General features: G+C 36.5%; 1 protein-coding gene, 1 long non-coding RNA gene and 1 pseudogene across 2 annotated transcripts; all 3 read right to left on the reverse strand.

The window, feature by feature from the left end:
• Positions 1-33,766: 33,766 nt before the first annotated feature.
• ATP6V1G3 (ATPase H+ transporting V1 subunit G3) lies at positions 33,767-52,460 on the reverse strand. Its single transcript, XM_077155774.1, has 4 exons — positions 52,211-52,460; positions 40,029-40,129; positions 34,408-34,607; positions 33,767-33,868 (listed from the first exon to the last, which is right to left on the reverse strand). Exons 1-3 carry the CDS (start codon positions 52,290-52,292, stop codon positions 34,434-34,436), a joined length of 357 nt encoding a protein of 118 aa, XP_077011889.1. The 5' UTR covers positions 52,293-52,460; the 3' UTR covers positions 33,767-33,868; positions 34,408-34,433.
• Positions 52,461-60,640: 8,180 nt separating this feature from the next.
• On the reverse strand, positions 60,641-96,023 carry LOC143678970 (uncharacterized). Its single transcript, XR_013173505.1, has 3 exons — positions 96,006-96,023; positions 94,395-94,528; positions 60,641-60,715 (listed from the first exon to the last, which is right to left on the reverse strand). It is a non-coding gene; the product is annotated as an uncharacterized LOC143678970 (long non-coding RNA).
• An 11,154-nt stretch (positions 96,024-107,177) lies between these two features.
• On the reverse strand, positions 107,178-112,043 carry LOC143680242 (proteasome maturation protein pseudogene; annotated as a pseudogene).
• Between the last annotated feature and the right edge of the window lie 28,237 nt (positions 112,044-140,280).

A 140,280-nucleotide genomic window follows, 5' to 3' on the forward strand; every position in this document is an offset into this window, starting at 1 on the left:
GGCCCTGGTGACCCTGCCTTTGCCAGCAGACTGCCCTAACCCACGGAGCTCCCCAGACGGACACACAGGCGCAGGGAAGCAACCTGACAAACAGACTCTCACTTCTTAACTGTATAAAGTAGCGCCTGTATTGACACACAAACCGGCTCCACTGTTATGACTGTCAAGTAGTCAAGAAAATATTTGTCAGTCAAAAAGTAGCCAAGTTAGCCAACAAGTATGTCTGACTGTTTTCTACTGACTAGACTTTTAGCGCTGATTTGACTGGTTGGTGTTTATAGAAACAGTCACATTTTCCTTGCCAAAAAAAAAAAAAAGGATGCTGTTTTCACTGCAACTTAATGAAATAATTGTTACATCATATAAATTCATTTCCTTATGGATATGTGTCAGACTATCAAATCAGTTAAGGAAAAATTCTCATCTATTTTTCTCTTTGAAATTATGGATGGGCGCCTTGGGTTCCGGATTAAGTGAATTCATGGTGCCATCTAGTGCTTAAAAATAGAATTGTCGGAGCAACAGTGGAGAAATGGGGAACTGGTTGTAAAAATAATATCTTTGATTCTCTGTTTAAAGGAGTCACTTGGCGACTTATACAGCTGATTCCGACTGTTTTCTTTTTTATGTCACTCACAAAGATTGGATATTGACGTCTTGCTATGATTACTGGTGCAAGAAATCACTGATTAAAGTATACCTCGCAAAGAATCCCTAAAACAACCAGAAACTTATGTTCCTTTTCTTTTAAGAGGTGTAAGGAAGAGATGAACCCACAGATAAAACCAAACAGTACCATACATGATAAATGATGAAAATCGCAACTTAAAGTAGATCTCCTCCTCCACAAATAGGTGAAGAGAGAACTGAGGACAGATGTCAGTTGATTCCATGTATTTTTAAAATATAAATTCTCCGAGTCAATTCAGAACTGAGAAACAAAAAGGAAACTGTCTACTGGAGAGAAAAAGCATGATGAGGAAATCACTTAGTTTCTGCTTACCAAACAGGGTCTGCCTTGGCTGCCTTTCATTCCCATATAAAGTTGCACCCATGTTTTCAGAATTGTATTCAAAATTTGTAGGAGATGCAAGCGTAGTTAAGGCACTATTGGTTTGGAGACATTTCTGATCAAGGCACAAAGAGTGACATTTTTTTTTCTCTTTAGCATTGAAATATAATAATATTTTATATTTCTCTACACATTAAAATTTTAAATCCATTCATAGGAGCTATTTCATTCCCCAGCAAAATCGGGAAGTAGTATTATTCCCATTTCACAACAAGTAGCAGAGTTGGCATTCCAATCTGCCACATACGCTCTATGGCACTGCTACAACTATATGTGCCTTAGCAGCTCTAGTGGGGATTTGAGGGATTGACTGTGAGGCAGTAAGAAAAGGAGTAGGGACAGGAAGTGAGTGAAAAGAGAGGAAGAATTTAACTTCCTGGGTAGGGAGAGGGGGTGGCTCGGGTTGTGAAATCTTTATGCAAAATTTTATTCAAAGTTTGTTAACCCATAAGGCTTGAATTCTTTCAACAGTGGCAAAATGATTGTGAATTGTGAGCAACCCTTCTTTAATCAAATAACCCTGAATGCGCTATTAATAATTATAAAAGATGAAACAAAAATTGCTAATATAAAGAGTGATAAGTTAGTATGGAGATTCTTTAACATAGTAAATACCATATAAAATGTGACGTGATATACAAACAATTTGTTTATGTTTTTACTTTTTTCTTATCCCTTCTGATTCATTTCAGGTAATTCACTTTTGGTTTTAATATTGCCAGGAGAGGCAAAGTTGTCTTTTATAAATATTTAGCAATTAGGAAGCTTGGTATAGATTTTTTAATTGTGACAATAAAGCTTAGTTGTCAGTAGTGCTTTTGTTTCAGTAATTGTAGATCAGCCATTCAATCTACTCAATTAATATAAGAATTTAATTATTATGAGTGTTCTAAGATTTGTTCCCACCTAGCCCTAATTGTCTGTCCTAGGGGGAAAAATCCCTTGCCACTGCAGTATTCAGTCTCCGAGGATAAAAAAGTATGGTTAAATGTTAAAATTTTTATGATTTAGTCTACCTGCGTTATCAATTCATCTTGACTTATTGGTAAGCAATCTCAGTGCCTCTTGGCTAAAAAAGCCATGCCAGAGGTGGTAAGGCTCACAGCTGACAGCCTAAGCTACTGCTAGCTACTTCAGGGCTCATTGCCCTTGGCAAAGAATTTAGCGAGAGAACAATAAAACACGTTGTTGTAAAGCAGTAAAATGTACCCAGTTTGCCAGTTTGCATATTTCTCTGCAGCCACCAAGGATAGGGGTAGCTGTGGGCAGACCTTGCAGCTTTGCCAGCCTTACTGCCTTTGAACTTAAGTGTTTTCTTTCAGGCCATTCTGATGTATTGGTTCCTGTGGATATTTTGAGGAAGACTTGGGAAAGAGGTATTTTTGTTTGACTTTGCTTTGCTTTTAAATAACAACAAATCATGAATGTTAATTTACCCACACAAAACCTAAACAAAGGAGAAAAGCCTTTGGAAATCATCTTTGAAAGGAGCTGGCAGTCAGGAGCAAGAAACCATTTGCTATAGCAGTTAGAACATATTTGTTTGATGGGATTTCCTTTTTATCATCCACTGAAAGCCTTCATTTGACTTAACTGCTGGTTTTGGCGGTACAAAGCACAGGCTGTACACACGATGGTGCTTTTTCTCAGAGTCTCAGTCCAAGGGCACGGCGTAAACCCACATCATTTCCAGTAAATGTCCAGAATACTTCGACTGTGTGGGCATCTCCCGAGTTGTGGGCTGGCAGAAAAAAGCCAGCTGATGCCAAGTGAACCCCAACCACGTAAGTTAGGCAGAAAGAACTTGCAATTCAGAGCGCCCTAATAAAGTAATCATTTTTATGGCTCTGTAACAAAGGCATACGTTTTTTAAAGTTTAGTTTTCCGCTTTCCAGAAAGAAAACGTCAACTTTCTGCCTCGTCTGAACTTTCACAATGTGTTACCAAGAACTCTCCTACAACATCTAACATTTTAAAACTTTATTATATTTATGACATTCTGGCCTCCTGGAAATCCTTCATCTCTGCATCACCTGGAGCTATATAGCCTTGCATGCAGTAACTGCTGGGTAGTTATTTGTAGATGGAATGATTAACAATATGTGCTAACAGGCTGATAAAAATACTTTTTAAAATTAAATTAGGGTGTAGACAGTAGAGAGTAATGCCACATACTGATCAGTGCCAAGCATGTTGTAGAAGTGGCAGGGTGTAGATAAATATGCAATTCGTGTAAGCATCAGTGGGAGCAACCAGTTAAATTTCATGCCCTTACATGTCAGGCAACCTGTTCTTCCTTAATCATAGTTCAGTTTTCTGTAAGTCATCAAAAGCCGCCAACTTTTAGGAAATAGAGAATATTTCCTAAAAAAAAAAAAAAAAAAAAAAAATATTTCATTGTTTCTTTTATATAGAATGAAATCCTAGTCTAAAATATAGATTGTAAGATACATTTTTAAAAAGAAATAGAAAACGTCAAGTCTATGTATATTTATGTGTGTTTGTATGACTTACAAATACATGGATATGCTGTAATTAACCAGAAAATTCAGATGAAATAATATGTAGACTGCTTTAACCACGGCTGCTGTAGGCATAGGAAACATGGGATGGGCAAACCCCGATAATGAGGGGTTTTCCTTCTCTCTCTCTCTCCCTCTATCCTTCTTCCCTCTTCCTTTCTCTTTCCTCTCCCCCACCCTTTTCTCATATTAAGGGATTTATGGAGTGAGCCTTGATCCAGAAGTTCTTTTCTTCTTATCAAAATTCATGACATTACATAAAATTCTGCTTCAAATAGAATGTGAAAGTTCCTTCCCAATGTGTGTTTGGGAGCATGTGCTCCTACTCTACTCAGTTTCCCATATGTGCAGAGACCTCTGCAGTACAATGTAGAAAATAAAAATGACATGGAAATGCCATAGTTGGAGAACTTAGAGTAATTGCAGACCAAAATATTGAGGGGTCTCTGTAGCTGACTGATTCAGAAAGACACAGGCAGGGGTCCTGTTGTTGCATGAAACAGAACAAAACCGGGGCTGAGGCTCCGAAGTTTCACGAAGTAGGTTTTTATTCATCCATGGCCATAGGGCTCAGCTGAGTAGCCTCTGAAAGTCTGAGCCCTGAACAATAGGTTAACATGGTTTTTATAGACAGGATGACACGTTAAAGACAAGGCAATGGATTTCCTGGTTTAAATTGGGAAGGACATAGAGCTGGTTTTGCAGAAGTGGATGAGTGCTTAAGGGGGAAGGGACTTCACAGGGACTTTTCTCGTCCTGCCTATTGACTATCCATGGGGCTTGAGAGAGTTTTCATCAGGGGTTGGCCCGAGGAAACAGGGGCCTGCCTGCTGCAACAGGAAGTGGCTTTAACAAACAGGGGCTGCCTGCAACACTGTATGAGATGTAGTGGCTCAGAAACTTGTGTAGCAAAAATATGGAGGAGCACTCTTGCCTGTCATACCGGAGACCTGGATTTGATTCTGGGTGATTGCAAAAGAAAGCAAAAACATAAAATATGGAGGCACAACATACACACACACACAGACCCCCTACTCACACAGATAACAAAAGAGGAACTAGACAGGATTAAGAGCAAAACATTTCTCTTAAATACATCTGGCTGCATTTTTCACCTCCTTGAGGAAGAATTGGCATCTAAGTCCACTACTGCAAAGGAGTAATTTGATCTCTACCAATGGTATCTCTTGATTTTTTTCTCCTGCTCTCTGTTCCCCACACTTCCACTGTCCTATCCTCTGCCCTCGCTGCTTTCATTTTTTGCAATACAATGCACATTACCGTCATTTCAAAGATGGCTGGTGCTCTCTGACATAAATTTCATGCTTACTTTCCCTTACAGCTTTCTACATTTTTGCTTACTGTGTAACAATCTCTTCTCATCAGCATGCAAGTACCATTCTTAGTCATTTTCTCATTGTTTTTTGTACAGGCAGTAGTAGGCCTTTCTGTACAGTGAAAGGAACATAAGCTTTGGTATTAGAGACATGAATTTGAATGCTAACTTCTTTCCTTACTAGCTATGAAACTGTGAGACCATCCCTCAACCTTCTTAACTGTAAAATGGAGAGAATAATGCCTACCCGATAATCTGGTTTTGAGAATTAAATTAGAAAGTGGATTACGTAAAGATTCTGAACTGGTGCTAGATGGTGAGAAATTTCCAAGTAAGTGTAAGTTCCTTTCTTGCCAAAGTACCTCCGTCCCCCAAGATATATATATTTTTTACTTTCTGTGCCAAAATTAGTTACATGACTCACATTCATTTTTTCATTGCTAGAATCCAGTAATTGGTGAGAGGAAGAGATAAAAACAAACAACCAACAAATACAGGGGTATGATTTGTCAAGGTTGGTGACCCTCTTCTCTTACAAAAGCTAAAGATAACCTTGTGTTGTAGACCAACTCTGTCGGGAGGATTCAGGGATTATAATGCTTGAAAATGAAGAGTTTATCTTGGCTATAAGAAGAGCTGGCATGAAGTAAATGGATTCAAGAAATCAATGGTGAACTATTAACTCTCCATAGAAATGACACATTATATTCCTTAAAAATCTTCAGGGGCTGGATCTAGAGCAGAGAGTGGATGTTTTGAATTTAAGACATCATGAGGTCGTATTTTTATAAATTGTTTTAGAGGTTGATGTTACACTCCCTTTTTCTTTTATAGCTCATCTAGAAAAACAAACAAAAATTTCTCCAAAGGGCAAGTATTAAAAAACAGCAATATGTCCTTTCAGATGGACAGTTAATTAACAGCCCCCTTTGTGGAGACAGCCAGCCATGCAGCTCTATACGATAGTAAAAAAATTAAGAATATTAGATATTTTTTTCTCCAGCATTTTCCTTTACTTCATGGTAAATAAAGATATATAAGAAGCACAGCTGAGTGTTTGGGGTGGATACAGCAAAGAAACAATCATAGGGTATACAATAGAAAGTGAAAGAAATTTGCCTATTATGATGGAACAGAAAAGCAATAGTCAGGCATTTGTTTGTTTTCCTGTGCTGCAGTCTTCATATTATTAGCTGGAATTACTCTATTTGTCCTGTCTCTTCTTCTAGAACGCCAGCATCAGGAGGTGAGGGATGCAGTGCTGGCTACTGCCTGTCTCAGTTCCTTGCATGGTTCCCACAAAGAAAGGGTTAGAAAGTATTTATTAAGAGCATGAATGAAGCTGAAGGCTATTCTTGTTACTCTGGTAGTTAAATGGGGAAAATGAAAATCAATAGACGTCCAGTGTGTCATCCTATAAAAAAACAAAAACGGAAACAAAAACCCGTTACTGAAGGCAGAGGTAGACAAAAAGAGCCATATTCAGTTATTTGCATGGTGGTGGGTAAAGCACTAGCCATACATGAACTGGCAGGAAAAAAGATCCTCACTGCATTTGGATGGGACAACCAACATCTACTGGCATGACTTTGGGCAAAACTGTGTTCTTAAGAAGACAGAAGAAGTAAAAATGGTGCCTAGGTCATAGGTGGCATCTGCCTCTCACTTCATCATCTACCTCCTAACCAGGCTGGAATAAATGCTCCTTATCTGTTCCACCAAAATGAGCATATTTCTACAGTTTTACTTTCTGTATTGTATACCCAATGATCTGCTTCTTTGCTGTGTCCGCTGCGAACACTCAGCTCTACGTCGTATATACCTTTACTTCCTTAGGGTCAAATAAGGAGCCTGCATAAAGCAGGTATCTGACCATTGTTTCTTGACCATTATTTTGTGCAATAGAAAGAGAAATGTCTGTGTGTGAAGAATTGTGACAATTGCATACAATAAAGCATGGAGTGAATGAAATGCATGTACAAACACAGACTGAGCTGGTTTAGACGTTACATCAATAACAACAGTACAGATAAAGGTACTGTTCATCTCCAGTTGTCCGATAGCAATAACTGTTTGGCACAGACCTGGAAGAAGGTGAGAAGGACCTTTATTTGATTAACAGAGATTGATGGCATGATGGATGATACACATATTTCTAATTGCTTTTAATAAAACATAAGCATCAAACATTCTAGGAAAGAATTCAAAGTCATAATGTGACCCCATTTAGATCTAATTACCTTACACTGAGTAGAACAATTGCTAACTTTATTTTCTGTTTTTAATTAGAGAAGTTATGGATTTAAGGAACAATTATGCATAAAATAAAAGATTCCACCCACCACCCACCACCAACACTGTGCATTGGTATGGAAAATTTGTTACAATTGATGATAGCACATTTTAATAATTGTACTATTAAAGCCCATGGTTTAACTTAGGGCTCACTGTTTGTAAAGTATAGTTCCATGGCTTTTTAAAAATAATAATCTAATGTATACCCTTTTAATAATATCTTAATAGTATTCAGATATATATTTCAATGCTATGCCACCATGACCACCATCCATTACCAAAACATTTCCATCATTCCAAATAGGAACCCTGCACATTTTAAGCTTTAATTCCCCTTCCCTACCCCTGGTAACCTATACTTTAGATTCTGACTATGAATTTGCTTCTTTGAATTGTTTCAAAACAGTGAGGTTGAACAATATTTGTCCTTATACATCTGGCACATTTCAGTCAACCTGATTGTTCGGCTCATTTATGTTGTCACATATATCAGAACTTCATTCCTTTTTTATAGCTGAATAATATTCCACTATATATATACCACATTTTTTTATGCATTTTTCTGTTCGATGGGATGCTTGGGTTGCTTCCATCTTTTGGCAATTGTGAATAATGCTTCTATGAGCATCAGTGTGCAAATATCTGCTCGAGTCCCTGCTTTTGATTCTTCTGGGTGCATACCTACTAGTGTGATTGCCAGGTTGTATAGTGGTTCTATACTTAGCTTTCTGAATACAAGACTTTCTCTTGCCTTTTTGTTATTTAGCTTTTGTAAGTCTTATACATCTTTTTCCCTCACGTCTGTTAAAGCCCACCTTTATATTTATTTGCTTTTTTGTGTATTGTCCCAGATTGAGTGCCTTCTCACTTCTATCATAATATATCTTTCATCTATTTTCCATGTGGTTACCATGTGGTTAAAATTTAATATCCTAAATATTTAACAATCATATTTGGTTTGATATCAGCTTAACTTCAATAGCATGCACAAATACTTTTCCGATGCTCCTCTGTCCCCCCATAGTTTTTTTGTACTTCTTACTACTTATCTTTGGCACTGTAGTCCTAAACCTAGATTTTTTTTTTTTTTTTTAACATGGGCAGGAACCGGGAATCAAACTCAGGTCCTCTGGCATGGCAGGTGAGCATTCTTGCCTGCTGAGCCACCGTGGCCCGCCCATCCTAAACCTAGATTTTTCAAGACTTTTATGCACTTGCATTTTAGCGCCTGTAGGGAGTAAAAAGTGGTGGTACATACCCAACAAAACAATACAATTATACTAGCATTGTTAATTACCCAAACGGTTGCCTTTACTGAAGATCTTTATTTCTTTATGCTGCTTTGAACTATGTCTAGTGTTCTTTCCTTTCAGTCTGAAGAACTCCCTTTAGCATCACTTGTAGTGCTTGTCTAGTAGTAATGAACTTCCTCAGCTTTTGTTATCTGAGAATGTTTTAATCTATCCCTCATTTTTTGATAGTCTTGGTGGACAGTTGTGTTCCTTCAGCACTTTAAGTATTTCAACCTCCTGTCTTCTTGCCCACATAGATTCTGATGAGAAATTAGAGCTCAATATAATTGGGGCCTTTCTCGTATATAATGTACTGCTTTTCTCTTGCAGCTTTCTAAACTCTCTCCTTGTGCTTTGTATTTCACTGTGCAATCAATATAGGATGGGATATCTTTTTCTTCATATTTATGTGGTGTGCTGGTTTGAAAGTATTATATACTCCAGAAAAGCCATATTTTAATCCTGATTCAATATCTTTTAATCATGATTTAATATTGTAGGGTGGAAACTTTTGATTAGTTTATCTCCATGAAGATGTGACATGCCCAACTGTAGGAGTGACCTTTTAATTAGATGAGATGTGACTCCACCCATTCAAGGTGAGTCTTGATTAGTTTACTGGAATCCTTTAAAAGAGGAAGCATTTTGGAGAAAGTTCAGAAATGCAGAAACATCTGGAGATGCAAATGCTTGGTGAGCAGAAGTGACAGAGCCACACAGACAGAGAACTTTGAAGATGAAGAAAGAAAATGCCTTCTGGGAGGCTGTTTGAAACCAGAAGCCAAAGACCCCAGCAGATATCAGCCTCATGTCTTCCCAGCTGACAGAGGTGTTCCAGATCCATTGGCTTTTCTTGATTTAAGGTACCTTTCCCTGGGTAACTTAGTTTGGACGTTTTTATAGGCTTTGAACTGTACACTTGTAACTTATTAAATTCCCTTTTTAAAAAGCCATTTCTCGTATATTACACTGTGGCAGCATTTAGTAAACTAATGCATCCTGTTTTATATTCTCTGAACTACTTGGATGTGCATGTTCATGTCTTTTGCTAAATTTGGGGAGTTCTCTCTCTCTCTCTCTTTTTTTTTTTTGACTATTCTGTCTTCTCCTTTCTCTATTTCTGCTCCTTATGGGACTCCCATAAAGTGTATATTGGTGTACTTGATGGTGTCTCATAGCTGTCTTAGACTCTTTTCACTTCTAATATTTCTTTTTTCTTTCTAATTCTTGGCCTGACTGATTTCAAGTGTCTTGTTTTCAAGCTCACTGATTCTTCTGCAAGCTCAAATCTACTCTTGAAACCCTCCCAGTATATTTCAGCTATTGTAGTCTTCAATTCCAACAATTCTGTTTTATTCTTTTTTAAATTTTCTTTCTCTTTACTTAGACTTTCATATTGTTCAGTCCTTGTTTTCCAGATATCCTGTAGTTCTATCTCTGTACTGTCCATCATTTCCTTGAGCATTGTTAAGATCATTTTTTTGAGGCTTTGTTTGGTATGCTCGCATTCTGGTCTTCCTCATTCATATTTTCTGTAATTTTATCTTCTTCCTTTGGATAAGCCACCACTTCTTGTTTCTTTGTCTTGTACTCTTGTTGCCCACTGTATATTTTAATATTTAAAAATGGTGATTCTCGGACTTAATCCTTGGGAAGTCTGTTTTTTGGGCTCTGTAACCAGCTTGTGATGACAGAGATGTTTTTGAACTCTAGGCCTCTTATTAGGAAGGGCTGCCCAAGGCAAATGCAGTATACAGGGTTTTTCTTACCATTCCAGGTCTTGCCTTTTCCTGGGCTTTTGTTATTAGTTGTTTTGGAGTTCCAAAACAAAAAGTTGGGACCCAGTGACCCAAATTTGCTAATCAAAAGTTTTGATCAATGATCAGCGATGCCTACCCCAGTTGTTGCAGAAGAGGATTTTAACGCCCCTTTTTGTCACCGGCAACTAACCAGGGATTGGACCCTGTGGCAGTCTGCTGCCAAAGTGGGGGACAGGTGCTAGTAACTGCTGAGCAGTAAGAACAATTTATGGTTCTTTACCATAATTATTCTGCCTCTCCTTTCTCACTCTCCACTAGATGCTGTACAGTGTTCTTCTGGCCTCTGGAGTTTCAAGATATTTATTTCAAACAGTTCCTACCTGTTTAATTGTTGTTTTGGCAGGAGGACACAGTCCTGGAGCTCCCTCCATCATCTTCCTCAGAAATGTTTTGCTAATTTGTCATAGAAAAGTATTCCCTTTAAGTCTTAAAATTTACATTCCTTATCCTCTGATGTATTAAATGGGTCCAAAGATTTCTAGTGAAGGATTTGACCTATAGAGAAATCCTCCCAGAAACAAAAAACAAACCTTCAGTGTGATTTGAGTGTCAAATAAAGTTCCCTCTCCTTCTTATATATCATTTTCATATTTGCCAAGGACAGACGATTTCTGCTATTGGCTCAAGTTTAACACAGAGCTTTAATGATGCATAGGAATTTGGATTCAATTATCTATTCAGTCATTGACTAGATATTTATTGAGAACTGTTATGTTCTGGCACAGTTCTACACTCTGGGGATAGCAGTGATTTGGGGGAGGAAGGCAGGCAATGCAAGTAACAGGTAAATGATCAAGATGGTTTTTAATAGTGAAGTGATGTGGGGAGAATAAAACAAAGTAATTTGGCATCGTGGCTGCTTTGGATAGGGGTGGTCAGGAAATATCTCTTGGATAAGATTCAGGAAGGGAATAGCCCCTGGATGAATAATGGGGAATATAGGAGATAAATAAATATATAAGTGGAATCACATTTTATCACATATATAAATGGACTCACATGTGGTGATCTGTTTCTCTTGACAAAAAGTCGGTATATATCTGTATAACTGAGTCTCAGTACATCTTAAACAAGAAAGAATGGTATTCCCCCCAATAAGCTAACAAAGTTGGCATGGAATTCCACATGCTATCATATCATGTAAGTGCTGCACTGATTTTAATAATATCCCAATGCATGTTTGCTAGAATTTTTCATGAATAATTTTGAGTTATGCATTCACAGCAAATATTTCCATTACTTAAGCAGATTTTCTATAGTTTAAATTGTCTTTTACTATTGTAAAATGAAAGCAGAAAGCACAAGTAACTGTGAGCTAGCCAAATAATATCACTATAGTATGCTGTATATGAAGCAGTTGCTTGCCTTTGTATAAATAAGAATTAGTGAACTGGTACTGAATATATGGAAAGCCAAGGTCTACCACAAATTATTATGAGCAATAGATAGTCATAATTCATAATTTGCTTTTAGAAGCTGTTTTAGGAATTGTAAGGTGAATTTCACATCCAAAGTGAAGATAAACTAAAACACTAATCTTAAAAGATTGCTCAGTCCACTATAAATATGACTATTTTAATTTTAAAAATGAATTGATTTCATATCACATTTTCTTTCTAAGAATGGTATCAAGGTTAATTGCAAGGTACACTACAAAAATGCTTAAAAAATTAAACATACAGGTAATAACCATTTGTCTGTGGCAAGTTCAGATTCTGGAACATTTTGCTTGGAAGATAATGAATTTTGTCAAGGACAAAGGAAATGCCAAATTCTTTATAATTTCTAGGTGGTCATGGACCTTGTCTTTTTTTTTTTTTTAATCCATATGCCCATGATAGGCATATGTCAAAGTTATTTGGTAATCAGTCGAGAAATCAATCTCTCAAAAAATGTTTATTGGCCCCATTAGTCAAGATACCATACTTTCCCCCTAAATATATAGTCTCTTTAAAAGATGAGCTAATTGAAAGAATACTATTTTATCAGTTGTAATTATAAGAAAATAACAAAATAATATCGGGGGCCACTTTTATATCTTTACAATTAATATCAAGAAATACTTTGGGATGAGACATAAAATCCAGGAATTTTTAATCTAAAATGAACTTCTCAGAAAAGAAATAGTCTCTCAGGAACAATAAAAATTCCTTTTAACTGGAGAAGAATCAACTTCTATTACAGTCTTCAATTTCCCCCCCTGGAGATGGAAAACTGCATCAGGAAACTGACAGTCTAGTTGAAGAATCACACAAACATGCATTAATAACAGTGAGACCATGACCAACTTGCTAAACCTCTCTAAGCTTTAGTTTACTTCCTGCATAATGTGATTACTGTAGTACCTATGCCAGATATTTGTTTTGAGGATGTAAATCAATTGGCAAAATGCTGGCACGGTATAAATCCTTAATAAAATTAAGCTGTTTTGTTACTGGGATGACTGCCTGCTGTGGTGACTTCTGTGTGTTTTTGGCTGCCTGGCATTCATTCCTCCAGCTCCTATAATGTTACTTTGACTTGCCTTTGGGGAACTACTGATTTTGAATCTTGAATGGCTAAAGAGTTATTGAGCCCAATTCATCTAGGAGTCCTAAAGTGAGTGTCTATTTTCAGAGCCTTTATTTAAAAAGAGTCTTAGAATGACACTGACTATATACAACCTCTTGCTAAACTGATTGACTATTTTCAGAGGAAAAAAACCCTACTAATTACCTGCACATTAAATTATCCTTATTTGTAAGCTTTTATTAATTACAATGACATTTATTGAACAAAAATAGTGTGTGCAGGACTGTTCCAAAATAACAATATGCCAGAATCCTATTTTACTGTTTTAATAAAGACTTGTCATTATAAAAAGTTACCACAAACTCATATGCAAAATAATTGTCAAAAATATGAGTATAATTTTGAAAGTAGTTTGCATTTGAAAGCACATTAAAATTTAAACTTCAAGCTCCTATGCCGTTGTTTACATAAACTTTAATAGCTTCTGCCAAATGCAAAGAAACTACATCTAAATGATGGATATTAGAACATTTTTCACATTCATTTTTTTTCCCCTAAGTATATAGTCTCTTTAAAAGATGAGCTAATTGAAAGAATGCTATTTTATCAGTTATAATTATAATAAGAAAATAACAAAATAATATTGGGAGCCACTTTTATATCTTTACAATTAATATCAAGAAACACTTGGGATGAGACATAAATCCAGGAATTTTTAATCTAAAATGAACTTCTCAGAAAAGAAATAGTCTCTCATGAGCAATAAAAATTCCTTTTAAATGGAAAAAAATCAACTTCAATTATAGTCTTCAATTTCCATCCTGTTATCCATCCCATCCCCCCCTTTTTTAAAATCAAAACTGTACTAGAGACTCCATATTTGATGAGTCATAATTCTAGCTTCCAAATCTTCCTTATTTTCTGTTCTAGCCAAATCCTAAAGGATATGGAGTAGTTGATAAAAATAGGAGAAGAGCTTGTAGATGTTGCAACATCACTGCTTGGCATGGAATATAATGAGACAGGAGGCCCCAGGAGGAAAGCAGTAGTCTCTACAGCATTGCAAAGCAATTGCTCAGTCCAATCTTATTCTGAATTCTAGGGACAAATTGGCTAACTCATTTAACTCTTTTAGATTTTAAAAGCCCCCAATATTGATTAATCCAATTACTATGTAGTTATAATCCAATGTAATTTAGGAATACGCAGGGAAATTTTTCAGTAGAAGTGCAAGTCTGAGAATGTAAAGAAATGTCCTTGACCTGAGGTACTTGCTTTGTTGGTGACCTGGGAGGAAAAAACAAAATGGGGAGAGGTCTCAAGGAAAAGGGGAAACTAGCAATAGCCAAGGGGAGGAACTTGGTGCATGCGACAAATATCTAGTTGCAAGTAGCTTTTCATTAAGGAAAAGAGAAGGGCTATTTCTTTTACAGCGTAGAGCTAAAAATCTCTTACAGCTATTTGTGAGGTTATTATCATTTGGGTTGCTGTGCTGTCAAGAAGTGATTTGGATGTGGATAGCAAATCAAAGTGATACTGTTTGTAACCTTTACGGTGAAAAAGAACACATTTCCCCATAGCTTGTTATAATAAAAGGGATTCAGAAGCAGCTGTGCCCTCTTCAGGCCCTGGAATGAAAAGGCCCCGATAAAAAACACTGGAGCAAGTCATAAAACCCACCTGAATGCAGGGAAGCTCCTGGGGCTGTGAGGAAAGAAGGAGAACGCAGGAAGAAGAGGCTTTTTGAAGCAAGGGAGAAAAATAAAGAATATAGAATTCTGGTTGTGGTGGGAAACAAAGGAAAACAGATACAATAGGTGGGGGTAAATAAGAGTTTGTACCAAGAGAGCAGCAGGGAGAAGATGACTCCTGAAGTAGAGAGCACTTCATGAGAGAGAGCTTTGTCTGAGTTCCACGATGAAAAGCAAAGAGGAGGAAAAGTATCATAGAATTGAATGGAGGGAAAAGCAAAGGGGAAAGAAAATAATAGGACTTCTGTAGGTGGGACCCAGGCCCGAGACTGAGAGAGGGAGGGCTCTTGAGCCTGAGCCAAGGCTACAAGCCTATGAAATGGAAAGGGAATGAGCCTTTGAAGAATTGAATCTACAATTTTACAAATATGTCTCTAGCACAGCTTAAAGTAGAATATATTCTAATAACTAAAAATATAGAAATTAGAGATGCAGTCTCTGAAAATCTGAGAGCAGAAAAAAGGAATCTTAATTTAATATGAATGAAAAGGCTGGATACAAGTAGTTAAATTTATTTTAGGCCAAGCTCCTGGATTTAGGGTTTCTGGATGAGCAAAATGAAAAGACCCTTTCAAGATGGGGATTACCATCACAATTTGGATTTTCACAATGTGAATGTATAAGGCATTTAAGAGATTGCTGAATGGATATCATAACTCCCTGCTTATATCAAAAGCTGATTCTTCCCAACTGTGGGAAGTAATCGGGGAAGCTCTTTTGGTGTCAGTTTTCCAAATGAAAGTGAAACTGCAAGGTTAGTCGCTAGTGAAGCAAATAGCATGATATTCTTTAGAATTATGCTTACTTGGGTTTTAGTCTGTCTAACAATTACTGTCTGTTTGACTTTGAGCGTTTACCTAATTTCTTTGGACCTTTAGTTTTTGTGACCCCAAAATGGGGAGATTGGCCCTTCTCTATATGATTATTATGAAGATTAGAAAAAAATAATGTACATAAAGAACTTGTACCTGTGCCTGGAAGATGATGAGTGTTTTAAAATGTAAGATGGCGCTATTCTTCCTGCTTTATGAATGTTATTGAAAATGTGGAGTCAGACCACGACTGGAATTTCGGACTCCTATGCCAACATTCTTCCCACTAAACTGTACAGCTATTGAAAATTTGCTTATGGATGTGATTTAAAGAGGGAAAAATGTCAGAACCCTGGGAAGAAATGTCAGAGGTAGGTTTTTGAAAGATATTCCAACTGGGGCCCAGGAAAAGATGACAGGAATGGGCCTCAAAGTAACCAAAGTGTGATCTGCGAAGTTAAATAGTTCCAAACGTATGAATTAGTGTTGATGGCTCCTTATTTCCATGCATTGGTTAAGAATGTGGTGTTATAATTGGTAGTATGATTGAAAGTCTATTTCCTAGGAAGCAGTGGGGGCATTTGAACTTCTGTAAATGGGAGAATTTTCCTAAGGCCACAAGCAAGTGCAAGCCAAGGACAAGAGGCAGCTCAGAAATATAGAGAAGACTCTGTACTTCTGCCTTGGGCTGGTCTTCTTCATAAGAGGGCTAAACTTTGAAGGAGTACACTAGCCAACACAGAGTTATTTTGAAAAGGCCGTGAAATGTTTTTGCTTCTTTTTTTTTTTTTTGCATTTATTAATTTGATTTTGTCAGCTCCTGGCACTCTAGGAAATCTCTCTTATATCACTAGCTGGATAAAAACTTAAGGAACAGACAACTCAGGGGCTAATTGACAGAGTTAAAATGTAAAAATATTTAAAAGGGACATCAGAAGACCAACACATTAATAGAAAGAAGAGAGAAAAAACATGGTCATCTCAACTCATGCAGAAAAGTCATTTGACAAATTGAACACTCCTTCTTTATAAAACACCTAGAAAACCAGAAATAGGAGGGAGCTTCTTCAACATGATAAAGGCATATATGAAAAACCCATAGATAATGTTTTACTCAGTGATGAAAGAATGAAAGCCTTCTCCTTAAGATCAAGAACAAGACAAAGCTGCCCACTTCCACCACTGTTATTCAACGTTGTACTAGATGTTTTAGCCAGAGAACGTGTTTCATCAGTTGTAAGATAGTACTACATTAATGCAAAGTGTTAGTAATAAGGAAAACTGTGTATGACATGTATGAGAGAGAGTATATGGAAATTCTGTATTTCTGCATGATTTTTGTGTAAATCTACAACTTCTCTTATTTAAAAAAATAATTAAAAAGTTAAAAAATAATTTGTTGTTATATGTTGCAGATTATTCAACCTATTCCACATTTGTTCCTATTAAAACAAGCCAAAATATGAGATGTGTCCATGTGTTGGGAAGAAGAGATGAGCAAAGTGCATCATAATGCAGTTTTGCCCAAATTGTCAAATTTTTAAGAACGATGCAAAGAAGACGGAACAATTGTAATTTAAAAAGTGAGTGGTTAATGGGATACATAGATTTTCAACTTCTAAACACTTCCATTTATTAGAAAGCTAACAATATCCGTTTCATTTTAGCCTTGGAGCACTTTGGACTCTTCATTTTTTTTGTTTTCTTGACTTACTTCTTCACAATCTTTATATTTTCCAGATGTGCTTTTTAATCCTTATCCAAGCATTCTTCACTTACTATTGTGTTATGACTCTATTAAGATATATAAATGACAATGTAACTGTTGACATCCGTGGTATCCATATAACCACAGTTGAAAATTCAAAGTCAAATTTAAGGTTCATTAGACGTGCGCAGTGCCATCCATGTTACTGGATTTGTTGCAATTTACTGGGAATGTTTAGATTGACATATTGCACAAAAATGAAACTCAGTAATTCAGACCATTCTGATTAAGACATTGCATTTTAAACTGAAATGTGCTGAGCAAGGGCAGACATGTTATGATATGGGTCCTGAAAAATGCTAATAATGAGTTATCCAGTGCACGGTTAAGACCTACTCATCTTCCAAAAGGTAAAGGAGGGCTTCCTTAAAAGTTAGAAGTAGCGGGCCAAAGGAAGAGAGATAGTAAAAATAGAGGAAGATTATTCCTTCCTTAAAATTGTCTCAAAAACTTGGAAACTTGACAGAAATCTATGGAAGGTGAGCAAGTTTCTGTTAAAAGGGGAATTAATTAAAAATTAACAATAATCCAGGGATCATAAACCTTGCTCATTTTTTCAGGATACCAGAGAATAGTGGCAGAGAATGCTTATTATGAAGTTATGAAGCTTTATAGAGAGGAGAAAAATTAATAACTTTAAAGAATAAAGTAAACATGATAGTCGAAGTAATTAATGGAAAGCACTGGTTAAAAAACTCTGTGCATAAATTGTATGAGAAACAGCAAAATAAGATAAACACTTGAAAGGCAAGTTAAGATTATATATGGAGATAATAGGGATTCAAGTGAAGCTAAAGGGACTGCCTCCAGGTGTCTTAGAGTGTTCAGGATGATGGATTTATGTGATCAAAATCAATAGATTAAGGAAGAGAAGTTGTGTTAATGCAGAAGTTCTTTAGAGCCTTGTTTGAGAGCAAGGAAAAGGTACTTGGAGCAGAAAGAATGTTGGTTAATGTCACATGGAAGCATGGAGAGATAATGTATCAACAATGTCTTAATTGCAGACAAGGTCAGAAAGTAAAGACTGTGGGGGACTGATGGAAAGGTCCTAAGTCCTCACTTTTGACTCTTCTGTACTCTCCAACACCAATGAGGAACACTTTTAGTACCATTTTTCAGGGGTGGATAAATGGGAAAGATGAAATGATTGGAACAGTTGAAAATGACAATAATATTTCTAAAAGTAAATATAGAGAATGTAAAAATTGGATAACAATGACATGACAAAACAGAAGAGCTAACATGATGACACATCCCATCACAATCTGGTTCCTATCTTTTTCTTTCCCTTATCTTTTAGCAATTTTTCCTGTTAAACAGTCTCTGAAAAGTCAAGGCCCGTTTGTGTTTCTTTACCTATGTTGAACCTCTGGCATACCTTCCTTACCCTAGAGTGGCAAATGCCTACTTAATCTTTCTCTCCACCTCTCCACTGCTGTAATGTCACACCCGCAGCTCTCCCCAGTTCCATAAGATTGTGTATCATTTTCCTTTTCCCATGCTGGTTTCACATTTGATGAAGAACTTTCCCAGACAGGATTTTTGTTTTGTTTTGTTTCTCTTGTTTATGTTTTTTTATCCTGCTCCTAACCAGTGTGAAGCTGAATAATTCCTATTTGAATGACTGATCTTAAGAAATTACAAGCTTTCCACATAAGGAAGTTGAGAAGGTTGTTTAGTTCGCTTTGAGGTTAGACAACCAAAGCCATGTCATACCAGGTAGGCTTTGACCCTGAAGCTGCTGATGTAAGTGCAGACATTTCCCATGATCCAGAACAAGAGAGACCGAATCTGGAACTTTAGTAACTATGACATCTTAGTATCTGGTGGATATAGAATGAATCCTGGGACAGGACTGCATACCTCTGAATATAGCTTTCCTTTAACTCTCAAAATAAAGTGACTGTTCACTCCTAAATTTTTTTTTTCTGGTTCCTGGTTTAGGTTTAGGTTTTTGTTTGTGCCCAGAATACTCTCCTAAACTCTGGACCACTTGCCTTGTCCTTGCCAGTGATCTTGCTTCACTGTGTCCACATGTTCTTTATATATCCCTAATGGGATGATCGCTCTGAAACAAGCCAGTATTGTTCAGAGTTTCTGGTTTCCAGACCTCCACTGAGCAATTAGATTTTTTTGAATCCAATCACATCCACTGCTACCACTACTGAACTTATCTAAGCCATTGCCCACAAGGCTTCAATAGCCTCCTAAGAGTTCTTCTTATTGCTATCCTCTTCCGGCTTTAGTTTATTTGCAATGTAGCAGGCAAAATGATTCTTTGAATACTGAAGTTCAGATCATTTCACTCTAAACCTGGCAGTGACTCACCATTTCATTCAGAGTAGAAGCCAACTTCCCTACCATAGACTCTAAGATTGTACGTGAACTGGCCCTCTTTCTGGAAGCTTCTCCTATCAATCTCCCTCTTGCTCACTCTCCTCCTGCCTCACTGGCCTCTCATGCAGGTCCTCACACACAATAGTCATGCTCCTGTCTTGGGTCTTTGCTTAAGTTGTTTCCTCTTCCTGAAAGTTCTTTCCTATATATCAGCTGTCTTACGAGAACCACATACTTCAGTGGCCTATAAAGGCAAAGATTTATGTTTTACCAATGTTACATGCCCCACTGTCTGTGCCAAGTTGTGTTATTCTTGGACCCTGGCTGAGACAGCAGCCCGTGTCTGGACATTCCTGGTCTCACCATAGACGAAAATAATATGTGGGAAAAACACTCAAGAACATGGGCCTTAAAGCTTCCTCTGAGAAATGGATAGATACTCAAATTTGTTTAGCTGAAAAAGGTAATGGCCACGTCTGATGTCAACGGATTAAGGATTTATAATCTCAAAAAGGGGCAGGAAATATTTTTGTCAAGAACGCATTTGTCACAGTCCAATATCACCTTGTCCAAGTCCCTCAATTTCCTCAAGTTTTCTTTAAATCTGACCTCAATTAGGCCTACCATGTTTAATAATACAATCAGCTCTGCAACTTCTAGCTGTTCCCATAGCACTCATCACCCCCTAACTTAAAATATAATGTACTTATATATTTTTTGAGTTTTTGCTGTTATTTAATTGTTTCTCCTTCCTTGCTGGATTAGAAACACAATGAAGTGAGGGATTATGGGCTGTTCCTCACGGATGTATCTCAAGTTGCTGTGATAGTACCTGATGTAACCTACTGAACAAGTGAGCAAGTGAACTCAGAGGTGAATGTGACTAACAAGCTTCAGTTTGAATTCGAGTTTGTGAAGCTTCCTGGTATTAATAACAATTATGCTTCTGATCAAAATTTCTTTGAGGTTACTTGAGAGCTTATGATGCCTTAAGAATCCTCCTTTGGAATGTCATTCCCTGTGTCCTGTGTCCCAGGCTTTTTTCAGTTGGAGTTATGTGTCCAAGGTCATCTAGGATAGTTGGCACTGGGTCATGAAATCTGATAGGCATGAGTTTAAATCCCAGCTCCACGAATTTAATAGCTATGTAACCTGGGGCAAGTTATTTAACCTTTTAGAGCCTCAATTTCCTCGTCTATAAAATAGAAAGAATAATAACTTCCTAATAAAGTTGCAAGGACTAAATTTGACCAAAGTGAATTCCCAGTAGTTAACAGATGCCCGGTGAGTGGTAGCTATTATTAATTTCTCCATTCCTTGAACTAGAAAACAGAATGTTTCTCTTTCCATGTCACAGATCAAAATTAAATACAAATGATACCATTTTAAAGGAAATTCAGTTCTTTACTTTTCTTTTCTATTTTACAATAGAAAAAGGAATCTCATTTATATGCCAGCAATGTATTTGATTGCTCTTCTTTCAAGAGATGTAATGTGACTACTGCATTTTCCAACACTTCCTAGGATTTTTTGAGGCATTTTTTGCAGTTACCACTGTTCAGTATTTGGGCCCACAGGCCCACTTTTAATCTGTAGGTGAAGAAAGTCAATGCATGTACAGATGAGAAAAAGGGATTTCTACATAATATACTCTCACTAAGCTTGTGGCCTGTAGACTGTCTCACAAGTAAATCAATCAGATTTTATGAGAATTAAAAAGGGATAATGATATGGAGTCTGGGTCTAGCTATGGCTCACAAGGATATTATTATTTTTGCAAAAATAGGTGATGAAGAGTGAATGTAAAGCTGTTAAGGGGCAATAAAGAAAATTTAGTAAAAGTACAAAGTTTAGTGGTGAAAAAGGAAAATATTATTAAAGTCATAGTTTGTTATTAAAGTTATGTATTATATTTAAAGGCATAGATCGGCGGAAATAAAAATATGCTTTTAAAGATATCAAATTCAAGGCTTTTATTGAGAACTTTTAATATTTTATGTAGAGAGGAAGAAGATGCAAAAGAAAATTAGGAAATTGAAATAAAAGAAGCACATCATGCTTCTGTAATCAGAAAAAACACCAGCGATTCAAAAACATGTAAGATGAAAATAGTAAAAATAAAGAAAAAAAAGAAAACAAAACAAAAAAACTAGAGAATTTAATTTGTCATTAGAAAAGAAAATAAGATCGCTCAATTTTTTCTGTTTGTTGTTGTTTAGTAACTTCCCTGCACTTTTCTTTAAGGCTAGGAGCTCTGCATGGCGTCCCGATGGGGCATTTTTGTGTCCTACCTTGATACAGGAATGTCTTGTTGAGAAGGCAGAGCACAGAACTGGCAAGAGTGCTAAGCCTGACTAATACACAATTGCTTTATAATATAATGTCATTCACCTTTAAGAAAGAAGAGGATCCCAGCAAAGTGGGGTCAAATTTCACATTCCATTTCCTAGGTAAAATGACTGGTGGAATAGAGAACTCTGTTGAAAAGAAAAGGATGTTTTTAAAAGAAAAGGCACTTGGCAACCCAAGAAAAGAACCTAGTAAAGAAGATGGCAAAGTGGAGGATAAAAGTCAACAACTTGAAAAGGAAAACTTAGATAGTTTCAAAGAACAATCAAGGAACCAGGCACTTTAAAAATAAAATACACGTAGGACTTGAGGATAAAGACATTTAAAAGATATCTGAAAGATTTCTAGAAATAGAACTGGGACAAAGCAGAAATGGCCAGTGGAATGTCTTACATAAACTTCTGGTTAACATCAACAGACTTCTGAGGTAGGGCAGACGTTGCCTACTTAATGGAAAGTGAAATCAAGGGAATTAATATATTATTTGAACTTCTGCCTTATGCCAGTTTCTGTGCTGGGCTATTTCTTTACTTTTTGCTTTATCTAATATGCATAACAAATTTGTGAGTTAGGCATTATTCATTTCATTTTTTCAGATGAGGAAACAGAGACTCGGAGAGGTGAGAGAACTTGCTGAGGGTTGACCTGTGAGGTATGCCAGAGACAGGGTTTCAATTAATGTCCCCATTGGACACCCGCTCTGCCACCCAGTCCTCCCGCCACAGCCCTTCCATATATCCAAAGGCTTTTGGAGCCACTGAGGATAAAAAGAAAAAAAAAATTAGAACAATTGGCACATTTACAAAGAAAGAATGTAAATGATCTGTGAAGGAGAAGAAAAATAGCAAAGACTAAGGATATTAAAAATAAAGAAATGACAAAAAAAAGCACGAATGAATAACAGGTCAAAGGGCAAAACATTGTGGGGAAGAGGGATCAAATAGTAGGCAGGTTTTGTGAAAATTTCATTGGTCTTGTTTGGTGGATGAAGAAACACATGCAAGTATATTTTATAATAAAATCTCGATAAGAATTTTTTAATAATTAGAAGAGTTCAAGCTCTAAAAAATAAAGGATGTGCTTTTTACTTTGTAATTAGTAATTCAATGGGCTCTATATCTGTAATGACATCTTGATTTTTTTCTTTATTAAATTTTCCCTTTTCACTGTCCCACATTTGACACACATACACACTTTGCTTGAATCTCATGTACTTTTTTTCCATCTCTAAAAACAAAAAATATCTTCCTTCACCCTGAGCATTCATTAATGTTCAAGGAAACAAGATATGATAAAAATCTGTCTGTTAATTAAAAATTATCTTCCAAGTAGATGTTTGTACTTTTTAGCTACTCGTTGGAATTGATATATATGGTTATATCTTTTTAAAAATATCTATTTCATATTTCCTTTAAAAATATTTTAGTAATTCCCTATATTTTCTCATTACATTCTGTTCAAGAAGACTTTAAGAATCTTCTTTCTTAATTAAAGAAAATTATTTTGCAAAGACACCTTAATTGCATTGTTGATTAGTATCTCTATGTTATCAATCGTCCTGAGTAGAATAATAATTAAATGAAGCCTTTTTGCTGGTATGGAATATGTTGACTTATTTTAAAAATACCTGATGCTGTGGGAGTTCATGAATGAGCAATGCCTTTGTTTAAAGGATCCGTGTTTTTTTTTTTTTTTTTTTTTTTTTGTTTTTTTTTTTAAGGAAAGACAGAGAGAAGGAAGGAAGGATAGAAGGAAGGAAGGAAGGAAGAAAGGGAAACATCTTTAAACATTTTCTTGTTTTATTGTATTTTGTTTTTCCGTTTTTTGTTACATGGGCTGGGGCCGGGAATCGAACCGAGGTCCTCCGGCATAGCAGGCAAGCACTTTGCCCGCTGAGCCACCGCGGCCCGCCCGGATCCGTGTTTTTAAATGTAACTTTTTTGAGATATAAAAATGATTCATTTTTAAATAGTGAATTCTCAGGAATATATTTTATTTATATTCACTTGTAGTTTCTGCTTTTTCACACTGCTTTATATTTGGCAATTACTAGAGATTTCTTACATCATCAGTGTGTTCCTTGAAACTGCTTAAGTTTAAGAATAGGGCACTTTTACTGAAAACTGAGAAATGTCACAGATGATGCTTCAGAGTAGATTCTGCAAAGAATTGGAGATTACAGTTTTAATTTATAGCAATAGCAAAAAGAATCCTTTAAAATGTATTCACATCTGGGTGATATGATGGTGGCTCAGTGGCAGAGTTCTCACCTTCCATGAGGGAGACCCCGGTTTGATTCCTGGTGCCTGCCTATAGGAAAAAAAAAATGTATCCACATCCGTGGGTTTAAAAAGACAAGAATAAGATTTTTATACACTATATATCTATAATGTATGATTATGACAATAATAATGCAAAGTTTTGATTATAGTACCAGTTCCCCACAAGCTCAAAGCCTTTATGGGAAATTGCTATATTTCCCCTTTGAGGATCCTGGAAATGCACAAGTCAGGGTATTGGGACATTGAAGTGTTACCCTGTGCTGGGTAAAAGATTGAACTGGACGTGTGACTTCTGGGCTGCTTGCAATGCCACATTCGATGACTCTTTAAACCAGAGCGTTTTTAAAGAAAGATAAACAATAGCTCAGACAGTTAAAAGACAACCTCCATGTCATGTACTGCTGGACCAAAGGTCCAAGCCCACTTTTCCTGCTACATAAACTAAAATTATGGATTTTTACAGCTTATTTGAGCATATGATTCTTTTTTTTGGTGAATTTCTTTTTACATTAAAGTTACCCCAAATGTAGCTCTATGGCTTAATTTTTTATTTAACATGGCTTTTTGGGAAATTGGTGATCTTTGTGAATTATGTTTATTTCTTGACTATAGGGGGCTACAATTGTTGAGACTGTTCCTGGCATATGGAGTTTGAACTCAAAACATTCTCTTAAATAATAGTTACATTACTGAACCACACAAGCATTTATTATAGCATGGACTGCTGACTCAGAAACACTGAGGGTGCTTAGCAGGCGAATTCTTGGGCCTCACTTCAGATCTATAGAATTAAGATTTCTATGGGAAGTGTTCCAGAATATGCATTTTAAATAAGTTAAATGTAAAATTTAGTGTTCTCCTTCCTTCCTGGAATTTTATATTAACTATATAGAGCAGAAAAGGAGCTTTATGGATTATCTGGGAATGTGCATAATGTACTCAGCTTTAAGTTTAGGGCTTGTTTTTTAAAATTGCTCACTGCCTTGTTAGAAGTTGAATCTTGATAGCTGGATGGTTCTTTGTTGAGCAAAGTGGTGGCTGTAAAGATATAAGTTTTAGAGACAGAAGCTGGAATTTTATTGATTTTCCTTCTTATATGGGGGTTACAGGATGAGGGCAGAGAGGGAGGGAAATAAGGAAATTAAAGAATTAGAAATCAGGAAGTCAAGAATTTGGTGACCGGACTCTGTGCTGTTGGAGGTACATGAATGGAGAGATTTGGGGGAAAAGGTAGGTGTAATTTCACTTTTCTAGTGAAATGCTCCTTGCTAGGAAATGAGAAATGCCTTTGATCCCATCAATATTCCAGAAAAGTATGAAACCAAAATGTGCTTAGAGAGATGAGCTTCTTGAGAAAACTGATGATGGAATGAGATTTGCCTCTAGGTTGTCACAGGTCAGAATAGGGTCCACTTGCATATAAGAGATGGTGGCTGTCAGTCATGCCGATTATGAGTTTATAGAAGCTGCAAGGACATTTTGCACATCTACAAACCCTCCCAGATCTCCAGGCTATCTGGTGTCTTTTTTATTATTTTGAGGGAAAGGAGGAGTCAGTGATCTGGGCTGAAAGATATAAAGGGATTGGGCTAGAAAGAGTTTGACAGAACATGACAGAGTCATGTTCAAAATACTGGTGGGAAGAAGGCACGTTAGTGGCAGTGGGTACAGACCGCACTAAATTCAACAGAATTTTATGCACATTAAATTAGAGGCATCTCAACTTAGCCTCGGTTTTGGCATAAGGCGGCAATTGCAAGGGTAAAAGAGTGAGCTATTAAAAGTTTCTTTGAAAAAAACAGTTACAAACTGGGTCAGCCTGTCTGATGAGATCAAACAAGAAGGTACACTCAGCCCCCTTTTGCAGGATTGCTAACTTCTTGTTCTCTTTTTTGTCCTCGAAGACTGTTTCTTCTCATCGCCGACATTCTTTTGTTTTCCTCTCGATGCTTCTTAACATGTAGTGTTCTCTAGTATTTGATCATATTTTCTTTTCTTTTCATATTGAGCCAGTTGTCAGTCCTGGCAGTTCTACTTGATTATCGCTCCATCTATTCTCTTATCTCCATTCCCGCTGTCGATAAGCACCTACTTATCACCCACTCACACAACTGCAGTAGCCTCCTAGCAGATGTTCTTGTCTCCAGTCTTGCCCTCTTTTCTAATCCACTGGATGATTCCTGATCATTTTATGCACAATTTCCATTATGTTACTCTGTGGGCTTTTGCCTTAACAATTACAATAGTCTCAATTTTGTTTCTCTGCCTGTAATCTTTCTCCTTACCCCTGCTCTCTGCCTTTCGAGTAGAAAATCTAATTAAGTCGCTTCACTCCGCAAGGGAGACGATATCCTCACATTGCTTGAGGCACGGCTGGCTATTTTCTGATTTCCAAACCCAGCTCCTACCTTGCCCATCACTTGAAAAACTTTCTCTCTTCCTTTCTGTAATTCACAGTCTTCCCCGTTCTTCAAAATTTGCCTCTATTGTATCTCTTCTTATGTTTTTTCGTTTATTTCTCCCACTGAGCTCACATTTCGTCCTGAGTCATCAGTCACATTTTATCTTTGTCCTATTAGAAACACTTTGCATGTAAGTATGCGAGGAGTAAGCCCTGCATGTTTAATATGCATTACATATGTCTTTGCGTTCGTCACATGGCCTACCACAGACCTATGTAAGCAATAGCCCCTTAAAGGGTATTTATTGACTCAATTAATAGAAAGGCTATAGAGGTAGACAGAGACTAGAGAGGAGGGAGAGGTTATCTAATATGAGTTGTTAAAGAGGTTGAACTTAAATGTTTGGAAATGGTTAGAGGGGATGGTTGTCGTTATTGGGATTATAAATACAGTGATGTATTGTAGGTGAATTTGATTGAATGTGGTTGTTTAAAGTCATGTACGTAAATAAGTTATTGCATGAATCACTACAAATGTAAAAAATAATCGAAATAGAGGTACATATGGGAAAAACAGCTATTGCAAAGTATGGACTATCATTAACAGTAATATTTTAATGTTCTTTTGTCAACAGTAACACATTTACTACACCAGTGTTATTGGTCAATAGCAGCAGGGAATAAAAGCTATGGAAGGAGTTGGGTTTTCCTTTTTATTCTTATTTCTGTTCTGGAGTAATGAAAATATTCCAAAATTGATCATGGAAATGTATGCACAACTACGTGATGATACTGTGAGCCAGTCATTGTATGCTTTAGATGGTTTGTGTGGTATGTGAAGATAGCTCAATAAAATTGGGGGAAAAAAACCAGGTAAGAACAGAAAGAAAGAAAAGGAAAAAAGAAAGGCTATTTTTTTCCATTATGATTGAAACATTCTGTTTAGTAATAATGCTTACTGGTTTTAGGGAGGGCTAATGACTGACAAAGGCCTTAATTTTAAAAAATAAAAAATATCCCATTAAGAGGTGATGCGATGGTGGCTCAGTGGCAAAATTCTCACCTGCCATGCCAGAGACCCGGGTTTAATTCCCAGTGCCTGCCCATGCCAAAAGAAAAAAAAAAAGGTAAAAAATATCCCCTTAAGGATAACAGTATAAAACCTATTTGCTAAAATACAAAACAAAACAAATTGAAGCAAATAAACCCAATGAGTTCCTGAATTTGATCCCTAACATAAGAGAAAATTTCAAATGATGGATTTTGTGACTCTTCAGGTTCCTAGATTGAGTTTATTTGGTATTACCAAATATTAAAAAAATCTAAACACATTTCTTAATAATTTTGTAATAACTCCTTGTTATTATCATTTCTTGGGTAGGAATTGTGTATATGTGTGTGCGTGTGTGTGTGTGTGTGTGTGTGTGTGTGTGAATCCAATTTTTTCTTCTAAACTCAGATCTCTTCCCATGTGTTTGGTCTTTCTGCCAACCTGAATAACAACTTTAGGAATAGGTGCCATGAATTTTAATGTCAACAGATACCGGGTCAAAAGATGATGTTTTGGAGGTAGTCTAACTGCCAGTTAGAATTAGCCTGCTCATGAAGAAGTTTGCGTTATATTTCTGCTGTCCAAAGTTGGTCTGTTAGCTCTTTACAGGTCTAGGATCAAACAGAGAAAATTCCAAAAGAATAAATATTCAAAAAATGATTCTATATTCTGTTAGCCTCAATAAACTTAGAGGAAATCTTGTTTGTAATCCTGTTTGTATCACATTGCTACATAACTAAAGTTCTTCTGGCTTCTAATTTATATGATCATATGGTTTTATTCCCTTTTTGATGTCTTTGTTTATCTCTTTATAATAGCTATTTCTAAAATGGCTTTTCTTTTATTTCTTGCAGAGCGTTTGAATATTTAAAAATCTAGTTGTGCTGTGGTTTCTTTAGGATTTTGAACTATGTCAATGGTTCTTTTTTTTCTAATATTTTTTTTGACACATCTTCAAACGCATACGTTCGTACATGGGGTACTATCAATGGCTCACAATTTCATTACATAGTTGTGTATTCATCACCACAATCATTTTTTAGAACATTTGCATCACTCCAGAAAAAGAAATAAAAAGAAAAAAGAGAAAACTCATACATACCATATCACTTACCCCTCCCTCTCATTGACCACTAGTATTTCCATCTACCCAATTTATTTTACCCCATATCCCCACTATTATTTATTTATTTTAAATCTATATTGTTTTACTCATCTGTCCATACCCTGGATAAAAGGAGCATCAGACACAAGGTTTTCATAATTACACAGTCACATTGTAAAAGTTACATAATTGTCTTCAAGAACCAAGGCTACTGGAATGCAGATCAACAGTTTCAGGTACTTTTCTCCAGCCACTTCAATACACCATAAAGTAAAAAGGATATCTGTACAATGTGTAAGAATAACCTCTGGGATAACCTGTCAATTCTGTTTGAAATCTCTCAGCTACTGGGATTTTTTTTTGTCTCATTTCTCTCTTCTCCCTTTTGGTCAAGAAGGCTTTCTCAATCCCTTGATGCCAGGTCTCAGCTTATCCAGGGAGTTCTCCCAGAGTCATGTTGCCAGGGAGATTTACACCCTTGGGAGTCATGTCCCACATAGAAGGGGGGACAGTGAGTTCACCTGCCAAGCTGGCTTAGAAAGAGAGGCCACATCTGAGCAACAAAAGAGGTTCTCTGTGGGGTGATGCTTGGGCCTAATTTTAAGTAGGCTTAACCTATCCTTTGCAGGAATAAGTTTCATAGGGGAAAACCCCAAGATTGAGGGCTCAGCCTAATGATTTGGTTGTTCCCACTCCTTGTGAGAATATCAGAAATTCTCCAAATGAGGAAGTTGAATATTTCTTCTTTTCTCCCCAGTCTCCCAAGGGGAGAAGTAAATACTTCCTTATTTACTGCCCAAATTACACTGAATATATCGGAGCATACCACTAACCTGGACAGACCCAACACAATTTTATGTCCTATTCAAGACAATGATCTTCTTAATGTAAACTTCTGATTTTTCTAATAGGGCCTGCCAAGGATATTAGTGATTTGCCATGATTTATACAAATAATGGACTTTTCACTTTATCTACATCTGAAAGATACATCTGCTCAGGAGACAAAATATTAATAAATGCTTATTGCAGCAAGAGGGAATATTTAACTATCTTTCCCAATCTTGTAGATAAAATAGAGAATATAAAGCCCATGCTTCCTTCCTGAAGACCAGCTAATGGTGATCCTTGGCTCCTCTACCACATGGCAAGGCATGTAGTGGCATCTGCTGGTCTCTCCCTTTTCTTCCAAGTTCAGCATCTTGCCTCTTGTAGCCTTCTCTCTCTGTGTGAATTTCATTCTCTTATAAAGGGCTTCAGTAATAACATTAAGAACCATACTGATTGGGATGGGTCACACCTTAACTGAAATAGCCCCATCAAAATGTCTTACTTGGAATGGGTTCACATCCATAGGCATGGATTAATTCTAAGAATGTGTTTTTCTGTAGTACATGCAGCTTCAAACTATCACAACAGCTGATATTTATTGAATGTTTTCTATGTTGTAGGCCATTTATTGAGTGCTTTATATGGGTAATTGTCCTAATAATATTGAGTATGTAATATTATTGTCTCTATTATATAGATAAAGAAATTGAGAATGAGCATGGTTAAATTATTTATCCAAGCCACAAAGACAAGGAGTAGATCTGGGATATTTCAAAGGAAGAATTAATAACATGCAGCAGTAGATAGCATCCGCTTCATGAAGATAGAAATTAATCAAGCTAGACAGAAAGTTTTTAGCTTAAGACACTGGAGGAATTGTGATTGCACAGAGAAATATGACAATATAAGACAATGATAGCTGGTTTTACAGAGGAAAAAATAAATGTTAGAGGCAATGAATTAGAGGAAATGGCTGGATTATCAAATGGCGTGTCCTACAGTGCACTTTCATAAATGTGAATGGCTGGTAAGGGAAGGGCAAAGCTAAGGCAGATTTCATTGTCACCCGTAAGGAGAAGGTAAATGAAGCCATGAAAATAGCTAAGTTTGCTCACGTAAAGAATGTACTGAAGAGGCCTCAAAGATGAACACTTAACAAAAACTGACCCTTGCAGGATTGGAAGAGAAGAACAACCAGAATTTAGTTTAGAGAAGTCCTTCTCAAAGGAGTCAAGAAGAGAAGGAATGTTGTATCACAGAAATTCAGGCAGGCGAGAGTTTCAAAAGGTAGATAATCAAGAATATCAAGTTGTGAAAAGGCATAAAGAAGATAATGGCTGGCAAATAAATGCCTTTAGATTTAGTAAGAATTGCATCACAGTAACTTTATGAAAATCTTCCTTATGGCTCTTTTAAGAGAAAGCAGATATGCCTTAAATAAATATTCACCCAATGAAATATCCAGTAAATAAATATTGAGAGCTGGATGAATGTGCCTTTTGTTTCATTTGTTTTTTGTTTTATTAGAGGAGTTGTAGATTTACAGAAAAATCATGCATAAAAGTAAAACACAGAGTTCTCTTTTACGCTGTGATCATTGCTTCATTCTCAGCTCTCACAGTGTTCAGCCTTATGCCTCCTAATACCATTTTGAGTTACTGTTCAATGTTTCTTATGATGTTTATTGTAGCCATTTGGGCAGGCCAATAAAAGAGTCTAAGAAATGTTTTCAGTTCTGATTCTGTGAGATTCCTGTTGGAATGTTCATAAGAAGATATTCTCATATCACAACAGCAAATTTTGATTATTATTAACATGCAATGATGGTAGCTCATTGGTTGTCATAAATATATAATCGATCATTAACTAATACATGTGCCAAGCACTGAATTAGGCCTTAGGAGACAAGACTGAGCAAACATAGCTTCTGCTCTTGGGGAAATCTCAGTCCAAGGAAAGGACAAATATGGCTATATGCCATGCAGTATGGTAAGTGTTAAAATAGAGCTACGAAATCACTGAGGAGATAATGACCACCTTTCTCAGAATAACTGGATAAAATTTCACAAACTAGACAAGCCTATAAACCCTACCTTGCAGGACTAGTAGGGATTTGCCTGGTAGAAAAGGGAAGAAAGGATATTGCAGATAAAGGGAATAGCATAATATTAAAATAATTGGTCTTAATAATATTATTTATTTTCTAATGCTGCCATAACTCTTTTGTTTTGACTTTCTCACCCTAGCAAGGTCTCTACTTCAGTTAATTTTTACTAGATACATTAACTCTTTTCATGGTTTAAGGGTGGTGGTATGTGTTGGTTTATATTTGCTGATGTTTCCTCTTTCCTTTCTGTGTGGTCACAGACAATTTCAAAAGACCTTTCACATGTGGTGGTCTGTGCAAGTTTCAAAGACCTCATTGGCACTGATAATGTCACTGTGCAAAGTTTCTTGCCTGTATTGTAGACCTACATGTACAGAACACTCGGTGCTGGTGGTGTCACTTGTGGTGATTACATTTTTGCTTAGGAAAGCATCTTTCTGAACTGTGACTACAAACTGTGAATTCTACTATTAAACAGGTCCTTGGAATATTGGTGAGGTTCTCGTGTTCACGGCAATCTCTATTTAAATATCTTTGGGGTTTGTCTGTGGAGCACGTATGTTCTTATAATTGATTACACATTAATAAAAATGATAAGTCAACAGTTGTCATGGCTTTTTCACTAGAAGTGCTGGTATCATGGAACAGGCTCAGTTAAGCTTCTGTTTCATTGGATTTTACTTAACTGAAGGTAAGCAATTTAGAGTTACTCTACTTTAAAAATGAGATGATTGTATGAGATGATTTATTTAATTGGTTATGAAAATAAATTAAAATGATTTTCTGAAGCCACCGTGGCTCAGTAGGCAGAGTTCTCTCCTGCCATGCCAGAGGCCAGGGTTCGATTCCTGGTGCCTGCCCATGTTAAAGAAAAAAAATGACTTCCTCTCCTCACCTCATCATCACTTTCCAAATTCATTTTATCCTTAAATCAGCTTATGTGGCTTAGTTCTTTTTAAACTATAATAAGAATAATTATTATTATTGTTATAAACACTTATATATGACTCATGTGGTAGGTAATATTCTGGGCATTTTGTGGGCACCTCATTATTTAATTCTTACAGTAACTCCCTGTGGTAACGCTATTATTATTTCTATTCTATACATCAGGGAACTGAAACACAGAGAGGTTAAGGAGCAGGCCCAAATGTCCCAGAACTGGTAACTTGTGGTTTTTGCCATGTGAATCCAGGTAGTCTGGCCCCAGGGACGACGCTCTGAACTAATATGCTACACGGCCTCTTTGATAACATTAATCTAAATATGCTTTCTCTGCACAGAGTCCACAGTAAGTTTAACTGATTCGAGGATACAGGGAAATCCGGTGCACTCAAGGTACATTTCATCTTAAACTGGAAGTGAGAACTCGATCACTCAGAGGCCATTACAGTGAGAATAAAGGATTGATCAATTTGGTTAATAGCTATAGTAGCATTTTCAGTTCCCATCTCAAATATGGGACAGGACAAAACTCGACAATGCTGGTTGAATAAATGAATGAGTGAAGGAGCGATTAATATCGTATGGGAGATAAGTTTTAACACTTGTCATTAGTAAATAGCTTCCTCAGGCCACTCTCGGAAGTGAGTGAGGAAAGTCATTATATCAGTAATTTCCTACTCTGCCAACATCAGGCAAACCAAGACAGAAGGACAAAGAGGAAGGACCACGTAGAAGCACCAGCAGTGATAATTCTTCGAGTTGATAAAATCAAATCGTTAAACTTTTAACTTCTCTATTTAGATTCCTACTTTTTTTTTCAGTGCTTTTCTCCAAATAATCTTATTTCTTTTAAATTTAAGGTCAATGTAACCATGTTAAAAAGAATGGTCCCAGTTCAACTTTAGAGCTGAAGGAAACAAGACTCAAAAATTGTGTCCAGGTCTCTGTTGATGAGTCTAAGGTAGAACCAAACTATGGTCCTACTTCTTTCCTGCACCTGAACAGCTAGCCATCACCAGAAAAAAGCATGCAATTAATTTGTTTCATTTTCTTTGACAGTAAATCTTATTTAGACATTCAGCACTACTTGGCAATCCTACTATCTTTCCTAGACCAGACACTGTCAAATTCCCCTGTTATCTGGTTGTTATTGGGCTAATAATTCTTTACTTACCATTGAAAATTGTAGGTAACTGAAAGCGATGCAGATGATTTTTGTTCACAGACATGCAAATTAATTCTAACTTTTGGATGGACAGTTGATTGCTCTCCTCAGTCACCCCTGTGGAATAAGCCAGTTGGAATCTATTTATAAGCTCATTTTATCATTATTTATTTTATATACAAGTATAAAATGAATATTTGTATGATATTTAGAATTCTTCTTTGTACTAGTGGTAAAATCTTACTAATTTCTTCATTCGTTTATGAGTTAAAATTCTCGACATATGTTCATTTTGTATCTGTATGAGGTCTTGATTATAATATCATTTTAAAATCATCTTTTAACAACCAAAATGAAGACTACATTTTCTAAATTAATAAAAAGAAGACGACATATAGAAAAACAACAACATTGGGGCCATGTTTTTCTGTCGAAAGTCAAAAGGTATGATACTCTGCATTCTTGACTTTCTCCAAGTTAAATGTCCAGGACATAACTATCACCAGGGGAGAATTAAAATTAATTAACTTGCATTCTGTACCTATGTGTGATTTATGTCACATTGAAATCTGTAGTTGTCTAATACATTTAAACTTAACATTTTGATTTCTTAAAATAAACACGAAAGCCTAAGCAACCAGGTGGTAAGCATATACCATTTATTGAAGACTTGGGTGCATGATTACATGTTGGCTCTATAATTCACATGAATTTCTGGTTTCATGTCACAGACCATACTCAGAAGTTGTTTCATCACACTTTCCATATACTTGTTGTAACTTCCATTAAGTTCTTGTATCTTTCCTAGTGCTTGCTCTTCTATTTCCTCTGAGAGATTACTCTGAGAGCCCATTATCTACCAAAACAAAAGACAGAATTCACTGCAGTATACAGCCTGTTAACGTTTCAGTGTCTTTTAAGGTAAATTTATTTTGGTCTATTTATCAATGATTGTTCTATGGTGTACACCGCATATATTATTTTTCCAGAATTTTCACAGAGATCAGACAGGATCACTAACACCATGCGTAAGACTGTTGAAGTTCCTTTTAAGACTTTTAAGAAAGTTTTCTTTTAAGAAAAAATAGAAGTTTGTCATGGCACCGTACTTGCACTTCTAAGCTGGCCTCCACAGGTACAAACTGAGTACAGGTTTATGCTCAGAAGTCATTTTCATGTGTTTATAATAGTTTCTATTCAATTCCAGTATCTTACCTATTTCTTAATTTTTGAATTACAAATCTGGAAAAGAAAGTCAAAAAACACTATTAAATACATCTTTGCGGGGTTTAAAGAGCAAATAACTGTTCGTGTATTTTTAAGTTATATTGTCTGAACTGATTAAATCAGCAAATTGTTCTACAGAAAGATACAGCCATCAATACTTATAGAAACTATTTTTACATGTATAAATCTATCTTTTGGGGAATAATTATAACCTTGAAAATTTCAGTGTAAGTCAAATTTGCTTTTAATTGAGGTTTGCTTATCTGTTTACTTACACTTTAATTTTACAGAAAGTGTAACTAAGTTCTATTAAACTAATAGTTTATTAAACTAAAGAAAGTTTAATATTTCTTTCTGATTTTTCTTTAGCTGGCAGTGACTCCCATTATTTTCCAAGACTTGCTCTATGCCCTTAGCTTCTCTGTCAAGTAATGATTTGACCAAAATATAATTTCACCAAAGGAGCTCACAATTTAAAGGAACTTGGAATGATACCTTTTATAAAGCTACCTTTGCTAAAGCAAACAATTAATTCCTATTTTATCTCCTTTGTAAACTCATAATTTCTTAAACACGGCATTGTTAAATCAAGACAGCTGGTTTTTGTTTGTTTTTCTCCTCTGTGAGAGTTTAAGGTAGGTATGCATTTAATTTAATCCAAGAGACTCCACTAATGATTGACTGCTACTTCCGGGTTGCTAATCTACTCTAATTTCTAGAGTCCACTTGATCTTCCTGGGTCTTAGAATTGAAATCAAAGGAGATCGAGCTAAAGGGATTCAAATTCTTTTCCGTTTATGGTCCAGGCAGTAGGGACTTCCCAGTTCAAAGAAAATAATTTCAAGAAAATATAGTGTCTAAGACATCAAATAACTTTTACAAAATAACATTTTGATAAATGAGTACACAATAATCAGAAGCATGTGGTCTAAATTTCATTTGCTAAAATGTTTAAAAATAGGAGAGAATGACTTATCAAACTAGTTCTAGTAAACTAAATTATTTGCAGCATTCTATGACACCCAGATTTGATTTTCCCCTTAATCCAAAGTTGTAAGCGGTAGAAAAATTTAAAAGAAAACTGTTGTGGAACTATTATTTATTTTTCTTTGGAGCAGTGATGAAAAGAATTACTTATAAGCTATTTTAATGCTGCTACCCTGTATGACTTTGGAAACGTTAATCTTAAGTTTAGCGTCTTTATTTTTAAAATGGAGATAACACCATCCATTTGGTGGACTTGTTAAAAAAGGCAAACCAGATTCGTAAGTGTAAGTATGTAGAGCGGTGCTACCCAATAGAAATATAATACGAGGCACAGAGTGGGCCATGTAAGTAATTTAAAATTTTCCAGAAGCCACATTAAAAGTATGTAAAGGGCGGGCCATGGTGGCTCCGTAGGCAGAGTTCTCGCCTGCCATATGGAACACCCAGGTTCTATTCCCGGTGCCTGCCCGTGCCAAAAAAAAAAAGTATGTAAAGAAGTGAAATTAGTTTTAATAATATATTTTACTTAAATCAATATATCCAAAATATTATTATGAAAATGTATAATAAATATATGAATTATTACTTAATTTGAAGTCTTAGCTCTAGTACTGTATGTATATTATATCTAGAGGACATCTTAACTTGGGCCAGCTATAGTTTAGGTGCTCGGTAGTCATATGTAAAAAGACCATCATATCGGACAGTAAAGGTCTAGTGAAACATGGGGCAGCTATCATATTAGTTGCACTCTTTCTAAGACAACATGAACATTTTCTGAAGGTATTTACTGTAAAGGTGATGCTTAGCACAGGAGCCCAGCACTGAGCCCGCATTCAGTAAATGTTATCGGTTATTATGATGTTTCACTGACTGCTCTGCTTGCACTTTTTCTCTTTCCAATCCATTTTGCACTTTCAAAAACACTGAAACACCCTTGTAAATAGACTGTACTCCTAAAGTCTCTTATCAAGCATTAAAAAATACAATATTATTTCTGAGATTATCTGATGCCCAGTAATTTGAGTTTCTACAGTGTTTCCTCGACGGTACTATGGCAATGATTAACCATACATCATTTTAAATGCTTTTCTATACCTTTGTATCCGCAAGCTGAGTGTTGGTGCAATTTTTAAAAGAATTTAAATAAATGAAGAAAAGTGCCATAAAGGCAGGGATGTGTCATCTTGTTCACTGATGTATTATAAATGTCCTGAACAGTGTCTGGCACAAGGCAGAGACTCAATACGTGTTTACTGAGTGGAATAGAATAATCAGATCTTCAGGTATTACACAGGACTCATTACCTGTGTTCTGTTGCTCTTGTGGGCAGAAACCTGCTGCCTGAATGTTTGGACTCGGTATAAATCAGAAGTTGTTAATTTTGTGACATGTAATGATACATTTGGTCAAAGGGTGCCATTTAAGGACTTCTCTACGCGGATTTTCAAAACTGCGTTGCTGAGACTCATGTTTTTGTTAGACTTGCAGTATGAGGACCAATGATGTTGGTGGGATTTATGCTTTAAACACTAAATACATATTTTGTAAGTTGTTCAAATGTCCCACCGTAAGGTAAAGCAAAGCTTCAGGTCCTAGCATCATAGGCAAAATACAGATTGGCACACTCAATTTCTGATTGCTTCACCATATCAATTCAAGAAGAAAAATTAAAGGTATAAAAATTTTCAATATGCCCAAGGCAGCCTTTTTCAAGTCTTTTGTTTAGATTCATGGTCCATCTACCTGTCACTTGTATTAACAATGGATTTAATATTTCCACAGTAGCCCCAATTTCTTTTCCTGCAACATAATATCTTCGGTAGAAGATATTGTATTGGGTAGCAATGATAAGCAAGGGATAAATAAATCTTTGATAAAACAGTATTTGTTGATTTAAAACCGACACCGGAACACCTGCTTCTGTTGATAAATCAGACAACTTGAAAAAAACCCCACATACATTAACAAGGGCTAAAAAGCAGCACAAAAAAGTAATAGCAAAGCAGAGCACCCACAGCAGGCAGAAAATTGGCTTCTTTGGTGTCCTCCCAGACCTCCTAGTTGCGCTGGATTAGTGATGATGAGATTTAACTGAAATAACAACATGCCTGACATATGGAGGTCATGCCAAGGAAAGAAGATCTGTGCTAATGGTTTTACAATATGCTTGAGGTAGCAGAGGCCCAAACATGTTGACCTTTCTATGGAAGCTTTTGATCAACTAGCTGTGAAATTGGCTTAAAGCTCTAATTATGAGAGTGATGAAGAGTTTTAATTATCGTCCAGAGTAGAGAACAAATATGCTAAGCCAGACTCACATCTTACAAGACTCTTCTGGAGGGATATTTCAAGAGATTTAGCACAACCACTTTCCGAGATCATGCTCAGCTTTGCTATTTACTTAGAAAAATTCATATCAGAAATATCCTACACAGGATTGGTGCTCAGGATGAGTATTTTCTTGGGTCTTATTATGCATGCTTATGAAGGGATTCAACAAGAACGATAAAGGCACAGAAAAAAAAATGCTTGGTTATTCATTCTTTCAACAAATATTTATTGCTTTCCTATTATGTGCCAGACTTTGTTCTAGCATTTAGGCAAATAACAGAGAAGAAACCCCCAGTTTTCTTGGTCTTTAAAATCTAGAAGGAAAGAGAAGTAAAAGGCCAAAAATGTAAATATATGATCTTGTATCAGGTAGTGTAAGCGTTACAATGAAAAGTAATGGACCCTAATGGGGTATTACTCTCCTTTATTTATAAGGTGATTGGGGGATATTTTATAATTGAATAGAGATCAGAGAAAGACACACAGATCTAAAAGAAGAGGACTCCGGGGTGAGAGGATCCTATGTACAAAGGCCAGTGGCAGTGGCATGCTCCATCTGTTTGTGGACGAGCAGGAAGACTAGTTGGCTGGAATAGAATTTCTGGGGATAAGGGTGTTAGGAAATGTGGCTAGAGAGTTAGCCAAGGACAACTCATGTGGGCCAAATATGACATGTGTGGACTTGGGGTTTCTTTTTCCAAATATTGATAAAAAAAATTTATTGTTTTGGAGTGGTCTACTTTATTCTAAGATGGACTATTTATTTGAAGAAAGAGCCCACTGTTAATTTTTCCTACCATAGGGTTAAATTTACCTGATTCTATAAGACCTCCTTATCTATTTACCATTAAATAAAAATTGCAAACCAAGAGATTTCCAAACAGCTTGTACTTAATTTTGCAATGTCATGCATCTGCACAGTGTTTTGTTTATGTTTTTTATTGTGGCAAAGGGAAACTATCAGATAAACTTTAGTTATGATGTACAATAATTTCTACTTCTTTTAGTTCTTGCTGTAAAATGCAAAGAAGGAAGTTAGCACTGAAAATTTCCTGTGCGTATTTTAATTGCAAACCACAAATATTTAAAAATACTGGGGTAGGAAAAAGTATTGTTTCACATTTTTCATGAAAGATTCATAAATGAAACCTTCCAGTCAAATAGGAAATCATGAGGAAATACCAGATGGCTTTTGAACAATCTGCAAAAATATCCAAAATAAATTTTGGATCCACCAAAGAAAATGTGACTTAACAAATCATTCTATAATTTGTCTGACACTTTAAATGGATTTTAATGATAAACATTAGTTGACAGAAAATGTTTTCTGAAGTTTTCTTCTTATTAAAGTGTGTTAGCTAGTCAATAATATGTAGTAGGTATGACACTTAGCCAATTTGTTCAATTTATGTATTTGAGAGTATGATTGTTTATATATATTCAAATGTAAAATAGTTTATATAAAAAGTTTATATATAAAATAGTTTGTGCATATATATATTTATATACTATTGCTTGACCCTTTATGTGACAATAAAAAATGCATTGAAAGTAAAATGTAAAATCAGTAATTTTATTGTGTTTAAGATGTATATAGATACTGTGTTTGAAACATATCTGTTCAATCTCAGTGGTTTTGTTTTTTTCCAACATTCTACATTACATCTGATGTGTGTTAATATTTTATAATCTGTGCTGCATAAAAATCAGTGTTGACTTTTGGACTTACCTTAGATTGTTTCAGCCGAAATTCTTTCTCTCTCTGCATTCTATACTGGTCAATTTCTGCCATAGCTTCTTCCTTAGCTTGTTTTAATCGCTTCCCTTTTCCTGAGAATTAACAGTGGCATAGACAGGAGTAATATTTCTTTTTAACACATATGGAATTTCAAACTTGATTTTTTAAAAAATGAGTGAAGTCTATATTATTATTAATGAATTTTTCTGGAACAGTAAGCCACTAAAAAACAATAGACATATCAAAAACTGCTTATTTTTTCAATTGGATTCTTTAGAACATTCAATGTTCTAAAGTGTCAAAGAAAATGACAATTTTCTTTCACACTTACATATTTAAATAAAATATCTGCCCGTTTTTTTCACAGCAGTAGCTGCCAGAAAACAGATTTTAGCTGTCATTTACTTGAAAAGACATAATTTGGTCAGATTTTCTGTCCTGATTTGCTGCCAGGAATCCTTCAGTTCTCACCAACTGGATCCCATTTAACACTGGCAGATCTCCAAAGACATTAGAAACCTGCAACTCAGACTCTATCAAGCGACTTTAATTTTTTAAAAACATTTTATTGGGATTTTTCCTTACCATTTGTTGATTATAGAATGTCTGATTAAGCCCCACATTACATCAAAGTAGAATTTTTTTTGTACTAGCTTTCTCTGAGGGGGACTTGAAAGTGGTTGTAAAACCAATTGTATTTAATGGTTAGGAGATTTCGCTGAGAAGCCCTCTTTCTTTTAAGCTCAAAGGTGTAAGCAAGATGGATGAAAGTTTTAGACCAATACAGCACTGTGGGGGTCATTAGCTAAACACATGACTTTTTTTATAATTTTTTTTTTTGTATGCTTTATGGCGGGGGTCACATTGCATTCTTTTTCCCGTTATTGCAGCACCATTTGTTGAATTTTTTTGTTTTATTTTGTTTGTTTGTTTGGGGGAAGAGCGTGGGCTGGGAATCGAACCCGGGTCTCCCATGCGGCAGACGAGAATTCCACCGCTGAAGTACCCTTGCACCCCCAACACGTGACTTTTTGACAGCCAGAATATGTTTGGGGGATTATATTCTAATAGTAATTGCTGCTACGCCACCACCCCCTACCACTTTCAAAGGGATTAGGTACTGATGCTTTGTGATCGCTAAAACTTTAAAAGAATTCTGAATTATACTAAAGGTTTTTTTTTTTTCTCTGAATCTGTAGTCTTTCAATTTCAACTAAATGCTTTCATTCTTTTGTCCATTTCGTATTTTTTTTTCTTTTCTCTGATAATTTCTGTTAAACTTTAGTTTATTATTTTTGTGAGCTGTTTGTTCTATTGTGTGGACTTTGAGCTAAGTAGGTATATTCTTATTAAGTAGCATTAAAGAAAATCTTAAGCTTTAACTTCTGTATTACATCTAACCACCTTTCTATTTATCTATCCATCTATCTATCTATCATCTCTCTTTATCTATCCTCATCACATATTATCCTTCTATCTAATCTATTAATCATCTATCTATGTTTTTTTTTTTTTTGCCTGGGCAGGCACCAGGAATCGAACTGGGGTCTCTGTCATGGTCAGCAAGAACTCTGCCTGCTGAGCCACTATGGCCTGTCCTATCTATGTTTTTATATACCTTTGTAGCCTTCAATAAATTTAGAGATTATTTCTAAATTTCTTCCCCTACTATTATTTATTTGTAAATTTCTTCCCCTGCTATGCATGAATTTCTTTGCTAGTCACCGTATATTTCATGGAATAAAGATAGGTTCATTGAATTACAAATCAAAAAGTCTCTTTTGATCCCTAACACCTTGGGTACACCTCATTCAGAACAGATATTTAGCTCTGTCTTTACTCTCTTTAAAGTGCAAGGACTGGTGAAAAATAGTGCTCTTCTGATGCTTGAGAGTTAACATTGGAACAAAAATACATTTTAAGATGTATTAGCATTTTCTTAGTAATAATAGGTCATAGAATACATAGTCATTTTATAAAATGGAGCATCTAAAACATCACTACTCTATCATAATTGCATAGTATATAAAATATTGGTTTCAAGGATACAACTCTGTAGCACATTAAAAAGAAAAAATTAAGAAAAGCGATGTGTGCCCTACCCCTGAGCGGAATCAAGCACTCTAGTAAGAGGCTGTATATTAGCTCCATCACACAGTGACAGGCTCAGAGTGTGTCTGTGATTACCCCGTCCCGGCACCAGTCACCTGCTGATTTTCATTCAATTAAATAGAAGAGCCACAGGGAAATCGCTGTTGGTGCAGCAGTTTTCTGGATAGACTCAGCAGCTGCTGCTGTGTAAGAGGCTGCTGTGCTACACCTGATTTAATCCAGTGGAAGAAATGAGTCCAAAGCCCACTGTTCGCCTATAGGTGAAACAAAATGCACACAGCATATCCACTTGTTTTAACCTCAAGCTTGCTTCTGTGCCTGTATATGAATATGTCCAAATTTAAAATTATACCTTTCTTCTTAAGCATTGAAAACATGATTGCTGTGAACCAAAAGGAGGTTTAATTTTTACTGTTTAGTATTTTCTGTATAAGACATAGTGGTGGCCATTTGAGATGGTCTGGACTCTAAATACTATAATTTAATATTTAATCCCAAAGTTCCTACAAGGACAAAAAGGCTTATTTTAACAGATATTCTGATTTTTTTTAGATATTGTGGCCATATTATGCATCTAGATTTTAAATATTGCTAACGTGGGCATGACAGAGTAAAGTGAGAAAGGACAGTTTTCATTTATCTATCCATTATTTATTCAAATTTATTGAATACCTTCCATACACTGTGCATAGAGGACAGAGGACAGCAAAGTACATGTGAAATGATCCTTGCCTTCAATAAGCAAAAATACATCTATTTTGGGAACGTGTACATGCTTTATTACAGCTTCTAAGAGGAAATTATATAATTCACAAATTGTGATGCATATACCAAATTAAGTGGAACTAATGAAAAATAAGTCTTAGTTTTATTTGTCTATGACAGTAAAAAAAAAAAAAAAAAAAAAAACCCAGAAGATTTATGGAGACATCTACTACTAAAATTCTAAAGAAGTGTGCTTCTCTCACCTCCTCCACTAGTTATGTAATGCCTTATGTTGACAGGGTAAATCAGAAATATAAAGAAATAGACCCAGATATGTGGAGTGGTGGACCAGAGAGAGCTACCAGGAGAGGTCAGGCAAGGCTCTGGAGGAGATGACCACTAACCTCAATCAATTTATTAGCCAGCACAATAATGGAGAGGGACAGTCCATTCTGGGAATTATAAAAATGCAAGAAGGTACTTTCTAAGATATTTTTTGGATTCAGTAAACAGTTCTACCTCGAATAAAGCCATTGAGCCATGGCTTCTTATCAGACGTGTTCTACAGCCAACAAGACATTATTGAGATATATTCCATAGGATGATTTGTGAGCAGTTGGAGAGATTTTCATGTAATTTGAGGGGGAAAGGAGTAGAAATTGAATTTGGGCAGGTTAAAACAGAATTCTGTGTGGGAGACAGAGGAGACAGAAGACAGAACTTTCCTGGCTTAAAGAGGCCGAGTGAATTGAGTGTCCCAACATATAAATGACTCCGTGAGGCACAGAAAAACCTATCCTGTGGCTTGGATTGCTAAACTGGTATTTGGAGCTTTTTCTGATTGGGAAGGTGGGCTTCCATTTATCATCTCAAAAGAGCATCAGTGGGTGGGCCACGGTGGCTCAGCAGACAAGAATGCTTGCCCGAGGACCCGGGTTCGATTCCCAGTGCCTGCCCATGTAAAAAAAAAAAAAAGAGCATCAGTGGTACTAGGCACCACTTCTGTAAGAAACTGGCAGTTTTGTGATCTTTCATAAACTATGTAGCATTTCTGAGCCTCAGTTTTCTCACCTATAAAATAGATAAAATAATCTACTGCAAAAAGTCATTAGAAGAACCAGAAAGAAAGTAGATGAAGTGCTTAACAATGGTTATTAAAAAAAACATTTTTAGGAAAACAGGCCTAATTCTTGGAGGTCTTTTGTAAGAAAAAGGGCAGCAAGTAAGGCATGAGTGGAGGGGAAAGTCCTCAGGCTGTCACTAGAGAAGCCTCTGTAGGCTTCTCTGACAACATCCAGGTTGAGAATTTCAGTGGGAAGCTGGATAGACAGGTTTAGAAAGTAGGAGAAAGATCTGAAATGGAGATAGAGATTTGGGTGTCATTTGTTTTGGTTTAAGTATTTGGTAGTTATGGCAATGGGGTTTGAACTAAATTCAAGGGAAATTTTATAGAACAAGGAGAAAAGAGTGCTAAGGTCAAAAGCTTGGCAATTACCAACTTTCAAAGGATGAGAAAAAGAAGAGAAGTCCAGGAAGAAAGTAGTGATCAGAAAAGTAGGGGACACCAAATAAGAGAAAAGAATGTTCCAAGAAGGATGTGGCTCACAGTATTAAATGCTATAGAAAAATAAGATGAGGCGTTTAATCAGCCAATATTCCTGGATGTCTACTCTGTACCAGACACTGTTCTAGACCTGTGGACACGAGTGAAAACCACAAACAGACCAAGCCTTTGCTTTCATAGAGCTTACATTCTAGGAGGAAGAGCTAGAAGGAGAAAGCAGACAATAAGTATATAGCATGACAAGGGTGATAAGTACTATGAAGAAGAGTAAAGGAGCATAAAGGACAGGGAGTGATGATGGGTGCTAATTTAGATAGGTCAGAGAAGGTGTATTAATTTCCTGGCTATTAAAGCAAAGACCATACAATGGGTTAGTTTAAACAACCAGATTTATTGGTACATAGTTTTGAGGCTAGAAGTCCAAAATCCAGGTGTTGGCAAGGCCATGCCTTGTCCCTGGAGACTGGCATCCTTGGGCTGGTTGCAAGCAATCTTTGGTCTCTGGCCTTTCTATCACATATGTGTACCCTCTCCTTTCTTTTCTGTGCAGTTGACCGCCAGCTCCTTGCTTCTCCCATGATTTTCCCTCCCTCTCTGTCTAAATTTCACTCAGTTTAAAAAGGACTCCAGTACTTCAGATTAAAGTCCAACCTGATCTATTGGGCCACACCTTAATTGAAGTAACATCTTCAAAAGATCTTGTTTATAATGGGTTTATACCCGTGGAATGCATTCTGATTAAGAACATGGTTTTCTAGAGTATGAAATTCAATCCCCAACAGAAGCCCTCTCACATAAAGTGGCACATAAGCATAGACCTGAAGGAAGTGAAAAAAAAATGTCATGCACATATTTGAGGAGGAAGAATATTCCAGGCAAAAGGAAGAGCAAGTGTCAAGGCCAGTGACAGGAGGGTATATGGCATACTGAAGGAAAGCAAAAACAATTGTAGCATGCCTGGAGCAAAAAGAGGGTGCCTAATGTTAGGAGATGTCATCAGAGAGGGGGCAGTGGGGCCAGGTCATGTAGATTTCACAGGGTATGGTAAGGATTTTGGTCTGGGGTGCTAAAACCATGAGGAATTTAGCAAAGGTGTGACGTGATGCTACTTATGATTTCAAAGTATTTCTCTGGTTTTTGTAGTGAGAAAAAACTGTAGGGGCAAGGGAAGAAGCAAGGAGATCAGTCTGAAAGCTTTTGCAATCATTCAGGCTAATGTTGATGAGAAATTGTAAAGGAGCAGTGGAGTTGAGGAAGGAGAAGTCATGTATTATGAGGTAGAACTGAATGAGATAGAGGTCAATCAATGAGGAATCCAAATCTGAGACAGGGCAGGAATGAAGAATACAGTTTAGCCAGGACATGTATTAAGCATCCAAGTTATCATGCTGGGAAGGCTGATGTTTATATGAATCAGGAGATCGTTAGAAATATCAGTGTGGGGAGTCATAAACTTGTAGCTGGAACTTAAGGCCATGGGATTGAATGGGATAACCGAGGAGGTAATTGTAGGCAAGGAAGACACAAGGCCCAAACTGGGACCCCAACATTAGGGACTATGAAAATGACAAACAGATAGTAAGGCAGGATAAAAACCATGAGAGTGATGTCCCAAAATCAAACTAAGGAAATGTTTTAAAGATGAAAGAGGGATCCAATTTTGACAAGATTGCATTAGCATTGGGTTTAGCAATATTGGTGACAGAGCAATTGAAAGAGCAGTTGAGGTGAAGTTGTAGGGACAAAAGTGGGTTCAGTAGAAAGCGGAATGAGAAGACATAGATACAGGGGATATAGGCAACTTCCTTGAGTCCAATGCAAAGGGATAAAGAGGAAAAAGCAGAGATAAAAGAAGGAATAAACTAGTGATTATGACAACTAAGGCAGAAACACACTGTAAGAAGCATGGGCCCAACGTGAAAGGATTCCAAGACCCCAGTTAATCAACACGAGACCCAGGGAAAGAAGAAATCTGATAAAGCAAAAGTCAGTGTGACCATCAAAGCGATGACCTACATTTGGGATGAAACAAATGATACAGAGGTCTATTACCAAGAGTTAACCCATAGCCTCTGGAGGGCAAGAGACATCTTTCCAATCCTCAGTGAGGAAGAGGTTAAACACTGATATATAACATATACAAATACATATGCAATTAGTAATATATACGCATATGCTGGAGTTAAGTAATATATCTAGCTCTTATACAGCAGCTAATACCTAAATGGGGAACCAAAGCAACTCTCCAAATGTCACCGCATTAGTGCCTGGGCTGGGACTGCCATAGCTCAGTCTAGCAGGGCACGAGCCATACAACTGCTACAGAACTACAGCTCTGTTTGATGACGTGACCGTGTTCACTATCCTGCCCACTCCTCCTTTCAATGTTATTCCTCTCTGTCACTCTGTCTTAAGAACAGGAACCTGCATATTCCATTTCTACACACTTAACAGCTTTCAGGAGAGCTCCTGAAACATCAAATCCATAATCTCTTATCTATACCCTTTAAGGCAAAACATGTATACCACATAGTGCGTTATGTAACAGCTCACCGGGGTCTGTTATTAATATTTTTTTTGCAGCATAATGTATAAATAATTATAATAAATGGGAAAATTTTACTGAGTTTTGGCTGTCACCATATTAGTCTTGTATTTTTCTAAAATGACTAGCATGAATTGCTCTGTCCTCCTTCCCCCACTTTTCTTTCTTTCATATATATTCAGAAGTCCTGCTTTAACAAAGGCTCTGTATACAGTTTCTGAGATATTTTCAAATAAATGCATTTAAGAAGGAGAAAGTAATTGCAGACTTCCTACCATGGTGTTCAATATTTGATTCATTGGTACTAGTTTTTAATGTCTATTCTGATTTAACATATGAGGTTTTCTAATGAATCACTTTATGGAAAAATGCAAAATGAAAATATATGGGTTTATGACAATGATGGCTATCTGTGCCTGTTGTGTCATTATTCCTTTTTTATGTAGATTTCTTATCTTACCCTGGAGTTCCTTAAGTAAGGATCTAGGTCCACTCCTTAGTATATACTCATCCAAGCGGCTTGAAATTAGTAGGTACCCAATAAATACTTTTGATCAAATCCATAAATGAAATACAAACTAGAGAAATATGAAGGAAGCTACAAAACACTAGGCTGCAGAAGGTTATATTCCTATTTGGCTATAGAATATCTATGATGTAAACATAATAGGAGTGTTATTTAAGTTGCAACTATAAACTGCTATCTGCTGATAGTTTTGTAGAAAAATAGCTTTTATTTAGTGAAAACTGCCTCAAAGCTTGTGCTTTCTGAGGCAAACAGGAAAAGGCTGATATTTTCTGTAAAACTCAGTACAGAGGTTAGCTGTTGAAAGTCACAATATTTTACAAAATGTTTTTAAGAGCCTGGATATTTACTCTATCTGGCTGATGGAGTGTTTAATTATTCATGAAAGACGTGAGAGACCAAGGAAAAAAGTATGCAATTACTTTAAGTTACTGGCAAGTAAAGTGATCATTTTGACTATAGATAATACTTCTGAGGAAAGATTGCTCAAGCACAATATATTCATAAAAGGAAAAGAAAATAAATTTGGCTTATGTCTTTATTATAAAATTTGAAGCTATGTTGTCCTTGGTAGTTCACACCAAGCAACTTGCATGATTTTTTCTTATTTTCCAATAACTTTAGAAAAGGAGAGATTGCTGGTAAAAATTGTTTGAAACATACAGTAATGTTGATTACACATGTACTTGATATTGTCATTTGTTTCTTTCACAATGAGGAAGCAAAGATAATATAATTGTCACATTTTAAAAATGGTTTACTGTTCTGGAAGTTTTAAATGTGGCTAAAGAAATTAGACAAAAAGTAAGGGAATATTTTTACTGTTTCAATGAGCATACACTTACTTGACTGCTTTGTTTTCTGAAATATTACTTTCTACTCAAATCACCTTGCAGTCACTGGCGTGGTTTTGTAGAAAATAAAAATTGAGTTTTGAGTTTTGATTTCCTGAACCCCACTGTTGGGGGCAAGATAGTTTGCTGGATTGTGAATCTAATTGCATAGGCAGAATAATCAGAAATTATTATAGATTAAATAATCAAATTATTATAGATTAAATAATGATGTGATGTGGAAAGGGATCGTGGCAAAAAACATAGGCTTTGGCCTTAGGGAATCTGAATCTGAGTTGTAGATCTACTACATGGTAGGGTTTTTTATGCAAAAAATAACATACATACAAAAAAGCAAGACATTTCAAAGCACACCACAATTAGTTGCAGAACAGATTTCAGAGTTTGGTATGGGTTGCAGTTCCATTAGTTTAGGTTTTCCCTTCTAGCAACTCCAAGACACTGGAGACTAAAAGAAACATCAACATTCAGTTGTCATACCCATTTGTTAAATCCTAAATTCTCTATTATAACTCCACCTTCTCCTTTGATCTTTCTCCCAATCTTTAGGAGTATTTGGGCTATGCCTGTTTTAACTTTTTCATGTTGGAAAGGGCTGTCAGTAATGTGGGATAATGGGATGGAACTAATTGATGTTCTGGAGAAGCTGGGTTTTAGGACTTATTGGGCCTAAGAACCCACCTAGCAGTTGTAGGTTTCTGAAAAGTAGTCATACTGCATGGAAACTTTGTAGAAGCTCAGATAAAGCCCTAGGTGTCCTTAAGGGTTGGCAGGAATGGTTCTGATTGGGGTTTGGCAAGCCATAATAATAGCAATATCTAGCTGAAGTTTGCATAAGACTAACCTCCAGAGTAGCCTCTCAACTCAATTTGAACTCCCTCAGCCACTGATAGCTTATTTGTTACAATTCTTTTCCCTCTTTGGTAATGAAGGCATTGTTGGTTCCACAGTACCAGGGTCAGGTTCATCCCTGGGAGTCATATCCCACTTTTCCAGGGAAACTTCACTCTTGGATGTCAAGTCCCACATAGTAGGGAGGTTAATGATTTTACTTGCAGAATCGGGCTTAGAGAGAAAGAGGCCATATCTGAGCAATGAAAGAGGTCCTCTGGAAGTAACTCTTAAACATAAAATAAGCTTCACAAGAGCAAACCTCAAGATTAAGGGCTTGGATTATTTTGATCTGGGAGTCCTTAATGTATGAAACAGTATCAGGGGTTTCCCTGTAGTAAAGTTTAACAGGTCCATATTTTTTCTCCCATCCCTTGAGGGTCTTTGCCAATACTTTTTAATGATCTGCTCAGCATATTCTGGGATGTATCTGGAAATTATATTAATTTGTAAGAGAATTACAAACCCTCCTCTGTATATCGGCAGCAGATACATTATTCTGAGTTTTGCAGGTCCAGAGACAGAGAAGAATTTTGCCTTAAGGACAGATGATGCCTGTAGTTGACTTTGATGAGATTTTGTACTGTTTCTGACTCTATATTGTTACTGACTTGTGATATTGTGATAGAACGAATGTATTTTGCCTTTGGAAAGAACATGTCTCTATGGGGTCCAGAGAGTACAATGAGTCAGTTTGAAATTGTGTACCCCAGAAAAGACATGCTCTTAAATCCTCATTCATTATTGCTGGGTGGGATCTTTTTGATTATTTCCATGGAGATGTGACACACCCAATTGCGGTAGGAACTTTTGATTAGGTGGTTTCCATAGAGATGTGTCTTCAGCTATTCAAAGTGGGGTTGCTTACTGGAACCCTTTAAGAGGGAACCATTTTGGAAAAATTTTCAATGTCATCAGAGCCCACGCAGCCAGAGACCTTTGGAGATGAAAGAAAACACCCCCGGGGAAGCCGTTGAAGACGCTTGCCTTCCTAGCTGACAGATGTGTTCCAGATAGTAACAGACTTTCTTGAGTAAAGGTACTCCCTTGCTGATGCCTTAATTTAGACTTTTCCATGGCCTTAGAACTGTAAACTAGCAACTTAATAAATTTCCCTTTTTAAAAGCTATTTCATTTCTGGTATATTGCATTCTGACAGCTTTAGCAAACTAAAACACCAAAGTTCCAGAGAAATACCAGGTTATACATATATAGCACAGTCTCTCAAAATCTAGAAATAACAATTACAGCTCTGGAGTGTGGCTGCACTAGAGCTTACAATCTAGGCCTTCATTTTCTTATAAGTATTTTCTAAATGAGACCACACAATATTTGCTTTTTTGTTTCTGGCTTATTTTGCATCACATAATGTCCCCCAGTTTCATTCACATTGTTGCATGCCTCATACTTCATCTCTTTCTGCAGCAACACAATATTTGATCTTATGTATACACCACAGTTTTCCATTCTGTTTCTCAGTCAGTGTACATTTTTAGCCACCTCCATCCATTGGGCATCATATATAATGTCATGGAATTTTTGTTTCTAAAATTATATGAATTTTGCAAAGTATAGTGGTTAAAATCTTGGCTTAGGAACCAGGTAGACCCCTAAAATTCAGTTTCTATAATTTAGCTTGGTGTGACTTTGGACAAGTTATATAATTTATCTTCAGCATCATTTCCCCCTTTATAAAAAGGGTCATTGTGGAGAGTAAAGCAGATAAGCATAGAACACTTGACACTATATCATCTATTGTTCATCGTATGTATTTATGTATAGAAATTGTGGGTTTACAGAAAAATTTTTCATAAAAGCAGGGTTTCCACCTATCACGCTGTATTGGTATCATACATTTCAAACAACTGATGGAAGAACATTTTATAATTGTACTATTAACCATAGTTCATTGCTTAACTTATGTCACTGTTTGTGTTGTGCAGCTCCATAGGTTTTTAAAAAAATTATCTAGTACCATAGATAAAACCTAAAATTTCTTCCTTTTAACCAAATTCAAATATATAATTCAGTGTTGCTAATTACATTCACAATGTTATGCTACCATTATTACTATCCGATACCAAAACTTTTCCATCTTCTCTCACAGAAACTCTGTACATTTTAAGCATCAACTCCCTATTCTCTAACCTCACTCTGTCCCCTGGAAGTCTATATTCTAGTTTCTGACCCTATAAGTTTGCTTATTCTAATTATTTTATATTGGTGAGATCATACCATTTGCCCTTTTATGTCTGTGCTTTGTATATTACTTTGGGAAATCTCAGTTTGAAATGGAAATAATATTAACAATACCTAATTCTCATGGTCAAGACTATCAAAGAGAATAGAAATGGAACTGAAGTTTATTGAGAACGTTCTATGTATAAGTGATTGCAGATATGACTAAATAAAAAGAAAGTTACAAAATTAGAAAAAAAGGAAATATTTTAAAATATTGGAAATCAAAATTTCCTCAAGAGATGAAGGAGAATGAGATATTAAGTGCTATTTTCACAATTTTATAGAAAAGAAAATGGATACTTACAGAGGGTAAAGAACTTGCTCAAGGTTGCTCACTGGTAAGTGGCAGAATTTGGATTCAATCTGGAAGCTGTCTATCTCTTAGCCAGTGCACAATATTGAGAAAACTGAGGTATAAGAATCTTAAGGAAGTTGCAGAGCCAAGGTTTAAGCTCATGTCTCCATAACTTCACTGTCTGTGATCTTTTTACTCAGCACATACCCTCTTCAGAGAATCTTAATTAGGCAAGTTTAAACCCACTATAGTGAGGAGGAACATAACGGTTCAGTAGTTTTAAGGAACTGGTCCTTATCTCATGGTGAATATGGTAGAACCAGGGTGTGAACCAAGGTCTGCCTGGGCCCCAAATCCATGCTCATTCCACTGCACCACCTCCTCCAGTTAAAGGACATTTAAGACAGACCCCTCCCAGATCAGAAAGGCTGGAGACTTACGCTTTTTGGCTTCCTCTAGCTTGTCCTTGGCCCTTTTTTCTGCCTGAAGGAGCTGATGGATCCCTTGAGACTGGCTGGCCATGGTGACCTGCAAGAAACTGGGAGGTTTCTGTAAAGTCTTGGAAGTGAGGGATCCATTTATCCTTTTAGGAATCACTACATGACTCAGATTATTATGTCAACAGTGAGTTCCTAACACAGCTATTTGTTCTAAACTGGTCTGACTGGGCCAGACGGCTGGACCCAAGGAAAGTCCAAGGGTGGAATCCAGAAAAACAAGTTAAGTTAATATGAGGAAACTGAAGATTTATCATCTCACCAATTTCTCCTCTTGCATATGAAATTGGAGACTATAATGGTTGTTGGTTTTATTTGTAAAAAAAAGTCATATCGCTTTTGAAAGCTTGCTTATTTTTCCAAGAAATATTGACTTGTTCATTCAATTTTTCTTTCCATTTGCAAGATCTTTCTTTGATCTTTGCCTACAGAGTATTAGTTTCAAGTCTTTTTCTTTAGTTGTGTCTAGTGAGTCAATTATTTGCTTGATGCAAACTTATTAACATTTTGCTGGAAAGGAGATTTCCTGGCTTTGCATAGAGAAGGAAGACTAGGTGATCTACCTTCTTTTCCTAAGCCTGAGTGACAGGAATAAAGAGATTTCTTCTGGATCATTGTTTTTTGCTCTCTAGCAGTACTGTAGGCTATAATTCCAAGGAGATTTTTGTACAGCAATTAAATGAATATTAAGAGAAATTATAGTCATAGATTTTGAAGTTAAATTAAAATCATTTAAACATGCATTTTATATTACTCAATGCTTGCATTGTCCTAAGTTAGTACAATAAAAGCCATCTAATTTAATTTTATTTGATCTAGTAGCAATTGGACAAATGAGAATGTTGTCCACAGTGGAGAACCACAAAATATCATTTATATGTATCTAAAATTTTTATTTGAAATAAAAAGCTAATCTTTTGACTTATGGCCAAGGCTTTTTCTCTGATTGGGATTCCACACAGTACTGCTTTCATCCACTAGTCTAATGACTCTTCTATAAATGCCCAGTTCAGTTTCTTTAAATAGGTACATGTATTAAAAGACAATTGTGAAACAATCTGAGGCAAGCTGTCTCATTCATATCTATATCACGACATTATATGTGTGTCACCTTTAAGCAAATCTTTCCCAAAGGAAGAGCTTTCTTTCATAGGAACTTATTTTTTTCTTTTTTGTACTTAGTTGACAAAATATTTCATTTTTATTGCATAGTTATATAATCAGCATAACTGGAAAAAACACATTTATGAATAAACATGCATTTTGTTGTTTGGTAAACATACATTTCAATTTGTAAGAGTTGAGGTGCAAAGGTTAACCAAACACTATGCATTCGCTTATCTTTGATCTTGGCCGTTAATTAGTAGGTTTTTATTAACTGAGACAATGGAAAACACCAATTATTTCTATCTATGATTAAGTGGACATTGCTACAAGAAACTTACTTCAATGTCATACATACAGTATTTATTAAATGTCTACTCTGTGCATTCTCTGAATAAGGCCCAATGTTGAATCACAGGGGAAGAATGATCAAGATGGAGTGAAATTATTGCAGAGGGGTCAAAGAATGAGAAAGATGATTCTTCATACCAGTATAGGAAGTACAATGTCTCCTAAACACCTGAGGAGGCAGATATGGCTTTGCCATAACTTGATCAAGGTCCTTACCTAGATTTTCACCAAGCAAGGACAACCCTAGGGCACAATAACACCCTCCTGGCCTATCCTCAATCCTTGCCCTTGCACTTTATTTTATTCATTCAAATCAGTTTGCATAAATAATATCATATAAATGTGCATATGTTTGAACTCATTTTAGGGAGCATTATAGGTAGCATTATATATTTCATTAACTTAGAACAAAAAATGCATATTATGTCCAATCTAATATTTAACCTTGCAAAAAGGAGGTGTAAGATTCAGTATAGTATACATTAGGTCCCCGTCCTTTTTAAGCGTTATCATATTTCATTTTTATTAGTACAGAAAACCAATAAAATGTTACAAAAATGACAAAATCTTAGAAACAAAATCCGTGCCATCTGAAAAAGTCTCAATTATTGAATGTTGGAGTATTACAGTAAAATGTCTCTTAATTTTGCTTATCCTTAACTGGAAAACTTAACATTGAATGTTTTGAATATCTACAATTATAAATTTAGCAAGTGTTCAGTATATTTTTATTAGTTTCTCTTTTTTGAAGTTTCGTTTCTACTCAGACTTCCTCTTATTATCTACTCATCACTCCTCTATATTTCAGCTTATCATATGATCTTCCATCCTAGTCGTTTTGCCCACGTAGATTTTGACTTGGAATGTGAATCACATTGAAAAGTAGATTCTTTTCTGGATTTCTACAGGCCTGGAGTATTTAGGTATCTGAAAAGTGTAAATTTTTAACACTTAAGAAAAACAGTGACTTAGTCTGGGTACTTTTACAGAGCACAGTGTGATTCTTCACTTCACTTATTCACTATAGTTGAGTAGCAACACTACAGCAAATGTAAACCCATATACTGAACATTTTCCAATTTATTATCTCTGTCACAAATAGGAAAATGATTCTTTTTACTCCTGTCTCCATTCTCTGTCCTTCTTCTCCCTCTCTTCTTCTAGCTTTTTCACCATACTACTCATTGTCTCTTCAACACCAGAAACTTTCCTCTATCCACTTACTCAGACTCTTCTTTCTGCTGGAAAACAAATCATTCAAGGCCCAATTTCAATGTCATCTTCAAAGAATGAGACTTTCTGGTTCTTTACAGACCTCATTGATCCCTTTTATTATATACATACCTGTCATAGGGGGTTTCACAAGCTTCACTTCTAATTTTTCTTTCACAAACTGTGAGCTCTTTAAAGATAAATATTGAGCCTTATTTGTGGTTATGCATAGTAAATACAAAATCAGTTTTTTTTTAATCACATTGACACTTTTATATATAGGGACAACAAAGGACTCCATCTTCCGTAAGAAACTTAAATGAGGATTCTGATATGTCTCTTACTGTCATTTTTGCAAACAGGGTCATTCTTGTATTAATGGAACAACAATGCATTTAGTGATTATGCTTATTTGGAAACATAAAGAAGGTAACAATATTTTAGGTTAAAATATGGTGGCTACTTAGAATTGGAAGAAAGTATTCTTAGCTATGGTGGGGTTATGTCAATTGTTTCCTAAATAGATGCTTCCATTGTCTGCACCGTATTATATCCTCAGATTAGATCACCCAGACCTTCATTCTTTCTTTCTGATTTCCTTGAAAATACATTGTATCTTCCTTCTGTTCCTCACTGCAGGCAAAACTTTCAATCATTTATATATTTATATATTCAACAGAAGATTTTAGATATCTACTCTGTGCTATGTTACCTGACAATTACAAAGCTGAGTAAGATTTCTTATTCCATCCTTCAAATACTTGATATCTTACAGAAATAAAATAATAGTAGGATACATATATATGTATATCATAGGGTTCAAGGGTAGTTTGGAATTTACAGGAATTATTGAACTGTGCAAGTGATATAGGGACTCCATTTTAACTGGCAATATTGCCTCATTATTTTCACAAAAGTGAGAGAATTCTGTCATTTTATGTCTATGTTGTGGGCTTCCCATGTAGTTATTAATGGCTTCCCCATCTCTGGCGAAGTTTCACATAGCTTCTTAGAACGAATTCTGGGGAAAATCTCGATAGTTCTAGTCTAAGGAAGTTGTTCAGAGGCTTTTGTGCAACTGCTTACAGCGTCTTCCACTCCTTGCTCACTACATCTTGTGTAATACATCCCACTAGGGTATCTGGGTGCTTTTCAACACCCACGTTAAGATATAATCATAAATACACCATGTTGTTTTGAAAGATAGTTATGGGAATCTGGAGGTTCTGTTACGCTAACTAAAGTGTTTGCTCCATTTAAATCATTTGAAAGGCTTTCAGGACACCAACATTCCTGGTGTTCTTCCTTCATCTCTGGTTGCCCCCTTTCCCCCCTAAATTTTGGAGTTTCCCAGGACTCCATCTTTGGACCACTTCCCTTTTATATCTATACTCGGGTGAGCTCATCTGGAGTCATGGATGTCTATACGCTGGCTCAATCATATCTACATGCTGATGACTCACAAACTAAATCTTCACTTTGCACTTCTCTCTTGAATGCTGGATGCAAATCCACTTGGGTGTTTAACAGCATCTCAGAATTAACATGTTCCAATCTAAGCTCAACCCCTACAGGATTGTTCTTCCCACATAGTAAGTAAGTCCATTCGCACATCTGCTCAGAGCAAAAACTGTGGAATCATTCTTTTGTTTCATTCCCCATACCCTTCTGCAAATCCTGCTGATCTTCCTTTCAAAGTCAGTTCTGAATGTAACCATTTCTCACCACTTCCTCACTTCCATCCTGGTCAAAACCATCATCATATCTTTTTTTTTTTTCATCATCATATCTTGAATAGATGATTTGCAATAACTTCCTATCTACTCTTCTATTTCTGTTCTTGCCCCAACTTGAATCTGTTTTCAATATAACAGTGAGAATAATACTGTTAGAATAGTCAAGACAATGTCTTCCCAATGTCTTTTCTGTTTAAGCCCTTATAATGGCTGCTCAGCTCACCTAGGGTAAAGGCCAGACCTTTCCCAAGCCTCCAGAGGCTTCCATGATTTGACACCATTTTACCTCTTGGATCACTCTCCCTTTCTTATTCATTCCACTGAAATCATGCTGATCTTCTTGCTGTTTCTCCAACACACCTGCCATGCTCCTGGCTCAGAAGTAGTGCACTTTTCCTTCTGTCTGTCTGCAAAATTTATCCCTACGTATCCGTGTGGATTGCTTCCTCCCTACCTACATGCTCTGGCTTAGAGAGGACTGCTTGAGCATCCCATTAATGATGGTTAATTTCATGTATTAACATGATTAAGCTACAGGGTTCAGTTGGTCATCATTGCGCTGTGTTGGTAGTGTGAGGATGTTTCATAAGTGAATCTAAATCATTAATCAGTTGATTGCATCTATGGCTGATTGCATCTACAATAAATAAAGGGGATTAACTTCAGCAATGAGAGGAGTCTTCTCATTCAATCACTTGGAGGTCTTAAAGGCTCAGGATATCAGCAGTCAGAAGACTTTGTCTCTCTACTTGAAGTAGTCTTCTCCTGGGGAATTCAATGTCATTTTCACCAGTTTCCCCATTTGTGACCTACCCTATGGAATTCGGACTTGCCAATCCTCATGATCATGTGAGTCAATTCCTGTAACGAGTCTCTTAATGTTATCTATGTGTGTGTGTGTATACCCTGTTGTTTTTGTTTCTCCAGAGAACCATGAGTAATGAAAATTCAGAACCCTCTTTTTACTTACTCTTACATATTTTACTCCTTAGGTTCTCAGGATCAACTGATATTTACTTTACTTATTTCTTTTGTTTATTTCTGTCTCCTCCCACTAGAAAAATATGCTTCTTGAGGGCATGGATTATTGCTTGTTTAAGTCATGGCCTTATCTTCAGCATCTAGAACAGTACCTAATAAATGATAGATGCTTAATAAACATTGGTTGAATGGATAAATGAGTATGAGACTACTTAAGCAGGGTTGCATGATCGCTGTAATCTATATGTGGTAATAAATGAGTTTTTTGTATAAGAAGTTTGCTATCTGTCCTTAAAGTTCACCACCATATTACCCTCATTACCCCTTGCTGTACATATTGATTAACTATATCCTGTAGCTTAATGAAGCAGAAAGGTGGGAGAAGAGAAATGAAGAAGGAGAGATAAAAAAGAGAGAGACAGATAATGAATGACAGAAAGGGAGAGTAAGAGGTACTGAAAGAGATTTTTTTAAATACACTATTTAGATCAATATTTCTATTACAAGAGGAAAATTAATCTTTAAATTTTTTTTCTGTATAATTTATTCTTTGTGAGACATTCCACTGGATTTAACTTTTTTTTTTTTTTTTTTTTTTAAAGGAAAGACAGAGAGAAGGAAGGAAGGAAGGATAGAAGGAAGGAAGAAAGGGAAACATCTTTTTAAACATTTTCTTGTTTTATTGTATTTTGTTTCTCCGTTTTCGTTACATGGGCTGGGGCCGGGAATCGAACCGAGGTCCTCCGGCATAGCAGGCAAGCACTTTGCCCGCTGAGCCACCGCGGCCCGCCTGGATTTAACTTTTATTAAAGATACTTTCTAGTCCTCAATGTTTGAATTGCATTGCAATTAAAAGTGCAGGTATCAGTGGAGTTAAACCTCATTCAAGGATATGCTTTCTGCTTTCTTTTGCTTCAGAATTCCATTTTTCAAGTTTGCAACCCCAAATAGCTACTCCTTTGGACAAGATAACAGAAGGGTGAGTAGATCTTTGAATTTTATCCCCTATTATTCCTATAAAGTTGAACCTCTGGCAGCTTAGCTCTAGCATCGTGTGATGTACAGTGACTCAGTACTGGAGTCCAAAACCAAGAATCTAGGGTCAAACTCTCTCCAAGTGATGACTCAGGTGATCTTGGACAAATTACTTAGCCTCATGTGTAAAAGTCCTTAGATGAGACAGTATCTATATTCTGAGATTTATTTTGAAGACTACATGAGGTAAAGTATGAGAAATGCTTAGTGCAGTGCCTGATATATAGTAAGTATTTAATAAATGTTAGCTGTTATTGTTAGAATGGAGATCATACCAGAAAGTATTGCACAACCTCTGGTCTTTTACATTGCATTAATTACTGTCATTGTATTAATTGTCAAGTGACCCCTTTGAGTTGTGCAAGCTCCTCATTTTCTCCTTGGTCAATACCACTTAGTCTGAAATCACGTACTTGATGTTTTTCTCTGCAAAGCAGAAGAACATTCATTTAAGCCAGTGAAAATTATTCCTGTGAAATATTTGTTCCTATTGACCATATAAATTACTGATCAGTTCTGGATAGAAGCTCTTGGGGAGCATCTTCAAAAGCATTAAACTCTTTCTGACTTAATATCAGTCTAATTATAAACACAGTGTTTTAATACCATGGCTTGCAGGTTTTCAGGCCCAGTGACCTCTTTAATCAGGGAAACAAACCAACAGAAAAAAAAATCATGAGTCATATAATCCTACATGTGAGTATGCTCATCACAGGGGAGATTTGTTTGAAGAATCTATTCAGAAAATCATTATTGTGGTACATCCTGGTGGAAAGAACCACATACATTGGGTCTGCATTGGGCTACAGTTTGACTACACTGTATTCTTAACCACATCATCTCCAAAATGGTATCTTAGCAAAGCCTCTGTTCCGTTATCTGTGAGTGGCTATAATTATGCCCATCTTTTTAAAAATATAATTGTATTGAGACTTCATATACCATACCATACAATCCATCCCAAGTATATAATCAATGGTTCATAGTATCATTACGTAGTTGTACACTCATCACCATGATCATTTTTAGAATGTTTGCATTACTACAGAAAAAAAAATGGAAAAAGAAAACCTCATTTCTTGATGACTACTATTGCAATTTACCTAATTTTAAGATTTACAATCTTAAGTTAACCAAGACAGTGTAGCATTATCAGATATTATATATATATATACATATATATATATATATATACACATGAGTGGAACAGATCAGAACATACAGAAGTAGATGTTCAAACAAAGACGGGCAACCAATTTTTTTTTTTTTTGCAATATAGTTACACAATCATTCTCAAAGATCAGGGTTACTGGATTAGAGTTCAACAACCTCAGGTATTTCCTTCTGACTACTCTAAAATATTAGACAGTAAAAAGAAATATCTATATGATGAGTCAGTAGTCACAGTCATTTGTTAAATCTTACTTTCTAAGTTATACCTCCTCCTTCTCATTTGATCTTTCTCTTAATCTTCAGGGATATCTGGGCAATGACAATTTTAACTTCTTTGCTATGCTCATCTTTTGAGGTGTTGCTAATATCACAGATAATTAATAAAGGTGTCTATTGTAATGAACAACATATAGAAAATGCCCAATAAATGGTAGTTACCAGTGCCAGTTGTTGAAGTGGCAGGAGCAAAGGAAATAATAGAAGTAGCAGCAAATAGTCTTACTAGTATTTCTGGGGTCAACTTGCAACTCCTGAAGCCATTTTAAGTTCAAAAGCCCATAGTTTATTTATTTCAAGATTACTAATTGTATTAGCTAGGGTTCTCTAGAGAAACAGAATCAGCAGGAGATATCTGTAAATATAAAATATATACAAGCGTCTCACGTAACCATGGGGCTGTAGAGTCCAAGGTCTGTAGGGCAGGCCTCAAGCTGGAAGCTCCGATGAAGGTCCTCAATGAACTCTCAGGAGAAGCTGGCTGGGCAACCGTGGGGATGTAGGAGTCCAAGGTCTGCAGGGCAGGCTGCAAGCTGGCACCTCCAATGGAGGTCCTCAGTGAGCTCTCAGGAGAGGGCAGCTGGGCAGGAAGAATGATTACCTGTTCTGAATCCTTCTTAAAAGCCGTCCACTGATTAGATTAAGCATCACTCATTACAGAAGACACTCCCCTTAGCTGATTACAAATGCAATCAGCTGTGGCTATAGCCAATGTGATCATGATTTAAGTTCATGAAATGTCCTCATAGCAACACACAGGCCAGAGCTTGCCTGACCAGACAACTGGGCACCACCACTTGGCCAAGTTGACATATAAACCTGACCATGACACTAATGAAGAGTCTTAAAAGTCTTTTGATGTTTGGTGTATTTGGATTTGTTTATAGAAAGCATGTACAGTAATTCTATGCATCTTAAAATTTGAGAACCGCTTACATAAGCCAAAAAAAAAAAAAAGAGAAAAAAGAAAGCAGGTATCTTGTTATTCCAATCTTTCTGGATTTTGGACAATTCTTAAATGTCTAGTGGTGAACGGGATGGGTTGGACAATTGGCAAGTGTTCTAGTTTGCTAGCTGCCAGAATGCAACACACCAGAGACGGATTGGCTTTTAATAAAAGGGGATTTATTTTGTTGGTTCTTCAGAGGAAAGGCAGCTAACTTTCCACTGAGGTTCTTTCTTACGTGGAAGGCCAGGATGGTCTCTGCTGGTCTTCTCTCCAGGCCCCTGGGTCCCAACAACTTTCCCCGGGGTGACTTCTTTCTGCATCTCCAAAGGCCTGGGCTGAGCTGCAAGTGCTGAGATGAGGAATGCTGAGCTGCTTAGCTGTGCTATGTTGCAATCTCTCATTTAAGCACCAGCCGATTAAGTCAAACATCACTCATTGCAGCAGACACACCTCCTAGCCGACTGCAGATGTAATTAGCAACAGATGAGGTTCACATACCATTGGCTTATGTCCTCAGCAACAGAACTAGGTATGCTCACCTGGCCAAGCTGACAACTAAATCTAACTAACACAGCAAGTGTTTCTGTTTTCCTGGAAGATTTGCTTCCTACTCTTTTACTATTAATCTATAACCATAAAATGCATCATTATGTTTACTGGATTTTGTAAAGATTAAATGAGATGATGGAGCAACAATGCATTGTTAGATATTAATATCAACATGGTGGACTTATGTTGAGACATCCTTGATTTTTTTTTTTTTTTTTTTTTTACCAAATTCTTCATCTTTTAAATGTAGCTATATCATCCAGGGCGAATAAATGTTAGAAAAAATAAATTCTTTATTTGATATATTTTAGATCAGCTTAGGGGTTGTAAGTTCTTGAAATCAATATATTATACGCAGCACTTTTTGTGATGCAAATTGACCATTCATACATTTCACAGTGCTACTGACAATTGCAGTGGTTTATGTAGCAAAGGAGGACACACTCTCCTATGGTAACAATATAAAGCACTTGACACAGTGGAAATATATTAATATAGCACCAGACATTTTGCAAAGCACTTTCATAAATATGATCCCATTTGAAGCTCACAATATTGTGAGGTAGTAAAGACAAAGCATAACTTCTCCCATTTTACAAATAAGGAAACAGACTCAGAAACTCAAATTTGCCTGAGTCATCTGGCTCTTAAAAGGTCTTGTTAGGACCAGGATTTGCTATTTACTCTGCCTCTTGATATTCTTTCTGCTATACTAAGTTCTTATTGTTATTCTTAAGAGGTTTTGGTATAAAAGTTCTTACTTTTAAGAGGTGTAAAACAGTCACAGATTCTCATGCAAACGATTATGTATTCTGCAATTAAACTGGATTATTTATATGGAACAGGGGGTGGTAGACTATGAGAAGCAGCCAAACTTTTCTGTAGACATCTATCATCATTAGCCTCTGGAATTTTCTTCTCTTTGGCCTTTTACCAATCCATGAAAGTGAAGAAAGCAACAAGTAAGCCTGAAATGGAATTCAGAAATGTGTAGCCTCTGAGAGGCTTTCTTGTGGTAAAATGGGGTTGTAGCACCAGTGCAGGAACCGTTGTTAAGTACAGATATTGTAGTCCCCAGGGGCCCCCATTCTTTCGGTTGGAGTAAAAGTTGCTCCAGGATAGCTAAGGGCATCACAAGGTTGGGGAGAAGTGGGTGTTTTCCAGTCTGTCTTTATAGAGATCTGAGACTGTTGTACAAGCCATCTGCCCATAAACTCCCTCACCAGAAATTCTTGCCAGGAAAGAAAGAAGGAGGTGGTGTCTGTCCTCTTCTCTTTTGTCCTCCTCAGCAGGCTGCCTGTTTTTTGAGCTTCTTTTTCACTTCCTAGGACCATCAAAAATGCTCCCTTCAACCCAATTCCCTTTTGTGGATGTGTGGGAGAGACAAAGAAGGAGCACCCAGTTAAGCTATCCATTGGTGATCCTGAGAACGTGTAGGGAATCTCAATAGCAGGGAGATAAGGTATTAAAGAGGAAATGCAAAAAATCAAACCTAGAGAGAGGATTGGGACACTCTTAGTTCCAAAGCTACACCCAACCACAGGGTTGCTGAGAGAATACCAGTATAAGAGTATTATAAGTATAAGACATAAGGGGGCTTGCAAGAACCGCTTGATGTTCAAGAGAGTCTCTGCTCTAGAAAATTACAAAGAAAGGAGGGTTGGTTGGAAAAACAGTCTATGGCAGGAGAAGTTGCCTGCCCAAGCTGAAGGAAATGGGTCTAGTGGGGAAAGAAGGAAGAAAAGGGGGGCTTGCTGCTGCAGAGTGGAACCAAGGTAGGTGATGAGATGTAAGCAGCTAAGATGGCTGGGCTTGTCTGTGTGAACTAGGTTTCCAGTCTCATCAAGTGCATGCAATTCTGAGCTTTCAGCTTCTGCATATGGTGCAATTTCAAAAGTTAAAACAGACATGCAATGTTAAAATGCTTGCATTGCCATTTAGACTCGATGTGTATTTAGTCATCTAAATCCGCTAATGTGTTCTGAATGCTTCCTTATTTTAAAGTCTGAGATTGATCATTGTCAAGCATCAAAAAAAAAGAAAAAAGCTCAGACTCTAGAGCCGCACTGTGCCATATGTTAGCCACCACCCAAACCTACCTGTTGAACACTTGAAATGTGGTTAGTCCAAACTGAGAGTGCTACAACAAAATACATGCTGGATTTTGAAAATGTCGCATGTATGAAAGAATATAAAATGGTATTTTGAATGTACTGGGTCAAATAAAATGTATCTGAGTTAATTTCACCTATTTCTATGTACTTTAAAAATGTGACTATTAGATAGTTTTAAATCTTATGGTGTGGCTCATATTATATTTCTATTAGGTAGCACTACTTTAGAACTTAATTCTGCCACTTATATTGCAAGGTATCTTTGTGCAAGTTAATTAGCCTGTCTGTGCCTCAGATACCTCAACTGAAAAGTAATTGAGTCGCTGTGAGAATGAAACGAGTTGATGTATAAAAGCACTTAGAAAAAATGCTTGGAAGATGGAAAAGTTAGCTATTTTTTATTATCTATCTCTCCATCCACCTGTCCATCCGTCCATCCATGTAACAGTTGTAACAAATACATGTGTATCATGGTAGAACCAAATGCATACAAAAACATGAAATATTATAAAGTGCTTTCATCATCATTTTTTTCTTTTTTTTTTTAGTAAAAAAATGTCAATGAATTACAGTTACAAATTAGAGATGAACCCCAGGAAAAGAGCTGAATAAAGATATGTTTTTAGCTACAAAAAGCATTCTAAGTATTTTGCTGACTGTTGGAATAATAATTGATTATCTTTTGAAAAAGTTTCATAATCTTTTAGAAATATAGACTCTCATAAAGCATCCTTGTTTTATGACTGTTGTGACAATAAACATAGAAAGCAAGGTTCAGCTGGTAGGGCAGGTAAGATAGGTATTTAGGTATAAACAAGTAAATGTTTTGAGTTGTTTACTGTAAATAAGAAGAAAACAGACTGGAATTAGTGATTTGTTTAATTAGAAACTACAGCTTGTTTTTGAGTTTGCATTTGCCAAATTTCTTCTTTCAAACAACTTTTAATTTACTCAGAAGTAAACCTAAAACCTATAACATGTGGACTCTTCTAAAGACAGGGAAAATCCAAAGGTTGTGATGGAATTGGAGGATTGTGATTAAAAAGAGAAAAGGGAAATAGAAAAATTGTACTTGGAGTAATTTAAGGGACTTGATAGGGCATCAAGAATATTATATGATATTTAAGAGTTCCTTTTACAGATAGAAATTCATGCACAGAACCCTGGTGTATATAAACAGGAGTGAAATACTAGGAGATTCCTCCTTCATGTGATAGATATCTTGTCCCAAAGCTTTTTAGAAAACTGCTTCTAATTTCTGGTTTCACAATTTAAAATGAATTTGAGAGATACAGAGGGGACATAAAAAAATAGGTAAAAGATCAGCAAATGCAATGTCAATGAGAGACTTTAATATGGAGTTTTTAAACTCTGAAAAAGACAGAGTTTGTCATATGAAAAAGTTATGAGTGACAGTATACCAAAGTTGGGAATGACAAATGAGACTGAAAAAAAGGGAGTATAATGCATGAATACAGATATCGCCACTTAATACCCTCAATTGAATCTCTGAGAATCCACCAGAGCAATTTCAGCCTTCTTCTGTCTTAATTCATGTGGTTTGACGTTTTTGGAAGAGGGTACATAGGTCTCCTCCTTCTGGGTGCCCACAGTACCTTGTGCATCTCTCTAAAGTGATGCTCAGGCCACTCTATTATTATTATCCATTTGTACGGGGATCTCTCCAGTTCCCTGAGGACAGACTCATGTCTTCTTGTCAATATCATTACAGAGCAGAAATGCCCTTGGCTTATATTAGGAGGTACTGGATAAATATTTGTTGCCTGGATGTATGAATAAACATAGGAAAGCCTAATATTCTTGAAAGAGGATATTAGATAATTTGAGGTTAATATTTTGTTGTCATTAGAGCCATTATCATATAGTTCCTTAACAGTCCTCTAGTTTAATACTGAGCTTGGGAAGGGGATGCACAGCTATGGGCAATCACATAACTTCTCAGGCCCATTTTCTTATCTGTAAAATGGGCAGAATGATTCCTAAATTATAGGGCAATCGTAAACTTGTAAATTTAATGCAATGATATTCAGAAAGTACTTCAGTGCCTATTACAAAATAAGTACCATGTTCATGCATTCATTTATTCAGTGGCTATTCGATATGACAGACACTATTCTAAGCGTTAAGACTGCAGTAGTAGAGAGGGGCATCATCATTATTACAAGACATAAGGTCTCTAAGTAAAGCTACCTGCTCATGATACTCTTCCTCTGTTATCAGGAGGCCAATTCCTGAGTGGCTGTCAGGGACTAGTAAATGTCTATCTAATGCAGAACGTTGGGAATGCAGGTGACTCTGTCCATCCACCTCTAATTTGAAGGATTCTCTGAGAACAATGTGGTCACAAGAATGGTTTGAGGATTTGAGTGCATGTTTTTAAAACTCTTACTATTATTCTTCAGCTTCCACCATTGAAAAGCCTATCAGACTCTGCTCCAAAGAGTCTCCACACTGTTCTGGCTGAAATTTCTAGCAGTAGATTTTTCAGAGGGGCACTCGGGAGAATTTAATTTAGCCCCTTCTACAATCTGCTATTGCTTTTTAGAATTTGGAATTGAGGAAACCTAAATATCTACTAAAAGGAAAACCGACTTGATTGTGGCACATGCATTAGTGGTCTCACTTTCACAACCCTAGTTCCTTCACCCACTAGGTCTGTGGCCAGAAATGACCTTAAGTTTCTTTTTACCTTCTTAGAGTCTCTCCTCTTTTAACTGCATCCCAGCAGGCATAAGGAGACAAACTGAAGACCATGATAGCTCTTTTTATTTTATTTTATTTTTGCATGGGCAGGCACCAGGAATCTAACCCAGGTCTCTGGCAATGCAGGCGAGAACTCTGTCTGCTGAGGCACCATGGCCCCGCCCTAGACCACGATATCTCTTATCACTCAATCTGGAAAATTCAGTACAGCCAAATCAAAAAACTAACACCTAAAAGAAGCCAAGGAGTCCTCTATACTAGCAAGTCAGAAAAAGTAGCAGGCCCAAAGGCAGAGATTATCATAGTTTCTGTTTCTTTTTATATCTCTCCTTGATTTCTTATTGAAATGAGTCTATCTGGAGGGTGATTTCTAAGAGTGTTTTCTCCTGGAAGAAATTTTGCTTTCTTAATTTGGGCAAGAGAAGAGCTATAGAAAGAGGTGGGCACATGTAAAGAAAAGAGAGGTTACATTAACAAATGTGACCAAAGCAGATTTTGATTTTTTAGCTTAATTATAAAATTTGAAACTTGATAACTTTGCAAGAGTACTGAAAGCTAAATTAAATAGCCAAAATAATATTATTTGGGAGGGGAGGTGTTGTGCCTCTTAGATCAATGATTTCATTGGCTATGTAATACAAAATTACAGAGTGCCAGAAGCAGAATGAGAATAAATGAGGTGTTTTTTTGTGGTTGTCATTTTGTTTTGCTTTTTGACCTGTCCTTCAGGGAAGTCAACTGTTCTGTTTTTCTTTTTGTTGATTTCCAGGCTAAGAGGGATCCATGTGTGTGGATTGGGCCTGAAATAGACTTGAGGAGGTTCTTTTTCACCAAAGATAATCGAATTGATTCTACGACCAATTGGTTGTTTGGATTTGTCCTCAAGTTGGCCTTAGATTATTCCCTTGAAGTCTGGTGTAATTGGTGGACTCCCCTTAGCAAATCTTCATCTGAATTCTCAGGCAGGACAATATTTCTCCCAACAATGATTAGTCTTGGTGCTTGTTGCTTTCAACTTGAATTGCAGATGTGTTGCTTAAGCACATCTCAAGTGGCATCTGAGAAAGGAAAAGATAGTCGCTCACAGACTAGAAAGCAGAGAGGCAAGGAAATACCACATATTGTTGATTGTTGTTCTGGGAGCTGTGTGTACATTATCTCCTTAAAACTGCAAAACAACTGGTGATGAGAATCCTCATTTTTCACTAATAAGATTAGTGTCCAAATAAGTTAGGTAATTTACTCAAGATCGAACAAGCTATAAAAGTGGTGCTGGAGGAATTTGAAAAGAGATCTGTCTGACCCCCAGTCAGGAACTTTACTGTTTATGTCTCGGCTAAAGGAACTTACTGTCCACCCTGCTTTGCTTTCCTTTTAGGCCTCAGGTGTTTTTTTTTCTAACTCATATATACCATACTTTCCAGACTAAGTGTTGAAGGACACCAAAGAATTGCAGCTGAGTAGTTTTTGAAAGCAAATCCAAAGTTGAGTCAGAGAATATTTGTGCAGCCAATCTAGGGGATCCCATCTAGCTGGATAGAAGATATTACTGGTCAATCTGAAATTGAGATTGAGGGTCTATAGCTGAAGCAAATGATTTTGCCTTTCCAAAGACCCATGTGGGACTAAAGAGAAAAAGAAAAAACTTAGCCCTTGAAAGGTGTGGAATAAAATAATCAAAAATGAATGCGACTCAAAGGGCTAAGGTTAGAGTAGGGAAATAAGATGAAACAAATGTTCATAAAAATGATTGAGTGATGAGTATATAGTTTGTAATTGTTGATGCTTCTTTGAACTGAGTTTAAAACAAATGTTCTCGACTCACCCTCATGTGGCTCTGCAACAGATATGGAGATGGGATTACAGATAACAGATATTATTAGAGGAGTGTAAGGGGAAACGCCTATGGATTTTGGGAATGGATCTTGGGAAGATGGTCTTCGGAAGAGAAATTTCCATTCTTGGAAACTGACATTGGTAAATTACTCAGAGAAACATCACTGGAATTCGGTCAGGTGATCATCTGTTACTCTTTTGCCACATCACATCTCCAGAACTTGGAATAAATTTATCTGCAGTAATGTGTTTTATTGGAAGTGAAAGTGGGAGTGGAAAGATGGAGGTAGAGAGGGAAATCAGAATTATTCAACAGGGAATTATTGTTTTGGCTTCGATTGTCCTTCCTAATACCCTAACCTGCACCTAAGCCTACTATGCGACAACAAAAGCCACGCAGAAATGTTCAGACGGGCGCTGGGTGTGGTCACCCACGTTAAAGGAATTTAAGACTTCCTGTCATCTTAAGAAAAAGGAAGTGCAGAAGAGAACGTGTGAGTGTGCATGCTAGCGTGTGAGTTTCTCACCGTGCCTGTGCGCTTCGCTGTGTGCTTCCGGGTGAGGGAGGGGAGGATGGGTGCAGGTGGCGATGTGAGGGGGGGTGCAGTAAGGATGGCAGTCTGTCCACCTCAGGGTCCGCTTGTGATACTTCTGAGTTGCCAAATATCAAATATTTCTTCACGTCTGGGAATGGCTGTCTTTAATGACCTATTTTGGTTTCACTCCTATATTCCTGGGCTACCGCATCTGTTTTAAATTTTCTCTCAATTTCAGAAGCATTATATATTCAATGAAGAAAGTTTGGAAAACATAGAAGACAGGGTAATAAAATAAAACTGGCTCATAATTCTGTCACCCTGCAATAACCACTATTACCATTTTGTTGTGTACCTTTCCAAGTATTTAGTTTTACAGAACTAGATTATTTTCTACATTTTGATTTGTAAACTTATTCCCACCCCATTGACATAATTTTATCTCTGTTTTTGTGTCCCAAACCCTCATATGTTTCGTATACTTCAGTCTCTCACTGGGGCAATTCTCCAACCTTGGAAGACCTCCTGTCCATTGGCCTTATCATGTGTTCTCCAACAATGACTTCTTCTGTGTCTTCCTTTAAAATCTTGGTCCTTACACAAAAACATACCACTGCACTGGCTCCTTAAAATGCTATTCCTCAAACATGGCCTCCTAACAAAATAAGTGTGCTCTTACTGCCTGGCCCCTGCATTTGCTCCCTCTGTTCAGATATCTTGTTCCTGAGTTATTTTTTGGCTTCTTCCTTGTCTTTCCTCAAATGTCAGCACTCAACTCAGAGCAGACATTTATCATGGGCCTCAATGCACTGTGTCGAAGTGCTGCATTCATTTATCAACCTTTTCCTTTAGCCTCAAGGCTCCTTGCACAGGAAGAATCATATCTAAGTGAAGTCTTGTCACATAGTAAATACTCAATAAATGTCTCTTAAACTAATGAATAAGTAAAGAGGGAGAAAACTGCTTTCCCCCTCTTTCATACTTCATGAATTGCTTCTACCTATATGACATTATTTGATTATTTATAAAATTCCCTGGAAGATTGGTTTAGGAGCAGTAATTTAGCCATTTTATATAGATAGATTTTGAGCAGGACTTGTCCCAATCACAACACAGGCAAGTGGGGAAGTTCAGTGTTACTTTTGCTTTACCATAATCCTAGCACTTTCCTACCTAAATTGCCTTAAAGGCAGAAGCAACTGCGACATCCTGGATTGAATGAGTGGCTGTAGCTGCGCGTGGCCTTCTGAAGCCTGATCTTAACATTTCTACAAATTTAATGTACTAGACCATTATATGATTGCTTCAATATTTACTTTTGTTATAATTCCCCTGCTACTTTAAGTTACTTGACTTCCCCTCCTTCTGTCCTTCAAGGTAAACTGCCACTCCAATAAGATGGCAGCACATGTATGCCATGGCTGCCTAGACTCTCTTGAACACCCTAAATATTTTCAGGCACATGGAGACCCCAACCTGAGAAACAGCGCCCTGTGCCACACTGCCATTCCCAGCTGTGGGAAAGGCAGGAGTGGGTCACACTGCTATTTGTGAGTCAGTGACTGAGATGAGAAGTACCAACCCCATTGAGTAACATATCATGTTAATGTAAAATTGATGAACAATGTTCCAGCTCCAAGGGTTATCAGAAATGTATAAAATATGGACATGCTTTTTAAATTTGTTCTGGAACTGAAATTTTCTGTAGTGACCAATCTAATTCAACCTATCTGTATAGTTCATTGAACAACTAAAACACAGAGAGCACAGAATGAGAAAGAGGTCCTTTAATCCTGAATAGGTTATTGTAATGCCTGGAAACATCTTAGAGTATATTAACTAGATAATCAAAAAGTATTTGCAGAGTTCCCTGAGGCAGGGGAAAAAGAATATGGACTATGAAACCTTGCCATCAAGGAACCCCCTGATACTGTGTCAAACTTTATGGGCACCCAAATCAATAGGCCATGGCCTTGATCATGAGGCTTACTCTTGTGAAGCTTACGTAGGTAGCAGAGAAGCTTACACTACTTATAGGCATGCTTAAGAGATACTTCTGGAGAACCTCTGTTGTTGCTCAGAGGTGGCCTCAGTCTCTCTAAGCCCAACTCTGCAAGTGAAATCATTGCCCTCCCCACTATGTGGGACATGACATCCAGGGGTGAAAGTCTCCCTGACGACATGGGAAATGACTCCCAGGGATGAATTCAGACCTGGCACCATGGGATCAACAATTCCATCCTGACCAAAAGGGGAAAAAGAAATTTAACTAATAAAGTATCAGGGGCAAAGAGAGTTCAAATAGAGTTGAGAGGCTACTCTGGAGGTTGCTCTTACACCAGCTTCAGTCAGACCTTGCTACCTATCATAACCTGCCAACCCCCAATCAGGACCATTCCAGCCAATCCTAAAGAACACCTAGGGCAATTTATAAGATGCCACAAGGATTCCAGGCACTAGAGTAACTTGCCAGAAGCCTACAACCTCCAGATGGGTCCCTGGTCCAGATAAGTCCTGATACCTATCCCAGCCTCTCCAGAACATCAGATAGTTTCATCTCCCTGCCCCATACCAGTGACAGACCCTTCAAATATCAAAAATTTGAAATTGCCATAGCCCACACAACCCCAGTGAGAGGTATGGAAAGAGCAAAGGTGATGGTGGAATTATACATAGAAGATAGGACTTAACAAATGAATATGAATGCTGAATCATTACATTGATATCTCTTTTAGTCTGCAGTATTTTAGAGCAGCTAGAAGTAAAAACCTAATATTGTGAAATTGTAACCCATGTCAAAGTATGAAATATGTTCTACAACTAATTGTGGTGCTGTGCTCTTATATTTATAGCTTTTTTGTATATATGCTATTGTTCACAAAAAAAGAAGGAAAAAAAGTCAATTGTGATAATAAAAAAGTATTTAAGCCCTCTAGCCTCCTATATTCTGGAGCAGCTAAAAGGAAAAATATGAGAGGATCATTTGGTAGCCCATGACAAACTCTGGGATCTGTCCTGTAACCACTTTTTGAAGAGTGCTTTGAAAACTATTGCTTTTGTATTTCTTTGCTTTATATATATGTTATACTATACAACAAAAAAAGTTTAAAGAAAAAAATATGGATATGCTTTTAAGGCATTTTACGACTCAAGATAAAAAGAGCTTTTTCTGACTCTCTCAGATATATTACCACACTCCACCCTCCTCTCGTTCGAACAACTCATGTACCTTCTGCGGAGACTTAGGGAATTTATTGCATATATATGGAGGGTATAATGTTTGCCACAGAGAAAAAAATAATAAATGCTTTATATATCTTGAATGAGAAAAAGTAATGAAGGAAGACAAAGTTTCATGTTACTTGACTCCTAGATACACCTGCCCAACCTTTCAGAAACTTGAGTCATAATAAATGAATAAAAAATGCAATATGAGAAATATTTATGCATATTTTGTTTGTATTACCAAGGGATTTCCATTTTACATGGCAGAATGAGACAGGAAATCTATTATTTATGGAAGATTATTTATAGGGGATAGAGTTCTCAAAAATATGGCTCTCTGCTTTATAAAATTATCTCCAAATGCAATAATCACACACAAATGTTCGCCTATTGCTACACATAATGGCCTTTTTGATAAATATTTTTTCTATCACCAAAAAACCCGGAATAACCTTTGATTTATTTGTTGAAAAATCTTGCAAATTGGTAAGAGTATCATATTCTTACGAGGAAATAAAAGTATATAGCAAGAAATTGAGTTTAAAAGGTACAGCTCAGAAGCCACATACTTGAATTACTTGTAATAGTTACATTGTTTTTAATTATCTTTTGTTTCCTTGTACTCTGAGGTCTAAAACCAGAATCCCTCCCTGCTGGAGACATTGCATATGCTACAAAGTTGCAAAGCTGTGGAGCATTCCAAAATCGTACAATACCATAAAAATCAAAATCAGTAATCCAACTTGTATGAAATCTAACAAATCAGTCTCCGGTTCTTCCCTTTAAGCTTGGCGTGCACACATGGGAAGATTCAGGACATCATGAAAAGGTTTCTTATCGGAGCTCTCCCTATATCAAAACCATATTCCACGGGTTCTGACTGTGGGGGCTCTACATTTATAGCTTTCTTTTAAAATACTGGTTATATAGCAGGATACACAAATAAACAGACCCCAGGGAGGTAAAAAGCCTCCCCCTCCCACCTCCAATATCAGCATCCCTTATACTACCACCCTGCTATGATGGCTGCAAGCCAATTCCTGTGGCAGGACATTTAAAAACAACTACCTGGCTCCATATTGATTGGCAACCTGTAATTTGGCTCCATAAAGTCTGGAGAATAAATCGGGAGCTAACATTACCTGCCTGACTTCAATGTATCTTTGTTTGCTTACCGCAGGAAAAACAATTTAATAACAGGCAGTTAACAGTCTTGATTATAGTGGACTGGTGAAGTTCAGTTCTAGATGCACTGGCAAAACTCAGCCAACAGATTGGGTTGCTTTATTTATTTATTTAATTTTATAAAGTAGTTTTAATCATCCATTTATGATCAGAGCTAGACTTTCATCATCTAGGCTACTGAACCTAGCTAGGAATCTTAGGTTTTGCCAAGAATTTCTGACTGGATCTAGATGTCAACATGCCTAGATGAAAAATGCAATATTGGCTATTTTGTCTGTATAACGATTTTGATGTCGATTTTTTTTTTTTTTAAGTAAACCTGTCTATTTTAGCACAGATTGGGAGTGAACACTGACATTATTGCAAAGTGGAATTTTGCACTGCAGCGCATGCCTGTAAAAGTGATTATTTTTATTTTTACAGCTTTTGTTGGAAAAAATTACTGTTTTGTGTGTTAACTTTTAAGAACTACAGCAGAGAGGAATATTCATCTCCTTTGCTTGAAATCCAAGTATTGAATGTAGTTGGGATAAGCAGTTTGTAATGATTACTCTAATATGGGTGGTGTTATTTCAAAATATCTACATTTTTAAATTTAGACATTTCATTTGGCAAGTAAAATCTTATGAGTTGTCATTGAGTTTTAGGCTCTTGTACTGACTTAGGTTTTTGTTGTTTGTGTTCTCATGCTTCTATTAAATTCGGAGTGTGGATGACTTCCTCTAGGTTAGGGCATGAAGAGAATGAGGTTTTTTTTTTTAAGGGTTGAGAAATAATTTGGGATCATTTTAAGCCATTTTGTTTCTCTATTTTGATCATTTCTCTTCATAGTAATAGAAAATGGGTATTTCTGACTCAGCTAAATGCAAATAATCTAATTTGGACCAGGATTTTAGAGCATTTTCTGCACCATTAAAAAAAAAAAATAGAAGCCAGGCATAAAACGTAGGGACATTCAAAAACCTACTCCTCTGTCTCCAAGTGTTTCATTTCCCAGGCTCCAGGCTGCCTTTCTTCCTGCACCTCTTTAAATCACCTGAGTTGCTTGGCTTTTTGCCACATTCTTTCTTTCACATCAGCAGCATCTACATTTTAACACCAGCTTCTAGTTCGAATCTGGTACATTTTTCTATCTTCTAAATGTCTTGTATATATATAAAAAAATAAAAAATACAAAAGAAGAAAAGTAGGGAGAGATATAATGATCTCCTGGCTCTTCTTCTCTTTGCTTGCCTCTCCCACACCAAGGGAAAAACGGTTTGTACTCCTTCTGCATTTCCAACCTAAGTGTGATTCTGGCTTATTCATTCTGATTTGATAAAATTATACACCATTCTTGTCTCATAAAGCTTTCAACGTTTCACCATGGAATATAATGCTTGTTGTAGTTTTTCAAAGATTTTAATCAGATTAATGAAGTTGCTTTTTCTTCCTAGGTTTACTAAGAGTAGTATAAATGAATGTTGAATTTTCTCAAAGGATTTTTCTACATCAATTGAGATGATCACTTAATTTTCCCCTTTATTACCTTAATGTGGTCAATTACCCTGGTCTATAAGTTTAAATGGTTTTCTGGAATAAGTGTCAGTAATGATTACTTCCCTTTTATTCCTGACATAAGTTTTTTTTTACACTGATATAAGTTTTTACTTAAAAAACTTATTAAAAAAATAGTCAGTCTTAGTACGGGTCCATCATTTTTTTTTTGTCTTTTTAAAGGACAAAGTTCAGATTTGATTTGTTCTAAAATACATTTTTCTTTCATTTATTTCTGCTTTTACTTTTATCATTTTCTTCTCTCTATTCTTTGGGATTAAATGCTCATCTTTCTCAAATGTCTTAAAACAGATAGGATTTTTTTTTCTAGTATATACATTTAATGCCATAAATTTTCACTAAGAATATTTTTGCTATTTTTCTTACAAGGTTTTGATATGTTTTATATCAAAATATATCACAAGGTTTTGATATATTTAAATTACATTTAGATTTTCTCCAGTTTGATCAATTCTTTGATCTATGGATTATTTACAAATATATTGCCTAACTCCCAAAGCATTTAGGTATTTTTTAGTTATCTTTTTTCTTTTTATTTTTAAGCAGTTGTAGGTTTACGGAAAAATCATACAGAAAGTACAGAGTTCCCATATACACCCTCCCCCAACATTGTTTTCCCTGTTATTAACATTTTGCATTAGTGTGGTACCTTTAATATAATTGATGAAACAATGTTTTTATAATTATATTTACTATAGTCCAGAGTTTGCATTGTTTCATTTTTTTAGTTGTGCAATTCTGTTTGTTTTTTTTAGGTTTGATTCTGTTAATATTTCTACAACCTAAAATTTCCCATTTTAACCACTTTTAAATATGCAATTTGGAAGTACACTAATTCCATTTTAGTCTCTCAGCATCATGAAGATATGGGTTTGCATATTCTTTTTTAAAGTTTTTAATGTTTCTCAAAGTTAGGTCTTTGATCCACCTACATTTAGGTTGATTATGTAATTTATCATCTGGAGCGGGACAGTTTTGACAGTGAAAGACCGTGTTAACCAAACAGGATGCCAGAGTTGCATACATAAACTAGGATGGTCCAAGGTACCCTATTTGCAACGTATTTTTTCCTTCTTCTGTCTAAACTGATTTAGGACCTCCTAATAGTAATAGCTAACATTTGTTATTGATTTTGTGACAGAAACTGGGCTACATGCTTTACCGCCATGTTTTGTTTCCTCATTGATCCTCTGTCTAGGTGTTTTATCTATTGATGAGTGTGGTATATTGATGTCTCCAACTATTATTGTAGAGATGTCTATTTCTCCCTATTGTCAGTGTTATCTTCATGTGTTTGGGGACACCCTGGCTGGATGCATACATATTTATGATTGCTATTTCTTCTCTGTAGATTACCACTTTTATTTATATAAAATGTCCCTCTTTGCCTCTTATAGCAGCTTTGCATTTACCATGTTCTATATAATTCTCCCAACAGCCCTATGTGGTAGACCCTGTTATCATCCCTGTTTTGCAAATGCAGAAAGTGACTAAAGAGAACAGAGCTGGTAAGCGACAGAATCAAGATCTGGATTCAGGAAATCTTATCCCAGGGTTTTATTCTTAGCCACCATGAAAGTGCTAAGGTCATTAGTGGCTCCCAAAAGTTGTAATAATGACTCTCTTTAGCTAAGGGAATTTCTCTTACCTCTGTTTCTGGCTGCTCCTTTCATCTAGTTTTCCTCATTTTCATTCCTTTGCTTTTTATTTGGATTCTGACACTTTTTTAGGCCTTCTGGATCGACAGCTCTATTTTAATGACCTGCTTAGCTTTGATTTGCCTCTACCTACTGTGCTCAGCTCCCATACGTGGAAGTTCCTTGGCCTTACCCCACCTAAGTCTCCTGCTTGCCTAACAAGGGACTAAATGAGAAATGTGCTATCCTATTCTTTCTAACCATAATAACAAGTTGCGACGCCGTCATTACCTCCTCTAACCGCTATTTGTTCATTCAATCTCTTTTTCCTCCCTCCTTTCCTTCTTTCTCTTTTGCTCTTCTCTCTCTCTCCTTCTATTTCTCTCTCTCATCTCTCTCTTGTTTTCTTCTTTTATTACTAGCTTGCCAGACTTGTATTAATGTTCAGTTGATCTGTTATAAGAATTGGGTACGTGGAGTTGAATAAGGTTTGTATGTGCTTGCTTTGTAGAGCTTCATTCTACGAAGGAAGACAAGACAGTCTAATAAATTGATGCTGAGTCAATAATAATATTGTATAAAGTTTTCTAGATTCACTGTAAATGTCCCAAAAGAGATGGCATATGAGCTGGGCTTTCATAGGTGGATGCTGAGAGTCAAGGCTTAAATTAGAATGTTAGCTCTTGTACAGTCCTTTATAATAGAATGAAATTAACCCAGTGCTTCAATGACTCTGGAAAAGGTTTTTTTATAGCCTCAAAAAGAGCACAGAACATTGTATGTTTATTCTGTGAAAATCTTTTATGTGGCCTTTACTTTGTTAACTCCCTCCCTTCTTTTCTTTCTTTCTTTCTCTCTCCCTCTCACTCCTCCCTACCTTCTTTCTTTCCTTTCTTTATTTCTTCACTTTGTTTCATATTTCTCAAGGTGGTTTTGGTAGCCACAAGCTGGTGACAATTTATCAGTAACTCCTATTTCAAATACAGTGCACCTTAGAAGTCCGTGGTCAAGTCTGAAAGCCTGGAGAGCCACAGCCTCCCCAGAAGGAACTGAAGCACTCAGCCTCAGCATCCATTTCATGGACACCACGGGCTGTCAGCGTGGAGTAACTCGGTGAGCCATTTTAAATGTTTGCTCTTCTTCACTGTAGTCACTTGTCAGGTCTATGTTTTGTGGCCAGGAAACAGAGCCTTCTTGTGCCTATCTTCTCTTTAATGATAGCTCCGTGTCCACAGGGTTTCCCATCATCCACTTGGGAGTACCTCCCACACTGTCAGCCAAGTCAGATCCAAGCTTTAGAGCTTCATTATCACTTCTCTCCATACCCGATAGGCTATCAAGACCTGCTGTTTCTATCTTTTACGTATATTTAAAATCCATATCCTTCTTTTTCTCCTTTGTTAATGATTTCCTTGGGATTCTCTTCATATCTTACTTGGTCATTTATGCGAATTACTTATTCCAAATATCCCTGATTCTGGTTCAATCTTCTCTTCTTCATCTTTTGTGTCTAGGTCCGCAAACTATGGTTTGCAGGTCACATTGTGCTCATTTGTGATGGCAAATAAAGTTTTATGGAACACAGTCACGTTATGTTGTCTATGGTTGTTTTTGTGCTACAGCAGCAGAGCTGAGTAGTTAGAACGGACACCACGTGACTGCAAAGGTTAGCATACCATGTAGTCCATTATCTGAGAAGTTTTCTAACCTCATTCTATAGTGATGACAACATCATCTTCTAAAATGCACATTTGCTCCTTTTATGTTCCTGTTTAACTTTGCAATGACACTCTATTTTTGCAACTTAAAGTCTAAACTGTTCAGCCTGGCATACCAACTTCTTGACAGGTGCTCTGTCTATTTCTCAAAGCTCTCTATTAAAACTCATCTACAATAACCAAACACAGTCCTTGTGATGGTTTGAAGCTGTATGTTCCCAAGAAAAGCATGCTCTTAAAGCGAATCCATTCCTGTGGCGTGGACCCTTTGTCAGTAGGAAAGTAGGATCTTTTAGTGAATAGGATCTTGAGATGTGGCCCACCTCATTGGGGGGTGGAGGGGGTAGGACGAGTTCTTAATCTTTGTACTGGAGTCTTTTATAAACTCAGAGAGAAAAACCAGAGAAGCTTAGAGAGAAGGACATACAGAAGCTGAGGCAGAAGCTAAAAGAGAGAAATAAGCAGAAGCTCAGAGGGCTTTGAAACCATTGAAGCCAGAACCTGAAAGCAGCAAAACCCGGGAGAGAAGGAAAACACCAGCAGAAGTGCCATGTACCTGTCTTCATGACATGAAGTGCCAGTAGCCTGTCTTCAGAGTCCAGGTATCATTCTGTTGATGCCTTGATTTGGATACTTTCATGGCTCCAGAATTATAAACTTGTAAGTTAATAAATCTCCATTGTAAAAGCCAACCCATTTCTGGTATATTGCATTTGATCAGCTTTAGCAAACTAAAACAATCCCCTATTTAATAACTCCTTGAATGACCATATGAAAATAGGACAGTGAAAGAAGGGCACATGTATTTTACAAAAACCTCCTCAAGGTCTTTCTTGGCTTCTCTTTATGTATATGTAAATATATATCTAACATACATTTTTATTGACAAAACAAAACAACATACAAGTATGAGCATTCTTTGATATGCAATTAGTGGCTCACAATATCATCACATAGTTGTATATTCATCACCATGATCAATTTTAGAACATGTGCATCACTCCAGAAAAAGAAATAAAAATAAAAAAGTAAAAACTCATACATACCATAACCCTTACTCTTCCCTCTCATTGACCACTAGTATTTTCCTCTACCCAATTTATTTTGCGAGAATATCAGGAATTCTCCAAATGGGAGAACTGAATTTTCCCCTTTTCTTGCCATTCCCCCAAGGGACTTTGCAAATACTCCTTTATTCACTGTTCAAATCACTCTGGGATTTATCAGGACATCACACTGGACAAACCTACAAAATCTCATGCCCTATTCAAGGTTCCATGTACTTATGGTGTTCCATTAACTTGCCCATATAAATTATATTAGGAAATGCATTAGTCAAAATACAGGTTTTGTACCAAATAAACATTTTTTTGCTTTAGCCTCACACAGAAGTTGACGTTTTAAAATATGAATGTTCATCTATTTTCAACATCCTGCAATACTGACATTCCTTTGCTCTTCCTCATGCAAAAACATTTTTTGATTTGTACATTTAGTCACTATCATTGTACTAGATTATACCATCTCAGTCTTTATTGTCTATCTTTCCTTCTCATTTCATATGTGTTTCTTGGCTTCTCTTAATCCCCCTCTTCTTAAGAACCACTTCCCTGGATATACCATAGTACTTCTGTTTCTCCAACCAGGTCCCAGGTACAAGTCATCAGTTGTCCCTTTGGTTTCTCCATTGTCATGGACTTAACGAGAGAAGACCAGAAAAAAGTGTAGACAATATTTCCTTCTGCCTTATGTTTTCAAAGCATGCCTTCCCCAAGACTGTTAAATCTAATTTATATTCAGGCTGTAACTATAACTTTAGACAACTGAATATTTTCAGAGCAGAAGAGATATTTACTGATGACAACCTAGTTTCCCTAAATTGCAGTATATTACTTCTAAGAATAGCTAACACTTATTCTTTACTATCTGCCGGATGTTATCCTAAGCATATTCTATACATAGCCTCCTTTAATTAACAGTGCTTTCTCATAGATGGAGAAAAGGAGGCTTAGAGTGATTAAAGCTGTGGTTAGTAGACAGCAGGCCAGAATTCAAACTCAGGTGGTGTGAATATAGAAACTTCATACTTAACTACCGTACTACACTCCTCCTAAAATAAAACACTACATTATCTTGATGTGAGGCTACACGCTCTGGAAGATACCATAAAGCTAAATGGAAGATACTATAAAGCTAAGTAATTGTAAAATTTTATCCCTAAAATAAAACTCTGCATTTTGTTTTGAAAGACCTATATGTAGCTAGAAATGTGAGAACTGCTTGTATCCTGAGGAGGCCTAAGTATCCAGGCATGCGGGCTATTTCAGTTTCATGTGTTAAAATTGAGGACTTTACAATGAGTTTGAGCTCCCAAGGTAGAGCAGCCTGGTATTAGACTTTGGGCTTTCCTATTTACTTACTTTAATCTATTGATGTGAATAATTGGTCTTCAATAAAAAAAAAAAAGAAGTAAAGAAAAAATAAAAACCCGAAGCAAAACAACAACAAAACTTTAGCAAGTAGGTTTCAGGAAGTCCCATTAAACATAAGATAATATCATCTCTGGAAATGCAATGAGGTGCTAATCATTTAATCTGCAAGTAAATCAGGTTTATCAGGAAGATACTTAATTCATACCATTTTAGACCTAGCTCGACCTTTACAGTGGATTCTTTGACTCAAAAAAAAGGCAAAGGAACTCATCCCAGGTCATGTGACAGAACCAGAACTAGATCCAAGGACTAGTTCTCTTTATACCAATTTTGTACATTCTGTAAGTTATTGCTTGTGGTTCTTGGCATCAAGATAATTACCGATTATAAACTGAATTCAGCTTTATATCTGTGGTTGTCAGGTACATGAGGCTGCAATAATCTTGATCTCTTCAAGCCCTTCAACACCTAGCACATCTCCTATGTGCTAAGGTCAAACTCTTGATAATTCAAGTTGGTTCGCTTTACCGTTCTAGTGTTAGAAATGTCAGTCCAGCTGTCTTCTCTTTTTGCTCATGACTTTGCTCATTAAGGAAGAAATTGCAGCAGTAGGATACCAGAGTCCTGAAATAGTCTCTGATCATCATTCTTCCTTTCCTCTTTCCAGCTTCCACAAAATGTAAGATCCTAGATATTTTCTAAGGCTACACTTAAAATAAAATTGGCTTTTAGGGAGTGTAAGTGTATTTCATGGCAGAATTCTTGCCTACCATGCAGGGGAGACCTGGGTTTGAATCCCAGCCCATGCATTACCCCAAAAACAAACAAATGATAAAAGAAAAGTCAAGCAAACAAAAATTCAACAAATGGTGCTGCACTAACAGGATGCTCACATGGAAAATTAATGAAATGTGACTCCCGCCATACAGCATTAAAAAAGTAATAAAACTGGCTTTTATTGAGGGATAATTGACATACAATAAACTGCACATATTTTTTTTTGGTTAGAAATATGTAGTAAAGTTTATTAAAAAAGAAGTTTATCAAAGGGAAAGAGTGCAGCTTAAAGAGGTTTAACACAGACGGATGTGCCCAAGGGAGGGACTGCAAACTGCACATACTTAAAGCACATAATTTAATGTTCTGACACATATACATGTGAAATCATCATCACATTAAGAAACATATCCATCATCCCCAAAAGTTTCTTCCATCCTTCTTATAATCATTCTGTGCTGCTCTTCCCCACCTCATCATTCCCAGAGATAACAGTGATCTGTTGTCACTACAAAATAGTATCATCTTTTAGGGTTTTATATTAAAGGAATCATGGAGTATTTTTTTCTTTTTTACCTTCATTCACTCAGCATAGTTACTTTGGGATGATGTCTCTAACAATTCATTCCTATTTTACAGTGATGATCATCCTGTCTTCATATGAAGACAATTTTACTGTTTCCTTAACCAATCTGAATGGCTTTTTTTTTTATTGTATAGTAGTATAATATATATACAAAGCAAAGAAATTAAAAAAGCAACAGTTTTAAAAGCACTCTTAAACAAGTGGTTACAGGATAGATCCCAAAGTTTGTCATGGGCTACCATACAATCTTCTCATATTTTTCCTTCTAGCTGCTCCAGAATATAGGAGGCTAGAGGGTTTATATATTTTTTATCATTGCAATGACTTTATTTCCTTATTTTTTTGTGAAAAATAATATACATACAAAAAAGCTATAAATTTAAAGGCACAGCACCAAAATTAGTTGAAGAATTTATTTCATCCTTTGACGTGGGTTTCAATTTCACAGTTTTAAGGTTTTACTTCTAACTGCTCTAAAATACTGGACACTAAAAGAGATGTCAATTTAATGATTCAGCATTCATATTAATTTGTTAAGTCCTATCTTCTATGTATAACTCCACCATTACCCTTGATCTTTCCGTACCTATCTTTAGGGTTGTTTGGGCTATGGCAATTCTAAATTTTTGATATTTGAAGGGTCTGTCACTATTATGGGGTAGGAAGATGGAACTATCTGATGTTCTGGAGAAGCTGGGCTAGGTTTCAGTACTTATCTGGACCAGGGACCCATTTAGAGGTTGTAGGTTTCTGGCAAGTTACTCTAGTGTCTAGAACCCTTGTGGCATCTTATAAATTGCCCTAGGTGTTCTTTAGGATTGCTGAAATGGTCCTGGTTGGGGTTTGGCAGGTTATGATAGGTAGCAAAGTCTACCTGAAGCTTGCATAAAAACAACTTCCAGCATAGCCTCTCGACTCTATTTGAACTCTTTCTGGCACTGATTGGTTATTAATTACACTTCTTTTCTCCCTTTTGGTCAGGATGGAATTGTTGATCCCATGGTGCCAGGTCTGGATTCATCCCTGGGAGTCATTTCCCATGTCGCCAGGGAGACTTTCACCCCTGGATGTCATGTCCCACGTAGTGGGGAGGGCAATGATTTCACTTGCAGAGTTGGGCTTAGAGAGACTGAGGCCACCTCTGGTCCTCCAGAAGTAACTTAACCATGCCTATAGGTAGTGTAAGCTTCTCTGCTACCTACATAAGCTTCACAAGAGTAAGCCCATGATCAAGGGCATGGCCTATTGGTTTAAGTATCGCTTGGAGTTTGACACAGTATCAGGGGGTTCCCTGATGGTAAGGTTTAATAGTTCCATATTCTTTTTCCCCTCCCTCAGGAGACTTTGCCAATACTTTTTGATTGTCTGTTTAATATTCTCTAGGATGTTTCTAGACGTTGCAATAATCTAATAGGATTAAAGGACCTCTTTCTTATTCTGTGCTTCCTGTGTTTCAGTTGTTTCCAATGAGCTATACAGATAGGTTGAATTAGATTATGCACTACAGAAAATTTCAGTTCCAGATCAAATAAACCTTTCTTCCATTGGTCTCAAAGAGTATGTGTGATTCTAAAATATAGACACTTTCTTCCTTTTACCTATCTTCAGAATTACTTTAACCCCAACCTGTTCGGCTTTGTTCTTATCTCTAAATATCAGGTTATATACATAAAACAGGCTGTCAAAATCCAGATGTAATAATCACCACTGCAGCTTAATGTGTCTGCTCTAAAAGCTTACAATCTAAGCCCCTGTTTTCTTATAAGCATTTTCTAAAGGTGACCATACCATTGCTGTTTTTTTACTTCTGGCTTATATTGTCTCACCAAATGTCCCACATGTTTATTTACATCATTGCATGCTTCACAACTTTGTTCCTTTCTCTAGCAGCATTACCTTCGTTCATAAATATACACCATTTTTCACCAATCTAATTCTCCATCAGTGCATCTTTCAACCACCTGCATTCATCAGGTATCACGTAGAAGACCCGAGTCCACAGTCCATCAACATTCTCAATTTTACATAATTCCATTGTTCCCATGGAATTATGAAAACCAATAGACACACCCTGGCCAAACAGGAAATCTAAACCTTCTCCTAGCTCTTGTCCTCACCCCATTACCTCTGCTGTTGCTGTGGTAGTGCTGGTGGTTTCCTTTTGAAATAGCTCATCTCATGCAATAGCAATTCCCCCCCTGTACCCTGGACTTAAACACTCTTTATACATGAATCATATCTTTGAAGTAATTCTTATGAAAATTCATTCACATTTCTAGTGTGAATCAGTGGGACACATAGGTCTATACAACCTATTCCAATCTTGCTCCCCTTCATCATGGTACTAAACCTCTAGACCCACTAGACAATCACCTTCTTTCCTATCTATTCCCTTACAATGGAATTCAATCTCATTAGCTAATGGTTCACCCATCTGTAGCTTCTATGTATCTGTAAGTCCCCTATATTCTGTATTATAAGCCTCTGGTTTTACCTTTATGCTGGACATGAAAGTGGAATCTTACAGTATCTGTCCTTTCATATCTGGCTAGCTTCACTCAGCATTATGTCCTCAAGGCTCATCTATCTTGTCATGTGCTTCAGGATATCATTTTATTTTACTGCTGCTTAATATTCCAACATATGTATGTACTAAATTTCATTGATCCACTCTTTTGTTGATGGGCATTTGGTTTGTTTCTATATTTTAGTGATTGTGAATAATGGTGCTATGAACATGTGCAAATGTCTGTTTGTGTCATTGCTTTCAGCTCTTCTGGGTATTTACCAAGTACTCCTTTTGCTGGGTCATAGGGCAACTCGATAATTAAGTTTTCTAAGGAACCGCCAAACGGTCTTCTTTAGTGGCTGCACCATTATACATTCCCACCAGCAGTGCATAAGTGTCCCAGTTTCTCCACATCCTCTCCAACATTTATAGTTTTCTGTTCATTTAATAGCAGCCATTCTTATAGGTGTGAGGTGGTATCTCATTGTAGTCTTGATCTGCATTTCCCTTATAGCCAGTGAAAATGAGCATCTCTTACGTGCTTTTGAGCCATCTGTATTTGCTCTTCAGAACAATGCCCATTCATATCTTTAGCCCATTTTATAATTGGGTTGTTTGTTCTTTTGTTTTTGAGTTGTATGATTTCTTTGTATATACAGGAAATCAAACTTTGTCTGATATGTGATTTACAAATATTTTCTCCTGTTGAGTTGGCTATCTCTTCACCTTTTTGACAAAGTCTTTTGAAATGCAGAAAAATTTGATTTTGAGGAGTTCTAATTTATCTACCTTTTCTTTTTTTGCTTGTGCTTTGGGTATAAAGTTTAAGAAGCTACCTCCTATTACTAGGTCTTAAAGATGTTTCTCTATATTTTCTTCTAGAAGCTTCATGGTGCTAGTTCTCATATTTGGGTGTTTGATCCACTTTGAGTTAATTTTTGTGTACTGTGTAAGACAGGGGTCCTCTTTCATTCTCTTGGCTATTGATAGCCAGTTCTTCCAGCCCGATTATTGAAAAGACTATTTTGTCCCAGTTCAGTGGATTTAGGGGCCTTATCAAAAATCAATTGACCATAGATTTGGTGGTCTATTTCTGCATTCTTGATTTTATTCCATTGGTCAACGCTTCTGTCTTTGTGCCAGTACCATACTGTTTTGACCACTGTGGCTTTATAATAGATTTTAAAGTCAGGGAGTGTTAATCTTCCCCCTTCATTCTTCTTTTGAAAGATGCTTTTAGCTATTTGGGGTCTCTTTCCCTTCTAGATGAATTTGGTAGGTAGTTTTTCCAAATCTTCAAAGTAGGTTGTTAGAATTTTGATTGGTACTGTGTTGAATCTGTAGATCAATTTGGGGAGAAATGGCATCTTAACTATATCTAACCTTCCTACCCATAAGTAGGAAATGTCTTTTCACCTATTTAGATCTCCTTTGATTTCTTTTATATAGTTTTCTGTGTACAAGTCCTTTACATCCCTAGTTAAGTTTATTTCCAAGTATTTGATTCTTTTAGTTTGTTATTTTGAGTGGATTTTTTTCCTTAACTGACTCCTCAGCTAGGTCATTGCTTGTGTATAGTAATGTTACTGATTTTTGCATGTTACTTTTATATCCCTCCACGTTGCTGAATTTATTAGCTCAAGTAACTTTGCTCTAGATTTCTCAGGATCTTCCAAGTATAGTATCATATCATCTGCAAATAACGAGAGTTTTTTCAAAGTTATTACTGAAAAAGTTCTTCCTTTCCAATTCGGATGCCTTTTATTTCTTTGTCCTGCCTGATTGCTCTAGCTAGAACTTCTAGCACAATTTTGAATAATAGTAGTGACAGTGGACATCCTTGTCTTATACCTGATCTTAGGGGGAAAGCTTTCAATCTCTTTCCATTGAGTATGATGCTGGCTATTGGTTTTTTAAAATATATTCCCTTTATCACATTGAGGTATAATATGATAAATTTTAAAAATTTCCTCAAGTTTTTGGAAAATTTTGAGCAAGATTGGTGTTAGTTCTTCCTGGAATGTTTGATAAAATTCCCCTGTGAAGGCGTCTGTCCCTGGGCTTTTCTTTGTAGGAAGATTTTTGATGGCTGATTGAATCTCTTTACTTGTGATTGGTTTGTTGCTATCTTCTATTTCTTCCTGAGTCAGTGTAGTTTGTTTGTGTGTCTCCAGGTATTTGTCCATTTCATCTGAGTTGTCTAATTTGTTGGTGTATAGTTGTTCATAATATCCTCTTATGATTTCTTTTATTTCTTCAGGATCTGTGGTAATGCACCCCTTCTCATTTCTGGTTTTGTTTATTTGCATCCTCTCTCTTTTTTCCTTTGTTGGTCTTGCTAGTGGTCCATCAATTTTATTGATTTTATCAAAGAACCAACTTTTGGTCTTATTGATTCTTTCTGTTGTTCTTTTGTTCTCCCATTCATTTACCTCTGCTTTAATCTTTGTTATTTCTCTTCTCATATTTGCTTTGGGGTTAGTTTGCTGTTCTCTCTCAAGTTCCTCCAGGTTTGCTGTTAAGTTCTCGACTTTTGCTTTCTTGTTTTTTAATATAGGCATTTAGGGCAATAAATGTCCCTCTCAGCACAGCCTTTGCTGCATCCCATAAGTTCTGATAAGTTGTATTCTCATTTTCATTCATTTCCTGATAGCTACTGATTTCTCTAGTGATTTCTTCTTTGACCCGCTGGTTGTTTCAGAGTGTGTTATTTAATCTCCATATATTTGTTAATGCCCTCTTCTTTGGTGGTTATTGAGATCCAGCTTCATCCCACTGTGATCAGAGAAAGTGCTTTGAATAATTTCAATATTTTAAAATTTATAAAGACCTGTTTTGTGCCCCAGCATATGATCTATTCTGGAGAATGTTTCATGAGCATGAGAGAAGAATGAATAACCTTGTGTTTTGGGGTGCAATGACCTATATGTGTTTGTTAGGTCTAATTCATTTATCAAGTTATTTAACTTCTCTATTTTCTTGTTGATCTTCTGTCTGGTTGTTCTATTTATAGAGGAGAGTGGTGTACTGAAGTCTCCTACTATTGTTGTTGAAACATCTATCACTCCCTTCAGCTTTGCCAATGTCTGTCTCATGTACTTTGGAGCTCCTTGATTGGGAGCATAAACATTTATGATTGTTATGTCTTCTCAGTGAATCAACACTTTAATTAATATACAGTGTCCTATTTGTCTCTTATGACATCTTTGCATTTAAAGTCTATTTTGTCTGGTATTAGTATAGCTACTCCTGCTTTCTTTTGGTTACAACTTGCATGGAAAGTCATTTCCCATCCTTTCACTTTCAATATATATTTGTATTTGTGTGTCTAAGATGAGTCTCTTGTAAGCAACATATGGTTGGATTATGTTTCTTAATCCGTTCTACCAATCTGTATCTTTTAATAAATTTGGTCTGTTAACATTCAAAATTATTACTGAAAAGGTGTTTCTTGATTCACCATCATATCTTTTTTATAGTATTTGTCAGATCTATATATGCTTTTCCCTCTTTCTCTTTGTATTATTTGAATTACCCTTAGCAGTACTCTTCCAGTCTGTGCCCTCTTCCAAATCTCCCTCTCCTGTCTTTTTTCTTTTCAGCCAACAGAGCTCCTTTTAGTATTTCTTGTAGGGTTGGTCTCTTGCTGACAAATTCTTTCAGGACTTCTTTGTCTCTGAAAACTATAATCTCCCTCAATTTTGAAGGACACTTTGGCTGGGTACAGAATTCTTTGCTGGAAATCTTTGTCTTTCAGGATCTTGAATGTACCATACCACTGCCTTCTTCCCTCCAGGGTGCTAGTAAAGTAGTCTGAACTTAGTCTTATCTGATTTCCCTTGTATGTAGTAGACTGTTTTACTCTTGCTGCTTTCAGGACTTTTCTGCTTCTCTTCAACATTTAACAGACTGATTAGTATGTGCCTTGGGGAAGGCTTATTTGGATTTATTCTGTTTGGAGTTCTTTGGGCTTCTTTGACTTGCATATTTAAGTCCTTTATGAGGGTTGGGAAGCTTCCCCCCTTAATATCTTCAACTACTTTTCCTAACCCTTTACTCCTCTCTTCTTCTTATGGAACACCAATAATTCTTATATTTGTGCATTTTATTTTGTCTATCATTTCCCTGAGTTCCCATTCAATTTTTTCCATCTTCTTTGCCATTTGCTGTTTTGAGTCTTTGAAGTCAATTATCCTGTCTCCTATATCACTTATTCTTTCTTCTGTCACTTCAAATTTTATGTGTGTGCCTCTAGTGTGTTTTTTTATTTGGTCAACAGAGTCTATAATCTGTGTGATTTCTGCTATTTTTCTTTCAAGTGCTGTGCACATGCGAGGTTGTAGGAGAGCTGAAAAGTGTGGTACCCAGAGCTGAATGATATGATTGGGTGCCAGTGCCCATGTGTGGGCCTGGGAGTGCCATAAATGGATGTGCTGAGCTCAGTGAGGGGGGTGGTGAGGCTGTGTGACACTATGGGCAAGGGACAGGGGTAGCCTGGGTGTGCAGGTTAGTGTCTGCAATCTTTATGTGCTGGCAAAAACCTGCAGAGAACAGGGAGAAGGAGGTAGTGCTCAGGAGGTGTGCAGTAGAGGTGGATTGGGCTGCACTTGGAGTGGTGGTGGGGGGCAGGTATGTGAACTGGGGGCTGGTGAGGTGGGGGCACCTGGAGCACAGGGAATGGGAGTGGGTGATGGGGTTCAGGTGCTTGGGATCTGGGGTGAGCCCCCGGTCATGGGGCTGTGCTGGTGAGGGTAGCATGCTCAAGGAACGCAACCTGGCTTACTTCCTAGTCCCGTGCTCCCATCGTGCGCTCCCATCGTGCACTCCCGTCAGCTCCAGCTTTCTGCCTCTCAGTTCCTTGGACTCTGCAACCAGGGCTGCTGCATGTGGTGCAGAAGGCTCTCCCAGACAAGCTGCACCCCCAAATTGCCACCTCAGTTGGCCTCCTGCCCCTTCTCTAACTTTTCTGTGGAGCAGGTCTAATCTCCAGCACTCTAGTTGGCCATCTTCCCGGAAGTCTTGAATGGCTTTTGATGAGATATTCTTGCCTTGATAGCTAGAACCTCTAATACAATGTTGAAAGGAAGCAAGGAAAGTGAATATCTTTATTTTACTCCTAACTTGAGGAAAAAGTACTCAGGTTTTTACCATTAAGAATACTGTTAGGGGGCGGGCCGCGGTGGCTCAGCGGGCAAGAGTGCTTGCCTGCTATGCCGGAGGACCTCGGTTCGATTCCCGGCCCCAGCCCATGTAAAAAACAAACAAACAAAATATAATAAAACAAGAAAATGTTTAAAGATGTTTCCCTTTCTTCCTCCTTTCCTTCCTTCTATCCTTCCTTCCTTTAAAAAAAAAAAAAAAAAAAAAAAAAAAAAAAAGAATACTGTTAGGTATAGCATTTTCATGGGTGTGCTTCATTACGTTCAGGAAGTTCTCTTCTATCAGCATGCTAAGGAATGAATCTTGCATTTTGTGAAATTTTTTTTTAATATGAATTGAGGTGATTATATAGATTTTCTTTATCTTTAACACGGCGAATTTCACTGATTGATTTTCAAATGTTAAACCAACTTTGCCTTCCTGGTATTAAATGTCATTTAGATTTAACTTACTAAAGAAAATTAAATTAAGTATTGCTGCATGTATGTTCAGGAAGGGTATTGGTGTGTAGGTTTCCTTTTTTTCATATGTTTTTGGCATCAAAGAATTTTTGCCTGACCTAAAAGAAAGTGTTGGGAATTATTTCCTTTTCTTAAATTGTTCAGAATAGTTTGTGTAGAATTGAAGTGTTTTTTTCCTTAAATATTACATGGAATTCACAAGTAAAATTGCCTGGAATTAGTTTTCTTTCTGGAGATAAATTTAATTTATTTAATAGACATAGGGATATTCTGGCTATCTGCTATTTTTTGTTTGTTTGTTTTTTATTTTTTCATGAGTGAGTGAGTGCTTGCATTTCAAGGAATTTGGCCATTTTATCTAAGTAATGAAATGTATCGGCAGAAAGCTTGTTAAAATATTTCCTTGCTATCCTTTTAATATATGCAAATTCTGTAGTAATGTTAATTTTTTCATTCCTAATATATTCTGTGCTTTCTGTTGTTTTTCATGATCAGCCTGGCTAGAAGATTACTGATATTATTGGTCTTTTCTAGGCTGAATTGTAGGTTTCAGTGATTTTTTTTCCTTTGTTTTTTCTGTTTTCTAGTCTGTTGATTATGTTCTGATGCTTATTATTTTGTCATGCCCCCTACTTTGAGTTTAATTTGCTCTTCTTTTTTTAGTGTTTTAAGGTAGAAGTTGCTATCTTTGGTTTAAGACCTTTTTAGTGGTTAGTGACACAAATTCTCCCAAATACTGCTTTAGTGTAATTTTCAAAATGTCAATATATTTGTTTTCATTTTCATTCAAATATTTCATAATTTCATTTTCATCCTGAGATACTTCATAAGTTTCTTGTTGAATTCTTCTTTAATATGAGTTATTTATGTATGCATTATTTAGTTTCAAAATATGTGGGAGTTTTCCAAAGATATTTCTGCTATTGACTTCTAATTTAATTTCATTGTAGCCTAGAAACATACTTTATAATATTTGGATATTTAAAAATTATTGAGACATTTTTGGCTTGGAATATGGTGTGTCTTGGTAATTGTCCTACGTATATTTGAAAAAAATGTGCAATCTACTGTTGTTGGGTGGACGGTCCTGTACATATCACTTAGGTCAATTTGGTTGAGAGTGTTGTCAAGGTCTTCTATATACTTAATGATTTTCTGTCTACATGTTGTATCAATCATTGAGAAAGGGTATTGAGAAAATTGACAAAAGTGAGAAGATGAGAATGGAGAGAGAGTCAGGTGCTCAAACAGTATTAGCCCTGGAAGAAGAAAATACTTTGGATTTCATTATAAGTGTGCTGAGAAACTACTGGAGGACTTTTAAAATCAAGGGTGTGTGTGCGAAAAGAAGGAATTTAAAATTTTATAAGATAACACTAAATGTACAAAGATAGTTGATTGCAAGTGGTCAAGAGAGGAAGAAGATTTGGACAAGGATAGTCACAATCAAGGTGATAATAAATGAACCAATTTTGGAATATTTTTAAGACAGTGTTAATAAGATCTGATGTGTTGGAAGTAAAGCATAAGAGAAAGAGAGGAGTAATGATAATGGTGTTATTTACTAACACAAGAAGCAATAGGCCCTGCTGGTAAAGTTATTTACCCAAAAGAGCAGCTCTTCTTTAGAGGTACAAGGAGCTAGCAGGCCCACTTGATTGCTTTTCCTCCATGTTACAATGGAAACACTCCAATTATCTGACCAGAAATTGGTAAATGGAGAAAAAGGAAAAAAAATCTGTTGCTTTTCAACCATATAACTTCACATTTTTGAAGTCAATGCTATTGATGTGATCTGAGTCAGTGTTTTAAAGGATAGTCATGTAGTTCCTTGATGACAAAAATGAGTAAGAATCTCCTCTGCTTTGTTTGCACTCTGATGTTTAAGATCTTTTGTGCTACACTCCATTTTGTCCTAGAGCTTAATAAATCAAAGAATGAGACTGTAGCATGACTCCTGCCATTCCTTCAAAAATGTATCTTTTTATTGAACATCTTGAATTCAAGTTGGGGATCTTTATGGAACACCCTCAGGATGGTTAGAACTGATCTAGGAGGGTTTTCATCATGATAAGGTAAGTTACATAGTAGAAGGCAACAACAACAATATCTCAGAGATATAAGAGAATGGAAATAGATTTCTGGCTCAAATTACACGTCCAGCATGGGTTGACAGGGAGTCTTTCTCTCTGCTCATTGTGGTTGCTTGTGACCAGGTACTGGAGACACCAGTCCCTTGCAACCAGGTACTGGAGATACTGGAGGCAATTTGATGGATCTTGATGGCTCTTAATGCTGCCATCCGGGAGTGACCATGTCACCTGCACTCACATATTGTTGGACTATGCAAGAATGTTGGCAGGGCTATCAGCTTGAGTAGAGAGCAACCAAATCGCATTGCTAAATCAATTGGTGGTTCTCAAAGGTCATGGGTGGGTTACCAGTCTGAGATTAGTTACCTAGCTGGCAATATCTGGTGCTATAACAAGTGAAGGTCTCATGATATGAGGCCAGGAACATTCATAAGGAAAGCATTTGAAAGATAAGAGAATGCATGTTGGGACTTAGCTGGGCTAAGTTCTAACTTCTGCATTGTAACAGAGCAGACTAGAGAGACAGATAACATAGAAAATGGTATCTAGAAGCTTTCTAAGCTAGTCTCCTCTTCCATCTGATAGTCATTCAATTGTTAATTACAATGGTCATGGAATGTCTGGTTCTTTCTAACTTCCTTATATTTAGTTTCAATTCCTGACCTCAAAGAACTTAAAATTAAGTAAACTTTGACACTTTTCAAATTATTTCAAGAAGTTGTAATAATAGGACATTTTAATTGACTATGTGCTCTATCATTGCCAGAAACAACATATGAAAACAGGTAATTAAGCAATATTAACCTTCAATCCCACAGTAAATTATCTATAGCTATTGTTCTACCAGTGAAATAATTCATAATTACAGAGGGGAGAGAGGTGGGACAAGATGGCAGTATAGAGAGGTGTTGAGCTTAGTTCATCCTCTAGGACAGCTAGCAAATAGCCAGGAACTGTCTGGAACAACTGTTTGGGGGACTTCTGTGACCACACACACATCAAACACCAGCCTGGAATGGGCAAAAGGGCTGAGATCACAGCACAGAAATGTAAGTAAAGCCCCCCATGCTGTGGAGGCTGGTGGTCCTCCCCCACTGGCATGGCAGGCTGTTATGGAATCTCTTCTCAGTAGAAAAAAGAAGCACTTCCTATTAGGAGTAAGAAACAGAGTACTCAATGAAGCTTTTAACTGTTTAAAAGCTGTTTGATTAACAAATTCAGACTTCAGAATATAAGATCCAAGCACCAATAAATATATGAAAGAAACATGGAGGTCTTTCCCTGGCAGAGGGGAGGCAAGGCTGACAAAAAACAATAGAGGCTTTTTGGAGTTGGTTGAGCTCATGAAACTGGAAGAGAGCTGCGCCCCAAGAAACAGGGTATGTGAGAGCTGGGCTCCAATTCTTGCTCTTGATTGGTGAACCCAGGGGGCTGGGATCAGCTCCGAAATAGATACCCATCTTTTTTTTTTTTTTTACTTTCTTTTTACTTGATAGCAGCCCATTATATTAAAGAAAGCAGCAGATATTTTCAGCTTTCAGCACTGCCCCAGACAAGGGCAGAGTTAAGGTATGTACAAAAACTTTCAGGTTTTTGAGACTTTTTGGGTCCAGTAATCTCTGTGCTCTTTCCATTTTCTCCCTATGGAAATGCGAGTATTTATCCTATGACTGCCCCTCCTTTTTATGTTGGCAGCAGATAACTTGTTCTGGGTTTTACAGGTCCAGAACCAGAGGAGAAATTTTTGCCTTAGGACAGACCATGCCTGTAGCTGACTTTGATGAGATTTTGTACTGTTTTTGACTTTGTATTGCATTCATATTGCTACTGAAATGCCTTAAGGCTTTCTGATGTTATGGAATGAATGTACTTTGTATATGGAAAAACATCTTTTTTAGCACATAGAATGTGCTGGTTTGAAAGGATGATGTACCCTAAAAAAGCCATGTCTTACCTGATCCATCTTATAAAGGATACCATTTTCTTTCAATCCTTATTAAATACTACAGGTTGGAAACTTGATTAGATTATCTCCATGGGGATGTGACCCACCCAATTATGGTTACTAACCTTTTTTTTTTTTTTTGGCATGGGCAGACACCAGGAATTGAACTCGGGTCTCTGGCATTGCAGGCGAGAATTCTGCCTGCTGAGCCACCATGGCCTGCCCTTTTACTTTTTTTTTATTTTTTATTTTTTTTGGTTACTAACCTTTGATTTGAGGGAGATGTGGCTCCACCCATTCGATGTGGGTCTTGATTAGTTTACTGGAATCCTTTAAAAGAGGAAACATTTTGGAGAGAGCCATGAAATCCATGAGAGCCAGATCCCATGCAGCCAGAAACCTTTGAAGATGAAGAAGGAATATGCTACTAGGGGAGCTTCATGAAACAAGAAGCTTGGAGAGAAAGTTAGCAGACATAGCCATGTTTGCCATGTGCCTTTCCAGATGATGGAGAAATCTTATATATCATCAGCCTTCTTGAACCAAGGTATCTTTCCCTGGACGCCTTAGATCCAACACATTTGTTGGTAGAGGCCAAGGTGGGCTGGTTTAAAAGGCTTGTAACTTTTCCAGCCTGCAAGGAACAGGGGGGTGAATAGTTGGCTTCTCCCCATCCCCCCAGAAAAGGGAGGACAAGGCCCAGCACAGGTGGTGATGGTTATTTAGAGAATTCAGACCCCAGGAACTGGAAACTGAAGCAGTTTAGGCCCACCTTCTGCCTCAAACTCTGCTTCAACTACACCCTTGGCAAGGATGGGGTCTGCTGAGAATTCAAGGTACTGACCTGCTTTATGCTGACAAGAGCCACTTACTGGACAGGATAGGAAAAACACAGAATCAAGAGGCCTCATGGGAAAAACTGGCACCAGCTGGGTCTCATCCTAAGGGAAACTTGATACTGATTATACCCTCTTCCTGAGACCTGGGCAGGTTTTTATGGGAAATTTTGATTGGGGTTGATCTTATCTGGAGGAACCTTGCTCAAAAAATTTTCACATAGACAAGTCAAGAAACAGAAACACAAGAGCTGAAAAATTCTCATCAGTTAAACAGAAAGCTATGTTAGAGGTCTAGAATAGAACTTTGAGCTAAAAGTCAAAGAATAGAAAGAGAACAAAGCCAACCAACAAGAAAACCCTAGATAAAACAGAAAACTACCTCTAGAATAAACTAATCAAGCATATCAGATGCCTAGGCACCAGCAACAAATCATAAGTCATGCTAGGATACACAAAGATATGACCCAGACAAAGCAACAAACTAACACTTCAAGTGAGATACAGGAGGTGAAACAACTAATTAAAGCTGTTCAAACAAGTATAAATTGATTTAACAAATTTAAAGAAAACATGGCAAAAGAGAGGGATATAAAGAAGACACTGGATGACCATATAGAAGAACTCAAAAGTTTGGGAAATAAAAAACAAAAGCAAATGGCAGAACTTATGGGAATGAAAGGCACAATAAAAAAGATGAAAAACACAACAAAGACTTACTTAGTTTTGAAGCGGCAGAAGAAAGTATTAGTGAACTACAGTGTCGGACATCTGAAATTCTACAAACAAAAGAACAGATAAGGAAAATAATAGAAAATTATGAGCTGGGTTTCAGGAAATTGAAAGACAGCATGAAGTGCACAAATATATGTGTTTAAGTGTGTCTCAGAAGAAGAGAAAGGAAAATAGGCAGAAAGAATAACAAAAGGAATAATCACTGAAATTTCCCAGCTCTTATGAAAAACACAAAATTATAGATCAAAAAAGCACAACATACTCCAAACAGAAAATATCCAAATAGACCTACTCAAAGACACTTACCTGGTCATATTGTTAAATGTCAAAGACAAAGAGAAAATTCTGAAAGCACCAAGCGAAAAGCAATCCGTCACATTCAAAGGAAGCTTGATAAGACTATGTTTAGATTTCTCAGAAGAAACCATGGAGGTGAGATGGCAGTGGTATGATTAATTAAGATACTGAAAAAGATAAACTGCCAACCAAGAATTCTATATGCAGCAAAACGTTCCTTCAAAAATGAAAGAGAGTTTAAAATATTTACATACAATCAGACATTGAGAGAGTTTGTGATCAAGAGACCTGCTGTATAAGAAATACTAAAGGGAGCACTAAAGGCAGATAGGAAAAGACAGGGGAGAGAGGTTTGGAGAAGAGAATAGAAATGAAGACTATCCGTAAGGGTTAAAAGAGAGAAAAAAAGGTATAATACATAAAATCCAAAAGACAAAATGGCAGAAGAAAGCACTGCCTTTACAGTAAGAGCATTAAATGATAATGGATTAAATTCCTCAATCAGAAGTCATAGACTGACAGAATAAATTTAAAAACAAAGAAGGACACTAAATATCAATAAAAAGAACAATTCATCAAGACATAACAATCATGAATATTTGTACACTGAGCCCGAGTGCCCCAAATTACATAAGACAGACACTGACAACGGTGAAGGGAGAAGTAGACACCTCTACATTAATGGCTAGAGACTTCAATATACCACTCTCATCAACAGATAGAACATTTAGACAGAAGATCAATAAGGAAACAGTGATCTTGAATAGTATGATAAGTGAATTAGAACTAGCAGACATATTGGGAACACTGCACCCAAAAACTATAGGATACACATTTTTTCTCAAGTACTCATGGACAGTTCTATAGAACAGTCCACATGTTGGGCCACAAATCAGGTCTTAACAAATTTAAAAAGATCGAAATTATACAAAATATTTTCCCTACTGAGTTGGGAATCAATAATACACAAAGGCTGTACAAATCACAAATTTATAGAGGCTAAACACACACTCTTAAACAATCAATGGGTCAAGGAAGAAATTACAGAAGAAATCTGTAATTATCTCCAGGCACATGAAAATGAAAATGCAATGTATCAAAACTTATGGGATGCAGCAAAGGCAGTACAGAAAGGGAAATTTATTGCCCTAAATGCCTATATTAAAAAATAAGAAAAAATAGAGGAATTAACTGCTCACCTAGAGAATTTAGAGAAAGAACAGCAAATTAATTCCAAAGCAAATGTAAGGAAAGAGATAACAAAAATTATAGCAGAAATAACAAGTTGAGAACATGAAAACAATGGAGAAAATCAACAAAACTAGAAGTTTGTTCACTGAGAAAATCAATAAAATTGATGGCCCCTTAGCTAGGCTGACAAAAGAAAGAGTGGATGCAAATAAGTAAGGTATAAATGGAAGGGGGTCCTTAACTACTAGTCCTGCAGAAATAAAGTAGATAATGAGAGGATACTATCAGCAACTATAGGCTAACAAATAAGACAATTAGAATAAATGGACAACTTCCTAGAAAAACATGAACAAGAAACATTTACTAAGAAGAAATAGAAGACCTCAACAAACCAATCTCAAGAAAAGAGATGTTTCAGTCATCAAAAACCTTCAAAAAAAAAAAAAAAAGTCCAGGACCAGATGGCTTCACATGTGAAATCTACCAAACACTCAAGAAAGAATTAGTAGCATTCCTGCTCAAATGCTTAAAAAAATTCAATTGAATGAATAACTCATTCTATGAAGCCAATGCCACCTTAATATCAAAACCAAAGACATTTTTAGAAAAGAAAATTACAGACTAATCTCTTTAAAGAATATAAATGCAAAATCCTCAACAGAATATTTGCAAGTCAAATCCAGAAGCACATTAAAAGAATTATGCAAGATAACCAAGTGAGTTTTACTTCACATATGCAAATGTAGTTCAAGACAAGAAAATCGATTAATGTACTACACCACATCAATAAATCAAAGGGGGAAAACTGCACCATCATCTTGACAGATGCAGAAAAGGCATATGGGAAAATTCAGCATCCTTTCTTGATGCAAACACTTCAAATGATAGGAATAGAAGAAAACTTCCTCAACATAATAAAGGGAATATATGAAAAACCCACAGCTAACCTCATACACAGTGGGCAAAGATTGAAAACTTTCTTTCTAAGATCAGGAACAAGACAAGAATGCCCACTGTCACCATTGTCATTCAACATTATGCTGGTAGTTTTAGCTAGAGCAATTAGGCAAGACAAATAAATAAAAGGCTCTAAATTGGAAAGGAAGAAGACAACATGAAACTTTATGTTAAAAATTCTGAAAACTCTACAGCAAAACTATCAGAGCTAATAAATGAGTATAGCAAAGTGGCAGGATTCAAGATCCACATGCAAGCATCAGTAGTGCTTCTATACACTAGTAAGAGGCAATCTGAGAAGAAAATCAAGAAAAACATTCCCTTTACTATAGCAATCAAAAGAATCAAATATTTAGAAATAAATTTAACCAATGACATAAAAGAACTATACAGAGAACTACAAAGCATTGCTAAAAGGAATCAAGGAAGACCTAAATAAATGGAAGAACATACCATGTTCATGGATTGGAAGAATAAACATAGTTAAAATGTCAATTCTACCCAAATTGATTTATAGATTCAATGCAATACCAATTAAAATCCCAACAACCTACTTTGCAGAAGCAAAAAATCAAATTTATTTGGATAGCTAAAAATATCTTGAGAAAGAAAAATGAAGTGGGAAGTCTCACACTCCATGACTTTAAAGCATATTATGAAGCTACGGTAGTCAAAACAACATGTTACTGGCATAAAAGTAGATATACTGAACAATGAAATTGAATTGAGTGTTCAAAAATGGACCCTTTTGTCTATGGATACTTGACCTTTGATAAGGTGATCAAGTCAACTCAACTGGGACAGAACAGCCTCTTCAACAAATGATGCTTGGAGAACAGGATTTCCATGTTCAAAATAATGAAAGGGGACCCTTATCACCCACTTTATACAAAAATTAACTCAAAATGGATCAAAGACTTCAACATTAGAGGTTAAGATCATAAAACCTTTAGAATAAAATGTAGGGAAGTATCTTAAAGATCTTGTTTTATACTCATTTATTTATACTTGTTTTATACTCATTTACTTATACTCATTTATTATAGGAAATGGTTTCCTAGACCTTACACCCAAAGCAGAAGCAATGAAAGAGGAAATAGATAAATAGGATCTCCTCACAGTTGAGATGTCTCCCTATGCAATGGGAGACAATATTTGAAATCATATGTCAGATAAAGGGTTAATATTCAGAATGTATAAAGTCATTACACAACTCAACAACAAAAAGACAAACAACCCAATTAAAAATGTGCAAAAGACATGAATAGACACTTTTCCAAAGAGGAAATACGAATGGTTCTGAAATATGAAAAGACGTTCAACTTCGCTGGCTATTAGGGAAATGCAAATTTAAACCACTATGAGATATTCTCTCACACTTTTTAAAGGGGCCAGTATCAAAAAAAGCAGAAAATGACAAGTGTTGAAGACGATGTGAAGAAAGAAGTACACTTTTTCACTGTTGGTGGGAATGGAGAATGGTACAACCGCTGTGAAGAGCAGTTTGGTGGTTCCTCAGGAAGCTGAGTATAGAATCGTTGTGTTATCCAGCAATCCCAGTACTAGATATGTACTTGGTGGAACAGAAAGCAGAAATAAAAACAGACATTTTCACCTCAATGTTTATAGTGGCATTATTCACAATTGCCAGGAGATGAAAACAGTGCAAATATCCATCAATGGAAGAATAGATTAACAAACTGTGGTATATACATAGGATGGAATATTATGCAACTGTAAGACAGTATAGTCATGAAGCATGTAACCACATGGATGAACCTTGAGGACATTTTTTTCTTTGTTTTTATTTTAATTCTTTGAAATTTGAGAACATTTTGTCGAGTGCAAAAAGCTAGAAATAAAAAGACAAATACTGTACAGTCTCACTAATATGAGCTAACTATAATAAACAAACAGAATCAAAGTTGAAAACACAGGTTATCAGGAGATAGAAACAGGGTTGAGATAGGACATTTGATGCTGAAGGAGCACAGACGATTCAACAGGATTGACTGTTATGATTCAGAAATGAATAGCACACTACTATTTAATGTTAGCACAATAGTGTAACTATGATGAACAAAACTGAGTTTTTGTAAGAGGAAGCTAGTGTCATGTGCAATACCAGAAGGAAAGATGATCAAAACTGGGACTGTATAACTAAGTGCATCCTAGAGTGAATGATGATGATGGTCATTAAATGTACAAGTATGAGAAAGTATTTAAATGAGGGAAGAACAAATGAATGCTATAATTTTAAGGTGTTGAAAATGGGATAGTATATGGCAAAAATACAATAAATGAAAACTAAAATCTAAAACTAACAGTAACATTGTAATATTATTTCATTAATTGTAACAAAGGTAATATACCAAAGCTAAATGTCAATATGAGGAGGATATAAGGAAGTGCCATGGGATTCTTCTTGTTATTGTTGTTTCTCCCTTTAATTTTCTATCTTTTATTTATTAATTTAAAAATCTTTTTTCTCTTTTTTCTTTTTGGAAGAAAGGTAAATGTTCTCATGTAAATTGTGGTGGCAAATGCATAGTGATGTGATTATACTGGGAGCCATTGATTGTACACTTAGGATGGATTGTATGATATGTGAATTAATCTGTTTAAAAATAAACAGAAATACACAAGTGCCAGAGAAGATGTGGAGAGAGAGATATAACTATGTATTGTTGGTAGAGAAATAGAATACTGCAGCCCCTCTGGAGGACAGTGTAGTGGTTCCACAGGACGCTAATATAGGATTGCCTTATGATCCTGCAACCCATTATTAGGTATATGCTTGGAAGGACTGAAAGTAGGGACCTGAATAGACATTTGCACACTGGTGTTTATGACAGCATTATTCACAATTTGCAAATGATGAAGGTGGCCTAAGAATATGTTGACTGATGAATGAAAGCGCAAACTGTTGTTTATATACAACAGAATATTGAGCATCTGCTGGAAGAAATAATGTCTTAAGGCATGCAACTAGGTGAATGAACCTTGAGGACATTATGCTGAGTGAAGCAAGCCAGAAATGAAGGGAAAAATATTATGCAGTCTCATTAATTTGAACTAACTATAGTGAGCAAACTCTTGAGAATTGAATCAGAGGACATAGGTTGTCAGGGGATGGAAAGTGAGAACATTGGTTGTCAGGGGATGGAAAGTGAGAAGAATTTGAGCAATCAATGTTTAAGGAGTACAGAATGTTCAATGAGGCACATTGTAAAAGTTCCTAGATTGTAGGCTCTTATAGGAGTTACATCTATTCCTGAGCTTTAACTGTTATTTCTAAATTCTGAGATGCTGTACTCTTTGTGAATAACTTAGGTTCCTGGAACTTTGCGTGCCTGTCTGACACCTGAGATAAAGAGATGGAGTTCTGCAGCTCTGAGAGTCAGCATTACCACATAGAGCAACTGTTAAAGAAGCTGAAAAAGAGATCAGAATTTAAATAGAGATATGAATGAGATGGACCTGGCTAGGACTAAGGTAAATGAGAATACAAGGTGAAAGATGATATTGTCTATATTTTGGAACTTCAACTTCTGTGTGAGACCAAAGAGATGTTTATTTTGTCCCAAATTTAAATTTTCTGTAGCAATCTAATTTAACCTGTATGGTCAGTTTATTTAAACAACATAATTGCATGGAATCTAGGCTAGGGAATGAAATTTTGTTATTCTGTACAGGTTAATGTGATGCCCTGATACATTTCAGAGTATTTTGAGCAGAAAATAAAAAAAAATTTGCAAAATTCCCTTGAGGGAAAATATAGTACCATTAAACGTCCTCACCTGGGAGTTCTTAATATTCCCTTAAGCATTAGGGACTCTCAATTTAATAAGCCAAGCCATCAATCTTGAGTCTTGCCCTCGGAAATTTGTTTCTGAAATGGGGAAGCTCAGCTTACTTAAAATTAGGCCTAAGAATCACTTCCAGAGAACCTCTTTTGTTGCTCAGATGTGGCCTTTCTCTCAACCAACTTGGCAGGTGAACTCACTGCCCTCCCCCTGCATGGGACATGACTCCTAGGGGTATAAATCTTCCTGGCAATTTGGGAGAGAACTCCTGGGATTAGCTGGCCTTGGCATCAGTGAATTGAGATTGCTTTCTTCACCAAAAGGGGACAAAGAAATGAAGAAAATAAAGTTTCAGTGGCTGAGAGATTTCAAATAGAGTCAAGAGATCATTCTGGAGGTTGCTCTCATTCAAGTTTTAGCCAGATATTGCAGATTACCACAGTATGCCAAGCTCCAACCAACAGTATTTGGTTAGAGAATACCTACCTTGGGTTGTATCTATGACTCTATATGAGTTTTTCTTGATAAGTTTCTTTTTTCCAGAATCTTAAGGCCTCAAGATTGTCCCTATGCCAAATAAGCTCTAAAACAAGGTACCAGCCTCTCCAAGAAGATCAACCAGTTTCATTCCTCTATCCCTAAAGGTCAACACACTTTTCCAGCATGAAGAAGCTAAAATGGTCATTGCCCAGATATTGCTGAAGATTGAGAGAATGATCAAATGAGAGGGAGGAGGTGTAACTGAGAAATTAGGTTCTAATGCGTGATTATGACTACTGACTCATTATATAGATATTTCTTTCTAGTTTTTAGTATATTAGAATATCTAGAAGCAAACACTTGAAACTGGAGAAGATAGTCAAGGCTGTTGAAATGTCCAATCTAAGGCATCCAAGGAAAGATATCTTGGTTTAAGAAGGCCGATGAAGTTCAGGGTTTCTCTCTCCAGTGGAAGGGCACATGGTGAGCACAGTCAGAGTTTTCCTTTCATCTGGAAAGGCACATGGCAAGCACGGTCAGGGTTCCTCTCTCATCTGGAAGGGCATATGGCAAACATGGCATCATCTGCTAGCTTCTGGCTCCCTGTTTCATGAAGCTTCCCGGGAGGCATTTTCCTTCTTCATCTCCAAAGGTCACTAACTAGTGGACTGCTTCTCGTGGCTATGTCATTCTCTGCTCTCTTAGAAAATCTCTCTCATTCTCCAAAATGCCCTCTTTTTTAGGACTTCAGAAACTAATCAAGACCCACACAAATGGGTGGAGACATTCATCCAGCTAATCCAGTTTAACAACCACTCTTGACTAAATCACATCTCCAGGGAGATTATCTAATTACAGTTTCAAATATACAATACTGATTAGGCATTAGAAGAAATGATTGCCTTTTAAAAATGGGATTAGGATTAAAACATGGCTTTTCTAGGGTACATACATCATTTCAAACCAGCACAGGTCCCTTAATCAATTCCTTTCCCTGTAGTTGACATCTCCAACTAAATGTTACATGTGAATCCTAAATGATGCCACATTTTCATCTTTTGAATTCAGTTCTTTTTTAACCTTTGTCTTGACTATCTTCTCCAACATAAAATATTTATTATTATCTTCCACCCAATTTAGGACAGAAATTGTGGCATCATCCCTGACTTTCTTTCTCCTTAGCTCTCACGTCACCTCCACTATCACTACCATATTGAAAGCCTTAAGTCCTGTCAATTGTACCTCAAAATTGTATTTGGAACTTGTCTACTTTCTTCCTTCCCACTCATTTCTTCACTTCCAAACTTTGTCATTTCTCATTTTAACCACTGCAACAAACCTTAACTGATTTCTTCACATTCATTCTGAAGTCCCTATAATCTTCTCTTTGCAGAGTAAAGGAGTCGTTTTAAAATTGTTAGTCAAGTTACGTTCCTTCTGGCTTAAAACTATTAATGATTTTCCTCTTGTACAGTTCCTAAATTTCTTTACATAGATTACAAAGCCTGGCATCAACTGGTCCCTCTCTACCCTGAAGCACCATCATGTTCTACTCTTGTAATTGCTTACCATTTTAATCTCACTGCCTTGTCCAGTGTCTTGGACACACCACACCCTTAACTGCCTCAGATTCCCTCAACCGTCCCCTCAGCTAGAAAGTTATTTCCTCAGATTTCTGAAGGTTGAAGTCTTCTTGTTCTTTAGTCTGAATTTTAATGTCACGGCTTCTGTAAAATCTTCCTTGATTTCCACGTCTACATAGCTTCCTCCACTCCCTGTTCTTTTTTTACCACATCACCTTTTCCCTGCTACTACAGCATTATCACAATTTTGAGTTGTTTATCTGTTAGTCTGCTTATTTTCTTCCTCTCCCCACTAGATCAAGCAGTTCTTGAGGAGAGGGACCATAACTGTTTAGTTTACATCATACATTTAGCAAATAAGACAGGATTATTATACACGGGCATGTGTGTGTGTGTATTGGATGAATGAATGAATCATAGAATTCTGTTATTATCATTATGTTATCTAAGCAGATTTTTAGTAGGAACTCTTTGAACAAGCTTCCTTTTTCTGGAAAAGAGATTCCAAAGGCCTCTTTGACATACCATCTGGATTACGTGATCATCTATCCTAGACGATAATGAAAGTCACACTAATGCTGAGATAATGCGTATGGAAAACATATTTAACCAATAGAGCATTTCCCAGCAGTGCTCTAATTCTACAGTTTTAGAGGATCTTTCTGCTTTAGAATCAAAATTTTGCTTGAAAATATTAGTTTCATCCAGTGTTGAGGAACATTTAAAAATGATTCCTGAAGACTATTCTTTTGACATTGGACAACAAAAAGCTAATATAACTAATTGGGAAGAATAAAAAAAAAACCTACCATGAAATAATATGTCTAGCTTACTAAATACTTAACTTAAGCTTAAAAGCATATTTAATATCTATGAATAAAATCAAATTAGCCACAATGTTTTCTGTGTTAGTTTCCATCTATTCTCACGCTAAATTATTCATGGGACTCAGAAGCAATTAATGGAATTTTCTTGTTCCTGACCCTGTAAGATCTTTTTCTTTTGACATCTCTCTGTTCATCTTTTGTGTCTTACTCTGATCTATATCCCATGCTAAGCCAAAATAATGCTCGTGGATGGTAACATATATCAGACTTGATACACTAATTGGAGGCGATCCCATGTCTCTCTCTCCACACTTACGCAAAGGCTAGTCTTTCAAAGTGCAGTGTCATAATTAACCTTGAACTCAACTGCTATCGTTCTGTTGTTTCTGTTCATGTTTGGCATCTCACAGATCCAGACAATAGCATCCCTCCAATTGCAGTTACTAGTTCCATAATGCCTACAAACAAGCTTGCTTTCTTTTTTTAATCTGCACAGTGGGAGAGGTTTTACACAGACACCAATATGCATTTCTGATGCTATCTGGAAGAATATTCCCAACATTACTCAGAAGCCCTTCCTTCTATTTTTTTTCACCTATTGCATACACAGAAATGTATTTTCTGTACCCCATTCCTGCTCTTATTAACTGCAATAATCATTAAAAGCTCTTTGCATTTTGTTCACTAGGGCCTTACTGTTTAATTTTTATGCCCTCTTATCAACCACAAACGTTTCCTCTACATTTGAAAGCTGTTAAATGTCAAATTTCATCCTATTTTTAAGTGTCACATTTCTTTTGCTTCTCCATATCTCCAGGTTTTGTAAGAATTCCACTTGCTGGATATCAACCCCTCTGCTCTCTACCAGAGTTTCTCTTATGGATTGTAGCAAATGACCAATATTTCAAGTGTATGCATCAAGGAAAATACTTATGAAGTGTAAAAGTTAAGGTCTATTTAAATTCAACTTGATTAAATCATAAATTAAGCTTTTTTGATACCTATAGTGTTTTAAAAATTAAAATGCATTTATTTAAAATATTAAAAACAAATGTACCTTATGTACTAGTGATGTAAAAACCAAATTAATTGACTTAATTTTGAAGATTTGCATTTGATATCATTCCTCAATTGCTATGTGGGTAATATTTCCTTACTGAAAAATCTTTTCAGTTAGTTCCCTATTATATAATAACAAATGAACGATTAACAACAGATATGCCTTATCTCATGCCCCAGCTTTCCTCTGAATCCTGCAACATAGAGGTCCTGGCTGTGAGCAGAGGAAAATGGGTGGGCCACATGAAATGGGTATGCAACTACTAAAGAGAATAGTCATATCACTCTAGACTGTGAAAAAATCCCCTTATCACTTAAAACACTCACAAAAAGGAAAAATTGCGGCTTCCGACTGATGTATTTCTCTCTAGTTCATATATATCAAGGTGTTTGGCAAAATTAAAACGTCTATAAGAAGTTTCCTTTTGGGAAAAATAAAAGCCATTTCTATTTAATTATTCATTAGCTTGAATACAGCCAGAATATTTATGCTAGTTTCTAGCTCTGATTTTGTGTCTATAATTGCTTCTAGTAGTAAATGCGTAACAATAGTAAAGTTCCAGCACATAATCAAATAACAGGAACTTACTTCGTGCCACAGTAGGGCAGTGGTGCTCATTTGGGGGCAATTTATCCTCAGGGGACATTTGGCAATGTCTGAAGACAATTTTTTTCATACTTCTGTTGGTAACTTTACTTTTTTCACTTTAAAGGCAAGAAGAAATTCAAAACCTCTGAACTTATAATCTTGAACTTGAAAGAATCAAAAAACAGTTGTAATTTAAAACAGTATCAGTAAAACAAATGTTCCCATGAGTATTAATGGACGATACTGAAATAAAGTATAAACATCTTATTTTGTTCTTAATTTGAAGTTGCCAGAGAATCAATTACAAATATTTATTCTGAAAGGTGCTACTATGAATTCAGGCTGCACTTTCAACTATTGATAATGACTATTCAAAATTAAATTTATGAAATACCTAGAAAATGGTTTTAATCGAAACCTGCAGGCAGATTTATAATATTCATTTGCAATGATTTTTTAAAGATTTAGAAGGCCACTGTTTTAATACAAATTAGTTTTAAAATCTTCTTCCTTTAGTGTTTTCAATTGTCACATAGCGATAAACCAAACAACCAAGTAATTTCACATGATCACTGATAATATTTATGCAAAAATTCTTGTGTCAGTATTTTTAATGTTGTGTACATCAGATTATAGTAGAAAGCTTTAGACAAGATGCAGACCCTATTTTCATTAACAACACAACTGCATTACAATAAACCAAGCTTATATTCAACCATCAGGTGTGGTTCTCCCATTACTTCACTTTGTGATGGATTATTAAGAATATCTTCAAATCCAATAGCCCCATCATTACCCCTCAAAATAGCCAGTGAAAAGTTTGAGCTCAGAAGAAACGGAAACCGCTGGGCCTGCTGCATTCCAGCTGTAATTTTAGTGGCAACAAACAGACCCCGGATGTTTCTCAGTATGGAAAAATTCATTTTATCTTGGTTGAGCTGGAAATTCTTTTCTGATAATTCAAGGGGATGACTCGACAAAAGTTCAGTTTTCCCTCAAGGAAATCCTTTCCGAAGAAGATCTTGACTTTCAAAAAGGCTACTTGCTGAAAATATAGTAACTGGAATACTGTTGCTTAGCTGCGATCCAAGCCCTCGGCCGCTCCTCCTTAGCCTGCTGCCCACACCGCCAGCCCCCCGTACCTGCAGCCGGCCCACCGCTCCCCTGAAGACATTTTTGATGTCACGATTGGGGGGTGGGACTGCTACTGGCACGGCGGATGCGGCCAGAGGTGCTGCTAAATATCCTATAAGGAACAGGACAGACTTCGCAACAAGGAATTACCTGACCAGAAAGGCTCAGTGAGGAGAAATACTTTATTAGATTGAACAGAATCTACCATTCTAAGGTATCCAAATGAAATTTCTATGTATAAAGTTCCTTCGGCGAGGCATTCTTTGCTTGTTCAGAGGTTTTTAAAATTTCTATCATCAAAATCCAGATTCAAAGCTACTCAAAGTGAACAACTCTGAAAAAGCAAAAATCATTTGGTGGAGGTGGCAGGGTAGGGGGTGATGTGGTGACTTCGGTACTGCACAAACACAAAGCACCCTTATGAGCCGCCTTTTGAAGAGGGAAAACAACTGTATATCAAGCAGCGTGTGTATAGCTCATTAGTTCCCTAACTGGACTCTCTGTTCTTTACAAGATAAACTTCCTCTGGGGTTGGGAGGTGGGGGGAGGTGCTCAGAGCATGGGGAGGTGGGGTGGGCCGTTTGCAAGTCTGAGGAATACAAATCTTTTGAGGTGACTAAATTAAAAACATGCATTGAAGCTATAAACTCACTACCGAATCTGTGGCCTCGGGTCAGAATCCCTGCAGGAGAGCCTTCTCCTGAATGCCTGCTCTTGTTAACATTTTCTGTAAGGAGCAGCCCAGAGCTAAGTCAGCTCTGAGCAGGACTCTGCAAGCCCACATCAAAAATGACGACAGGTGGGCCAGTGTGATGAGGCACCGGTGGGAGGTTCACCCTGTGTGAGGATTCTGTCACGGCACACCCCGGGAGAGTAGCAAGGACAAATGTAAATGCTCTGTTTCATTGAAAATCGCTTTGGGTTATACAAAGCCTTTTCTTTTTTTACTTGAAAAGCTACCGATTTCTGCATTTATATGTGTCAGAGATGGAGATTTTTCATTGACCGCAGAACAACCCCGTGACAATTTCTATGTGTGTTTTCTCGACACAGTTTCGATGGTGTGACTTAGCAGCCAGCACTCTATCCCCCTTTCCCCTGATAACCTAGTGCCCTTCTTCATTTCCTTATAACTTCCCTTCATAAGGGAAGGAAAAAGAAAAAGACGCCATAATTGAAAATGATTTCAAACCATTGAAAACATATTGCTCTGATTATATTGTGTTCTATTTATTAAAAAAAAAAAAAAAAATCCGGATGCCTCATCTAATGGTTCTCAACTGGGAGTGATTTTGCCCTCCCCCCTTTCCCCCAGGGAGCTTTGGTTGTCTCAACTGGGTTGGCAGTACTGGAATCCAGTAGACAGCGGCTGGGGTGTTGCTAAACATCTGAAAATACCCAGAACATTTCCCACAACCATTATCTGACCAAGAAAATGTTAGTAGTGCTGAGATTGAAAAACCTTGGTCCAGTCCAATGTCAGGAACATATAAGTGGCACTCAACACTTGTAATTTATTGAATATGTCAAGTAAACATGCTACTGCTTATTGTGCAAAATCTTCTATTTTCTCTGTCTATTCAAAACACAGAAAGATTGAGAGTCTAAAGATTTTGCTTCAAATTTCTGGGTCCTTTGAATGTAATTATGTTGTAGATCTTGACTATGAAATTAGTTGAGGACATATTTCCAATACGCATGCACTAATACATAAGTGAAACAGAAAATTTGTTTAGTTATAATAAAAGTGTGACTAATAAACATAGCCCTAAGAATGTCAACCTCAATATACATTCAAAATAATCACAGGGGCTCAGAAATGAATGATTCTATGTAAAGCAGATATGGCCGTTTTAACTATAATGCCAATAATGCCACATTTTAATCCCTTTATTCATAATTATTGTGTGAAATTTAAAAGTCTCAAGTGATTCAATTAGAACCTAGACTATTATATTTCCAAGACAACTAATTTGAACCCTAGGAAAATAAAAGTGTACTTATAAATACAAATAATATCACATGAGTTTGTTTTTGTTGCTTTCTAGTTATTATTTTAAAAATCATCTGTATGCATTTTCATATTGCATGATTGGGTATAAAAAAGTCAAAGGCTTGAGAAGAAAACATTTTTTAAAAATGCTATTCTAAATCATTTTGAGTCCCAGGTTCCTGAAGTATTTTCTTAGGCTAATTTGAGGGTCTTGATCCTATAAAATATAAAACTCAGCCTACATGGCTGGATTCATTATGAATTATGTGAGAGCTCTATTGTTCTGATTTCTTAGGTGGTCAGTCCTGGTTACATGACACAGTGCTCAAAATATGTACTTTATGTGATTCAACATGCTTTAGGCATTTTCTTACCTTTAAATGCCTATATTTTCTTTTATATTTGGAAATGCTAAAAATAAATGAGGTACATTTTTGCCAAATTTAACAAGCTCCCAAATAACAGTTTCTTTTATACTATATAAATAAAGCCTTTGTGTCACTGGAAGATGTATTTAGCAATTTTCAAATTTCTACAGGAAGAAGCTATTCTTTATAGGATATTTGAGATCCTCAAGTCTATCAAATCAATACATGCCAGAGTAAGATACCTGACAGCACCAGCTGCAAATGTTGTTTCTGATATTGTTTTTACTAGACAGACTTTGTTTTTAGAGGCCTTTTAAGGTGCATTATTATGAAGTGAATTTAGGAGCAGCCTTCAGCTGTGATTATCGACTTCCTCTATACCACTGTCTCAGAATCATAACCATTTCCACACCCAGTGGTCTTTATTTTCCATGAAGAGACATGAACCATTCTTCTTAAGCCAGATTAAATGAAAAAGGAATTATAAAGCCTTTGTTCTGGGGTACCTAGAAATGATACCCCACAAATGTGATTCACCTTCTAGATTTGAAGAGAGTGATCATTTGTCATGTGCCTCTAGGGGAGACAAGCATTGGTCTTCAGTTCCCTCTTATGTAAAATGAAAAGGCTGGACAGATCTGTCAACTCATTTTCTTACATATATTCGTCAGAAGATTTTTTTGTTTTAAAAGCAAACAAATTAATTGCTTGGAAGAATTGTTTTAAATTCGGTAGAGCTATTGTCATTCTTTCTCTCATTATAGTTCTATGCATAGGTAATGTATAAAAGATAATCTCAGCACAAACTCATAAAAATTAAATAACTTTTTCAAAAAAAGTTACTATGTAAAATTTTAGGGCTTCTGTCACATTCTTAAGAGATATGAAAATATAGAAAATGCTTTATTTGCACCATGTAAATATTATTTGCGTACATTTCCAAAAAGGAAAATTGCATTGGTTTCTTTACTCATAAAATGTAAGCAATTACCCCAACAGTCTTGGCATTTAAACTTGAATGCCAAAACTTAATGTGAGTGAGAGAATTTTCTTCCCACTTTTGTGCTTTTATTAATTAACAATGGATTATTAGGTATTAATAAACACAACACGGCTTCTTGAGAATCACTGAATGTTACTGTATCATGAAGAGAGAACCCAAAACCAAAAAACTACAAATAAAAACATGGGCATTGGAAACCTATGGAGCTTTCAGGCAGGCTGAATGGAAATAGCTTCTGGTGCAGCAAATACTGAAATGAGCTTAATCACTAAGATTATTTTCATTTATAGATTTTGAGAAAATCAGAACACGTGAGTACTGCCTAGTTTGTGGAGGACCTTCTTTCCTTTTCCATTGCCCTCTGCCTCCTTGCACATGTGCCAAGGAGCATTGTTCACTCATCCAAGTTGGTTTCGTTGTCTCTCTTGCACACATCATGTTCAGATGCTGTCCCTGCTCCAGAAGATCCAAACTCCATGATCTGCTATCGCCACTCGTTTCCTGGCATTCCAGGTGGCAAATGTGGGCAGGCCAAAGATCTTTCTCAATTGGAGCCTGCAAAATAATGGGGTAGAAGAGAATTCTCTTCTTGTTACATAGTCTAAGCAGCTTCTACAAGGCCTTTATTTTATGAAGCATGAGGGAAGTCACAGAGGGAATTATGATGAGGGAAGGACAACTTTGATAGCAGGCCAATTTTGACAATCCCATTGGTCTCATCGGCTAAGTCTTCTAAAAGATTAAGACCTCTCAATGGGAGGGGGTAAGGACTATGAACCACTAGCACAGGTCATAAGCCTTCTGATTCATGTCTGTGCACTCACAATACTATCCTTTTCAAGACTCTGAGTCTAAATCCCACACACACTCTCAACTTTTGTAAATCCCTATCCCTTCACAAAGGAAGAGATTCCATTCCCAGGGTTTTTCAGTAGTTTTGAGGATGTCCTTTATGTCCCTTTTTATATCGGAGTTTTATAGGCACTACAAACATCCAGATTCGCTTTTAATGTCTTACTGGTTGCTCTTTCTCTACATTTTCCACCTCCTGACCCATCTGGGGCTGTGTTTAGTGAATGCCATTCTTGGTGTTTTTTCAAATACAGTCTTTTAGAAATAAGGATATTTGGGGGATGGGTTGTCTTTTCCTTCTGACACATCATCTAACATATCTATAACATGAACAAATTGCACGTAAAAAGTGATTTGTGCATTTTTGCTAAAATACTTTTGGCATATGAAAGCAAAAGAATGCTTATACTATACTTTAATATAGTGATTTAAATAGTAAATGCTTAAAATGCGACTTTCAAAAGCATTCTGCTTTCAAAGCATTGTCAATATTGGGTGCATGATTGGTTCAGTGGTAGAATGTTCACCTTTCATGCGGGAGACTCAGATTCAATTCCAGGACCATGCACCCCCTGAAAAAAAAAAATCCACAGAAACAAAAATTTAAAAAAATTGTCAATAGTATTGCAATGATCATGCTCTCTCTTTTTAGCTGGCACTATTTAAATGTGTGAAATAAATCATGTGGAAGAAAAGCAGATGTATTACCAAAATATCTTCTGACAGATTTTTTCAGTTGTGTGTCAAGAATTTAGGTCATGTGGGTAACTGACTTTTCTATTATTTGGATGGAATTTAAAAAATTATTTCTCCCTAAAAAATTATGGTAGCTATTTTATAAAGCATCTATTTGTGAAAATCCTATCTGTAGAACCTAAGTTCAGCATTAACCCACCATCCTTTTTTGTTACCTTGCTCTTTCTCTTCTTCCTTGCAACATAGGAGCAGATCCAGGTTTGAAAAGAGTAAAGATTTTATGATTTGTAGTGTTGGTACTCCTTATCAAAGCAAATGCAGAAATATCTTACTTTTGCAAATTTTACAAAAATATAAGGCCATGCAAATACCCTGTGAAGGCCATGCCTTGTATCTTAGAAGGGGTTCCATATAAGTCAGGGGTCCTGAGACTTCTACTTAATACCTTCAAGGTAATTTCACCTCTGTTTCATTCTAAACTCATGAAGAGCAGAATGAGATACTTGCCTTTATTTCACCCAGGTGGGAGAATGTTCATGTACAGGACTGTTATTTGGCACCACAATTACGGGAGAGAGAAAGCAAAGGATTCTGATGTTAAGGAACTCTCTTCCTGGTGTCCCAGCTGGAGGTTTCACCCTCCCTTCTTCCTTTTCCCCTCCCCAACACAATCCACATCTAGCCAAGTGGTTTGCTTGTTTGGTTGAACAGACGTCAAACTAGTCTAGATGAGTGAGAAGGTTCTTTATCTTGAAATATGCTCTTGAGTTTAAAATGGTTCTATTATGGATTCAACTCTGATATGTCTTAGATGAAAACCCAGGTCAATGTAAAGATGCTACATGGACCTTTGTGCAGGGATTATGTTCTATTGAAACTTTTCTTGTGTGGATAAGACATGGTTTATCTAAGATTTATTTTTACACTAATTCTTGCTGGGTAGTCTTTTGATGTAATCTTTTAAATTTGCTTGTGATGCTCTTTTTTGATTGATCCCATCCTATGACCAAACCAGAACAGCTCTGTAACTATGAAAAAGAGGACTCAGTAAGCTTCGCTTAGCTATCTGGCTGACAAAGGTTTATACTCAGTTCTTGCTCTTGCTACGACTTGTGCCAAATGTACCAGGCTTGGTACCACTCCAGAGTTCCATATGCACTTCCGAAAACTATAAAATCTATTTTGTTTTCAAAATTATTGTAATTTGGCTCCTACCTTCAGCAATTCAGTGATCCCTTGATTAATGAACTCATTAACCATTTCATAGACAGTGTTTTTGAACCTCATTTCAGTATTTAATATTATCAATCAATATTTCCTTCTTTAAATTCTGCTGTTGTATCATTATGAGAGGAACCTTGGAAATATCTAGTCCATGTGTCTTGTTTAGTAGACAAGGAATTAATGGCCTTGTAGCATTTCTATATATCAGGAATAAACAAAAAGAAAATGAAAGTAGAACCATTTTAGCATTAAAAAATATCAAATATTTAGAAATACATCTATCAAAAACATGGGAGACATAACATAATTAAAACAGCAAAATATTCTAGAGAGAAATTAGAGATTCAAATATATTAAGGTTTGTTTACTGATTGCATTAACTGAAAGATAAATTTGAAAATAATTTCTATCTTTATAATATTTGTCTTCCAAACCATGAAAACAATACAAGCCTCAATTTATTTAGGAATTTTAGAAATTTTAATATTCCATTCAAATGGGAATATTCAAATACTAAGGTGCTGATTTCAACCCTGGATAGCTCCTGCAACTGACTACAAACAATCCCACATAAGGGGTCCTTGATTTGGGGGACTCAGGGCTCAGCTGTTTTAATCCTGGTGTAGAGAAAGAGACCTGAAAACCGTGGAGACCTTGGAGGGTTGGTGAACAGCTCCATCACCTGAGTGTGCTCATATCCTCTTGCATAGTGTGGGAAACCCGCCCTTTCCATGAGGAAATGTTTTCATATTTGGAAATTAGCACATAAGAAACTTAGAGACCACCAACCACAAATAACCTTTTTTTTTTTTTTGGCATGGGCAGGCTCCGGGGATCGAACCCGGGTCTCCAGCTTGGCAGGCGAGAATTCTTGCCACTGAGCCCCCGTTGGCCACTCCCAACCACAAAGAATTTGTTTTTCCATTAAAGAGAGTAAAAAAAATAGATCTGCTCACCTACCTTACATAATTTTCCCACTCAGCTAGTTAGTAGCAGAACTAAGACCAGGTCTTAAATCTCTGATTTTTTTTTCTCAAGGACTCCATCCACTATGTCACTATCAGTGAAGTTTTCTGAATCTTTCTTGAGAATGGGTTTGCTCAGATGGATAAATGAAACAAACTACAAAGGAAACACTAGTAATTGTGCCATTTCTCTATTTTTCATATGAACAGAACAGTGCATATTTGTATAAGCAACATGGAGATGATTGTAATCGACTATAGGATGAAGGTAGGGGAAGAAAAGGGAGGGCTTTGAGATTTTACTGCAACTCCTCTCATCCAACTGTTTTTGCTGTCCACTTCAAGCAACAGCTCTTATTGCATGCTGTTATTAAAAAAAAAAAAATTTTAATATACTACTTTGCAAGTGGAGCCCAAGTGTAGCTATGGTCAACAACTGATAACTATGGCTCCAGATGTCAAAAATTAAGAATAAATGTCCCTACTTCAATAAACATGAGGAGGAAGAGTGTACATTGTACACCTGATGTAATTCAAGTTTATTTCATTTCATTTCATAGTTCTGTAGCCCTCTATGAAAGCAGTACATGTACAAATCATTTATAACGTACGTCTTCTGCTTTCTCTGAACTGTGGAGGTCTGACTTGTTAGTGATTCTTTAAATAAGCACAAAGAGGTTGTCAGTGAAAATGTAATAGTTTAACTTACTTGACTTTTGTTTTAGTCTGCCTGTAGTGTAATGAATAATTCTTTCCTTAGATATGGAGGAAAATACAGTGCTGAAGGAAGTTACTTATTTAGAATTTTGAATTCTTTGAAATAAAACCCACATACTCAAATGCTATCCTAAGTGGAAAGGAAAAGAAATATGAATGTAATCACAACCTAAAAATAGTTTAATGCCATTGTACTTTCTTGAGAAATTAACTCTCAGTCATTTGTACTATATACATAGAATATATTTCTGGTCAACAAGAAGTTGATGCATTTCTCAAATAGGACAGGATTAATGTCAATGTATGATTTATTTTCTACATTATATTTTTGTGTTTTAAAATAATAAGATAAAATAATGAAAAACTTTTATAATGTTCATTATAAAAGAACAACAAGACTTAAATATATAAAAAGAGAATATCACCCAGAACTCTAACACCCAGGGGTAATCTGTTTCTTGGTCAACATACTTCTGAGCTTCTTCCTGTCTATATATATTTGTCTGTTTGTCTCCCTTCACAGACAAACACATACTCATACACACATTTACACAAATGAAATGTTACAAAAATGATGGAACATATTTTTTCCAACCATCAATAAACTTACTCATTGTACAGGAAAATGGATAAGCTCATCAATAAATTTACATTTAGAAATTTCCTCTTCCTTAATCGAGCTTTAGTTGTACATACATTTAACACAGTAGCAAAGTGGATAACACTGAATAATAAAGTCAATAATTCAGAAGGCAAATCTTAAATAGTTATGATAATATACCATCAACAGGAACCCAACCTGAGAAGAAAATTTGCATGCTTATTATGCTTATTCTTTAAAAAATATTTATTATGAAAATTTAAATTTCAAAAACTGCACAGTAATCACTCAATACCCACATCAAATAATAACATTTCACTGTATTTTGTCTATTTACACACCTATCAATCTCTCAATTTAATCTCTGATATTTTTTGAACCATTCTAAAGACATCATGACACGTGCTCCTAAATAATCCCACTTGATTAGCCAGAAGAATTCTGATTGTTCTCCTACATCAGCACAATACCATTATCATTCACCTAACAAAGTTACCACACATCCCTAATATTATTTAGTATTGAGAACTGGCTTATTCTGAAAGCCAATTTGCAAAACTAGCAAAAGTTTTTTTTTTTTTTTTTTTTTTTAGTTACAGCAAGTAAGCGAGATTCTTTTAGTACAAATTGCTTTTTTTAAAAAATTGCAAATAGCTTTTTGAAGTGTAGCTTTAAACTATTGTTGATTCATGAATATATTCTGTAAATATAATTCCCATGCAAACGTGAATACAATTATTAATATAGTAACAGTGAGTTCATATGTAGAATGTTAAGATGAACAAAAAAATATATTTTTCTTTTGTTATGAGAATTTTTCAGTTGAATATTTGGTGTGAATTTTGTTCAAAAATCACTTTATACTTCACTTTTTGTGTACATAGTCTATGTCAACATTTGTAGGCTTCAAGCTAAAGTGGCTATTTATATCCGTTTATATAGAGACATTATCAGTTTGTATGAATGGCCCCTCTTCTATTCTGAAAACATGAATTCGCTTGCATCCATTTAAAGCCATCACCGCAGACTTTTGGGAGAGGAAGCAGTCATTACTTGTGAACCCAATAGAACACAGGTCTTGTTCTGCAAAGGAACAAGGATTAAAGCAAACAAATAAAAACCTGATTTCAGTGGATCCTATGCAGTTGGATTAGTAGTGACCAGAAAGGTAAATTTAGTAGAAAGAGCTGAGCTCTTTTAGCAGTCTTTAGTCTTTAATCACGTGCCTGGGATTAAAATGCCTTGTGTTTAAGAATAAAGTCAATTTTGTCATTGATATGATCTGGGCTTATCCTATTCATGGCTCCTTTTTTGTTTTTTTCACCTTTTCAATCATTTATCTTTGTAGAGACAACCAATGTTATGGTAACAAGGTAAGAGCACTCTTGTCTCTCATATATTTCTAAGAACAGCAGGCATTTTCCACCTATGTCGTGTGTTCTCAAATCATTCATTCCTCATTTAAATGAAGTTTAATCCTGTCTAGGGATTGGTATGTGTACATTAGTCAGGGGCAGGGATGTGTGTGTGTTGTATGTGGTTGTCGAGGTGGGGGGAAGGTATGTGAACCTCCATCTGTTGTCATGTGGAAGGAAGAATACTTCTGCTCCTCCCCTCGACCCTAACTACCAGCGGCCTCTAACCTGAGCATGGAACTCAGCTCGCTTGAAGCTCAGCTTCACCTTGAGGAACAGCCTGTGCTGTGACATCCAGACTGCTGCTTCCCCTCCCAGCATCCTCCCCTCCATGCAGCCTTTGGAAGAAGTCCTATGGCAGGGCAGGGACAGCCAAAGCACATGGGAAGTTATGAAAAGCAGTTAGAGAAGGTTGAATGGAGAGCGGATATTGTTATAAGGGGAACCAGTGACTTCCTGTGAACACATGTTACTGTCTCACCCTCGATCTGCAGCAGCATGGAGGCTGTTTAGTTACCCAGGAAGGAAGCGCTCTTCACTTTCCCTGGAGGCACTGGACCAAAAAGTGTTGGCTTTTGGGTCAGGAAAGCACTCCTAAGTGCACAAAGGTCCACCTTCCTATTGTTAAGGCTCTATATGTTCCTAAATTTTTGAAGCAAATGGATTTGTGGCTCTCAAATGTTAGCTCTCAAGGTTCACAGAACAGGCTTCACAGCTGCACTAGCAAGCAAGGAGGGGTGAAACCAGTGAAGCATTTTAGACCAAACTCATTTCCGCCCACATCAGAGAGAAGTTGAGGAGAGCTACACTTGAACCCTCATTATATTTTTATATCTTATAGACTAAGATGACATTCCTAAACTAGCTGCTGGTTTTGGGTATATGCCATAATGTCTTAAAAGGACCTAGTCCTAAAAGTGCTCAAGGTTTCAAATCTGAGAATTCTCCTTATTCACCCCCACTTCCAGTGACATTCCTAAACACATAATAACTGCACTCCCTATCCCACTTGGGATTTTATGTCAGTAGACACTTTTCGAGTGTGTGAACAAAAGAGAAAGCAAGCAAGCAAGAAAGGAAGAGTACCAACCAAAAGTTTATCCAAGTCTTCATGATATAAAAAGGATGAAAAAACAAACAATCAAAATGAAATTTACCAAATTGTACTTTCTTTGTTGAGGGAAAAAAGAAGCGTGCTAGTAGCAGAGAGGAGAAGGCACACAAAAACAGTAGAAGTTAGAATTGAGTGAGAATTGGGAAATCTTTACTTTTGTTTATAAATATAACATCTATTGTTATATTTTATAGATCTGGTTAGCTTAAAATATTGGGAAATAATTTGAGTGTTTTAATTCCTTTCTTCATCTATTGACAGCCCCAAAGTATTGATGATACACCTTTAATATATATTTCTTCTATCAATCTCTTTGCTTTTTCCTTGGTTTTGGCTCTCATCATCATGTCACGATTATTGTCCCCTCAAGCAGTCAAACCCACCCTTTATTGTTGACAGAATTATTTATCAAAAATTAATTTTATCATATTCCTCCTTTGCGCAGAATGCTTTGATGATTCTACATTGTCCACAGGCTGAAATCTAAACCACTGAGAACTGAATTCCAGACCTTTCATGGTCTGAGAAGAGCCCATCTCTCCAAATCCATCTTTTATGTGCCACAATTCTGCTAAATCGAAGCACTTGCAGTTTCTCCAAAAGGTGTTTTGTTGGACATTTCTGTGCATCGTACATGCTACCCCTCTGCTTGGAATATAATTTCTGCCCTGCCCCCACCCCAACTGTATTATCTTCTCCTCTTGCACCTTCTACTACCCACTGAAGCATAGTTGATCACTTCCTCCTTTATGCCACAATGCTATTACATTTTTGTCACACTGCATTTTAATTACTTGTTTATATGTCTGTTTTCACTACTAGAGTGTGATCTACAGGTGGGTAAGGGCTTTGTTCCTACTTACTTATGTGTTCTTAGGGTCTATTGACAAGGTTTGGAATATGCTAGATATAAGTCTAAAAATGTTTTTTAAAATGTAAATAAATATATATTCTGGTGGTAGAATGTCTTTTCCCATGTTATGACTTAGGGTATTTTCTGCTTGTAACTTATATAAAATTTGACCCAATCTACTTAAAGCAAAAAGGTAACTTATCAGCTTATATAAGATAAAAAGTTTAGAAATATAACCAGACTGAGCATACAAACGATATCATTGGGACTTCATTTCCCTACATCTCTTAGTTCTGATCCTCATAGTTGCTTTTAAGCTGTTCTGGCTTTGACCTTAGAATTTATATGGCACCAAGAGAAAGCCCAAACTCTAGGCTTGCTGATCTTTTTGATTTTCAATCTACCAGAAAAAAACTGAGTCTATTTTCCAGAAATAGCAGTTAAAATCAGATGGGCCACAGTGACTCTCATTCGGTCATATGTCCCTCTGGAACTCTTTCCAAATGCTCTGCTCCAATTGGCATAGTCCTGACTCGTGGCTGCACCTCTGGAATCAGCTTCTCTAGACCTATAAGGACTGAGAGTGGCAGAAAGAGGATTTAACGGTTATCAGAAGGACAACGAATGAAACATGCATGGCAAATCAATAAATTGGTCATGGGGTAGATTAAATAAACTCTTATTCTTCTGACTTTAAATTTAGGAAGTTGGGACCTTAATTGTTTGCCTTATTTCGTATGGCTATCTCAAAAACTCACCTCCTATTTGGCTTTAGTGTGATTCATATCTTTTAAACATGATTTTCTACAGAAACTTTGAATCTGCTGATTTTGGTAATACGATCGTGTCTGTGATCCCAAGACAAAGAGTTATTTTGATCAATAGAGTCAAAATTATTCATTCAGATGAGGAATAAAACTACTGATGTGATCAGAGTTTTCAGAAAAATTTTAATATAGCTTTTCACTATAATGGCTGTTGCTTAAGAAGCTACTGCAAAACTTGAGTTTAAAACAATTTATCCTTATCATAGCTCTTGATTCTGGTGCCCAGAATTTGAACAGGGCACAATAAGGAGCGCTCATCTCTACTTTGATGTCTGGACCTCAACTGGGAGGAATGCCTGGGACTAGTATAATAGAAGACTGGCTGAACATTTACTATTTTGTCTCTTTCTGTAACAGAGATCAGTGAACTACAGTTCATGGGCCCAATCCAGTGTGCAGCTTGTTTTTGTACTGTCTAGGGGCATAAATGCTTTTTGTTTCTTAGTGATTAAAAAACTCAAAAGAAAATTATTTCATGATTTATGAAAATTAATTGAAATTCAAATTTCAGTGTCCATTAATAAAGTTTTATTGGAACACAGACATATCCATTTGTTTGAATAGTGTCTAATCTCTGCAAATGCAGTGTTGAATCGTTACAGAAGAGACCACAAAGACTATGGCCAGGAAAATCTAAAATAATTGCTATCAGGCTCTGAACAGAAAAATTTGCCAAACCCATTTTATGTGACCTGGCCACGTGGCTCCTGTGAACTTTTTCAGCCTGGAAGATATAAGGTCCCAACTTTTTCAAATCCTGAATTGGATTTCTCGCATTGGAGTTCAGGGCCTCAAGAGTGTGTATTCTAAGAGACAGGAGGTGACAGTTGCCAGTTTCTTCAGACTTTGAGCCTGAAAACTGGCACAGCATCACTTTTATGGTATTCTGTTATTCAAGCCATCATAGAGTCCTCCCAAATTCAATAAGAGGAGTGTCAAAAAATGTGCGGCCGGCCATCTTTAATTTCCCACTCTTGACCTATAGCTAAAGTCAATAATAGAGGAAATTTTTAGAGAGTAGAAGGCATTTGTTGAATTCTTCTTCAAGTAAGTGGACATTTTTACAATTCTGGTTAAGTTACAGAAGTGATAAAATCTCTGCCTTGATTTCAAATGTGGAAAAAAATTCTAATTTCATCTAGTTTTCACTTTAATTTGGAAATGAGGAGCAATTGTAGATTGGGAGATTTTAAAATTCTTATAACTCTCAGTGTTCTGATCTCATTCCAATAAACTTAAAATATTTTGTTTCTGATATTACCATATAGTAGAGTCTTTATTTATCCAGATGTTTCCAAACCAGGATAACTGATTCTGCTTCTATGAAGAAATTATTTATTATTAAAAAGCAGTAGCCTTGATTTTCTAGTTCATGCCAAATAAGAAAGACATGGAATTTTATTAGTTGGTTACCCCTTATGTATTCAAGCTGAAAAATGAAGTTCAAGGTGATTCTTGGCCAGTGTGCTCTACAAAGTAGTTAGGTCAGCTTCCTTTGACCATTTCCCCCAAAACACAGAGTTTCCCTGAAAAGTACCAAATGCCAAAAAGTACTAATATTCCATTTTAGCCAACTGATTACGTGTGAAAGTAAACACAAGTGCCATCCACAAGCATGGTAGGTTGATGATTCTGAAGGCCTTCAGTGGTCCACTGTTATCACATCCTTAAGTGTGGGCCTGGAAAAGATGGGCTTATAAGTTTTTAAAACATATTTCTAAATGATTAAATATTATGGATTGAAATATTTTGGAAATTGGATTAGAATCTTCTTTTAAAAAAGTTAGCATTTTAATTTTTGCCTCTCTTTTCAATATTAAAATTCAGTAAGAAACTATCTTCAACTTCTCCCACTTGAGATAATGATTAGTTGTTGAATCATTAGTGAGGAAGTTAATGTACGAGAGATCATTTTATATTGGAAGAAGGGGAGAATTTCCTTGAAATAGGGAAATAAGAAAAAGCGTCATTAATAGTCAGAGAGCAGTTTAGTGGCAAAACTAAAAATAAGAACAAATTCCTCTGATTCTGAGGTCAAAGTCTAAATCACAGACTATGTTCTCCGAAGAGCTAACCCTTTTTGAGTCTCTTCTGTGTATAAATGTTTGTGCTAGATGTTTGACTGCTTGTTTCATTGAATTCATAGTCCAATTCTGTAAAGTACTGTCTACCATTTTATAGTTGAGGAAACCAAGGTTAAGTAAAGTTAAAGTTAAAATAAAGTTAAATAGTTTTCTTTAAGATCTCAAAACTTGGTGGTAGCCCTAAATTTTCAGTCAACTCAAAAGTGAAAGTTCTATATAGGGTGTTACACTTTATCTCTATCTAACAAAAACTATTAATGTTTTCTCACATGGGAAAAATAAATGCCCATCTTTAATTCATTCATTTATTCATCTATATCATCTTTTACTCCTTTGCTAGCAAATATTTTGTTGCATATCTTCTTGGAGGCAGACATTGTTTCCTCAGTGACTCAATGGCATGACAAGCCAGGCCCTTGTCTTTATGGAGCTTACATTGGAGTGGAGAAGAGATGGAAAGTAAGTAAATGGAGAAGTGAAATCACCACAATTATTTTAAAAACATTAAGAAGTAAAGGATTATGGAGATGAGATGAGAGAGGGAAAAAAAGTTGGGTATTTTTTTTACAAAGAATGGCCAGAGAAGGCCTCTCTGAAGAGATTATAGTAAAGCCATGATGTAAAAATGAAACAATTTGGTAATGGGAAATAAGAGACGAAGAGCATTGCTCCAAGCAGAAGCCCAGGTAGCGGATGCGGGGTGGGGGTGGATCAGGGCACATATGGGAGAAACACTGAGTGAGAGAAAGAGTCATACAGGAGGAAGTGTGAGAACCAGGCAGGAGCTGGAAGCTTAAGGGTCTTGTGATCTCGGACAAGGATTTTATTTGAATTGCAAGTGGAACCTTCAAGCAGATTTTTTGCAGGGTCATAACAGGGATGCATTTTCATTTTAGGAAGCTCTTTTTTTGCTGCATTATGAAGTATGATATTAAAGAGAGCCAGAGTAGAAGTCAAGAGGCAGATTAGGAGCCTGTGCCGGTGTTCCAGAAGAGAAGTGGTATCGTCTAGAAGTGCCAGGAATGGAGATGAGAAGAAGGAGATGAACCTGATAAAGAGTCCGTAGACATAATAGAGAGAACCTATTTCTGGATTGGGTTTGGCAGCTGGAGCTGCTGGTAGTGGTGGCAGACACAGAGGAATTAGGATGACTGCATGATTTCTGGCTTGAGTGATTGGTAGTGCCCTTTACTAAGGTGGGGACGTATGCTGGGGCAGAAGAGCATGTTTGGGGAGTGGAGAAATCATAGCTCAGTTTCTGTGATGGTTGTCTGCAAAACATCCAAGCAGTCTGGTGTTTTCAGGCAGTAGGAAACAGGATCACAGAGGCAAGGTTTGGGTTGAGGATAAAAAATATGGATGAATATTAAAATGCATGGCATTTCTGTTCATGTAAGTCAGTAAAATTATTTAGGGAGAAAGTATGGAGAAAGAAGAGTCCAGACTGTGCAATTTAGAAGTTAGGTAGAAGAGTTTGGGTTTTAAACACCTGCAAAATACAATTGTTTTTTACGTTGTTGGCATTGGTATTGTTTATTAGTTCTTAGAGACATAATGTACACTTGACTGAAAATGCTACTCAGTTCTATGTCATTTCCATTTCCATTTGAGTTCCATAGAATTAAGTACATTGTAAACTAACATTCCTTAATGTATCATTTCTTTGCATTGGATTATATTTGAATTTTTAAACTCAAGACTTGGATTCAAATTTAACTTCTGTCTCTAATAATATATGTGAATTATAGAAATTTTCTTTATTAATCTGGGCCTGTTTACTCTGAAAAAATGATGACACTAATAGCACCTCCCTCATACTGGTACTGTGATTAAATGATAAAATTAATCTTAAATGCTTAGCACAGTGCCAGGCATATAGGAAACACTGAATCTGCCACTACAGTTACTACTATAATTTATCTTTGAAAAAACATAACCAATTAAAACTGAAACTCCCCTCTTAGTACTTTACATGGTAATCTGTCCTAGAGTACTGTACAGGTAGAGATATTTTTCCATTTCCACTCCAGTTCACTGTTATAGTGTCTTCATTATACTGCAAGCTTCACAATTTTTTTTTTACCATGAACAATTACTACTCTATATAGAAAAATTTCAGCAGTCCTTAAAAACTACCATGTCAAGATTATTTGAAAGGTAGTAAAGTATCGTAAATGCTGGGCTTCTCATATAAAACAAGTACCCTTTTAAAGGCAATATTCCCTTAGCATCAACAAAGCCTAATACTTGACAGTTGTCTGGAAGAAAACTAAGATAATTCCAAAGACCTAAGTATATCTTAAAGGCTTGAACAATCTGATACCCATAAAAAAGTTGAGCGCACACTCATATATTTGCTCACATTGTAGTATAGTTAGTTGTCCATTTGTTCATTTTCCTTCCTGGACTAAACTCCTTGAGATTATAGACAACTTCTTACTTATTTTTATATCTAATTTATCCTACACATGGTAGAATGCTTTAGCACTCTCTTGTTCCTACTTCCAAGTTCTCCAGAACAATTTTTCTTATCCAAAACCAGGGTGTTTTTTACCAAAAGTGTATAGCTGTCTCTCCGTTTTTATACTTTTCTTTCCATGACATAGCTTTGTTGCTGGCTAGTGGATGTCCAGATGGAGACTTCATTTTCCCGTCACTTCTCCCATTCCCAATCCCAGCATCTAGATATAACAGTATGACTAGGAACTGCCAATAGATGGGCAGCAAAGTGATGTAGTCACTTCCAAGAAATATGTGTACCTTATCCATTCTTTCTTTCCCCTCTGCCACTCAATGCAGACAACAACACGGTCAGCGGACCATGAAACCCAAGATGGATAGAACCTGGTCTCTGCATCATTTTTTTGAGAAGATCAGCTGTCAACCAGAAACACCACTTTGGACTGTTTTATGAGGCAAAAATAAACCTCTATGGTATCTGAGCCTTTATACATTTCAGGGCCTATTTTTTTTACAGCAGGTAGCATTAACCCTAGTACTCCAGTGTTTATGAGAAAAAAGGGCCTTCCAGTGAAACATAGCTACATATTTGAAAGATAATTTTTGTTTTACAAGCTCATTTAGTTTCCTCCTATATTCAGGGCAGAAAATGAATTTGTCCTTGTAAACAGAAAGATTAAACGGGTCCTACTATTCAAATATCACAGCATGATTTTGTAACTGCAAATCAGATGTGTGAAAACTGTCAATTTCTTTATTTCCTGTAATTAAAAGTAAATCTAAACTTGAGCACATTTTATTCTAGGGAGGACAGAAAATTTAATCCATATTCCAAGGTTGCCAAAAAAAATCTAAAGAGTCTCAGATAGCCTGAAGCATCATGAGGGATCCTGTGGCCACTCGTTCATTTTGATGCTAATTACAGGTATATATCTGCCCATGGGCTAATGTAGCTGTCCTCATGGAATTTATTCTATGGTGGGAGAGGCATAAATTAATCAAATAATCACAATATGACAGGTGTCTTGACAAAGATAAAAACAGGATTGGGAGAACAAGGGTAGAGGTGCCTTTTCTAATCAGAGAAACCATGGAAAACTTCCTTGAGGCAGGGACAACTGAGCTCATATGTGAAGGGTCAGAAGAAAATTGTTATATGTGGGTAGAGAGGGTTTTTAAGGTAGAGGGTACAACATATGTAAAATATCTGACAATGAGAAGACCATAGTAAGCAGGAGAGACTGGACCATTACCTGTGGTACTGGAGTGAAGGGAGCTTGGAGAAGGGAGGATGACAAAAGATGAGGCTGAACAGATAAGGACATCAGGCTACACAGAGTGCAGAAGAATCTTTAAGGATTTTTCTCTCAATCTTGAATTCTATGGGAAGATACTTATAAGATGCAGGTCAAGAGCAAAAGATACAATTTCACTTAGAAATACTTCTCTTGATAAAGGGTGTAAAATGAATTAATGGGTGATAAACAATGACAGAGCAAATAATAGGCATACTGGTTAGGAGATCATTGTAGTTGCTTAGACTTAAACTAAGATGGCAATGATGGTGCGAAAAAGGTACAGATTGAGAGTAATCAACACCTCTAAGATATACTTAGGAAGTATTATGGAGAGTTTTTAGTGATGGATTGGTTGAGAAGAGCTAAGTTTTGAGAATAATACAGACTTCTATTTTGCACAAGAGGATGGGTGGTGGTGCCACAAACTGAGGTAAGGAGCAATAGAACAGAATAATATTTGTAGAGACAAGTCATGAGTTTAAAGTTCATCTTCTTTTCATGTCCCTTTTATAAGCCTGTAAAGTCTTGAACTCTAGCTATTGTGCTTTTCTCATGACCTCTAGGGACACACCCATTCTAAGCACACTGGACAGGGAAAAACATGGAAAAACAGAGATAACCATTGCAAAAGACAGAACATAGAAAAACTGAGTACATACCTTTTGTATATGTGACTCACAGAAGTCATACATTCACACAGTTCTCCTTGCTCTCCAAAGGAGCCTGATTTCTTAGAAATAACATGTGCTCTGTGGAGTACATTTGTACATCTCAGTGGCTCAAGTTGCAGGTTCTATCACCCTCTTTATTTTTGAAAGTAGCTGCTTAGGTTGCTTAAAGTTAGAACCTTGAAGCTATAATAACTCTCTCTTTTCATCAATAGGCTAATAAGATAACACGTGACCCTTTCACATTCATAGAATCACCGCAATTTCTCTGGAAGTGTCCCGTGTATGTTTTTATTTTGTGAACACATGTTACCCAGAGAAGATTTGGCATGAACTATGCATCCCATGGACATGAGTCTAGCCTGAGTGTACTGTTGTGAAGTAGAGCGCTGGGGAAAGATTGGATGACAAAATCCTCCAAAGGAAAAACCATTAACTCCCTGCATAAGTGGGCCATATTAAAGCAAGCAGAAAGCCTTAGGAGAAATGATGGTTTCTAAATCATTTTCGTATTTTTGAATAACACAGTTTTATTCTAACCTTCCCTCACAAATTGTAATATTCCATTTTGTTTACCCAAAGACAGAGCAAAGATTCCATATAAGTAAAATGAAGGTAACCAGAGCTAAAGGCAAAAAGCTGTAAAGAAACATGTCAACTTAAACAACAAAAAAGACAAAGAACCCAATTTAAAAATGGGCAAAATGCTTGAAGACATCATTCTACTGAAGACATACAAATGGACACAAAGCCCATGAAAAGATGCTCAATGTCATTAACAATCATGGACATGCAAATTAAAACAACAATGAGATGCTTTTTCGCACCCCTTAGAATAGCTATTATTTAAAAAACAGAAAATAACAAGTGTTGGACAGGCTGCAGAGACAGGAAAACTCATTTCATTTCCAGTGGAAATGTAAAATGGTATAGCCACTGTGGAAAACAGTTTGGTGGTTCCTCAGAAAGCTAAGAGCCACCATATGACCCAGCAATTCCAGTACTAGGTATATACCCAAAAGAATTGAAAGTAGGGACTCGAACACATATTTGCAACACAATATTCATAGCAGTATTATTCACAATTGCAAAAGGATGGAAGCAGTCCCAGGCATCCATCAACCAATGAGAAGATAAACAAAATGTGGTTAAACATACAATGGAATATTATTCAGCTGTAAGAAGGAATGAAGTTCTGATACACATGACAGCATTGATGAACCCTGAATACATCACGTTGAGTGAAATAAACCAGACACAAAAGGGCAAATACTGTGTGTTCTCATTGTTTTGAAACAATTAAAGTAAGCAAACTCAGAGTCAGAATCTAGAGTATAGGTTACCTGGGGATACAGCAGGGATAGGAATGACAGTGTCGAGGCTTAAAATGGACAAGATTCTTATTAGAATGATGGAAATGCTTAAGTAATGGATGGCAGTGATGGTAATACAACATTGCGAATGCAATGAACATCACGGAAATATATATCTATGATTAAAAGGGGGAAATGTTAGATTGCATATATGGCAACAGAATAAATATTTTTTTAAAAATCTGTGGAACCATACTATATAAACAGTGAGCCCTAAGTTAAACCAAGGCGTTAAATAATAATAGAATCATAAAAATGTGCTATCATCAATTATAACAAATGTCTAAACCAATGCAACGTCTTGGTGGTGGCATGATATTCGAGAATCCTGTATTTTATGCATGACTGTTTTGTAAACCCACAACTTCTCTAATAAAGAAAAAGAAGCTTTAGACAACTCAGAGCAAAGAATGTGACCTTCATGTGCTTTACTAAATGGACAAAGCAACATGTAATGATTTTGTATGAGCACAAGTTTGACTGTTGAGAGTTGTAACGGACTGAAGTCCTAGCAATATATTATATAAAATCCATTCATTCTCACTTGTGTTTGCAATTATTTAATTTTATTTAGTGGGGTCACTCCAGAGCTCATCTAACACTGTATACTTTGTGACTTTGTTTCTGTACAGTGTATTTTTGAAATTTTGAGATTTGCTATTAGCTTTATTTAAAAGAATTTTGGTTTTCTATTACTCATTATTTATTTGAATTCATTTCAAGCTGGGTGCATCATTTTTGCTTAAAACTGCATACTTTACAACATTTATAGCACTCTCCATTGATTCTCTCATTGTTATTGGTGTTACATGGCTGCTCTACAGTGTTATTCAAGCACTGCTTGAGTCAAAGAAAAACTGTTTTTTTGTTTGTGTGAAAAAATATACATAGAAGCAGAAACAATTATTTGACATCATTTCCAAATAATCAGAGCTACCAAGAAAGAAACCACCACCAACCACTGCTTTCATATCAAATTGATGAAAAAGAGTATGAGAATTGCATACCAGGTGACAGAAAACTGCATATGAGCGTAAACAAATTCACGCAGGTGGGCAGAACACCTGTTGGGAAGACATGGTATGAGGGAAGATAGTTAAGATAGAGTAAAGTGCACATCATCTTTTTTTTTAAAATAAAATTTCTGTCTTGTTGGAAAAAATGAACAAATAGTGGCATGACTTCTGTTTTACAATGTAGCCTATTCTCATGTATACATTATAGTTTTATTTATCTTTATTCAAAGATGTTAGAAGCACATTTGCTACACTGTACTAAATTTGCTATATTTTATATTTATAAATAATGCTATATTTTAATGTGTCCAGCTTTATAATTGACATATCCTAGAAGTGAAAGTCATGCACGGCCAGCAGCTAGTGTAGAAAGAGACACAAGAATTCTGCATCCTGCAGCCATCAGTGGAATAGGCAGCAAATGTTAAACGTGACCTGTAATCAGTAATGAAGGGCCTAATGTAAAACACCCTTATCTCAGCTTAGACCTCATGGAATGAGAACAAGGTGGTGTTTACACAAGACCAGACCAGAGCAGAAAATATTTCCTTAGTTTGCTAAACGTTGCAAGAGTTTGTGAGTAAAGCAGAACTGGAAAGCAGTATCAGAACTCACTGGCTATCCTTCATAGTTCTTTGTATATATTACTGGCTTGTTAAACATTGTGAATTCTGTGCAGTATAAATATAAAATAATTTTGCTTTTCTCTTGTTAGTGTTCAGCTGTGCTACTGTGTTTCTTTGATTCTAAGATGACATACTTCATAAGGCATTTGAGTATAGCTGAAATCAGGATGCAACTCACAATCGACAGTTCAGTGAGTCAGTGATATACAGAATATTAAATTTCCATTTTCCATCTCTTAATGATACATAGGGCAGGTCTTACAATTTCCTCATCACTTCAAGGTAAAAAAAAATGTAGTATATCTAGACCTGATAAACACGTCATTCTCATACATAGTTTAATTCTCTTGCCTCTTCTTTTTCCTCCAGCACTTAGCAGATCTTGGCCTGTGAGATTTGCAGAAAAATCAGGTCCTAGAAGAGCTCCTTCCTGTGGGTTTCTATTCCTTTTGTTTGTTGGGGCTAGAAGGAGGGATAAGATGTATAGACTCTTCTATATGCTTTTTGTTATAACCTAGTGTGTTCATCCTAATCCATTTATTGAATGCTTCCTTAATTAATTAGCTTTTACAACACTAATATGGTATTATTAGCCCAATTTGAGAGACCTTAAATAAATTCTAGAAATAGGATTTAACTCTGTTTATTGATTACTACAAAAGACTGCTTCAAATGATTGTTGCTTTCTTAAAAATGCGTATTAAAGAATTCTTATTGGCATTATTTTGTAGGGATATATGGACTAGGTATACTTAAACTAACTAGGAGAGTTAAGGTTCTGGTGCTGAGTTGGAAAAACCATCAAAGCAGTATCTCCTGCCCCCTTAAACAGATTCGTGTTAGGAAGTCATAGTTTTGTCTGGATTTTATATTACACATAGAAAGCAGAACAGATCTATCAAGTAACAGGTTCTTTGATCAATATCTAAATTGGCAAAAGGCAGCAAGGTAGAGCAGAAGAAGCTATTTTTATATCACATCAAAAAGATGTAGAAGTATTCCTTCACTTGTGTACCTGTAACATTTTGTTCATCAAGAAGAATATGCATCAAATTTCATAACTGCTAATTCAATCATTTATTTAACCAGTAGGCATTTCTACTGCAATCATCCCTTGCCTGCGCTACCACAGAAGTTTTCCAGCCATTCTGCTGGCTTCTATTTTTGCACCTCCAAATATGTTGGCCACATTGCAGCCTCAAAGGTTAGTCTTACCATTTATTTATTCACCCATTTTAAAAAATATCATGTATGCCAACCACTGCACTAAATACTAATGGTCTACCATCGAGAAGCTTATGTTCTAGTGAAGGGGCAGATACAAAAAAAAATCCTTAAGTTTGTGATGTGTAACAAGTGCTATGGAGAAAACCAACAAGGTTCTGAGATAGAAAATAACAGAGAGGCCTCTTTTCAGGCAATGCTTCATTGAGGAAGTGACATTTAAGCTGCTATCTAACGGAAGCTCTGTAAAGAGTGGGTGGCAGGGGTGGGATAGGAAGGACATTCTAGGCAAAATGAGGGGCAAAGGCCTTGAAGTGAGCAAGAGCTTGGCATTCTAAGAAACAAAGAAGAACAGAATGGCTAGAACACAGCGTGAGCCAAGTGGAAAATGATGCTGAATGAGTTGGAAAAAGGAATATAGTGGTTAGATTTTATTCCAAGTGCAAAGTGGAAAACAATTGAGAGGTTTTACACAAGAAACTATCATGACCTGATTTGTATTTTAAGAAGACTGCTATGACTGCTTTGTGGGGGGAATATTGAAGTGGGAAAAGACAGAGGCTTGGAGACTAGTTGAAAGGTTATAGTAGTGACGGTGGCTTGTTTCAAAATGGTATAATTAGAAATGAAGTACCATTAAGATAAATAGTGGAGATAAAACAAATGAGACTTGTTAATGAATTGGATATAGGTATGGGGAGAAAGCAGAAATAAAATAATATATTTCTGGCATAACTTTCTGGGTGTATGTGAATTTACAGATATGGGGAAGGTTCAAAGTTGAAAACAGGTTAAGGGAAAGCATAGGTCAGTATGTCCACCTTCTGTTTAAGTTAGCTGTGAGGCAATATGGAGGACACATGAAGAGATCAGTAGCAAATGTGAATCCAGAGACCTACAATATGTATATCTGACTGCAGATATAAACTTGTGAGTCATTAGCATGAATGAGCTCATTCAGAAAGTGGCGGGACAGGACTGAACTTTTGTCATAGTACTTTAAATCAAGTAAAAGAAGAGGGCCCAATATGGGCAACTGCTAAGGAAAGGCCAGTGATGGTCAAGGAAAATCAGTAGATAATGGTGCTTTAAAAGCCTAATAATAGATAATGGTTGGAGAGAGGCTGCCTATATTTAATGCTGCTAAGAAGTCATGTAAGATAAGGGCAGAGAAATAAAGTGATGATATAAGACCTGGCAACATGGAGATCATAGACAAGAAGACACAAGAACAATGCTTAACATGCTTCAATAGCTCCTGATGCTCTTAAGATAAAAATGAACCTCCTACAACCTGCAAGGCCTGGCAGGGTTTGACTGTAATCTCCCTCTGAAATCTCACCTTGTTCTAGGCTCTGTCTCTCTCTATGCTAGCCAGACCTGTCTTTTTCTGATCCCTGAGCACATTCTCCTCCTTTAAATATATTGTTCTTTCTGCCTGAACACCTGTCTTTGTCCTCATGTCCATTTAACTGCTACTAATTTTTCAGATCTAGTTTCACTGATTTTTTATTCCAGGGACTCTTTTCTGTACTTATGATTAGGCTAAATCCTCTATTATAAAATTTTCATGATAATTAGTTAATTAATTTTCTTTCTCTCCAGCTAATGTGTAGATTCCATGAAGGAAGGAGATGTGTCTGTTTGCTCACCATTTCATCCTTGTGTCAAAGTAACTGTCTTAGAGGTTCACTAAATATTTGTTGAATTAATTAATAAATAATATCTATTTCTGCAATTAACGCCATGAAATCTCTTTCTATCCTTACATAACCTTTGTTATACATATCCTACAAAAAATAGAAAATGGCCTGATTAAGTAAAATCTTATTTAAAATCGATTCAAGGAATGCCTTTTCAGTAATAACATTGAATGTTAATGGACTAAACTTACCAATTAAAAGACACAGATTGGCAGAATGGATTAAGAAATATAATCCAGCTATATGATGTTTACAAGAGACTCATCTTAGACACAAGAATACAAATAGATTGAAAGTGAATGGATGGAAAAGTTGCAAGTTGGAACCAAAAGATAGCAGGAGTAGTATAGTAATATCAGACAAAAATAGACTTTAAATGTAGAGACATCATAAGAGGCAAAGAAGGACATATACATTAATAAAAAGGAATAAAAGAAGAAATAACAATTATTAATGTTTATGCCCCCAATCAAGGAGCTCCAAAGTACATGAGACAGACATTGGCAAAACTGAAGGGAGTGATAGATGTTTCAACAATAATAGTAGGAGACTTCAGTACACCAGTCTCCTCTATAGATGGAACAATAAGAGAGAAGATCAACTAGAAAACAGAGAAGTTAAACAACTTGATAAATGAATTAGACCTAACAGACATATGTAGGTCATTATACCCCAAAACACCAAGATATACATTCTTCTCTAATGCTAATAGAACATTCTCCAGGATAGATCATATGCTGGGGCACAAAACAGGTCTTTATGAATTTAAAAACATTGAAATTATTCAAAGCACTTTCTCTGATCACAATGGGATGAATCTGGATCTCAATAACCACCAAAGAATGAGAACATTCACAAATATATGGAGATTATATAACACACTCTTAAATAACAGTGGATCAAAGAAGAAATTGCAAGAGAAATCAGTAGCTATCTGGAAATAAATGAAAATGAGAATACAATATGTCAGAACTTATGGGATACAGCAAGGGCTGTGCTGAGAGGAAAATTTATTGCCCTAAATACCTATATTAAAAAATAAGAAAGAGCAAAAAATTGAGGACTTAACTGTTCACCTGGAGGAACTTGAGAAAGAACAGCAAACTAACCCCAAAGCAAATAGAAGAAGAGATTAACAAATATTAAAGCAGAGTTAAATTAGTGGGAGAGCAAAAGAACAATAGAATCAATGAAACCAAAAGTTGGTTCTTTGAGAAAATCAATAAAATTGATGACCACTAGCAAGACTGATAAAGAAAAAAAGAGATAAATGAAATCAGAAATGAGAAGAGGTGTTTTACCACAGATCACGAAGAAATAAAAAAAATCATAAGAGGATACTGTGAACAACTATACATTCTTAGATGAAACTATATGTAACAGAAGAAATGGACAAATTCCTGGAAAAACACACACAAGCTATGTTGACTCAGGAGGAAATAGAAGATCTCAACAAACCAATTACAAGTAAAGAGATTCAATCAGTTATCAAAAGTCTTCCTAAAAAGAAAAGCCCAGGGCCTGATGGCTTCATAGGGGAATTTTATCAAACATTCCAAAAACAGCTAACACCAATACTGTTCAAACTTTTCCAAAAAATTGAGGAGAAAGGAACATTACCTAACTCATTTTATGAAGCTAAAATCATTTTAATACCAAAACCATGTAAAGATGCTATAATAAAGAAAAACTACAGGCCAGTCTCCCTAATGAACATAGAAGCAAAAATTCTCAACAAAATACTAGCAAGTCGAATACAATAACACATGATCAAGTGGAGTTTATACCAGGAATGCAAGGATGGTTCAACACAAAATCAATTAATGTGATACAACACATTAACAAATCAAAAGGGAAAAATCACATGATTATCTTAATTGATGCTGAAAAAGCATTCAACAAAATTCAACATCCTTTTCTAATAAAAACACTTGAAAAGATAGGCTCAAAGGTAATTTCCTCAATATGATAAAGGGCATATATGAAAAACTGATAGCCAGCATTGTGCTCAATGGAAAGAGACTGAAAGCTTTCCCCTGTGATCAGGAACAAGACAAGGATGCCCTCTGTCACCACTATTAATCAACATTGTACTAGAAATTCTAGGTGGAGCAATCAGGCAGGATAAGGAAATAGAAGGCATTCACATTGAAAAGGAAGAAGTAAAACTTGCATTATTTGCAGAAGACATGATCCTTTGCTTGGAAAATCCTGAGAAATCTACAACAAAATTAATTGACCTAATAAATTCATCAAGGTGGTGGGATACAAAATTAATGTGCAAAAACCAGTAACATTTCTGTACTCATGCAATGACCTAGCTGAGGAGTCAATTAAGGAAAATATTCCATTCAAAATAGGAACTAAAAGAATCAAGTACCTAGGAATGAACTCAACAAGGGATGTAAAGGAAACCTGTATGCAGAAAACTACATAACATTGCTAAAATGCATCAAAGAAGATCTAAATTGGTGGAAAGACATTCCCTCATCATAGATAGGAAGGATAAATCTAGTTAAGATGTCAATTTTACCCAAATTGATCTACAGATTGAATGAAGTCCCAATTGAAATTCCAACAACCTACTTTGAAGACTTGGAAAAGCTAGTTACCAAATCGTCTGTAAGTGAAAGAGACGCCGCATAGCTAAAAGCATCTTAAAAAAAAAAGAAGAATGAAGTGGGAAGTTTAAACCTTCCTGACTTTAAAACTTATTATAATAAAGCCACAGTGGTCAAAACAGCATGGTACAGGCACAAAGATAGAAGTATTGATCAATGGAACTAAATTGAAAGCACAGAAATAGACCACCAAATGTATGGTCAACAGGTTTTTGACAAGGCCTCCAAATCCAATGAACTGAGACAGAATAGTCTTTTCAATCAACGGGCATGAGAGAACTGGGTATCAATAGGCAAAAGAATGAGAAAGGACCCTCACCTTACACATTACACAAAAATTAGCTCAACATGGATCAAATACCTAAATATAAGAACTAGCACCATAAAGTTTCTAGAAGAAAATGTAGGGAAACATCTTCAAGACCTAGTAATAGGAGGAAGCTTCCTAAACTTTACATGGAAAGCACAAACAACAAAAGAAAAAATTAGGTAGATGGGAGCTCCTCAAAATCAAATGCTTCTGCACCTCAAAAGACTTTGTCAAAAAGGGGAAGAGGCAGCTAAATCTATGGGAGAAAATATTTGGAAATCACTTTGGACAGAGGTTCAATATCCTGTATATCAACAGGAAATCATACATCTCAACAACAAAAGAACAAACAACATAACTATAAAATGTGCTAAAGATATGAATAGGCATTTTTCTGAAGAGCAAATACAGATGGCTCAAAAGCGCATGAAGGGATGTTCATTTTCAATGGCTATAAGGGAAATGCGGATCAAGACTACAATGAGATACTACTTCACATCTATAAGAAAGGCTGCTATTAAACAAACAAGAAATGATAAGTGTTGGAGAGGATGTGGAGAAACTGGTGGGAATGTATAATGGTACAACCACTATAAAAGACAGTTTGGTGGTTCCTTAGGAAACTAAATATTGAATTGTCTTGTGACCCACCAATAACTCTACTTGGTATATACCCAGAAGAGCTGAAAGCAGTGACACAAACAGACATTTGCCCACCAATGTTCATAACAGCATTATTCACAATTGCCAAAAGATAGAAACAATCCAAATGCCCATCAACAGATGAGTGGATTAACAAAATGCAGTGTATACATATGATGGAATACTATGCAGTAGTTAGATGAAATGATGTCCTGAAGCACATGATAAGATGGATGAGCCTTGAGGACATAATGCCGAGTGAAAAGAGCCTGACCAAAAAGACAGACACTGTATGACTCTACTTTTATGACCATGATAAAGGTAAAATCAGAGGCTTATACTACAGAACATAAGGGACTTAGAGACAAGTAAATTGCTCTCTCCATGCCTGGTTATGACACTCATCTCCCATGCTCTTGGCATGCTGCCATGGGGTCCAGTCCCTGGCTAGCAGATGGTGACAGAAAGGGATGTAAATGCCTCTTCTCCAAGAACAGGGGTAGGTATAGCTGATCATTGATCATGGCTTTTGATTAGTGAATTCAGATTACTGGGCCCCAGCTCTGAGAGCAGCTATTGCTTTAAACCACCCCTGACACAGTCAATGGTAGTCATTGTTTCAACCTGAACTCTCCCTGGACAGGAACAAAAGCCATGGAGATTTGAAAATGCAGCATTTCCTCAGAGGTACAGGAAACAGTTAGCTGAAGGGCTGGAATTACTGGACAGGCCAGGAAAGCTCACCTTTGGGAGCTGTCTGAGAAGATTTTGGTGCCCTTTCTGAATTCTTCTCCAGGGTACTTTGGAGCTGGTCTGCAACCCCTTTGTGGGTGTCTGGTCCTATTTAGCTGGGAAAAAGAGATTTGGGAATGTCCTCTTCAGGATGACTTTCCTCCCAGAATTTTCCTGGAAAAGCAATATGAGACAGTGAAAGAATTGTCAAAAACTATAGAGGCAGACAATTTTGGACAAAGGCATGCCAGCATTAAATACCTGGGAGATGGAGGTCTGTCTTCTGGGAAACAGAGGGTACAACCTCTGTCCCCACCAAACAAGGGACATTTTCTCCCGTTTAAATAGGGGAACTCCAAAACAACTAAGAAGCAAAAGTCTAAGATAAGACAGAGGTCCAGAAAAACAAGGAAAACACTGGACACTGCGTTTACCTTGGGTAGACCTTCCTGAGAGGAAGTCTGAAGCTATAGAAAATCTCTCTCTTATCACTACCTGGTTACAAAACCAGAAACAGACTCCCAGGGAGGAAATCCTAGAGTTTATGTATTTTTTAAAGTATTTAATATTTAAAATTTAGTCCCAGTGCTTAACAAAAGAGTATAAGACAAAGAAACAGGAAAGGATGACCCATCCAAAGGAAGAGAATAAAAATACAGAAAACAGCAATGAAGAAGACAAGAATGTGGATACACAGAAAAAAAGCCTTTAAAAAAATGATCATAAAAATGCTCAAGGAAATGAACAAAAGTACGGAGAAAAAATTAAAGGATACCAGGCAAGCAATGAATGAACAATATAAGAGTCTAAGTAAAGAGAAATACATTTTAAAAAGAAACCAAAAAGCACTACCAGAGTTGAAGACCATAATAGCTGAAATGAAGGATACCCAGGAGGGTTTTGAGCTGGTAGAAGAAAATATTTTTTAAAAAAACACACAAAAAAACAGTGAATTGGAAGACAAGACACTTGAAGTGAGTCAGGCTGAGGAGCAGAAAGAAGGAATATTAAAATTGAAAACAGACAAGACAACTACGGGACATCATCAAGTGCACCAATAAACACATTACAACAGTCTCAGAAGGAGCAGAAACAGAATAAAGGGCAGAAGAAATAGTTAACTGCCATGGTCAGATTCATGTGTAAACTTGGCCTGGAGGTGGTGCCCAGTTAGCTGGTTGGACAAGCGCTGGCCTGTCTGTTGCTATGAGGACATTTTATAGACTCAAATCATGATCACGCTGGCTGCATCCATGGCTGATTGTGTTTGTAATCAGCTAAGGGGGGTATTTTAGTTTGCTAGCTGCTGGAATGTCACACACCAGAGATGGATTGGCTTTCAATAAAAGGGATTCATTTAGTTGACATATAGTTCTTGAGAAGAAAGGCAGCTAACTTTCAACTGAGTTTCTTTCTTATGTGAAAAGCCACAGGGCAATCTCTGCTGGCCTTCTCTCCAGGCTTCTGGGTTCTGATAACTTTCTCTGGAATGATTCCTGTTTGCATCTCCAAAGGCCTGGGCTGAGCTGCGAGCGCGAGCAGTGCTGAGATGAGGTATGTTGAGCTGCCTGGGCTGTGTTATGTTGAGCTCTCTCATTTAAGCACCAGCCAATTAAATCAAACATCATCCATTGCAGCAGGAACACCTCCTAGCCAACTGCAGATGTAATGAGCAACAGATGAGGTTCACATGCCATTGGCTCATGTCCACAGCAGCAGAACTAGGCAACTTCACCTGGCCAAATTGACACCTGACCCTAACTAACACAGGGGGTGTCTTCTGCAATGAGTGACACTTAATCTAATCACTGGAAGGCTTTTAAGAAGGATTCACAAGAGACAGTCACTCTTCCTACTTCAGCTGGCAAGTCTCTCCTGTGGAGTTCATCCACTCCCTTCATTGGATTTGCCAGTTTCATAGCCTGCCTACGGATTTTGGACTCTTATTTCCCATGGTTGCCCAGCCAGCCTCTCCAGAAAGTTCACTGAGGACCTTCACTGAAGTCACCAGCTTGTGGCCTGTCCTACTGTAAATGAGTCCAGACCTTGGACTACACATTCCCATGGTTACGTGAGAGTCTTCAATAAATTTTATATCTACGGATATCATCTGCTGTTCTGTTTCTGTAGAGAACCCTAGCTAATATAGAAACAATGACAGAGAACTTCCCAAACTTAGCAAAAGATGTGAATGTACACATAGAAGTAGCTCAAAGAACCTGAAGCAGGATAAACATTTCAAAAATGAGCGAGAGATTGAGACATTCTCAGATGAACAAAAGCTGAGGCAGTTCAACACCACTAGATCTGCCCTAAAAGCAATGTCACAGGGAGAGATTCAGATTGAAAGGAAAAGATACTGTGGTTCATAGCAGTACAAAGAAGTGAAGACTCTTGATAATGGTGACCATTTGAGTATTATTGTATTGTAGTATTATTGTACCAGTATTATTGTATTGTATTGTTTGGTGAGTAACGCCACTTCTTATTTCCTACAGGTTCTAAAATGCATAAAAAGTAATGATAAGGTGCATGGGTGGTTCAGTGGTAGAATGCTCACCTTCCATGTGGGAGACCCAGTTTGATTCCCAGACCATGCACCTGAAAAAAAAAGATAGTGATAAATCTATGGTTTTGGACATAAAATGTAAAAAGACGTAAGTGGTAACAAGTACAAAATATGGTGGAGGGACAGAAGGATATAGAAAAGTATACGTGCATCCTGTTATTTTGGTCTAAAATCAAATATGGTTGTTATGTATTTAGGATTTTAAATTTTATCTGTGTGGAAACTATAAGGAAAATAGATGAAAAACATATCCAGATAGAAGTGAGAAGTCATTCAATATGGAACAACACAGACACAAAAATAAATATACGAATAGGATTTAATGGAAATGAGGGACAGAAGAGTATAAGACTTACAAAGGCTAAACAGTGAAATGGCAGAATAATGTTCTGTACTATCCATAGTGACTGTAAATGTAATTGGATTAAACTATCCAGGCAAAAGGCAGAGACTGAAGAATGGATAAAGGCATGGCCCAAATTTATGCTGTTTGCAAGAGACTCACCTTAAAGCCAAGATACAAGTAGGTTGAGGGCAAAAGGATGAAAAATATATGTATTATGCAGGTAGTATTCAAAAGAGAGCTGGGGTGGCTGTACCAAAATACACTTTAAGTAAAAAATAAGTATGAAGGACAAAGACAGTCATGATATACTGGTAAATGGGTACTATTCAACAAGAAGATGAATAATTATAAATATATA

The sequence above is a fragment of the Tamandua tetradactyla genome, chromosome 4 (assembly GCF_023851605.1).
Source record: "Tamandua tetradactyla isolate mTamTet1 chromosome 4, mTamTet1.pri, whole genome shotgun sequence".
Lineage (NCBI taxonomy): Eukaryota > Metazoa > Chordata > Mammalia > Pilosa > Myrmecophagidae > Tamandua > Tamandua tetradactyla.

Coding starts and splice junctions, on each gene's coding strand:
- ATP6V1G3 (XM_077155774.1), bottom strand. CDS start 52,292: ATGGCCAGCCAGTCTCAAGGGATCCATCAGCTCCTTCAGGCAGAAAAA. Junction 40,130..52,210: donor GCTAGAGGAAGCCAAAAAGC/GTAAGTCTCCAG, acceptor GTTAATTCTCAG/GAAAAGGGAAGCGATTAAAA. Junction 34,608..40,028: donor TTCGGCTGAAACAATCTAAG/GTAAGTCCAAAA, acceptor TTGTTTTGGTAG/ATAATGGGCTCTCAGAGTAA.